The sequence below is a fragment of the Ceratotherium simum genome, chromosome 23 (assembly GCF_057802395.1).
Source record: "Ceratotherium simum simum isolate JZ-2026a chromosome 23, ASM5780239v1, whole genome shotgun sequence".
In the NCBI taxonomy this organism is placed as follows: Eukaryota; Metazoa; Chordata; class Mammalia; order Perissodactyla; family Rhinocerotidae; genus Ceratotherium; species Ceratotherium simum.
In genome coordinates this window covers 42,999,636-43,143,814 of record NC_141922.1, presented here as the reverse complement: position 1 = coordinate 43,143,814, position 144,179 = coordinate 42,999,636, and the positions used below count along the sequence as shown (strand labels likewise).

Sequence of the window (144,179 nt, the reverse complement as noted above, 5' to 3'; positions counted from 1 at the left end):
ACACAAAACCAAAACAATTAAAGAGAGAGCCCAGAGATGTGTGGTTTTATTTCTGGGCTCTCGATTCTATTCTATTGATCTGTGTGTCTGTTTTTGTGCCAGTACCATGCTGTTTTGGTTACTATAGCTTTGTAGTATATTTTGAAATCAGGGAGTGTGATACCTCCAGCTTTGTTTTTTTTCCTCAGGATTGCTTTGGCTATTTGGAGACTTTTGTTGTTCTATGGACAGCTAATTTTCAATAAAGGAGCCAAGAAAATACAATGGAGAAAGGAGAGTCTCTTCAATAAATGGTGTTGGGAAAACTGGACAGCCACATGCAAAAGAATGAAAGTAGACCGTTATCTCACACCATACACAAAAATTAACTCAAAATGGATTAAAGACTCGAATGTAAGACCTGAAACCATAAAACTCCTAGAGGAAAACATAGGAGTACACTCTTTGACATCGGTCGTAGCAGTTTTTTTTTTTTAATATCATGCCTCCTCAGGCAAGGGAAACAAAAGAAGAAATAAACAAATGGGACTACATCAGACTAAAGAGCTTCTGCAAGGCAAAGGAAACCATCAACGGAATGAAAAGATAAGCCACCAGCTGGGAGCAAATATTTGCAAATCATTTATCTGACAGGGGGTTAATCTCCAAAATACATAAAGAACTCATACAGCTCAACAACAAAAAAACAAACAACCCAATCAAAAAATGGGCAGAGGATATGAAGAGACATTTTTCCAAAGAAGATTTACAGATGACCAACAGGCCCATGAAAAGATTTTCAACATCACTAATTATTAGTGAAATGCAAATCAAAACTACAATGAGATATCACCTTACACTTGTCAGAATGGCTATAATTACCAAGACAAAAAATAACAAATGTTGGTGAGGATGTGGAGAAAAGGCAACCCTCGTACACTGCTGGTGGGAATGCAAACTGGTGCAGCCACTATGGAAAACAGTATGGAGATTTCTCAAAGAATTAAAAATAGAAATACCATATGATCCAGCTATTCCATTCCACTTCTGGGTATTTATCCAAAGAACATGAAAACATTAATTCAAAAAGACGTATGCAGGGCCGGCCCGGTGGCGCAAGCAAGTTAAGTGTGCGTGCTCTGCTGCAGCGGCCCGGGGTTTGCTGGTTTGGATCCCGGGCGCGCACTAACGCACCGCTTGTCAAGCCATGCTGTGGTGGCGTCCCATATAAAATGGAGGAAGATGGGCACGGATGTTAGCCCAGGGCCAGTCTTCCTCAGCAAAAAGAGGAGGATCGGTAGATGTTAGCTCAGGGCCAATCTTCCTCAAAAAAAAAAAAAAAAGAGAGAGAGAGATATGCACCCCTGTGTCCACTGCAACATATTCACAATAGCCAAGGCTTGGAAGCAACCTAAGAGCCGATCAAGGGATGAATGGATAAAGACGATGTGATATATATATACACACAGTTGAATACTACTCAACCATAAAAAAAGACGAAATTGTGCCATTTGGGACAACAGGGATGTAAAGAAGGCAGTGAGCAGCAGCCAAGGGACTGAGAGGCCACTCATAAACTAGAGCCGTGAAGCACAGAAGGAGGGCAGAATAAGCAGTCAGTAGGGGCAGAAGGAGCCAGAGGAGAGAATCAAAGGTGGAGGTGGGAGCCACAGGAACTGTGGGGCTGCTAGCATGGACGGCGCTGCGAGGGTTCCTGCTGGGACCAATTCCCATGAGGCGGGCTCTGGGTCTTCATTTTCTTCCCCAGGAATGGAAGGGAGAGGACTTCAAGTGTGGCTGACTTGGAGACATTTGTCCCTTTTCATGTCCTTCTTCCCAGATTCAGCACATTGGAGGAACTAGCTAGGTGACTAGGGGACTGGAGGGAGGCCGAGGCCAGGGCAGCCTGCTCACCATGCTCCCTGGGCACAGGGCCTTCTGTGCCTTCCTCTGCCAGGCAGGCCTTCCTCCCCCTCCCACTCTTTGGATCTCTGGAGCATCGCTTACCCCAGGCAATCTTCCCAGACCTCAAGGCAGAACATACCCTCCCATGTACCCTGGTGCTGTGTGTCCCAGTTGTGATTATTTTGCTTTTGTTTGAGATAATTTGAATTATTACTAATTAATACTAATTATTATGGACCATAAGCTCTATGGAGGACAGAGTACACTTTTGTACTTTGCATCTCCAGGACTTAGCTCAGGGCCCAGTACACAGTAGGTTCTCAGTACATTTTCACTGAGTGAAGGACTAGATTCTGATTATGCATGTAAGGGAAGGTTAGGTAATTTGCTCAAAGTCACACATCTAGCAAGTGACCTGAGGGGAAAGCCAGATGAATGCTACTTAACCAGCGCTTAGGCAAACACAGGTGCACACACAGACCCCCAACCAAACCCCCCCAAACCCCACTGTGGGCCCTTTCTCAAGAGAATGGAATGCATCACGATTAATTAATTGACAGATGCAGTGGAGGGGCCAATTTGTTGCAAATGCAGCACTTCATTTTTAACTAATGACAATGTAAAGCTTTGACGGTTTAATCACATAAACACTAGAAGTTAATCAAGAGAAAACTCTGATCTCGAAAAGTCCCTGTGGAAATGAAGCAAAGCAGGAGTTTTCAGCCTTTTTTTTTTTTTTTTTTTGGAGGGGAGGCGTAGAAACCCTCTTTAATTACGTTATTAACTGAAGTCCATAGTGGATTCAGATTTCCTTAGTTTTCACCTAATATCTTTTGATGGTTCTAGGATCCCGTCCAGGACACGACATTACAGTTGGTCATCACATCCCCTTAGGCTCCTCTTGGCTGTGACACTTTCTGAGACTTCCCTTATTTTTGGTGACCTTGACAGTTATGAGGGGGTCTGGTCAGCATTTTGTAGGATGTCTGTCAGTTGAGATTTGTCTGATGTTTTTCTCACGATCAGATTAGGATTATAGGTTTTCAGGAGGAAGATCACGGAGTCAAGTGCCACTCTCATCACATCGTATCAAGGGTACATCAGTATGACTTACCACTGTTGATATTGACCTTGATCGCCTTGCTGAGGTGGTGTTTGTTAGTATTTCTCCCCTGGAAGGTTACTCTCCCCCTCTTTTCATAGTGTACTCTTGGGAAGGAAGTCACCATGTGCAGCTCACGTTTCAGGAGTGAGACGTACACGTCACCTCCTTGAGGGCAAAGTATCTACGTAAATGATTTGAAATCCTTCTGCATGGGAGATTTGTCTGTTCTCTCGCATTTTCTTATTTATTCAATCATTTATTTATATCAGCATGGACTAATGGATATTTATTCTATAATTTGAGTTATTATCCAACAGTACTTCATTTTGTTGCTCAAATTGTTCCAGCTTCGGCCATTGGGAGCTCTTTCAGTTGGCTCCTGTGTCCCTTCACTGTGTGTGCATGTGTGGTTTTTTTCTCTCTCTCTTTCTCCCTCCCTCCCTCCCTTCTTCCCTGCCTCTCTCTCTCCCTCCTTTCTTCCTTCCTTCCTTTTTTTTTTTTTTTTGTGAGGAAAGTCAGCCCTGAGCTAACATCCATGCCAATCCTCCTCTTTTTGCTGAAGAAGACCGGCCCTGGGCTAACATCCATGCCCATCTTCCTCCACTTTACATGGGACACCGCCACAGCATGGCCTGACAAGTGGTGCCTCAGTGCGCGCCCAGGATCCGAACACCAGCCACTAGCAGCGGAGCACGTGCACTTAACCGCTACACCAGGGGGCCAGCCCCTCTTCCTTTCTTTCTGGAGCACTTCCTTACTGTCTGGCACTACAAGATGCTCCAGGCTTATCTTGTATGTTTTCTGTGCCAGTCCTAGAGTCAGCCATTTCTCCAAAGAGCCCTGGTTTCTTTTATTGGAGAATGGTATTAGAAACCAAGATCTGGGTGCTAGGTGTACTCATGGCTACTGGAGTGTTGTGGCTTCTAGGCCCTCTCAGCTGAAAGAGCAAAGAAAATATGTGTGTATATTAAGCCACGTGTATATTATATATATATCTGTAAATATTTCTACATGTAACCTTGTATATCTATATTAAGCTAAATATGTGTTCCTACTATGTCTCCCAAACTAATCATAACATGTCTGTGACCTCCCATGCCAACAGAGGGAATCCTGGCTCCTGCCATCCACTATCATTTACTTAATTGTTGAATTTCAGTACATGTGAATGGTGGCTTCAGAATTAACTTGTACCCCTGTGAGAAACAACTAGATCAACTAGAGCACAGTGCTTATGTACAGTTACCTTTGCCTTTAGTTTCACAGACTCTACTCATGTCCAAAGTTAATTAGGTCAGCATCTTTTTCTCCTACCCCCTAACAGTGAGGTTACTTCTCACATTTGTAATGTAGTCAGGTGCTTTTGTCACATTTTACATTCCATCCTGGGATTCCCCCAGCCTCCTAAATGATTTGTTAAGGAAATTTTTGTACATTAGGCATTAGGGTTCATTCTTTTTTTTTTTTTTTTTTTTTTTTTTGTGAGGAAGATCAGCCCTGAGCTAACATCCATGCTAATCCTCCTCTTTTTGCTGAGGAAGACTGGCTCTGAGCTAACATCTATTGCCAATCCTCCTCCTTTTGTTCCCCAAAGCCCCAGTAGGTAGTTGTACGTCATAGTTGCACATCCTTCTAGTTGCTGTATGTGGGTTGCAGCCTCAGCATGGCCGGAGAAGCGGTGTGTCGGTGTGCGCCCGGGATCCGAACCCGGGCTGCCAGTAGCGGAGCGTGCGCACTTAACCACTAAGCCACGGGGCCGGCCATGTAGACCTTATTTTAAAATGGTATAGTATATAGGCTCAGGCCCAAGTAATTTTGTTTTAAATCTACTTGATGACCTTTATACTAAAAACTTCATTGCTTGGCCTTGAATCACACTTGATAATTGTACAAAACATTACAATGCCGTATGATAACTCCTTAGGGGTACTTTGGCCGAAGACAGATCTCTGATGGCCGCTAATAACTGGTACTGGATTTGCAGCACAAAAGCCTGTTGACTATCACCCACAATTGGACAGAGATCTGCTACCTTGGTAAACTAATGCCTACCTTCAGGATCATCCAGGGTCTGCTTGGCCCATAAAGTTCCCTTAGATAATGTGATTCAAGAATGAGAAAAACTGGATTTTCATCTGAGTTCAAACGCTTTAATTACTCAAAAGGAATCTGGGGCCTTCTCCTGTGCCTTTTCATTCCACACTTTACAAAAGGCCTGAAGAATGAGAAAAGTCCTACAAGCCATGGTTCAGAAAATAGCAAGAAAGCTAGAGAGTGTCACCAAGGTGATGGAAAACCCTATCTAGGAGGTTCATAAAATCAAACAGGTGGTAGTTGAGAATAGAACCCTCTAGATACTACACAGGCCTCTCAAGGTGGAACATATGCCACCTTATAGGAAGAATGTTGTACTTGCATTCCTACAGACCTCTTCAGAATCTTTAACATTGTTGAAAAGATCTGAGAAATAAACACGCATATCAGGAGATTAGGTAATTTAGCTAATACCCCTGTATCTGGTTCTACAGGCTCTGCAGATTGGGGATATAATCTGTTCTCTTGGCATAATTTTGAGTAAACTTGGCTCTTGGTTTAGAAATGACTATATACCCTGATCATAATCTACTCTGCTCGTATTTGTCTGTGTTGCAGTGTTCAAATGTGTGGCCTCCAGGGTCCAAATGCGATGCGTTGCCATTGTCCTATCAGATGGGCCACACCTTATCTGGCAACAGATGGACTGAGAAGCCTCCTTTCGTCTGACTACAGGCAATGTTCTCTGAACTGCCTTTAGATCAATCCAGATTATGGTGAAGATCTGGATTTCACAGGATAATGTCCTACGGGCTGACATTGTCTGCTCTTGGCCAAAGCAGGACTGAAAGAAAAATCTGACCAATACTTAAAGAATAAAAATCAGTTCAAACTGAGAAAGAAAAAAGCAGCTCTACCTTTAACTGTGCCAGGACGACAGAGACAGATAAACCAGCTGCAAAATTAACAGAAAACGTTTTTTCCAAGGCTGTAAAATGCCATGATAACCCTCTCTTTGAGTGATTATTGATTCGTACCAATGACACCCCAGACCTGCTTTGCTATTTTCATTTATTGCCGTGGATAGCCCATTGCTTAGTCACAAACAGCACTCGATCCCTAGTTAATCCCTCCCAATCCTGCCTGAGAAACAGCAACCAATCCAGAAATGGCCCTTTCCCTTAGGCTCGCCTTAGAATCCTTCGGTGGGAATGCAAACCTGACAAAAGATACTTCCGTGCTCCCTCAGGAGTGCCCTCCCTCGCTGCAGTCAGGTCAGCACCTCCTAGCGTCCCTGGACGAAGTCTGTGGCTGGCAGGCGGTGGCCGCCGTTGCTGGAGCGAGGGGCGTGCTGTCCTCTGGGTTTACCAGTGGCAGTTGGGAGTTACTAGGGGCTGAAGGAAACTTTCCGTGCTTAAACCTTCCCCTTTCTCCTTCCTATAATGCTTTTACTTCTGGCTGCTTCTTGTACACTTACAGGAGCCCACATTTCTGCTACTCAAAGATTCTTCATCCCCACATCTGACTCTTGGTGCTTTGTTTCTTTCTTGGAGTAAGACGCTCTGTTCCCTTTCACATTTCCCGGCAAGTTCCCCGGGCCCTTTTTCTCATCCAGTCATTTGGCTATGACAGTTGTTTGCGTTTTCCTGGCCGCTGCTTCATTTCTCTACCTTTGCTTCCTCGCATCATGCCTTCCCTTTAAACTTCTGTGCAGCCACAAATCCATTTGCTGTTTAAAACCTTCGACTTTCTCCTTTTCTTAAGTACTGTTATTTTAAAACATTTCTCACCATTCTGTGCCTCCTTGAAAAGAGATCCAGATTTCCTTCCCTTGTCCTTTTATTTTATTTTACTTTTCATTTCTTTCTAACACAGGTGCTAAAAGCTCCATAAAGCTGACCCATCACCTGGCTTCTGGGACTTTCATCTCCACTCTTACCACAGAACCACAGTGTTGGCAGCATCTCCCGAAATGCATTTCACAACCTCCCATCTTTCTTGCACATTCGATTCAGGGCCCTGTAGTGGCACACATGCGATTACAACAAAACCCACTGTTTCTCAAGGCTCTCCTCCCCTCGCTAACTGTGGAAACCTCGGCCTCCATGTGCCATGTTAGGAGCGGAGGGTAGACATTCATAAACTCTCCTTGCAGCACAGAGTGGCTAACCCTGCAGGTGCCACGTGGGGCCTGGCACCTCGGGCCAGCTGCTCCCATCACCAGGGGGTTGTGCACTCAGGTGTCTGTGCATGAGGGCCCTGCCATCGGCAGTGCCATCTGTAGCTCTCATTGCTGCAGGGAAGGTAGAGCCCACCTGGATCAACAGCCTCCAGCAGCTGCTACCGCTCGCTTCTCTCACCTCTGCCGCAGACTTCTCCATCTCCAACTCCCGGCACAATTGGAGAGGGCCAGGCACACCCGTTAGATGGGGTCCCAAAGTGAGGCTGCCCGTCTCCCACTCTAGGTTCCTTCCAGATTCCCTCTGGAAACTGGAACTCAAAGGATGAAAGTAGTTACCACCCCCAAGTTGTGCAAGAGTTAAATATTCTTCCATTATCCATTGCCTGGCTGGATTCTGCTCCCTTCTACCCTGACTTCACTTATTCCCACGCCCAAAACACACCTTCTCCGCGGGCGTTTTCCCACACTCTCTAAACCCACCAGGATGGGGCTGCAGGGGTGGCTCCTCTCACTTTTCCTCTCTCCTCTCCTCTTCTCTCTCCTCTCTCCTGTCCTCTCTCTCCTCTCTCCTCTCCCCTCTCCTCTCTCCTCTCTCCTCTCCCCTCTCCTCTCCCCTGTCCTCTCCTCTCCCCTCTCCTCTCCCTCCCCTCTCCCCTCCTCTCTCCCCTCTCCTCTCATCTCCTCTCCTCTCTCCTCTCCTCTCTCTTCTCCTCTCCTCTTTCCTCTCCTCTCTTCTCCTCTTCTCTCTCTCTCTCTCTCTCTCCACCCCTCTCTCCTCCCCCCTCTCCCCTCATCTCCTCTCCTCTCTCCTCTCCTCTCTCTTCTCCTCTCCTCTTTCCTCTCCTCTCTTCTCCTCTCTCCTCTCCTCTCTCCACCCCTCTCTCCTCCCCTCTCTCCTCCCCTCTCTCTTCTCCTCTCCTCTTTCCTCTCCTCTCTTCTCCTCTCTCCTCTCTCCACCCCTCTCTCCTCCCTCTCTCCTCCCTCTCTCTTCTCCTCTCCTCTCTCCTCTCCTCTCTCCTCTCTCTCTCCTCTCCTCCTCTCTCCTCTCCCCTCTCCTCTCTCCTCTCATCTCCTCCCCTCCCCTCTCCTCGCCCCTCTCATCTCCCCTCTCATCTCCTCTCTCCTCTCTTCTCCTCTCCTCTCTCCTCTCTTCTCTCCTCTCCTCTCTCTACCCCTCTCTCCTCCCCTCTCTCCTCCCCTCTCTCTTCTCCTCCCCTCTCTCTCTTCTCCTCTCTCCTCTCCTCTCTCCTCTCCTCTCCCCTCTCTTCTCCTCTCCCTCTCCTCTCCTCTCCTCTCTCCTCTCCTCTCTCCTCTCCTCTCCTCCCTCTCTCTTCTCCTCCCCTGTCTCTTCTCCTCTCCTCTCCTCTCTCCTCTCCTCTCTTCTCTCCTCTCTCCTCTCCTCTCTCCTCTCCTCTCCTCTCTCCTCTCCTCTCTTCTCCTCTCCTCGCCCCTCTCTCCTCTCCTCTCTCCGCTCTCCTCTCTACCCTTTTTGATATGTATATTGGTGATTTGGGCCCTGTATTTTCACATAGTGACCTAAAGCTTTGGCTTCAGAAGGCAGCTTTAGGTTATTTTCAGCTGAATCACTTTTTAAAAGATTCCTTTGAAATTCTTTCCAGTATCACTTTATATAGAAGAAAAGTATATTCAATATAAACTGTATTCTGGAGAAAAAGAGAGAGGAGAGTTGGCAGTATTCTTACTTTCCACATTTCATAATAGGATTTTCCCTCCACAATTTATATCTCCAACCATTGTCTTAAACCTCAGAGCTTTAGCACATTTATACTGGGTGGAAGTAGTGATTCTCTAGGAAGTTACTGTATGGCTGTGCCAGCCGCTCGCTCCCTCAAACCGGGTGAAACCGTCCATAAGGTGAACTGGGATGTGCCACAACTGGTGATGAGCACCTCTCTTCCACGTGGGCCAAAGTTCCTACCTTGGGGGTGGGGTGAGGTTAGCACATTGCCTGGGGATCATTTGCACTTTCTCAGTTCAGTGTGGGGTCAGTTGGGCTCAGAACAAGGTTCTCTATCTTATGTGCTTTTTGTGAAAGCCCAGACAAATTGAAATATATGATTCTTAATTAACTTCACAATAGTGGGGCCTGTATTTTGTGTTTAAATATTGGACCCCACTTATCACATTATTGTAGGGTTTTACTGTACTTTCCTACTGGTTGGGTAAATATCTGCCACCCTGAGGTCCCCCTACCTCAGACTCTTCCCAACCCTTCCCCTGGAACGCCTTCCCCACCTGCTGTGTCCTGGCCCAGCGTGAGGGCTCCAGGACCTTGTGCCTCAGCAGATGTCCCTTCTGATTGGTGGGGGTGGGGTTGCTTCTTGTTAATTATTTCAGATCACATCTGGTTCTACCCAACGTGCCTCCCCCTTTCCCAAATAACCTGTTGTGGGGAAAACCCCTCAGCTGTCTCTGTGCGCGGGGAGTCGCCCCCTCTGTATCACATCGGAGTTCTCCCCTCTTGAAGCTGCATCTCTAGAATTTCCCATTCCTAGGCCACTCAAGTAGCATGGCCCCACCTGCTACTTAAGTGTTACAATGTTAGTATCTGTGTGACTTAAGTGTTACAATGTTAGTATCTGTGCGACCGGGTGTACTTTACTCTTTAGGTCATGCTCTGGATTTCCCTCCTGCTCTTGTATTTGACTTATCCTGTTCTGCTGTTATCTCATGTTCTACTGGTATCTCCAGCTCTATGCTCTAACACCTCTTTTACTTGGAGACTTGAGATTCCTACAATGAACCTCTTACTCTTATTCTACCTCACTGTTCCCTCATCGATTCCTCTGGGTGGTCTCTCTTCCCCCCTTTTCCTCCTCTGCAGGCTGAGACAAAGTTGAGTCACGGTCTTCTCATTTCCTCTTAAGAGCTGTCTTCTCCCACTTACTACTTCTTGCTGCCACTCTTGTTCATTGCTTAATATTATGAAAGTCATCTGTTGCATTCTCCCAACAACCTCCACAAGCTGAACTCTATCTTCTTTATTTTCTCCTGGAAGCTCTTCCAGACAACCTCCCATTCTCATATGTACCCCCTCCCTCCCAAACAACTCTTCCCTGCATTCCTTCAGACAAATGAAAATAACTCAGTCGTTCCTCTTCTCCTTACTTTTGTATGCCCTGACAAGAGATTCTCACATATTGAGGTATGGGGAAACTATTTGGGTTCAAGATTGATTCGGCTTGAACTAAGAAGCTTGACTTATGGCCTATCAAACATACATCGTACATCTGCTTAACCATTAAAGAATACACTCTCTTAAGATAAGAATGCATACTTCCCCTCCTATGCCCTATTAGTAATGCCCTATTGGTAATGTCCTATTGGTAACCCTCTATTGGTACCACCCTATTGGTAACGCCCGGATAAGTCCCTTTCCTGACATCACGGTCACGTTGACCTGCTAATTTGCAACTGAATACCTTTTGAAATTTTGATGAAAATGTATCCTGGGTGTGTTTAATGTATGTTCTTTGTTCTTTTTTTTTTAAACAGGAAGTTTTTTTTTTAATTTTATTTATTTTTTTCCCCCAAGGCCCCAGTAGATAGTTGTATGTCATAGCTGCACATCCCTCCAGCTGCTGTATGTGGGACGCGGCCTCAGCATGGCTGGAGAAGCGGTGCGTCAGTGCGTGCCCTGGATCCGAACCCCGGGCCGCCGTCAGCAGAGCACACGCACTTAGCCGCTAAGCCAGGGGGCCGGCCCTGTTCTTTGTTCTAAAAAGACGTAAGACTGTACTGAAAACCATGCTTCTCCGGAATGCTTTCTAAGGCCTTCCCGGGTTATGATCCTCACTCTGGCTCATGTAAACTCTCCTTGTTTCTCCTATCTGTGGAATGGTTATTGCTTATTTTGCATCAACAGCCCTTAAAGCAAGCCCAACTCTGCCCACCTCCTTCTTCTTATGTCATGCCCTTGGGTAATTCACCTAATGGTATGTTAACTATAAACAGGACGTGTTGTTCACCTTTTGGGTTTACACCTTTCTTATTTACATCTAGACCAGTGTTCCCAACTTCACATTGCACTCACAACTTTGTTTTTTTTTTTTTTTTTTTTTTGTGAGGAGGACTAGCCCTGAGCTAACATCTGATGCCAATCCTCCTGTTTTCTTGAGGAAGAGTGGCCCTGAGCTAACATCCATGCCCATCTTCCTCTACTTTATATGGGACGCCGCCACAGCATGGCTTACCAAGCGTGCACTCAAGACTTTTGAATCACACTTGTGTGTGTGTCTTCCACTGTCTCTAAATGAAATTATCTAGCATGTGGTTAGCCCCAAGTCCCCCTTTGCCATAATTTGATTCCATGCTAATCATCTCCAGGCCAAAATCCAAACTGGTCAGCATCTTTTACTAGGGTTATTTAATACCTCATGAAGCCTTTTAAAGTAAATAAAAGTCTCCTATATCCATCTTTACATGCAGAAATATAATCCAAAATAAATCCATTTTCTTTGCTGATCTGCAGCTTCATGAGAACATTTACTTGTAAGAATCTAAATTATAGAAAACGTATGTTGAGTTCACTGAGTTTGTTCTAACTAAATTCACAACCACGGTGCCTACCCTGTGCTTCTTATTGGATAGCTTTCCTTATCCCTGGTACAGCCAACGGGGAAGTATGTGTGTCGAGGGGTGGAGAGCAGATGTCACTGGGCTTCTAGTCAGCCTTGGTGGGCTTGCATTCTGGCCCCACCATTAGCTGCAAGACCTTGAACAATCTACTTCATCTATGCCTCAGTTTCCTTATCAGCAAAATCACAATGATAATACCTATCTTTTGGGGTTGTTGGAAGGCTTAAATGAGATAATATATGCAATTGAAATTGGGGGCCAACTTGCTTTACCTATACTTAGTTAGTTGTCTGTTTGCAAAAGTAGTTAGTACATTATTAAAGCCCACCCTATAGATAACATCTCTGACGCTTGGGTCACCATAGTAACAAGTGCTTAAATTTGAACTGAGAGTCAACTCCTTGTCTAGTTCAGGCCAGTTGAGACCATCAACTTAGCAACTGGGCCTGGATAGATGACAGATAGGTGACCCTTTGATGTCAAGGAGCTGAAAACTCCATCCTCAGATCATGGTATTGCCACCATTTTGTGAACGTGCATCCTATGAAGAGACATGAAGCTTGACCACTACTCAACAATTACCTCACTTTTCCTTACCTCCAATCATCTATTCCCATTTCAGACCACTCTGCCCCCTTATCCCATAAATACCCTAATCCCCATTTTTCGAGGAGGTGGATTTGAGATTGGTTCTCCCACCTCCTTGCCTAGCTGCCCTTTCTCTTTGCAAACTCGTTGTCTCAGTGATTGGCGTAACCCTGCGGCAGGGCAAAACAAACCTGGTTTGGTAACGCAATGCCCTTAAAACAATTCTTAACACATAGCAAGGGTTCAATAAATGTTAGCTAGTATTATTATGGCCACACATCTTCCCTTCAAAGAGTCCACTCACTGTTCTTCCCTCACTTAATTAGCCTAAGTTAGTTTCTTTCATTTTTCCCTTAAGTCCTTCTCCAACCTTAAAGAAATACCTCCTTTTCCCCTTCTTTCTCCACTTCCTTCTGGCCACTGTGCCCCTACTTTTCCACATCTTTCTATGAATCCTCTCCTAAGTTTGTTTACACCAAACAGGTGGTAACCACCATCCAGTTAGACAGAGTCAGGGGAGAAGAAAAAAGAAAAATATGAGGACTCCACAACTGTAGAGGATTCTCTCCCTCTTGCATGCAGGCATCCATGTTTAATTTGCACAATATGCCTTATGGGTTGAATGAGGAGAAAGTCAAGTGGTTTGACAAACCAGAGACTTAGGGTGGAGCCTGATGGGAATATTGTCACCTTTGTGCTGCCAGAGAAGGAAGGACATCAGGGTTGGGATGGGACTCCGGTCATGCTAATGGGGAAAGGGATCAAGGTCAGTAAGGGCACACTCCCTGTGCCCAGTGGCCTCATTCTCTTAACAAAGTGACAATCTAAAGACACTTGACCCTTGAGCCCCAGGTTGGAGTGCTGGGACGGGCAGAGGCCATAGGAAGGTCAGTCCACCAAGACTATCTCAGGCTCTGGCCCCAGGCAGGTAAATGCCCTGGGGCTGACTCCTCCTCAGTGCCTCCTACTTTCCCTCCAAGTTCTATGTCATCTGTGCCTGTCCCCATCCTGGTTAGTCAATGTCAGGGTGCAAAATGGAAAAAGCCCTTTTAGTCTTAAAATTTAAAATAGATCATCTGTTTGTTATAGTAACGACTTCTAAAACCTAGTTCCTCCTTAAGCTTTTAAGTTTAGCTTACACATCATTTTCATAAGTATAGCAGGTTTTAGTAATCACTTTTAAGGGGTCTTTGATACTTGGCCCAATTTACAAATATTTTATTATTTTTTTTGTGTGTGAGGAAGATCAGCCCTGAGCTAACATCTGTGCCCATCTTCCTCTACTTTATATGGGACGCCGCCACAGCATTGCTTGACAAGCGGTGCGTTGGTGCGTGCCCGGAATCCGATCCTGCAAACCCCAGGCTGCCAAAGCGGAGCGCACGCATTTAACTGCTGTGCCACCTGGCCGGCCCCTTACAAATATTTTAATTGCTAAGAATGAGTCAAATCATGAGGCAAGTGCTTCTTATTTAGAAGAGTGTGAACCTTTGGGTGCTGTGGGCAGTGGGCACAGACACTTGGGGTGGGAGAGAGTCAGGAGAGTGGAGAATGCTGTGGGAGGGGCACCACGGCCAGGACAGAAGAAATGACTGTACCTTGCAGGAGGTCAGGCAGAGAAGTTCTGTTTTTCAGGCACCTGCCATACCACCTTAATGCCTGGGGCTGGTCACTGACCAGAGATTCCACGTGAGCAGATCTGAACCACCTGCGAGTTTATAAACAATCCAAGTGACCGAAATGAACAGGGATGAAAAAGAGTTCTTAATTACCAGACCAAGAAACAATAGCTAATAAAAGAGAGAATTAACATTATTGAGCACATGTTGCTCATTAGGCCTCCTTATAACCCTATAAGGTCAACATTATTCTTCCCACTTTCTGGACGTGGAAACCGCATCTCAAATCCACGTAGTTAGTAAGTAGTGGAGACTGGATTCATTCTGTAAATATGTTAAACATATATGTCTTGTTAAAAACTATTTATAAACATCTTGCAAAAGTGTTGGAACTATCTGATCCAAATTGGATTCATATCGTGAATTTTCACCTTTACCATCTTCTCTCAGCCACTGGGCCACACCAACTTTTCCCAAAACTGCCATGTCAGGCTCATTAGCTGAGTCTTCACGGAGCAAAAACAGGCAAGTCTAATGTTGAGAATTTGTTATGAGGAGAATTGCAGGAAGGAGCTGGGTCTGCCGTTACTACGTTACTGCAGTTGCCAGATTGCAAACAGAGGATTGCATACCGGGAGGTGGACGGGCCTCTGGTGGTGCAGCTGGGAGCCTGGCAGCTCATCAGGAGCTGTGCCCATGGAACCCCACCTAATGAGGCCTAACAGGGAGGTTGGGAGACATGTAGATCTGCAGATCCTAGAGTCCCTGGGTCCATGAACAAACTCATTTGTCCGTTTTTATCTCGGGCTGGATATGTTGTGCCTCTTAAAAGCATATTATGAACTTAGAGAGAATGTTCCTTCTTTTTAAGCATCCATGAGAAATTACCAAAATATGTAATGTATCAGGCTTCAAATTTCCAAATGGAGAACTGTGTAGGCCACATTCCTTGACTACAAATGAAACAAAACTAAGAATGAATAACAAAGGGTTAAATTAAGACATCTCAGTTTGAAAAATTGAAAGTACTTCCCTAATTGGTAAAAGGAAAAAACTGGAAACAAATGTTCAACAATAGAAGTTGTAGAATATTCTGTAGTCATTAAAATAATATTGTAGAATCTATCTTCTGTCTATATTATTGACTCCTGAGCTGAAAATTAAGCTTTTAGAAGGTGGGGTACTCCCGAAAGAACTAACTTCTAAAATTTGAAGGCACTGACCAGGGAGCCTAGGATCTGATGACGGTAGAGGACTTGGGAAATTCCTGCTCAGTGGTGACTCATCTGTTGCTAGGTAGGGATCTCCAGGCCTACTGTCCATTGCCAGGGCCTGCTTCATTTTCTGAAGTCAAGTGCTGGACTGGAGCAGAGGGTGGTGTGCAGGTGTCTGAGGAAGATTTCTGGTTGGTTCTGATTCCCTTTGTCTGCTGTTGCTATGCAACTTTAAAAAGGTGAGAGGTTCCTTATTTCCTGCAGCTCCTTTTTTGTAAAGGGTTTCAGATGAGAGTGGCTCATGCCCTAGTGGTGATATTTTGATCTGTAGTCTCTTCTGGGTCCCAAAAGTGAACTGTAACAGATTAAAAAAATTAATGTTCATTGCTACATCTTGAGTGCTCAGAACTGGGGAGAGATGTATAGAGCACTGGACAATGAAACAGTGAACCGACTGTGATCGTGAGGTGAAACCTCATCTACTCTGTCACTACAGCTTCTTACGCCACCAAGGGAGGAGATGGAAGAAAATGCAGAGAAAAGTAGGTGGGCAATGGCTGTGGGGAAGCCATTATAGTACAGTGACCGCACTTTCTGAACTAAATATTGGTGTTACAAGTATGACAGTGAAACTGGACTCTCTTGGAATATGTGGGTTATATGGTTTCCTAATTTTATGAAATCTTAATGGGAAATTAGACAGATTGTGTCCCAAGAAGAAGAAAGCCTAGTAGCTGTGCTTGGGAAATCTTGAAGAAGTTGAAAAGTAGACTGATGAACTGAGAAATCTAAGAAAACTGGATTTTTTTTTTTAAGTTTATTTTATTTATTTATTTTTTGTGAGGAAGATCAGCCCTGAGCTAACATCCATGCTAATCCTCCTCTTTTTGCTGAGGAAGACTGGCTCTGAGCTAACATCTATTGCCAATCCTCCTCCTTTTTTTTCCCCAAAGCCCCAGTAGATAGTTGTATGTCATAGTTGCACATCCTTCTAGTTGCTGTATGTGGGACGTGGCCTCAGCATGGCTGGAGAAGCAGTGCGTCGGTGCTTACCCGGGATCCGAACCTGGGCCGCCAGTAGCGGAGCGCGCGCACTTAACCGCTAAGCCACGAGGCTGGCCCAGAAAACTGGAATTTGAAGATAAGTGTTAAAATTTTTTTTATTATTAAGAAATGTTTATTGTAGAAAATTTGGAATATATAAAAAAGTATAAAGAAAATAAACCATCTGTAATCTCACCACTCTGAAGTAACATCCTGGTATTTTGTTGTACTCTTGTCTTTTAAAATTGAATATATAATTTTTTAAAATTATAGTAAAATACAGATAACAAAATTTATCATTTTCTTTGTGTGTGAGGAAGATCAGCCCTGAGCTAACATCTATGCTAATCCTCCTCTTTTTTTTGCTGAGGAAGACCGGCTCTGAGCTAACATCTATTGCCAATCCTCCTCCTTTTTGTTCCCCAAAGCCCCAGTAGATAGTTGTATGTCATAGTTGCACATCCTTCTAGTTGCTGTATGTGGGACGTGGCCTCAGCATGGCCGGAGAAGCGGTGCGTCAGTGCGTGACTGGGGTTCCGAACCCCGGCCGCCAGTAGTGGAGCGCGCGCACTTAACCGCTAAGCCATGGGGCAGGCCCCAAAATTTATCATTTTAACTATTTTTTTTTTGTGAGGAAGATTAGCCCTGAGCTAACATGTATTGCCAATCCTCCTCTTTTTGCTGAGGAAAATTGGCCCTGGGCTAACACCCGTGCGCATCTTCCTGTGGTTTATATAGGACACTGCCACAGCATGGCTTGACAAGCGGTACGTTGGTCCGTGTCCGGGATCCAAACCTGCGAAGCCCAGGCTGCTGAAGCGGAGCTCGTGAACTTAAGCGCTAAGCCACCAGGCCAGTCCCTCATTTTAACCATTTTTAAGTGTATAGTTCAGTAGCATCAAGTACATTCACATTGTTGTGCCGATGTCACCACCATCCATCTCCAGAACTCTTTTCATCTTTCAAAACTGGAACTCTGTTTCCATTAAATGCTAACTCCTCATTCTCCCCTCCTCCAGTCCCTGGCGACCAATATTCTACTTTCTGTCTCTATGATTTTAATTGAACATATCATTTTTATTTAAAATTGAAATTATACCGTATACAGAGTTTTGTGTCCTGCTCTTTTTAAATTAATGTTATATTCCTCATGTCATTAAATATTCTTGCCAGAGTCATTTTGCGATATATTCTACTATATGGATATTTCTCTCTTTTTTTCTCTTTTGCTTTTAAAATTGTCCATATGCGTACTTACACATAAAGTTTTGTAAGGGACATTCTTTTTTTTCTTTTAAAGACTGTTTATTTTTATTTATTTATTTTTTTAAGTTGGTGTTCCATATTTTCAAATCAGTTACAAACGTTCATCTATAAAATCTATTCTTAGTTCACTGTCTATACAAAAATAGATCCTGGGCTGCGTTGAGTCCACAGGCCACAGTTTTCTCGCCTCTTATATAGAGTCTTTATTAAAAAATTATTTCATTAAGGTCGTAGTGGTTTATAACATTGTGTAATTTCAGGTGTACATTATTATTTATCAGTTTCTGTAGAGACTGCATTGTGCTCACCACCAATAGTCTAATTTTTATCCGTCACCATATATATGTGAAGAGACATTCTGTAGAGTGTTTTAAGTGACTCCGTAAAATTAACAGCTGTTGAAACATGTTTGACAAAACAAGATAAATTCTGTCACATGGTTTATAATTTTTCTATTTTGGTAGAGAAGCTACACTTGTTAGAAACACAAGAAAAATACTCAACCAATCTGTAACTTAGTCAATTTTCTGAGACTATCTTAACATGATAAACATGTGTGCCAACATTGTACATTTTTTCCTAGTGTGATTGTTTACATAGTAAAATAGTGGATTATAAAACACAAAGGAACTTATAGATATGAATAATAGGAGAGTTATAAGATTTTGGGCTTTACTTCCACCATTTCTTGTTTAGACCAAATTTAGACTAAATGCAGAAAAACCTGGGTGGTGGTTGCTTTTAACCTAAAACACTTATCAAGAGGAAAACTTTTCACTTGTGACTTGAAAACAGGAAAAAAGGAAAATCTTTCTTTGGAGGTTCTGGCAAAAAGACAGAGGCCTGGTTTTGGCCCCACCCACTCCCCACAACCGCTTGATAAGGTTTTAACAGGAGTTCTGTGTGGTATCAGGATCTTTGTGGGGCAGGCACCAAGCTGGTTGGTACCTGGGACCTGGTCATGCCCTTCCTGGGACCAGAGCACCCCTCCAGATGGAAAGAGCCAAACTTACAGTTATGGCGAAGGTAGGGTACAATCCCTGAATCCTGGAAACATATTTCCTCCTAAGGGCCTCATTTCCCAACAAGCCCTTCCCTAGGACCATACACTACGAAAAGAATAGAGTGTCTTTTTCCTTTTGACCTTAGAAAATACACCCACGCTTAATCAGCCATGTTCCAAGCATATTAAAACAGGCTGTTGCTAACGATAGATTTCAGCTAGGTCCATCCTCCAATGTAGAGAGCTCAAAGTCTTTAATACAATGGAGGCCTCTCTTCATGTTCGCCAATGTTGTGGGGGCACCAACCCAATCCAGAGAGATCCATTTTCCTTGAAGCCTGGCTTCCCTCTCATGGTGTGTTCATATGGACCACCACCAGTGACCACCAGTTCTTCCAGGCTTTCGGCTGGCCAACAAAAATGACTGCACTCATCACGCCTGCTTCCACGTTCTCTGCACTCCTTCACCTCCACTGCCTGGCCACACTTCTCTGGTTCACGCAAGGGACTGACTGTGAAGAGTTCCTGGTACTTTCCCTGTTCCAGACAGAAAAGAGAGCTCCTCTAGCAGTGGGCTCTGGAGACCAGCCTCTTGAGTGTTCCACATTTTCCTTCTCTTCACTCCAGGGTACAGAGCCCAGGCCTTCTTACTGGGGCTTGCTGGAGGCACACACATCCCTGGGGTTCAGTTCTCCTCGTTCCTAACTATCACACTTCTCTTGTCTCATCTCTAAAGCATTTCCTATAAGAGGGCATCTGCAAGTGCCTATGAAATAATTAATCTTCCATTAGCAAAAGTTTGGCCTCTAATGCTTTCTCTGGTGCCCCTTTCTTTGCTCCAGGCTTCAGGAAACCATCTGCAGATATGCTTTCCCAAATCCTTCTCTGAGGCGGAGCATGTTGAGGCTCTTCTGCGTTGGTCTGGGCTGCAGATAATGATGCTAAATCAGACATGAGGCTTTGGAGTGAATTGAACATGGATGGGTCTATCTGATCTGGAAACTGATTTTATCTGATCAGGGAAACCAAGTTGTAGAGGCTCAATCCAGAGGCAGTCCCTACCCTTCTCGGCTCCTAATCAATTCCTGCCTTCCCTTACTCTGTGTAAGGAACAAATAAGCAATCACAAAATGTCCCTGAAATGAGGATATCCGTAAGAATTAGGTTTTAAAATGATTTCCTCCTCAGGATGTGGTCTGCATGCAAAAAATAAATAGAGGGAACAATAGTAAATAGAAGGACAAAGCAAGTAGTTAAACTTGAAAGCAAGTTTTGCTCTACAAAAACTGTGATGGAGCTGTGGTTGGATTTTTCTCTCTCAAAGAAAAGCAAAAAATTATTGATAGTGAAAAGGAAATGATCTGATTTGCTGAAATGTTTGGTCTAGAGGACTACTCCATATAAAGTCAGAGGCAAAGTTGCTTCTGACTTCCTGAATATATTACGCCTTTGAGTACACTGTGTTACTGATTTTCTATAGGTTTTAGTTTCACTTTCTATGTTGCTTTGGTATATGTTAAACCAGCTTATCCTGAGTGCTAGAACTAGCTAGTTTTGGATCAGATATCTTTAGAAGTTATATTAATTCAGAGGGTGTTCGGAAATATTGGCCACATAATGCAGCTTTCAGTATAATTTATGCCCAGAAAACTTTGCATTAAAAGATTCTGACTCAAAATATTTATTATGTCCATAGATGAATACATTGTTTTCTATTTTTTGTAGGCATTTCCTGTTTAACTTTCACATACTCTGTGATGTAGGTGTGACTATTGTTTTGTTTATTCCTGTACTAAGACCAGCCAGAGCTCAGCAAAATCAAGTTCTTTTTCTTCTTCCACTCCACCCCCCACCCCTTGCCCTAAGTTCACTATAAAAAGCAGGAATGGAATCACTGTTGGCTTCCTCCCAGCTTAATGTTCCGTACCTTGGGTGAAGCCAGATCTTGGAGCACTTTTCACTTACCTACTCATCTAAGCAATCTAATTCTGAGTCAGGTAAATATGCTTGAGCCAAATTAAAACCAAGTGTTTAATATGCTTATTTTCAGAATGATTTTATTTACGTAACTGCTTTCCTGTTTTTCATGCAATACATTGTGTTCTTAGCAGGGCAAAGAAGTATTTAAACAGCCATATCAGGTGACTTAGCCCATTTTCTTTGCATCTGATGATAACATCTGGCAGTACCCAAATCTCCAATCCCAAGTGATTCACATAATACACAATGTTGCCCTTGTCTGGTTTTTCCTTAACTGGGACTTGTCTACTAGGATTTAACCTAAGGAATTTCCACAAACCTACTAGCAGAATCTTAGATTTGGGAGGGACTTTCTTTTTTTTTTTTTTTGTGAGGAGATCAGCCCTGTGCTAACATCCGCCAATCCTCCTCTTTTTTTTTTTGCTGAGGAAGACGGCCCTGGGCTAACATCCGTGCCCATCTTCCTCCACTTTATATGGGACGCCGCCACAGCATGGCTTGCCAAGCAGTGCGTCGGTGCACGCCCGGGATCCGAACCAGCGAACCCCGGGCCCCCGCAGCGGAGCGCGAGCACCCAACCGCTTGCGCCACCGGGCCAGCCCCTGGGAGGGATTTTATAGGGCATTTAGTTGCATTTTCCACCCACGCAATAATCTCTTCCATAGCATACCTGCCAGTGGCTGTCACTCCTTGTCCCCCAACACTTTGAGGGACAGCACCCTCACAATGGACAAAGTTCATTCCACTTTTGAACACTGAATTGCTGGAAAGTTCTTCCTCATGCTGTCATGATGAACTGAGATTCTGTCTCTCCATAACTTCCACCAATTTTGGTCCTAATTTGGTCATCAGATGACAAATTATATTATGGTCATATGATTCAAATTGACCCTAACATTCAAATTCTTCTTTCACATGATGAAAATGTAAATAGTTCTCACACTGCTTCCTAAGAAGATGACATTTTTTTCTAGGTAAACATTTCTTGTTCCTTCTCCTTTTGTGGCTTATGTAATCGAGGTTCTTTAATTTGCCAGAGGCAGAAAACCCAACTCAAAACGGCTCAAGGAAAGAAAAAAAGTACTGGCTTATGTAACTGGAAAGTCCAGAGGAAGAGATGGCTTCTGGTGCAACTGATGCCATCAGGGTCTGGTCACACTCACCACCTGTGTCATTCAGAGTCCCATTAGGAGAGAGAAGCCACATGATCATTTGAACAGGGAAAGTTTAATCTAATGAATTATTAAGTATAACAGAGGATTGGAGTAACAAGGGATTGGCTAGCAAGAAGTACAGAGAATTCTAAGGACTGCAGGAATAGCAGACATAAGGAGCAATACTCCCCCTGGGGCTGAGATAGAGCACCCAAGAAAGAGCCAGCTGCTTCCATCACCCTACCTCAGGTTGAGATCCAGACCTTGTTGGAGAGGGCACAGCTATGTCTCACTGATTGACAGACAAGTCACTGTCAGACTGTCTCAGTGCAACTTGCTGAAAATCTAACCCCTGGAACTTGCTGGAAATTCATCCTCTAGGTTGCTGGGAAAGCTGTTCATGAGGAAGTGTACCTGAGGGAGGTGCCAGGGTAAGCTACTGGCCACTAAATACTGCTGGCACTGAAGGAGCCATATGCTAGAGAAGCCATTGATGTTGCAAGAGCCAGACATTGGAGAAGTGGCCCGCATTCCCAGTGAACACACTGCAGCCAGGGGGCAAAACTCTTTCCTTCTGCCATGTTCTCCAGTGCCCTCTACCAACAAAGAGTAATATCACGACAGGTAGTAAAGAAAAATATTTAAGGGTCCACTACATTTTTGCAGAGTAGACAATAAAGGGTGAATTTGGAACTAAGAGGCAATCAATTGATAACTGGCATACCACCTTTACATTCTATTCCTCTCTTTAGGCTCTATACACACCCTCCTCATGGTGGCAAGAAGGCTGTCAGCAGTTCCAGGCTTTTATCCCTTCCTTTTCATCACCCCCTTGGGAAGGGAAACCCTCTCTCCCCCAATATTGTACCAAATTAAGTTTAATTGACTCTAGTTTGTCAAGCTTGTATCACGTGTTCATTCCTGAACCAATCACAGTACCCAGGTGGTTCTTTTCTCTGATTCGCCAGCCCTGAGGTATCCTACCCTGGAGGCAGGGATAAGTTAACTCACTCTTATCAAATGTATAGAGAGAAGTAAAATCAAGCTGTTGATACCAGAAGAAGGAGGAATGGCTAATAGGCAGGCAAAAATAATACTGGTGGTTGTTAGGAGCAGAGAATGTGGGGCCAGATAGATCTCAATCAACCAATGTCTCTGTTTTCTCATCTGTAAAGTAGAAATAATAATAATGCCTATTTGAGTTAGATGGGGTAAATAAATGCCACACCTTTATTCCTGCCCAAATTTGGAAACAATGGAGAAATAGACTCAAGAGTCAGTAGGATGGAGCATAACATGTCAGCTTTATTACAGAGAAAACTTGGTACTGAATGACACTGAGGGAATGACATGGTCTCTAATAGCGCTAAACAGCCCACAGGACCTTGGTCTCCTCCCTGCCCCTCCTACCGTGTAAATTGGATGCTGTAAAACTTATGGCAGAGACATCGAGGAGTAGACCAAATCTTGTGTTCTTTGTAGGTAGACAAATCTCAAAGAGAAGGAGAGGAGTGAGCTGATTCAGACACCCACAATTCCTTTTTCTAAACTGCCAATAAAATAAGTTATTCTTCCTCCCCCCGGGGAAAAATAGTGAGGGTGGGCAAAAGGACAGGAACGTGATTCTAGCAGGCTCTAACCCCATTTCCTAGCTTTTTGTCCTCTTGATCATTTGAATTTACTCATTAAAACTATGGTCAACCAAGGTTTTAGCTGCCGCCTTGGAGGAGGAGATCAGGCGTCTCTCAGAGCTGGCTCCCTCCCTCGTGAGGCTGCCCCTTCAGTTCCAACCACTGTTCCTTCGGGTTTTCTCCTGGGCACTTGCAGTATTTTAAATTTGAATTAGTTGCCAACATTTAAAGAGTGAGTGATATCGCATAAAAATCCCATTTCCAAGTTCTTTTGGGAAAAACATCAACAATTTGGGACACTCATTTTCACATGGAAATAATCAGTTAGAGCTGAGTAGTGGCCACCAACTTCAGATAGAGCACGGCCTCTCCTGTTTACTGTGGTCCCCACTACTCCCAGTTATTACAGCTGGCCACCTCACTCATTTACATACCTACCTGGCCAATGTAGACATTTAAATTTGTAACCCCCTGTGCTAGACCCCTATGATTGGTACCTTCTCTGCCATTCTGGGTGACCTGGTTCAATTAGGTGGACACCTATCTGTACACTTTTAGGTGGGGCTGGTCAACACTTACCAAGTAGAGCCTAGAAGGGCCCATGCAAAGACTAGTCTGTTTCTATGACTCTTAAAAGAATAAAATGACAATAGGCAGCTTACCTTTGCATTTAAGCACTGCTGCAGTGGTCCATTATAATCACCATGCAAGAAAGCATTTAGAATATTCACATTCACCAACATCAGATCACAGCCTACACAATAAAATCCTACGATCCTCATAGTATTTATACAAAAAGATGAGGAAGGGGGATTTACTGGTTACTACTGTTGGGAGATGATTCTCCGTGGATGTTTTGTGTTTCTGTATGGCTTGCAAGCAGAGATACTGACTTCTCTTTATTCTGGATTATCTTTCTTAGCCTCATCTAAGGATGTTTATATAGTAAACAGCCTTGGAAGATAGACATAGTGTCTCCCTGAAGAGCAGAGTGCAGTCATACTTACAGTCTAGTATAATTAAGATAATGTCTCCTCTGGAGCAAAAGGCATTATAACTGTCCATTGCAAAAGATTCATGTTTCCTAAGCTTAGGCATCCCCTCCTGTAACTCACCCCAGGTGTGTGTACTTGCCATCGAGCCCTCTTCACACTACTCTGACAGCTGTGTTTCTTTATTACGGGACCTCAGTCCCCCTCACGGCAAAGTAAATTGGGCCAGCCTCAGCACCTGATCCTAGGACAGCATTACGTTGGCTGGTCAGCGCTTATCCTGTGGCCTGGCTGGAAAAAATAAGCTGGGCCAGTTAGAATTTCCCTCTGAGAGAATGAAGTTGTTAGTAATGGCAGCAGGAAAGGAAAGGATGCCTAGAAAGAGGGAAGATGAGTTAGAATTGGGGCCATAAATGGTAAGAGCAAGGTGAATTTTGAGTGGACCAGACGTACAGAGGAGCAATGCTGCTGTGAGAAACAGAGAGACAGAGACAGTAAAGCCCCAGAGAAAGAGACACGAAGAAGCTTTGGTTCCTGAGGGCTTCCTGGTTTCTGTTCACAAAGATCTTTATCATAAATGCCCTTTTTCTAAAGACTCAAGAGAGTGTTTATTTCAATCAAGCAAAAGAGCCTGACCACAACAGCTGGCCACACCTGTAAACAGATGTCTAGCTGAGGGACAATGCACTATTGCTCTATCACAAAACACTCCTCTTCCAAAAGGTGACCATGAATTTAGGGGCAACCATCTTAACAACCCATAGGAACCTTTAGAAAGATGTTACTTCAAAAAGTGAGTTTTATGGTAAGTGAATTATATCTCAATATAGCTGTTATTAAAAAAGTGTTTTCTAAAAATGTTAATGTAAATACAGATTACTGAGTTTTTTCAAAGTACCAGGGAAGTCAATAAAGACTAATGTGTGGGACGGGTTCAGTCTGCCTTTCAGGAGTAAGAGGAGCTTGGGAAGGTATAACCGAATGCCCTGGGGTCATTTGGGTTTGTGACCTAGGAGCTTGGACAGTACCAGAGTAGATGAGGGAAAGCTGGGGGGTACCAGGATGTCCTCTAACTGTAGTATTATGGTCTGGGCAGCGTGTGTCTGGTCAGGTTGTGTTGGCAAGCCCTCCATCCAAATGATCTTAACAGCTGCTGGCATTTCGCATCCATTAGGATGGCTATTATCAAAAACATGGAAAACAATAAATGTTAATGTGGATATGGAGAAATCGGAACCCTTGTGCGTTGCTGGTGGGAATGTAAAATGCTGCAGCCGCTGTAGAGGAAGTGCTGTGGTGTTTTCTACAGAGAAGGAAATCCAGTGACACTGAGGTGGTTGTTCTGAGTGGTATGTGTGGAGCAGGACCCCGTGGGGAGCATGGAATGCCTGAGAGGGAGTGCGGTGAGATTAACCCAGAGAGGGCGTTAAATGACACCAGAGACCATCACCCAGGTTTTTTCAAGATAAAGGACCCAAAAGAATTGAGTGGAGGTTTGAGATAGTTTCAGACCAATATGGAACACTTAGGGGCTCTCCTCTCCGTGTCTCCCAGCTTATGCATAAAAATCATACTCATATATGTATTTGGAGTCTGTAAGTTGGAATATCATAAATGGACATGGCACCTAGACCCAAAGGCATAGGGACGGGCTGAGGGGAGGCAGTGTTGTGTGAGACTTGGGGAGGAAACCTTTGTTTGAGCCAGGTAAGCTGCTGTTGGTGCCCTGGGGGCATAGTAAATGGAATCCTCCTCATTACAGATCCTCTAGGATAGTGTTTCCAATAATGTGTCATGTGATATCCTGGATGTTCCACATAAGAAAGGATTTGGTCTTCCTATAAGGCTCATCTAAGTCATCATCTGTCCCCTTCTTTACCTTGGCTGATAAGGAAACAAGCTCTGAATGGTAAAGTGAAAGTGACTTATCCAAGATTATGCAGGTGGTTCTGTCTCTGCCTCTTTTTATGGACTATTTTGCTACACTTTCAAACAATTTGAAGTTATGTATCAGTATGTCCTTATAGGGATTCTTCTCTCTATTTTCTTTGAATTACCTTTATCCAAGCCCCTGGAGGGTGGTAAAATGCATTCTTATTAATTCAGGAAGGGAAATCCTCATGACCCATCATATGTTGCTTATGGAGCTGGGCAGTTGTCCAATAATGGTGACCTTAGTCCAATAATAGCCAATAATGGTGACCACCATTAGGACCGGTGGCATATCCCTGAAAGATGGTTGGAGAAGCAAAGGCTTCAGTTGGGAGTCGTAGAACAGAATAAATGAATATTTAACTGTATAGCTGTGGTCTCATTAGCATCTTGCCTCACCAACAAACCATTTACCAGACAGAACATGCTTCAGCCTCCTACCCAGCAACCATGAGGATGCCTTTGTGGAGCTCTATATCAACAGACACGATTTCATTGCTCTGTCAGGTAAGGTTCATTGGTGCCTCTTACTTAAGGAGCCAGATGGGCTATTTAAGCAGTGTCAAGTATCAGTGATTTACAGTGTTGGACCATTCCAATATAAATAGTAGTAGCTAACCCACTAGAGTGCTTGCTATGTCCCAGGCACTGTTCTAAGTGCTTTCTATATATTTACTTATTTAATCTTCAAATTAAAAAAAAAAATTTTTCCCCCCAAAGCCCCAGTAGATAGTTGTATGTCATAGCTGCACATCCTTCTAGTTGCTGTATGTGGGACGCAGCCTCAGCACGGCCAGAGAAGTGGTGCGTTGTGCGCGCCTGGGATCCGAACCCCGGGCTGCCAGTAGCGGAGCGTGCGCACTTAACTGCTAAGCCACTGGGGCCAGCCCTGACAACATGATTCTGATGAATAATTATCCATTACATCAAACTATACAGGACGGGGTCGGGGGCGGCAGAGTAGCATCAAGATTTATAAGCACAGATTCTGGACCCAGATCTTCTGGGCTCCAGCCTCAACTCTGCCACTTATTGACTGCTGATAAGAGTCTTAACCGCTCTTTATCTTAGTTTCTACACCCACTCAGTTAGGGTAATAATAGTACCTACCTTATTGGGTTGTTTTGAAGATTAAATAAGTAGGGCCGGCCCTGTGGCTTAACAGTTAAGTGCCCGCGCTCTGCTACTGGCGGCCCGCGTTCGGATCCTGGGCGCGCACCGACACACCGCTTCTCTGGCCATGCTGAGGCCGCGTCCCACATACAGCAACTAGAAGGACGTGCAGCTATGACATACAACTATCTACTGGGGCTTTGGGGGAAAAATAAATAAATAAATAAAATTAAAAAAAAAAAAAAGAATCATGTTGTCTTCTCGTCTCCTGAAGGACATTTCTGCCTTCTTCGTGTTTGTTTGTTTTTCCCCATCAAGGTGTCATTGGATAATATCCTTTCTGGATCCCAACATTCAGTGTCAGCTCTAAGATTTGTGTTGCTATGGAAAATTTCTAGCTGAATGCAGTTTTTCTTATACTTATTGGTAAATAACTTGTAACTTTTTGAGCAATGTGTTTCTGGAAAAGAATTATTATCCTATCTCTGATCTCCTACTTGGAGGTGAAGCCTGGTGGGCTGGCCTGGCTCGCTGACTCTGAGAGGCCCCGGGCAGGGTGGCTGAGTTTCTTACCCACAGCTGTGAAGGGGGAGCCAAGACTCCTACCTAGACCAGTTGAGGGCAGCCAGTGAATTCAGAAATTTTATTTGAACAGGTCATGTAAACAAGGTAGAGTTGAGGTAGGTAAAGAGAGCCGAAGCAGGAAGGAAGGAGTCAGAAACCTGGTCAGGACAGGAGCAGAAAGAGGCAAGCCAAAACGTTGCTGGAGGGCATTCCGGGCAATTTTGAGCAACTCTGTGCAAGATCAGAGACCGGAAGCAAAGCCATGTTTAAATAAACTTCACAGAAAACTTAAAATTCTATTTAAATCTTTATTAATTTAGGGATCCCTTAAATATACATGTAATCAATATGAACAATTCTGTACACTTTTTTTACTTAGTGTTAATAAAGCATTTCCAGGAATCAACATAGTCCACATTCTTGGATTTCTGATAGTTTTATGACATTCCTTTCTATTGCTGCATAGCCATTTCCTTATTCTTAAATCGGTTCCAGTATCTTTCTCTACTGGGCGATGCTTTGGTAAGGCGGTGTGGAACTGTGCCTGTTAAAGCAGCATTCCACCCACCACACAGAACCTTGACCAAAATAGTCATCGGGGTCCATCTTGTCCAGCTGTCCACCTATAACAATAACCAAACGGATCCTGGAATTCAGGGCTTCGTAAAAACTTCAAAGGATTAATTGAGAAAGGCCAAACCCAGAGTATGAAAGAAGAAAATTATGTCTTATACCAGTTATTTCTACACATGACCACATATTCCATAAGTTTAAAAATATTGCTTCAGGTGCTTCTATGTGAACTTTTATATCCTCTGGCCACGGCTAACCCTTTTGTCCCTGCTCTCCAGTGAGATTCTTCTTCTAATTTTGTCATCCTGATTCTTCTGCTTTCAATCCTCTGCTTAAAACCCTTCACTGAGTCCTACCGCTCTTAGAAAAAAGCTCAAGTTCCCAACTATGGTCAACAGAATAATGGCCCCCAAAGATGTCCACATCCTAATCGCTGGAACCTGATTATGCTCCAGAGACTTTGCAGATATGATTAAATTAATGATCTTGAGGTGGGAAGGTTATCCTGGATTATCTGGATGTGCCCAATGTAGTCATAAGTTTCCTTACAAAAGAGAGATAGGAAGGCCAAAGTCAGAGAAGGAAGATGTGATGATGTAAGCAGAGGTGGGAATGATGTGAGGCCATAAGCTGAGGTATGCGGGTGGCCTCTAGAAACTGGAAAAGACAGGAAAACAGATTCTCCCCTAGAGCCAGAGCAGCAGAATGGTGCTGAGGAATATTTCTGGGTAAGTGCCAAGGCTCCCACATTATACTCTTGAATGTCATAGAATTACAGTCTTCTGAAAATCGTCAAGCACAATATAGACACATATCAGCCACAGTATTTATTACATGCCCTCTGTGTGCAAAGGCCTCTGCTTTTCTATATAATTGTAGGGTTGAATAGTAGCCCCCCAAAAGATACGTTCAAGTCTTAACCCCCACAACCTGTGAATGTCACCTTATTTTGAAAAAAGTTCTTTGCAGATGCAATTACATTAAGGATCTCAAGATGAGATCACCTTGGATTTAGGGTGGGCCCTAACTCCAATGACAGATGTCTTTATAGGAGAAAGGCAGAGGGAGATTTGAGGCACAGAGACACACAGGGGCATGGCCACATGAAGACGGAGGCGAGAGTGCAGTGATGCTGCCACAAGCCAGGGGACAACTGGAGCCACCAGAAGTTGGAAAAGGCAAGGAAGGATTCTTTCCTAGAGACTTCAGAGGGAGCACGGCCCTGCCAACACCTTCAGAGGGAGTTCGGACATCTGGCCTCCCAAGTTGTGAGAAAATAAATTTGTTTTATTTGTAAGCTGGGTCTGTGGTCATTTGTTTTCTCAGCCACAGAAAAGTAACACAACAATCTCCCCCACACTTCTCTATTATGCTGTGAGCATTAGGGTCCTGTTTGCCTATCATGTTGCAGACAGAAGACACCTTGCCATCCTGCTCCCCGCCATCCCTCTGTGCTTCTGCTTGTGATTCCTGTCTCACCCCCCCTGTACTTTAATGACTCATGAGGGTGACTTTGCTTTCAGCACACATAGTACAACCAGCATTAAGATTAAAAATGTTTAGCAACCAGGATGGCTCATGCTCTGCCCAATCGGAATGGATGCTGGCTGCAGTGACGGAGCAAAGTCCAGGAGGCCCCTGCCGTGCCAGGCACTACCCATTTAGGTGCTGGATCGTGGCGACCAGATGTTGGCAAGAGTCCTGACGTTCATTCTTACTGTGTACCAGGAACCCTGCTGTGGACTGTCTCTTTGAAACCTCACCACAACCCAATGGGTGAGGAAATTGAGGCTCAAAGGGATTCAGTGATGTGCCCGAGGTCCCACAGGTAACAAGCAGCTGGCAGAGCAAGGGCTGGACCAGGCAGCCTGACTCTGTGCTCTGTTGTGGGTGTGCGAAGAAATGCCTGGAGAGGGTCATTGCTCTACGGAGTAGGAAATAGAAAGAAGTGTCATCCAATCTGGGGCCTCAGAAATGTAAATTATTTCAGGAAAATGGCGACAGAGGGGTTACTAGTTGACTCTGTCATTCAGTCCGGAATGGAACTGCAGGCCCAAGAATGCATCAACCCTGAGGGAGAGTGGGCTGGCTGGAGTGTGGGGTGCTCCCTCATCCCCACCCCAGGGAGAGGTGAGCTCCGTGCTCACGATACAATCGGGTGCAGAGAACTCAGAGTATGCAGGCGCCAAGGGACTTCCTGGGAGTTGGGAGTTACAGCCAGGACCCTGAAGGTGAGAACTTGGTTAGACTTCTTGAGCCCCGAGGCTTCCCCACACTTGCTGTTCTTTCCCTGCCCGCTTCCCTGAGCTGGTCTGCAGTGAAGCCTTGGCATGGAGAGGGTTCCTGTGCTTTTGTGAGGGAGGAGCAAAGACTAGATAAAACAAGCAAACCTGTATATCTGGGCCGCCCCGTCGCTTAGCGGTTAAGTGCGTGCGCTCCGCTGCTGGCGGCCGGGTTCGGATCCTGGGCGCGCACCGACGCACCACTTCTCCGGCCATGCTGAGGCCGCGTCCCACATACAGCAACTAGGAGGATGTGCAATTATGACCTACAACTATCTGCTGGGGCTTTGGGGGCGAAAAAAGGAGGAGGATTGGCAATAGATGTTAGCTCAGAGCCAGTCTTCCTCAGCAAAAAGAGGAGGATTAGCATGGATGTTAGCTCAGGGCTGATCTCCCTCACAAAAAACAAACCAACCAACCAAAAACAACAAAAAAAACCCCTGTATCTCTGGCCCTGGAGGGGAGAAGTGAAGCCAGAGGTAAAATGAGTGGTGTTGGCTTGAAAGAGAGAAGAGCCCTCAGCAGCCTGAGGCCTGTGGAGGAGAAGAAAGGAGAACCTGAGAGGCCTACCTCAGCCTCAGCCAGAGGCGTCGCCCCTGGGGCTTAACCACGAACGCCCAGTGCTCCCCAGACAGGCAGGTGGAGGAGAAAGTGAGAGGGCCTGCTTAAAGTAAGAGCAGCTGGTGCCATGGAACTTACCAATCGGCCACCTCCTTGTCTTTGCCCCCTTATGTGCTGAGAGCCATGTTTGCTGAAAGTGACATGTTCTGTACTGTATATGTAGGTGTACTTTACAGGAACTTTTAAATAAATCTAGTCCCAAGTGATTCATTATTCTATTACATTAGTTGTTGGCGGATCTGTCACATCATATACAAAAACCTGAGCTATTTCAGTGCTTGTATTTATGAGTCATCTTGCTGACTTTCTGTATTATATATTTTCTACCACTGTTCTATAATCGCATTCTTTCCTTCAGTGTATACAGGTGATAATTACATTCTTACCTTCTTCTACCTTCTTTTTTTCTGTGAGATCAAAATAGTAACAACAGCAAAAAAAAAGGCAGATATGGTTTTCTTTAATATTTCATGCAGATTTATAAAACTAACCTTGACTCTAGTACTTCAACATAGATCTGAAATTACAAATAAGCTAATGTAAATGCTCTTCTGAGATTTGCCATAAGCAAAGGCGTATATCAAGATAGCCTTGCATTTGAAGGACCTATCAAATTGTATGTCCATCATGCCAAATTGCCAACTCTTCTAAAATTCTTTTTTATGTTGAATGGATCTGTTTCATCCATCATTGCTACTGAAATCTGAAAAGTTCATCTTGAACACCTCAATATTTGTCAACACCAAGAGAGTTGAAGGAGAGAGGGAAAAAATTATATAGCGACTCAAGAAAAGATGGATTTGTATGACTGAGAAGCCCACAAACCATGTGTTTTATTTACTACACTATTTCTGGAAGGTCTCCCTTGGCAACTTTTAAATGTTGTTATATCATCCTTTCTTGGAGGCTTCTTTAGCTGTTCAAATGTGGTGAGAGGAAGAGAGAATTTTGATATGAAGGGAAGGGAGAGTATGGCTTCTTTGACTGAAAAATGTTTCTCCATTTCTGCCTTTTATGTTACCTTGAAACCCTCTCCAGTTGACTCAGCCACACTGCTTGGAGCTGTGTTGCACATACCCAAAGGGACACACACTTCCCCATTCATATGACCACATCAGGAAGTTAGAAGCATAACTTTGACTCAGCAGGAGTTTTTCTATCCACATGCTTTCTGTACTGGAGCTGTCAGGCCTCAGATGAGGGTCTTGATGCTTTGCCGAGGTTTCTTCTTGGCAGTGCCCAGCCAGATTGCTCAGCAGATAGTTTTGAGAGACCTCAGAGAGCTGCCCATGGTCATTTGTCCAGGCAGTTGCCCTAAAATTACAGATGTCTACAAGTCAATGCTTAAGGAATGGCACTCCTCAACAGCTGCAAATCTAGAATGTTCTCAAATTTTAAAATGTTTCCTAGATGCTGCAGATGCTGATTTTGTTCTTTAGCCATGACTGCAGGGGCCTGCACCATGCTTTTTATGGTAATTATGCTCAATACATTTTGGGCTCAGTTTAACCATATTTTGAAGTAAAAATACATGTATTTTAGAGAACCGAAAGTGACTTAAGCTGGCTTGATCATAATGTTGGTATTATTAATTGGGAGTCTTCTGGTTGAAATCAAGAGAAAACTCTGACTTAAACAATGAAGGGAATTCATTGTTTCACCTAAAAAGCCAGAGGTTGTTCAGGCCAGAGGTGGTTCAGGCTACAGATAAGGCTTGGTGGTGTCCAAGACCTCATTTCTTTTCCTCTCTCTGTTCTGGCTTCCACTAAGTGAGCTGCATCCTTGGGCAGCCTTCCTCTGTGGTCCCAAGGTGGATGCCAATAGTCCTGGGGTTAAATGATTCTTTGTTCTTGTCAGAAGGAGAGAAAATATCTCTTTCCTCAATTGTCAAACAAAATTCCTGGGCTTCATTCTGATGGGACCAAGTACTGCACCCAGGAGTATGGGATAGACTGCTGGGCAAAAGCCAGCTCATCCTTGGAGCTGATGGAGGGTTAATCCCACCCAAACTGTTTTGCTGCAAGTGGGGAAGGAATGGTTAAGCAAAAGAAAATTTGGTATTGTTTTACCAAAAGAAGAGTACATGGATGCAATGGGGGAAAAATAACCGACATCCTCTCTTGAGTGTACTGGGGGGAAAACTGTAAGCTATCCAGAAGGGTGGGCTGAGGAGTGATAGTGAAGGGCTTTGTTAAGGAATCTGAACGTGACTTCCTTTGAAGAGTTGTAATCAGCAATTGTCACCTAACATCCGTGGAAAGCTCTCCAGGAGCATTTAATATCCAATAATCTTTTTACAAATAAAGCTTTTTTCTGTATGATTGTAAGAGTTAGACGTCTGGTTAGTGAGTAGATGGGTGCCTGTTATTTTTGTTAGTGTATTTTTTGTTATGTTTGGAGTATTTTACAATTAAAAAGTGAAAGTAACATACGGGCATAGTAGACATTACCAGTGCTCACCAATATATCATTTTTTCTTGTTACCACATGCACAAGAGACTACATTTCCTAGGTTACCTTGTGTTGACCAATAGGCTGTGAGCAAAAATGACGTCTGCCTCTTCTGGGCTGAGGCAGTGAAAAGTCTTAAGCAAGTTTCAGCTCTGCCTTCCCCTTCAGAGTGCTGGTGGAGGCCAGATACTGAGATGGTGGGGCCATAAGAGCAAAGCAGCCTGGATCCGTGAGTCACTGCATGGATGTCGGCTGCCTTGGAAAGTGGTCACATGTTCTGGTTATTGATTTTTGTGGGTCAAATCACTCCACAACTTACTGGCTCAAAGCAACAATTTACTGTTTTCTCTCATGGTTCTGTGTGCTGACTGGGCTCAGCTGGGCAGTTCTTGCCAGGGTGCTCTCATACTATGGCAGATGGTCGTTGCAGATGGCTGGAGCTGTAGTCATCTAAGGACTCACCTGAGCTGGATGTTTAAAACGACTCACTCATCTGGCTAGAATTGATGTTGGCTATTGAGGAGTGCTCTGGAGCTGTTAACAAGAGCACCTGTGTGGCTTGGGCTTCTCACTGCATGGGTCCTGGGTTCAGAGAGGAAGCATCCCAAGACCTTGTGATCCAAGAGACATAGGAGGAATTGAAAGGCTTCTTATGATCTATCTTTGGATGTCCTGAACCATCATTGCTTCCATATCCTATTGGTCAAGGCAAGTCACCAACACCAGTCTGGGTTCAAAGGAGGGGGAATTAGACTCCTACTCTTGATGCAGGGAGTAACGTATGGTACAGAGAGGGAAAGTATTGATAGTGGCCATCTTTTATTATGTGCTATTCTTGACCTCCGGTGAACTTTGGGTGAGCAAGAAATAAATTTTATGCGTAAAGCCATTGAAATTTCAGAGGTTGTTTGCCACCTTAGCATAAGCGTAGCTAAGCTGATTAATAAAAGGGGAATTATAGAAAATACAGAAAAGGGGGCCAGCCCTGTGGCTTAGCGGTTAAGTGCGCGCGCTCCGCTGCTGGCGGCCTGGGTTCGGATCCCGGTCACGCACCAACGCACCGCTTGTCCGGCCATGCTGAGGTGGCGTCCCACATACAGCAACTAGAAGGATGTGCAACTATGACATACAACTGTCTACTGCTGCTTTGGGGAGAAAAAAGGGGAAAAAAAAGGAGGAGGATTGGCAATAGATGTTAGCTCAGGGCCGGTCTTCCTCAGCAAAAAGAGGAGGATTGGCATGGATGTTAGCTCAGGGCCGATCTTCCTCACACACACACAAAAGAAAATACAGAAAAGACTGATATACTAATATACTAACCTTGCATATATTTCCTTCTTGTCTTTTCTTATGTATATTTTATATAGTTATATACATCATGCCATGTAGACAAGTTCATAGTGTTTTCTTCCTACTTATCATTATAATATAAACATGCCCCTTTCCTATCAAGAAGTCTAGTAAAGACTTAATTATTGAATAATATTTCATTGTGAAAACGTACTCAACTGCTCCCAAATAGACATTTAATGTTTTTGCATTTGATATTATAAATAATACTGCAATAAATATCTGTGCATAAAGCATTATTTCTTTTTTTTTTTAAAGGATAACTTTATTCTACTCTTTTTTTTCTTCCCCCAAAGCCCCAGTAGATACTTGTACGTCATAGTTGCACATCCTTCTAGTTGCTGTACGTGGGACATGGCCTCAGCATGGCTGGAGAAGCAGTGCGTCGGTGCACGCCTGGGATCCGAACCAGGGCCCCCAGCAGTGGAGCGTGTGCACTTAACCGCTAAGCCACAGGGCCGGCCTAAAGCATTATTTCTTTATGATAGATTATATTCATTCATCTTTAGCTCTTTGATTTTAGAAGATTTTATTCTAATAAATTTCTTGGGAGCATCTCTAACATACTCTCCTTCCCCATCTCTCTGTGGACAATGCCCAAATTTAGATTTTCAGTCCTGATCTCTCCCCTTACTCTAGACTTGACATCACTCTTTGGGATCAATAATAAGCATTTCAAACAAAATATGTCAAATCATTCTTGAGTCTCCTCCCATTTTTTCAAGCTAGCTCCTCTCCCAGGCATCATTATCTCAGTAAATGGGGCCACAGTCTACCCAGATGCTCAAGCTAAATCAAAGAGTCATTCGTCATTCCTCCCATTCTGTCACCTTCTTGCAGTCAGTTAGCAAATCCTACCTATTCTACCTCACTTGTCTATTTCTCTTTCTTCCCAAAGCTGCCACCCTGGTCTAAGCTATCGTCGTCTTCTCCTAAACTACTGCAATGACCTGCTGAGAGGTCTTCCTGCTTCCATTTTTGCCTTCCATTCTGAGTTAAATCTGTTAAAACTGTAAATCAAATAGTATCACTCTCTTGCTTGTAACTCTTCAGTTCATGCCCTTCTGGTTCAGGCCAGAACTCTTCTGGCCTCTGCCTACCTCATTTAGCTCTTTACGTCTGCTCCTCCCCAAGCCACACTGATCTTTCTAGTCCGAGTTCACTATGAACTCTTTCTGCCTCAGGGCCTTTGCACATGTTCCTACCTTGGCTTAGAACACTTTTCCCTAGCTCTTCCAAGAGTGGCTTCTTTTTAATCTTTCAATTCAATTGTCATCTCCTTAGAGAGGGTGTATGGACCATACTATCTACAATAGCCAGTCACTTTCCATTAAATACCTTGAGATGGCTCAAGAACTTTTATAGAAGAATAGTTTAGGGACAACAATCTGAATTAGAGTGTGTGATGGTGGGAGGGGCTGGTGGTGATTTTTGGCTAGGACACTTATCTTGAAGATGCAATTTCATAGCAATTAACACGAGATTGAGAGACTATCGATTGTCCTTCTTAAAGAAGAGTAATAGTGGTCGTGGGGTTGATGAATATTATGGGGCTAAAGTACCCCCCGCCCTAAGCAGTCCTAAGTGACATCATGGTACTTACCACATCTATTTCCTTTATTGCACTCATGATTGTCGGCATTTATCTTGTTTATTCTCTGTCTTTTCTCCCCTTGCTAGAATGTAGGCTCCTTGAAGACATGGTTCTTATCTGTCTTACAATACGTAGCTCGTAGCAGTCAGTAGATTTTTTTTTAATAAATTTATGAATTGATATATAAATAAATAAGACTAATTCACTCTAGCTTTTCTTTCCACACCAACCTTATCCCCAAGAGGCAGACTTCCATGGATAATTTGGTCTTCAAATCCATGATGTATATATTTGTATTTCTACACATATACACAATACTCCATTTCTGGAAGAGTAGAATGTGTTGCAGGAAAGCAGGGGCTAGGAGAAAATAAGATGAAGATATGCTGGAGATGATATGGAAGAAAAATGATTGGAAAAAAATCCAGTACTTGGAGAAAGTGGGAAAAAGGTGCTGCATGACAGGAAGGGGCCCTTCGTACTTTTGCCTCATCGTCAAAAAGCTATTCAGTATTTTCCAGATCAAAATGTCCTTTCCAACGCTTTGGAGTTTTGACCCTAGCTTTAGAAACAGTCCTCTGCACTACGTCCTATGGTCTCTGTCTGTGAGCCTGTGTCTCGCGCCTCTGTTCCCTGTTTCTTGTCTGCTTTCCCTGCCTTGCCCCTGAGTTTCATTTCCAAATTTGGGTTTCCTTATGTGTGAGTCATAACACAGCACTATTGCACTGTATGTGCTGAGGCCCAGTGGAGGTGGAGCAGGGCAACTGCTCTGCAAGGAGTATGGACCCTTCCTCTGAGTGCCCTTGGTCCAGCCACTTTGCCCCTCTTCCAGAACCGGGTGCCCTGTTCAATCTGGCCTTGCCTGTCTGTCCTGGTGCCCACCAGGCCTGGTGGCTGACCTTGAGATAAGAAGTGAAGAAACGTGGGTGGGTTTGAGTAGAAGTCAGGGCTGGAGGTGGATGTTGGGGGTGGCTCCATACAGAGTCAGAGGGAGATGAGGTGAGGAGCGTGATTGGGTGGTTGCTGCTGAATGACGGCTTGTTACATAGGATTTGTCGCGCTTGGGAACGTTCCTTCTTTGTTCTCAGTTCGAAGTGTATAAAGAGTCACTAGAGAGGCACAAATGTGGAGGAAGGAACTTTGCAAGAATTAGTCAGGGATCTGTGCATCAGGCATGTCAAAGTTTTAATATAATATTTCCTGCCTTTTCACATAAGCGGTAAAAATTTATATTTTATTAATAATTTCAACAGCAGCAACATTTAGTACTACAACTATTACCACCACATCCACTGTTTATTGAGCACCTACTATTTGCCAAGCACCTACTATTTGCTATGTGCTTTACTTATATTGTCCCTAATTTTTATAATCCTAAGGGAGCAGGGATTAATTTTCCCATTTTACAAAGTTTACTAATAAGAAAATTGGGGCACAGAACAGTTAAACCATTTACACAAGGTTATACAGCTAATAAGTGGCAGAATCATAATTTGAACCCAGGTCTATCTGGCTCCAAACTATAAAAGTTTTTATTTTTATTTGAAAATGAAATTTTTAATGAAGTCATGCTTAAATTTCTTCTCTTTACATAAAAGTATGAATAACCTATTTATACCAGTATTTTAGAAAAGTACATTGCTTTTTAAAATAGAGTCTCTTGATAATATTTGGATTTAAAGTTTCTGTTAAATTTTACTTAATCTGGCACTAACTTTTAAAAACTTAATACAGTGGTCTAACTTGGCAGGTTGCATACTTATTTTGAGCTAGTTTTATGGAAGGTAAGCTTACTCAGTAACTGCTTGTTGAGGTTAATGTTTTATTTGTCATTTACAGGAGGTAATGTTGAGGAATAAGGCATTTGTTGTATAATTTCCCTCTACTGGCAGGGAAGGTAATGCGCAAATAATTTAGGAATTTTTTATAGAAGAAAGCAGCCATTGTGTCTTTTAGGGTATGAGTACTTGAACATGACTTATACCACTTCATTGAAAAACTTACCCATGACTATGCCTTGTGTGTTTTTTAAAAAAATGAAACAATACATACTTATTATAGAAGTTTAGTAAAATATAGAGAAGAAAAAGAATCATGCACAATCCTACCAAAGATAAAAAATTAATATGGTTGTATATTTTATGTCTTTTTTGTACAAAAGTTTACATATTTTACATGTAATTCACTAATCTAGCTGGAATTTATTTCGTGTACAAATTGATCTAGACTTACGTTTCTAAGACAGAGATGAGCATGAAACTAGTTCCTTAGTTTCTGATATGACAAATAAATGATATCCCTGTTAGAAATATGTAAACTTAGTTTGGAATGAGGCAAATTCCTGATCAATTTATATCCATTGTTGGGAAAATTCATAGGCTTTTTGATATATACTAGGTTTATATGTTAAAACTCCCAAGGTCAAGAACAATCTCTGCCAAGAAAATTTGATTTGTTAAAATATGGATAAGCTTCTCTGTTTAAATTTTAACCTCATTTTTTGATTCTAAGGTAAGATAGCTTGACAGATGGTTAAATGAGCAGTAGTTTGAGAAATATGATTTACAATAAATCTTTCAAGAAATGAATTTAAATGCCTGCCAAAAATCTTCTTGAATAACTCCCCAAGCTTAAATTCCAACTTCTCCAAGAGACATGTGCAATAATTTTTTTTTGAACAGATGTTATTTTTAAGAGCAGTGTGTGTCAGATTCAGAGCAAAATCGAGTGGAAAGTACAGAGTTCCCATATATCCTCTCCCCACACGTGCACAGCCTCCCCAACTATCAACATCCACACCAGAGTGGTACATTTGTTACAACTTGTGCACCTACATTGACAGGTCAATATTACCCAAAGTCCATATTTGCACTAGGATTCACTTGTGGTGGTGTACATTCTATAGCTTTTGACAAATGTATAATGACATGTATCCACCATTACAGTGTCACACAGAATAGTTTCACTGTCCTAAAAACTCTCTGCGCTCTGCCTGTTTATCCCTCCCTCCCAGCTAACACTGATCTTTTTACTGTCTCGCAATATTTTCAAGGGAACCTTCTATGTCATTTAATTGGGAAAATTTTCTAAATGATCTTCTAAGAGCTGACTATAAGGCTCTCTGATAAGACAGCATAGAACTATATTTCCACGAGTCCTGGGGCCTTCCTGCTTCAAAGCAAAAATTGCTGCAATTTGGGGATATAGTTATAATCTGGGTTATTCTCCCTACATAGTGAATTTTTATAAGGAGTAAAATATCTGTTCCCACTTCATGCAGCCAGGATCTGCAGCAAATGTGATTGTGCCAAACTGGTCTGTAGGACACAGTGGCCAGCAAGCCACATGTGTCCTATATTTAAATATTTAGAAAGACACCCTGTGTGTTGTAGGTTATTTTCCCATAGCCGGGGAGCATCTTGGCTGCAAGAAGAGTAAATTCACTTTTTGTTCACTGGGGAATTAGAAAAAAGCATAAAAGTATTATTTTTTAATCATATAGCTATCAGTCTGGGCCTATTCTGAGACTGGATATTTAAGACAACTATCCCAGTTTGTCTTGCTTTATTCAGTATAGTTTATTTAGTGCTTTTTTTTGGGGGAGGGGGGAAGATCAGCCCTGAGCTAACATCTGCCAATCCTCCTCTTTTTTTCCTGAGGAAGACTGGCCCTGGGCTAACATCCATGCCCATCTTCCTCCACTTTATATGGGATGCTGCCATATAAAGTGCGTCGGTGCGCGCCTGGGATCTGAATCAGGGAACCCGGGGCTGCCACAGCGGAGCACGCAGGCTTAACCGCTTGCGCCACCGGGCCGGCCCCTTTAGTGCTTTATTATATATATTTTTTAACTTTTTTCTTGGGGGGGAAATAATTTCAAACTTACAGTTTGCAAGATAGAAATAGTACCAAGAGCATCCATATACTCTGCTCAGATTGACCTAACATTTTACTCCATTTTAAAAATCATTTATATAGGTGGTTTCTCTCTTTTATATATAATATTTAAATTATGTTATATATTTAAATTTTTTCTGAATCATTTGAGGGTAAATTATATACACCATTGTCCTTTACCCCTAAATAGTTCAGTGTGTATATCCTAAGAATAGAAATGTTCTCTTATATAACTAGAACAGAAAATTTAACTGTGATACAACAATTTTATTTAATATTCTGTTCATACTCCACTTTTGTCAATTGACCCAAAAATGTCCTTTATAACATTCTCCCCTTCTAGTATAGGAACCAGTCTAGGGTCAGGTATTGTAATTAGTTGTCATTATGTCTTTTGCCTCTTTATTCTGGAACATTTCCATGGCCTTTTTTTTTTTTTTAGAATATTGCCCCCATCCTCCCTTTTAAAAACAGGATATTAGTTTTTTTGGGTTTGTCTAATATTTTCCCAGAAGTCTAGGGAAACAGCCCCCAATGATCTGAGCTGCCTGTTTGAAGATATACTGGAGAATAATGGTTTCCCCTTTTCTTCTGCCTTTCAGATCTAACACGTGTCTCCCTTGGCAGAATTTAACCTGGAACCATTTAAGGAAAAGTCCTCTGGAAAATAGAGTTCTAGGCTTTCTCCCCACAGTGCAGAGGAGAATGTAGAAAGGGGTGGCAATAAGGCTAAGTCGACCACTGACAAGGTGGCACACACTCCTGTCCTGTGAGGACCTGGGGATAGAAAGGCAAGAAGACAGGGAGCTCCTGCCCTCACGGAGCCTACCATCTCCAGGGAGATCTCTAAGCACTGTGAGGGAAGCGCACACGCGCACTGTCTCAGGGCACAGAGGCCTGAAAGACCACAAGGGGCCACAGCTGTGCAAAGGGCAGGATAGGGTGGGCTTGTGATTGTCTCGGTAGAGAAGCAGCCAGGGCAGTGGGCCCATAGCAGAAAAGAGCTGGGTGTATTTGAAAAGTGACACAAGGTCAACGTGACTGGACTTCGGTGGAGCTTGGTATCTTTTTAAGGTGGAGAGGATGGCAGAGGCTGGGTTGTGCTGGGTCTCATAGGACCTAGTGACGAGCTGGCATTTTGTTGTAGGTGAAATAGAAATGTTCCTACTCCATATGGCACCTTTGGGCAAATTAGAAAAAGGCATCCATTCCTCAAGGCGTTTCCATCTCGTTGGAAAACGGTTGTAAAATACTTTTATTAGAACAAGGCACTTTACTGAAATCTGCCAGAGAATATTTGTAATAAGTATAAAATTTTCAGTGCTCCAATGTGAAAGGACTCTTCCATAGCGTTGTTCTACTATAACTTGTACAATTGTAATTGGCAGCCCCAGTGGGGAGCCATGGAAGGGTTTCTGCAGGCGAGTGACACAATCCTATGTGGTCCCGAGTGGAGGGGAAAAGAGAGGAGGAGGCGTGTTTTAGAGGCAGATTCTACAATATGTTTGAGGAAAAGGGATAGGATGAAGGCGACGGAAGAGAGGATGGGATGGTGATGACTCGGCAGGTTTGCGGATTTCCACCTACATATGTTTTGTTTGAGGTTAGTATGCCGTCCCCCCCGCCCCCCCCATTCCTTGTCTATCCTAGGCATCTTTGGTATCTTCTCCACGTACCCAACAGCACGCTTAGCAAACAGTTGCTGTGGTATAAACGAAAAAGGGCAGATTTAACCTTACATAACTATCTTGCATTTTTCAGGTATGTGAAGTAGGTAGATGAGGTTTTGTGTCGCCAGAGATAAGTTTTGGAAAGACCAGAGTTCTAAGGCACAGAATAAAGCCAGTCGCTTAAAAGAAAGGGCTGCTAAGAAGAGTACCTGGGGGTATGCGGGTGTATTGCCACCGCAGCTCCCTCGGTTTCAAGAGGCAGGGGTTTTAGAGAAAGCAAATGGAAGATGTGACGGGCAGGATCGCCAAGGTAAGTGGAAACAGGAAACAAATATCTGCCTAGACGCCTTTGGGCATCTAAATCCAAAGCCTTTCCTTCCCGGCTGCGGAAAGTTCTTGAGTGCCGTGGGGATGCCCGTTCGGTGAGGAGGCAAAGGGGGCCTAGCCTTCCTTCCATTCGTCCAGTCTCCTACAAGAACTACGTAGAGAGATGAACAATCTTTTCCAAGAGCTCGCCGCAGCCAGGCGGGCCAGGTAAGGAGTCTCACCTGCACCCAAAGGGCGCCGGGGCACGCGGTCCCACACTGCGCGGAGGAACCAACCCCAGGCGCCGGCTGCCCAGGTGGGTGTGGCCTCCGCGGTGGCCCCGCCCCCTCGGGCGCGTCGCGCGGGGCGGCACGGGCGGGGCGAGGGAACAGGCAAGAAAGGCGGGGAGCGGGCGGTGTGGGTGTGCTCGTGCCCGCGCGCTGGCGTGTGGGCGGCGGCGCGCCCGTGCGCGCGCAGGGGAGCGGCCAGCGCCGGCGGCCGTTGTGGGGTTCGACTGGAGGGGCGGGGGAGTCACCTGCGAGCGGCTGCGCCGGCCGGCCGCCCGTCCGTCCTTCGCGTCTGGATCTGGCCGGCTGCGCGGGGCCGCGGCCGCGCACACCCTGGGAGGCCGGGGCGGGGAGCCGGCAGAGTCCGCGCCCGGCGCCTGGGACGAGGAGGAGTCGCACTTTCGCCGCCGCCCGCGCCTGGCCGGGTAGGTGAAGCCCGGGTTGGTTGTCCGCCGGCCCCTGGCGGGCCGGGAGAGGAGAAGCGAAACTTTCCGGGCGCTTCCCCCCGCGGTCCCTGGCCGTCGGCGGCGCGGGGAGGTGTCGTCGTCGCGGGCGGCGGCGGCCGACGCCATGTTGGGGTCTGTGAGAAACGGGGCGCTCCCGGGCCGCTCCCCTCGCGCTGGGGTCGGCCGGCGCCCGCCCGCAGGACGCCGCTGCCGCCGCCGGCAGGCTGCGGGGCCGCCCGGGGGTCCGCGCTCCGCGGGGCGGGGCCGGGCGGACGCGGGAAGGGGGCCCCGAGGTCGGGCGAGAAGTTGCGGGGCGTGAGGAGTAGGGATCCAGTCGTGGCCGGTGGCGTCTTAGGGCCCCAGCATCTCTCTGTCCAGAAAGTTTGCGAAGTCTGGGCGTCAGAGACGTTGTAACTGGAATAGCATATATTTATGTGACTTGGGGCAAAAAATGGCACCGTAGAATTTGCTCGGATAGGCGATGGCTCTTACACATTATTCATTTGGAGTCTTTTGAAGTTTCATGGTCTTTTGCCGAATTTATTTTTCCTTTTTAAAATCTTTTTGAAGGCCGAGAGCTTGCTGCTCCCGTGGCCTGAAGACCCTGTGTGCTTGTGCACCACAGCAGTCACTTATGTGCGCGAGGGAAGGGGGTAGGGTTACGGGGACGGAGAACTGAGCCCTTCTCTGTGATTCACGGACTCGCCAAGTGTGGAAGTTTTTAAATGCCTTCTTTGTTGTGTTTTAGTACGTTACTGAAGAGACTCATTAAAGAAAGATGTAGACACGAACGTTGACTGAGGGACTTAAAGATGTGTGTTGTTTTCTTAAACAATAAGGTGAAGTGATCTTGACATTGCGAAATTTTTTTCCGCTCCCTTCGGATCCTTGAAGGTGCGTGCCTACCATGTTTTGAGCATTTACCTTTTTCTGTACTCTGGTAGCTCATGGGATCCTCAGGTTGATTCAGAATTAACGAAGGCTTCTATTTTTATCTGTTCGGGTCCTGACAGCGCTGGAGAGGTGAAGAGTATTAAGTTACTTATTTGGAAAGCACATAGAATCGCCTCAAAAAGTAAAACTGATATACTGACCAAGGCATCGAAAAAGGTTCAACTTGAATTACCCCAGTAAATGAATGTATATTACTATTTTTAAATAAAGACATCTTCGCTTTAAAATTCTGTTAAATGAACTGAAGGACTCTTAACCACAAATAAGGTCAACCCTAAAACATGTTTTGGAGAATTTCTCTTCTTAATCTACAGGTAAAAATATAGCTTTTGCTCAGATTTGATTGCTAATTTCCTTAAATTCTTAAAAAAAAATTCTTTTTGCTTCATTGTCAAGTAAATGCCATTATATATGTTTGTTTTTCTGGGTGAAGAGTTCTCTAGAAATGAGGTGACAGCTAACTTCACACATCTAGCAGGCAAGCTGGTATTTAGCTGAGCTCTTATGACTCGGAAGCCTTCTCATTTTTCCTATAGCTAACTGTGTAGGATACATAACTCATTCCTGTGGAGCAGTCTCTGTCCACCTTGTTTGCTTTGTCTTTGCTGCTCTTTCCATCTTTAATTTTGCTCCTCAGTCTACTTATCTCCTAGAGAGCTGATTTACAAGGGTTCTTGTACTGAAATTTTTCCCCTTAAAAATACTCACTTAAGCTAACTATACTCTTTGAAAAGCCTTTTCTGCCCTGTTCTCCTTATCCCACCCCCTTTGTCTCCCCAGGAATTGGTTCGCTTCTCCCATGGCATCTCCATACATATTACGTTGACCTGCTGTGGCACCCCCTTGACAGCAGACATTGCATCGGGTCTGATTTGCCTCTCCCTCCCCAGTGTGCAGAGAACATAGCAGATGCTCAGGAAAGGTTTGAATGGATGAGTACACATATGCTCCTTGTAAATATACTTATTGAATTTCTTACTAAAAATTGCAGTTTCGATGGGCATAGTACTTAAATCTTCTCTAATCCTTTTTTTTTTAGTTTTACTTTGGTAACTCAATAAGTTTTGGCCTGGGGATACAGAACTTGCATGTTTATGAAATTTACAAGTAGATAATGGACTGAAGTATAATCAACAAAGCAGCAGCACCCCTGGTTCAACAAAAGGATAATCATAATTTTAAAGTGCAATTGAATTTATTTTCACTGGAGGGAGATAGAGTTAATGCCTGAAAATTTTGAAGGTCGTGTTTATACATTTAAGCGCTTTGATAGAGCAAATCTCATTTCTTTATCAATTATTGTTTTGTCAGAATTCTCTTAGAATTTTGTTTTAGAATGCCTCGCTTAATGGAAAGCATATAGAAATTGCTTTTCTATTGATAAGTTTATATTTGAAAACCAGCTTTGTACACAAGCTGCATGTTTCATAGCAATGTGCATATTGGCGTAACCAAATAAAATATACTTCATAGATATGCTTTCAGAGGGCTGTTTTAAGTTGCAAGATCTCTCTAGGTGAAGGTGTTCTGTAATTCTGTAACAAAATTATTGTAGAATTTAGGGTTAATTCCCTGCCCAAGATGACTTTCTCTTCAGTCAATCTATAAACCACAGACTGGTGTGCGCAATTTGGGAGGTCCTGAGAAGAGAAGGCATTCAAGAAGTTGCTATGAGTGCTCGAGAAAGCAAGTTGCATGTAGGGTGGACTGGAACAAAAAAAAACAATTCTGAATCCTAGTTCTGCTCCTTATTAGCTTGTGACTCTTGAACAAGTTTCTTCACTTCTGTAAGCTTCACTGCACTCATTTGTGAAATGGGCACAGAAATATTTGCCTCATAGTGTTGTGAGGATTTACTAAGCTGTTTGTGGAAGTGCCTGGTGCATGATATTCATATTCAGTAAGTTATATTAACAAATGAACAGAGTGGCAGTGAATTATATAGAATCATAGAATTTTAAAATTTTAAAAGGGAAGCAACTTTTAGAAATACCTAGTTTGGTTCTCAACCTTGGCTACACATTATAATTCCCTGAGGAGCTTTTTAAAAGTACTCATGCCTGAACACTACCCTAGAACAAATAAATGAGAATTACTGGGCTTGGGGTCAAAGCATAGGTAGTTTTGCGTGTTTTTTTTTTTTTTTTTTTTAAGCTAAGCACTCATGATTTTAATGTTCAGTGGGGATTGAGAACCATTAATTCAATCTCCCATTTCCTTATTCTCTTCATTTTGTGGTTGAAGAAAGTGCAGAGAGAGGTTAAGTGCCAGCTGAATTCCTATCAGTCAGGCTAGAAAGGATGTGTTTGCAGTGCAGGAAAGCGAAGTGCATAGAGGTTAAAGTAAAGTAACGCTTAGATTCGTTTCAGACCAGAAAGGCCGAATTTGGAACTGTAGTTCACTAACTCTCTGACCTTCACCTCCACTCTACATCAAAACCTACGTGGATGACGATGTTCTTTAACCTCGTTGTCATTCAGAACTACCTAAAGTCTTAACCACTGTGGCCAGGGATGGTGATTCAAGGGCCTGTTTTTCTATTTTCTATTTTTCATTATACTTGATGAACCAGCTTTTTGTCCTCATTACCACCTCCAGTCCCTCCCAGGCTGTTAGTTTCCTTCCTTCTTGCCAATCCTGAACTCTAGTTCATATTCCGTGAACTCACTAGCGCTGCATATAGGCCTCCTCTCCTTGACCTTTGCTGTGCATAACTGGTCAACTTGTAAATATCACCATTTACTTTTTCTACTTCTGTCCCTGCCCAGCACCCCTGAAAAGAGTCACAGCTGTGGTGACTGTTAAATATTTGTTTTCCAGCTGCCTGAGTACTAGTTGCTTTCTAATCCTTTTCCCATCCCAAAATGAGTTGACTCATTTTCTCTATTGTTTTTTCACTCTATTCAGGTTGCTAACCTCAATCTTGAAATGCTTGACTCTTAGCAGATGACCTTGCTTCCTTCTAAAATGATTAAGATTTTATAATGTGAATTTTCTATTTTCTTCTTTGCGTCAGTTTTTTCATCTTTTTTTTTCCTTTCCATTTTCGTAAGTGAAACTGCCTTTAATTCTTTATGGTTGTTTCATTTAAACAATACTTGGGGAAAAACCAAAAAGATTTTTGCATTCTTTGTTCATATTTTTATTAATTGTGTCTGTAACTTTATATTTACTTATTAAATTTATATTTTTCTAAACTTTCTTTGCATTTTATCACTTAATTAAAAAGCTTTTTTCTTTGTCTGTGAGAGACTATGTGTTCACAGAAAATAATTTAGGCGGTATCAAACTATTTTAGCCTAGTACTTGAGAGACAGCCGGTACTCAATTTTTGGTGTATATCTTTCCAGATTTTTTAAAAAAAAGTTTATATTGTGTGTGCTATTTAGAAACCTTTTTTTTTTTAAAGATTTTATTGGCTTTATTTATTTATTTATTTTTGAGAAAGATTGGCCCTGAGCTAACACCTGTTGCCAATCTTTTTTTTTTTTTCTTTTTTCTCCCTGAAGCCCCCAGTACATAGTTGTATATCCTAATTGTATGTCCTTCTAGTTCTTCATGTGGGATGCCGCCTCAGCATGGCTTGATGAATGATGAGTAGGTCCTCGCCCAGGATCTGAACCGGTGAACCCCGGGCCGCCGAAGTGGAACTTGTGAACTTAACTGCTGCACACTGGGCCAGCCCTAGAAACCCTTTTTTAATAAACTACCTTTTTAACAATTTTCCATATTAAATATTAATCTTTCTTCTCTCAAAAAGTGTCTAAAAATCCATTATATGGTTATGCCATAATTTATTTAACCAATCTCCTGTTGTTGACCATTTAAGTTGTTTCTGGCTTTTCAACATTATAGACAAAGCTACAGTGAAATTCTGTATGTCAACAACTTTGTACACTGGTCTAATTATTTTTTGCATATATTCTTGGAAATAGAATTGTGCAAAACTTTCTGAAGTGCTGATATTGCCAAAATGGCATTTAGAAAAGTTCTTTTCCCTCAAGAATATTAGTGCCCATTTCCCCCACATCTTAGAGAGGTGAATGGTACATTATTTTAATTTTAACTTTTTTGATTAGCACTGAGAGCCAACATTTTTCTATTTACTGGTCATTTTCATATGTTCTTTTGGAAATTGCCATTTGTATCGTATTTATCTTTTAGGATATTTTCCTTTTTTCTTATTGATTTACAGGAGCCCTTTATATATTAAAAATGTTGGCCCTTTATCATATGTTGCAAGTATTCTTTTTAACTTTAATGCTTTTTTCCCCTCAGTGTTGAAGTTTAAAAATTTTATGTAGTAAGATGTTTTCTTTTATGATGTTTGGCTTTTTCATTTTATATTAACCATTCCTCTCTGTGACTAGAAATTTAGTTTCTATTTTTCACTATTTAAAGCCAGAGAGAAAACTTATTATATACAGTATCCCACGTGCACCCCCCCCCCCCCATAGTTTATTTCTTGGGATAAATTTCTGTGGTTAAAAATTCCAGGGTCAAAGGTCAGTGCTTTCTGAAATATTTTATTATTTTTACGTTACCATTAGTCCCCAGTTTTTCCATGTTTCACTGCTTATTGTGACCATTTGGCTCAATAAGGTTGTGTTGTTTAGTCTCTGAGACTTGTGAAGTGTGTGAAAGCATGTTGAAAAGGTGCTGTGTGCTCTCTCCTCTGCCCTTCTTTCTTCTCTTGCTTCTCCTCCTCTTTCTAAATTAGATGTTCCTTGAAGTTGAGTCCTCTGCCTTCCTCTCTCTTCCACAGCATCAACCAGCATCTCTACATCGATGACGACTCAATCTCTTTCTAACCGGGAGCGCCCTGCTCATCCTTGTATTTCTGTTTGTCTGACAGATATTTGTCTTATGGATACCCTGAAGGTACTTTAAGATAAATGTGTCCCAAACCAGTTTCTTCTTCCTCCTGAAACAAAACTAGCATCTGCCCAGTGGCTTATGGGTAAACTTGTGAAGTCATCTTACACTTTAACTTTTCAGCCACATATTCAGTTCATTCCTAAATCCTATCTGCTGTACCTCAGTCATCTCTCTTATTTCTGTCCTTCCCTTTTATTTCTGCTGTCATTTATTGTCGCTCAGGCTTTTGTTACCTTTCACTTAGAGACTGTTGTAATACCCTTCTGACTTGTTTTTTTGCCTTCAATCTTGCTTCTTCAGTAGTCTCTCCAGTTCATCCTGTATACTGCTTCTGTATACTGATTAATATTTTCCTGTTTAAAAGACTTTGTCTTCCCATTGCCTGTATAATAAAGTCTGAACTCTTCAATCTGATGCTTATTGTCCTTTGCAGATTTCTGTTCTAGCGCCATACTTTCTCCTGGCCCTACCTCTTCCAGCCTGGGCTCAACTGTTTCCTCTCTGAGGAATATATTTATACACTGTCATCCCGTTTCTCTCTCCCTCTCCCCCAAATAGTTTGACCGACTACTTTTGCTTTAAGGCCCAGCTTGAATTTCTAGTCATTTAAGAGTTGTTCCTAGATGTTCCCCCTGGTAAAAATTACCTCCCAACTAAACTTTTTGGCCCTAGCCTTCATCACTCTATTTTTTCAAACGAAAAAAAAAAAAACATGTGTTTTGGTTTGTTTTTCTCTGTTCGTTTAGACCTCGAGTCTGCACATTTGAGTTAATCATATTCCTTAGTCCCTAGCACATTACGTGGGTACCAAACCTTTTTCTGGTTTTGTTTTGTTTTTTGCTTCCTTATTAATAACTCCCATCATCCTCTTTCCCGTAGAAACACGCTCAAATGTGTAATACATGAATTATATAGACTTGGGAATATGGCTGTCTTTATCCTCTTTCTCCTTCATAAAGATTGTTAATTTTGAGTACTTCTATCTTTTAATACTACTTTGTACAGAGTAAGTGGTCAATAAATGTTCGCTACTTGAAATTCATTGAAAATTATTATTGGTTTTACTAGCTTCCATATTGCTTAGTCTGAAAACCTAGGGATTTAATTTCAGCTTTACAGTGCTACAGTAGTTAGTCATGACGATTCTGAATCTGATCTAGCCTTTCTTTTCCTGTTGCAAACTTCAGACTCGCATGAACTTTCCCCCCGTAACAATTATCTTGCAATAATTTTTCACCAGGGTTCTGCTTTCAGTCTCTCCCTTCTCAGTTTATCTTTTGTTGTTTCCACAGTTATCTTAGAAAAATCCAGATCAAATCCTAGAAAAATCCAGATCAAATCAGGCCATTTCTTCCAAAAGCTTTAGAAAGAACTTTCAGGAACCAACAAGATCTCTTGTCTTATTTTTTCTCCTGTTTTTCTAGTAAATAACTCCCTCTAGCTTCTGCTGCAGCTGTACATGTCCTTTTTTTTACACATTTTTACTTGCAGAGCTTTGTGCCTTTACTTAGCATTTTTTGCCATTTGAAGTTCCACTTACTGTTCAGAACCTGTTTCAAGTGTTCAAATGTTATGTTCTCCAAGCCATGCCTTCATTCTTTCCGTTTTTGCTTCCTTACCACTTGGTTAATATTTTTATTATACTGCTTATTCCATTGTGCTTTGTATTCAAACCTTGTGGTACATGTCTTAATTCCCAGTGTCTGGTTCATTCTTGTTTCCTCTAACACAAAGCATAAAGCCTTGAGTGTAGTGAGCAGATTGTAACTGCTTTGAAAAATACTAAAGAGAATTTGTTAGGGATGTGATGGGGTAACCAGTTGTACAGAGTATTTTAGTTGAGCTTTACCAGCTTTATTTTTCAAATATTATACGGTGTTTCTTTACAGCTGTCAGCACTGTACAGCTGCCCCTGTACAAACACTTTTTGAAATGATGCAGTTCTTTATCTGAATTTTGTTGATGATGAAAATATGCACACATCATCATTTTTTATTTGCTAACTAAACAGCTGTGCGTTTTGGCAAGAGAAGAAGAAATCATTTTTATATATTATCATGAGATTGAAATTTTTTAAAAAACAAGATCTGCCATGCTCAATACTTAAAATTCATCATTAGATACTATAGTTAAATGGACCAGAACATTTGCTTGTAAATTTAAAATCTCTGGGGCTGGTGAAGCCGTTGATATGTGGGGCGTGGTTCCTGTTTTCTGTGAAAATTAGTTATAGACATCAAAAATGAAGTCTTTGATTTTTGTCGAACTCCACGTCAAGAAGCTGTTGCCACTTTTAACTGCTGGTCATATTTAACTCAGTGTATATTGATAGTTTGTATTTGCAAGCATTTTTGTAGGTGCTGTTGGGAATACAAAGATAATTTTCTTGTTTTCAGGAACCTCCAGATCTGTTGGGGATTAGCAGATACACAAATCTTCATAAAACATCATAGAATGTAAGTGCATTAAAGTGGTACAGATAAAACAGAATGAGGATTTAAAGGTGAAACAGTAGCTGGCTGTGAGGCTGCTGAACTGACTGCATCTTGAAGGACTGGTAAGATTTCAGAATAGCAAGGGAGGGGAGAACATATTGAGTTCAGAGGTAGCGGAGGAAGCCTAGAGCGTATTCTGGGAATACCTAGTAGTCTTGTTTGACTATAACAAAGAGAACATATGGAAAGAGGTAAAGCTGGAAAGATAGATTGGAACAGGCTGGGGCTTGACTGTAAAGGTCTTTGAATACTAGGTTAAGGATTTTGGGTTTAATTCGATTAGCCAGAGAACCTTTGGTTTTTGAATAAAGAATTATCTGATCATAGCAGTAGTTAAAGAATGCAGTCATGTGTTGCTTAACGATGGGGATAACTTCTGAGAAATGCACCGTTAGGCGATTTCATAGTTGTGCGAACATCATAGAGTGTACTTATACAAACCTAGATAGTATAGCCTACTACACACCTAGGCTATATGATACTAATTTTATGGGACCACCGTCCTATATGGTTCATTGTTGACTGTATTGATCTTGCCTTATGTGTTATGGTTTAAATGCTAGTTAAAGACTGGAGAGAGGACTTGTTTAAAAGTTGAGGTCCATATTCTTCCCCTCTCTCCTACCTTTCTAAAGACCTTTTGTAACTCCCAGTGTGGCTGTTCTGGTTTTCCAAATTAATTTTCTAACTATGGCTTAGTTGTTCTTGTATACCATAGTGAGTTTCTCTATCAAGCCTAACCTGTTTGAAACTGTTAGTACTGGCACCCTAAATTAGTCACAACTTTACTTTTCACTTCCCTTTAGTATTTGAAGAATCATTTTGAGCATATTTTATACTTATTACCATGTGTTTTAATTTTTTTTTCTTATTTTATCAGTGGCTTTCCCCAAATACATAATAAGGTCCACATGAGTGAAATAGTTCTAGAATATTTATTTCTGAAGGTAGCAAAGTATAATGGAAAGAACATTTTTACAAAAACTAGCTGTGAGACCATGGGATGCTTAACTAGTCCATGACTTAATTTACTTTTTTGTAAAATGGATGTAATTATCACTTAACAAAATTGAGATTGTTAAACAAAATAGTAAAATGTGGACATGCCTAGCACATGTGTAGGTGTTGAGTAGATGTTTTTTCTTTTTTCATTTCTTGGCTAAGACTATATAGTAACACATTTGAGTCTGCTGTTCAGTAATAGGCATATTTGGTGCCTAGGAGAGATTTTTAAAAAATTACTATGGCTTCTCTCTAAATGTGATGCAAAATTTTGAAGTTTCAATTCTTCTCAATCCAGCTTTACATGGGTTTAAAATTAAAACATTAAAGCTTCTTCCTTTTTTTTTTCTACCTAAGAAATAAACTTGTTTCTTTTATCACTACTGATTTCTACAATACATATTGAGTAGTTGGTTTGCCACAGTGGCAGAAATCCTACTGGAAAGGGGAGGAAAAGACTTTGTCTCTTCTTGTTGATGGAATAAGTAAAGTTTACTAAAACTTCAAATTTAATTTGCTAAATTTTCCAGTAGTTTTTCTTTTCTTTATCATCCTAATATTTTATTGAAAGTCTTACCTAGAATTCCCTGATGATTGTTGTGCTTACGAAACTGTAAAACTTTTGAAATTAAGAACTGTCTTGTCCTTTGCATATGGTGGGCACTCAGAATAATTGCTCGTTTGACTTAGGTGGTTTAGGAGAGGGAGTGGTTTGCTCTGATACTTAGACATTTGCCCAGGGAGGATGGACCTCTGAGAGCTTGTTGCCTTTTGCTTTTACCTTTTCTTTCTCCACGTTCCTGTTTGTCTCTCTCTTTCCTTCTACATTTTGTAAAATCTCAATTCAGCAGTAACACAGATTTTAAAATCTTGATTGATATTAAGACAGTCAAAACTTTGATCAAAAATTAGTTTATAGGCAAGTGAGGCTTGCAGTAAACCAGAAATATGGCCCATTTACTATCAAAGTTCATTATTTTGAGGACAAAAAGGGCTTTACAGATTATTTTATGCAAGGTGGTGGCTGCTGCTGCTGCTTTTTTTTAGAGCAGATAAGTAATCTCTGTAAAATCTCTCATTCACTGCCCGAGCTGAGATTAGAATCCAGGTCCTTTTGGTTCATGGTTCATTGGTTTTTCCAGTATAACGCACAGTTGAATACTGAAGCTCACTGATATCAGATGTCATGGATACGTGTAAGAAATTAATTACACGATTTTTCATTTTAAACTCACTTGGAAGGATGAGGTAAGAAGTATTGATTTTCAGTAAGAAGAACTGGGCCATGGTATTCTGTGACAATTGGGCTCTCTTCTCAATTGTAAATAGTATTCTGTCTCTTTTTTTAAAAGAGTTTTTCCCTCTTCTAATATTACGTTTTTAACAGGTGGTAGACACTCCACTGAAGAACATACTACTTTAGAAACAAAATGTTACCAAAAGACTAGGATGTAGCTTGCACGGTTCAATGCAGTGCTTGTCTACAGTTGTGAAGGAGATGACTTGAAACTTTTGGATTGTTTAATTTTTTTTAATTGGTGTATAAAGCTGGCTTCCTGAAAGTTGAGAGTTTTTTTTGGTATGTTTTTACTATAGTTCTTACATTTTTAACTATGAATTAGGGCTGCTAGATACTATTTGCTGGACAAGACGACGAAGTCAGTTGGAAACATGTTGGAATTTATAGAGTTCTGTGAAAAAAACAAAACACAGAAATATCAGTAGTAGTAAGTAGTTAGGAAATATAATGTACAAAGAGATTAAATTCAGATTCAGAATAGCAACAAAAAGTATAAAATACCTGGGAAGCTACTTCAGAAATGTAACAATCTTGTGAGAAGAAACCTATAAAATAACTGGGGCACAAAAGATTTGAGACCTTGGAAAGAGAGTCTATCAGCTTTGGCTAGGGATACTCAAAACTATAAAGATGTTAATTTATTCCAAATTAATTTATGGGTGTAATATGAGTTCCATCAAAATTTCAGTGGATTTGTCTGTTTATTCTTCCACTTATTTATTGTAATTTAAAAATGGTTTTGAATCTTAGTTGCACATTAGAATTACCTGGGGAGCTTTAAAATATTCCAGTTCCCAGGGACCAGCCCTGTGTCGTAGTGGTTGGTTTCACATGCTTCACTTCTGTGGCCTGGGGTTCGCAGGTTTGGATCCCGGCTGTGTACCTGTGCACTGCTCATCAAGCCATGATTCGGCGGCATCCGATGTACAAAGTGGAAGAGGATGGGCCTGGATGTTGGCTCAGAGCCAATCTTCCTCAGCAAAAAAAATTAAATAAATAAATAAATATTCCAGTGCCCAGGCCATACCCGACATTCCCCGGACCAATAAAATCAGAATATCTGGGGGAGGGATCTAGGTAGACATTTCAGAACTATTAGACAAGTCAGAAGATGACGGGAAAGAAACAGCAACACTTAAACTAACAATAATAGTGAATCATTGTAAGTACAAGTGAAATCTCAGACATCATCAGTCTTCAGATGATGACTTTTAGATGTTTACTCATTCTGAGTTTGAGAAAACAATATTCCTAAAGACAAAAATGGAAATATTACAGATTTGTGCATGATAACTTATGAGTGGTTTGTTGCATTATTCAAAGGACGCTGCTATTTTGGATATATATACCTTCAATACCAGCGAAATACGGAATAAGAAATTTGCTGTATTTAAATTTTTATAAAGATTCCTCTTAAAGTTATTGTTTTTTTTTTTTTTTACTGTCCCCTTATTTCTGTAAATTAGTCATAAAATGGCTTAAAATATTAAAAATAAATAAAAAGGGTATTTTGGACCCAGATAGTAAATTGGGATGACTTTTTTTCTGGTGTACTGAAGGTTAAAGCTCCCCTGTGATTCCAGTGTGCAGCTAAGGTTGAGAACTGTCCTTCATCTGGACAAGTAAACAGATTAGGTAAATCATTTTTGAAAAGTTAAGTAATGGGGGATAGTCTAGACTAGTTCTACCAGATACTGACACAAGAATTACAAAACAGATTAATGGGGTAGACCAGACAGCCCAAAAGCAGATTTTAGAATATATAAAAATTTAATATGGTAAAGAGAGTGTTATAAGTCAGTAGATTAGATAATTAATAAGAGCTAACCACTTGCTGACTACTTGCTAAACATTTTATATGCATTTCTCATTTAATCCTCCCCCTGACATAGCTGCTGCTATGATTCCCATTTACAAGTGAAGAAACCTGAGGCCACACAGTAGCTGGTGATTCTGGAACAGTTATCTCTTTTGGAATGCAAATAGTTGAAAAGAAGAAAGGAATTTTTACCTGTGCCAGAATAATTCAAGTGGATAAAAGAATTAAATGTAGGGCCGGCCCCGTGGCTTGGCGGTTAAGTGCGTGCTCTCTGATGCTGGCGGCCCGGGTTCGGATCCCGGGCGCACACCGACGCACTGCTTCTCCGGCCATGCTGGGGCCGCGTCCCACATGCAGCGACTAGAAGGATGTGCAACTATGACATACAACTATCTACTGGGGCTTTGGGGGGAAAATAAATAAATAAATCTTTAAAAAAAAAAAAAAAAAGAATTAAATGTAAAATTCATGTCATAAAACATAGATAATAAATAGGTGTATCTGATATCTGGTTAAGGGAAGCTTAGGAGTCATGGAAGAAATCACAAAGGAAAAGATCTGTAAGTTTAACTTCTTAAGAAAGAAAACTGCTTCTATGTCAAACACCATAAACTAAATTATAGATTAATATACTAGGAAAAGCAAAGAAATAAATGGGTTAATAGCCTTTATGTGTAAAACACTCATACAGATTAATAACCCCTAAGTATATGGACTTAGAAATACAAGTGGTTAATAAACACATTAGAAAGTGGTTGGCCTTGCTAGGTAGCTATGAAATAAAACATTCAATTAAATTAAGAGAGTACTATTCTTTCCTGTCTTAGGACCTTTGTCCCTAGTATTAATTCCTTTGCATGACTGACTCTTTATCCTTTAAGACCCAGTGTATAGCACCACTTCAGGGAGGCTGTTTTGAACTACTCAATAAGTAACTTTTTCCCTGTATCTTGGCATCCTACCGATTTCCTTCTTTGCACTTCACCTTTCGGAAAACCACCTGTTTGTTTACTTACTTGTTGTCTTTGTCTTCCACTAGATTCTAAGCTCTGAGAGGAAAAAAAACATGTGGTGTCTAGAAAGTGTTCAATAAATAATTGCTGAATGGATAAATAATAAAAGAGAAGTGAATGAGTTGGATAAAATGAGATACCCTTTTTTAAATCTATCCTGTTTGTTGAAATTTTTTAAGAAAAATACTCTGTGAGACAAGATGGGATGGGTACAGTCATTGTGCTGCCTGGTAAATTGGTGTTACCTTTCAGAGTGGAAATTTTGTAAAAGGTAGCAAGAGCCTTCAACATTCATGCCTTTGACCCAGTAATTTTACTTCTTGGAATCTGTCCTAAAGAAGTCATCTCTGCCAGAGGATGGGCAAGTTTTCTTCCTAGCTCTTCCTATAGTCACTGATATTCCTTCTTAGAAAAGGAGACAGCAGTCCAATTTGGCCACGTTTTATAGCTGTCTTTGGCTTCCCCTTTCTGCGCCCCTCAATGAGTAAGATGTGCGAAGGACTCAATCCTTGGCTAGGTCTGGTAATCTTGTATTCTAATACTCGCACAAAAGTCATCTGAGAGTTCATACTACTTGGGGAACCTCAATGTGCTGGTGGTAAATTTGGATTTGGGCTGTGGGGGAAGGCAGAGAGGCCCCGCTTAGCCTCTGAGCCAAAGGATGGTGCACTAATCCAGTTTACCAAAGAACCTTGCTCTGGAGTATCTAGCAGTCATCCAGATAAGAGTGGTACTTTGATTTCCCTTTGTATTCTCCTCATCCCCTGCTGTCCCCTCCTCAACCATCTTTTTCGTGTGTGTGTGTGTGTGTGTGTGTGTGTGTGTGTGTGTGTGTGTAGGGCATTTGTGTATTCCTCAGTTTTCTAGCTCAGTGCTTTCCTTCTTTTTCATGTCAGACACATACAGAAAATATTGCAGGACCAACAGGGATAATGGAAGGTGCTGCTTAAGGCCAAAGGCTTAATCTTCATGCTCATTGTTTCTAAAATATAGGTCACAAACCATTAGTGAAATCAATCAGGTGGGCTGCAACTATCATTAAAATAAGTGAAGATAATAGAATACATTATTCATAGTTGAAAGAATTATATGAGTATGTGTTTGTAACCTTGCCGTATGAGATGTATTTCTTATGTGGGTCACTGTCAAACTTTGAAAGCTATTTGTTCTAGCCAAATACCGATTGATAATGCCCCAAACTTCTCTTATGTTGCATCATTCTTAAATAGAGGGACAGATTTATGAACAGAGATTCAGGCTTAATATATTGCAAAATTGAAACAATGAAACATTATCAGGAGACTGCCTAAATAAATCATGATGACCTATCCTTTCAGGTTTGCTCAGATTAGTATTTTCTTATCTTTCTACAGTATTTGTGGGTTTGTAGTGAAGGTCCAGAGGTTAGCCATAGCTTTCTTAGTTCTTATAGAGTCAGTGGAGACTTAAGGAATAATTAGTGTACCATAATATGCTGGTTAGAGCACAGAGGACTTGGGTTTAAGCCCCAGTTCTCTGACAGCCTTGGACAGGGTACTTAACTCCTTTATGTCTGTTTACTCATCTATAAAATGGCGATAATAATGAGTATCTATTATTATAAGTTTGCCCTGAGTAGGAAATGCAGTAAGGTGTGCACAGTGCTCAGCTCGGTGCTTGGGCTCCCAGTGAGTAGAGTTAATTCCAGGCTGTTTGCCTCTTACGTTATTGAATCTCTCTCTTTGTGCCTTAATTTCAAACTTCAGCTCACGTTTCAGCTATATTATTAGATGCTTCTTGGGGAGATAAAAACTTCTGTAGTTGCTTCACAGGAGTTTGAGACAGTTAAAATCAGAAAATGATAAATGTGAAAAGCACCACTCAGGTTTGTGGTGGTATTAATTCCAGTAGTAGCAATAGTGGGAAACCTGTTTGCATTGCGTATGAGCTGATTAATAACTGGATGTCCAAATGAGTAGAATTGACAGTTGATTCAGATGGAATAAATAGATACTTTCACTTCTCTAAAAGTGCCAGCCTCTTTCCTGCCTCAGGACCTTTGCAGTTATTCCTTTTGCCTAGAATATTCTCCCTTGTCCCCACCCCTCATATTTGCATATCTAGTTCCTCCGTATCAGCTGAAACAATACCACTTTAGAAAGGCCTTCTCCGACCATCCAGTCCGAGGAGCTCTCAGTTGGCTTTTTAAAAATCACTCTAAAATTTCATAACATTAATTGCTTCTTGGTTCTTGATTTTGTTTTCTGTTTTCTCCCTCCCCAACTGGGGTGTAAGCCTTGAAGAGCAGGGACCTTGCCTGGGTTGTTGTTTATTTTTTTTCCTTCACTTAGATCACTGGCTAACAAAATAAATACTTGTTGACTGTTTGAATATAATGTAAAGTGTGAAAAATTATCCATAATTGTACTTCCCAGAGATAAATAATCTGTGTTGATACTATGGTATATAGTTTTCTAATTTTATTTTTTGGGCACGTGCTTACATATTTACAAGTGTCTATGGTTATGCATTTACACCATATTTCATTGAGTCTAAAGATGAACATGTTTTACCATATTTTATATCTCTGAAATTGGGATGTCATATAAACAGGTATGCCATGATTTAATTGGCAGCATTTTTCTTAGTGGCACCTAAAATGGTTATGTCTTAAAATCTGTAGCATCTTAGATTTGATGAAATGTGATATATATTTGAAACAAAAATGAGATTATGATGTTCAACTCTTTCCCCACCTAGGTATTTTGAGCATTTTCCCATATAACTATATTTAGATCTAACTCATTCTTAACAGATATCTAGTGTATTATTAGGGGTGTATCGTAAATTGTTCAGGTAATTCCTCTTGGTGGACATTTGGAGCTTTTTCCAATTTTTTTTCTGTTACCAACTGTGCTGTGTTGAATATCCTTGTACATATCTTTATGCACTTGGGTCACATTTCTTCTTTTTTTGTGTGTGTGTGTGTGAGGAAGATCAGCCCTGAGCTAACATCTGCCAATCCTTCTCTTTTTTTTTGCTGAGGAGGACTGGCCCTGGGCTAACATCCGTGCCCATCGTCCTCTACTTTATATGGTACGCAGACACAGCATGGCTTGCCAAGCGGTGCGTCGGTGCGCTCCTGGGATCAGAACCAGCGAACCCCGGGCCACCGCAGCGGAGTGTGCGCACTTAACTGCTTGCGCCACCCGGCCGACCCCTCACATTTCTTTTGATTAAATACCTAGATCAGTGGGTACACATTTTCTGTGGTATATAAGGGTGTCTGTTTTCCTATATCCTCAGTAGTACTGCACCTTAGGAAATGTTTTAAATTTTTGTTAATCTGATAAGTGAAAAAATATCATATTGTTTTATTATCATTTTTTAAGTTATGAATGAGCATCTTTTCAAGTTTATTGGCTGTTTTTATTTCCTCTTCTGTGATATACTTGTGCATAGGACAGTAGACCTTTAATGGGCTGGCACACTTGCCCTAATTAGAAAGAGAAGCCATCACAGTTTGGAGCTATGCATTATCATATTAATTCTTGGAAATAACTTTCAGGGCAGAGCCCACACTTGTGAAGGGCAAGAGGGCTTTAGAAGACCCAAGATTGGAGGAGAGACAGAATTCGAGAATTATCAGAATTATGTCCTTTATAATGGAGGCCAAGAAGGGCTACAGTATTATCAGTTCGTGAGCTGAATCCTGAAACTTCCACTATGTTGTTAGTCTTGGAACTTTAAATGCTCTTCTTCTCTTTACTGTGATTTGGTTATAGTATAGTAGTATTAGGTTAGTAGGTCTGAATTAGGGCACACCTCTGGGACTTGAGTGAAGTCAATATTGGATCTAGAGATTAAATCTGTGATCTTTTAAGATTAGATTAATATGAGTTTTTTGCACATTGCCAAAATGTTCTTGTCAACATTTTTGAGCACCTTTGCTATGTCACATGGTGTCAGTTTAAAGATAGATATCAAATGGTCTGTGCCTTTTAGGTTCCACTGCAGCCTGTGGAGGAGACAGATTTCAGTCCTTTGGTAAGAGTGAAGCTAGAAGGTACATGGAATATGAAGAGCACAGAGGAAGGTGTTGAGTCTAATAGAGTTTAAAGAAGGCTTACTGAAATAGATATGATAACCTAAACTGAGTCTTGCAGGATGAGTAAGAGTTAGCCGGTAGGGTAGTAAGTAGTGAAGGATGCAACAGCGTGAGAGAAGACGTGGGTGGATGAAATGGACTGCAAGTAGTAGGGTATTCTTAGAATATAAAGTTTGAAGTGAAGAGTGACTTAGGATAAGTCTAGGGAGATAGACAAGAACCAGATAAGGAAGGGCCTTAAATGTCATGCTAAAGATTTTGTAGGTTAAGGGGAGGCATTTTGAGTAAGGGCCTGATCAAATTTGCATTTGAGAGATCATTGCCTGAAGACAGCTTTGGGGGGCAAGACCAACAGTAAGGAGACGTGTCGGGAAACAGTTCTGGGTATTCCAGGTGAGAGAATTAAGGCCATTGCTCAGTAGTAATAGCTTATTGGAAAAATCATGGTCATTTCCCTTAATTTATATAATATTTGGCCCTCTTGTTCAGAATCCCTCTGAGATTAAATTTCATGGAACTGGGTTTATTATTTTGCAGAGATGACTTATATTCATTGTCCAATTGTTTGTTGTTCCTTTATGTCTGTAAGAAGTTTACACTTTTATAAATACCTGCTTAACTAGTGTGGTGCTATAATGTAAATGGTTAATAAGTGTTTTTGATGATTATAAAAATTAGGTGATGTTAGCCCTTATCGTATGCTTAGTGATTATCTTAGAGGTAAACAGTTTTGGAGCATTTTGCCTTTGGGTAAAAGTAATGACTTATTAGATTAAATTTAGGTTATATAGTTTCTTAATTTATATGAATTTATAATTTCTATGTGCTAATTGGTTTTTCTTTTTTTTTTTAAGGCTATTAGCAAAAAAAGATGGTGGATCGCTTGGCAAACAGTGAAGCAAATACTAGACGTATAAATATAGTAGAACACTGTTTTGGAGCAGCTGGTCAACCCTTAACTATACCTGGACGGGTTCTTATTGGAGAAGGAGTATTGACTAAGTTGTGCAGAAAAAAGCCCAAAGCAAGGCAGTTTTTCTTATTTAATGATATTCTTGTATATGGCAATATTGTCATCCAGAAGAAAAAATATAACAAACAACATATTATTCCCCTGGAAAATGTCACTATTGATTCCATCAAAGATGAGGGAGACTTGAGGAATGGATGGCTTATCAAGACACCAACTAAATCATTTGCAGTTTATGCTGCTACTGCCACCGAGAAATCAGAATGGATGAATCACATAAATAAATGTGTTACTGATTTACTCTCCAAAAGTGGGAAAACACCCAGTAATGAACACGCTGCTGTCTGGGTTCCTGACTCTGAGGCAACTGTATGTATGCGTTGTCAGAAAGCAAAATTCACACCTGTTAATCGTCGTCACCATTGCCGCAAATGTGGTTTTGTTGTCTGTGGGCCCTGCTCCGAAAAGAGATTTCTTCTTCCCAGCCAGTCCTCTAAGCCTGTGCGGATTTGTGACTTCTGCTATGACCTGCTTTCTACTGGGGACATGGCCTCATGCCAGCCTACTAGATCAGACTCTTACAGTCAGCCACTGAAGTCTCCTTTAAATGATGTATCTGATGATGATGACGATGATGATAGCAGTGACTAAGGACATATTTTGAAATATTTAATTGGGTGTGACTATCTAAAAAATCAGCTTTGAGGGGAATGTAAAATTCTGAGCTCTCTCACTTTTGCTCTAGCCATGAATTTGCCTGAGAAACTTTTAACCTATGTGCCTCAATATATCCTATAGAAAATAGGTCCTGTCATCGTCCCCCTCCCCACCAACTCCGCACTCTTCTACAGGGATAGACTATTGAAAATATATCAGATAAATATTTTGTTTCTTATTCTTGTTTAATTCTAGATTATTTTCTTGGAAGGTTGGGGAAAGATGTTTATTTAACAGATCATGTACTACATTGTTGTTTATTATATGTTCTGTTACGTGGAAAAACTGAGCAAAGAATGATGGAAAAAGGAGTGTAATGTGGTTAGTTAATAATATTAGCTTTTTTTTTAAACCTTCCTATCTAATGGTTAAGACACCAGTAACAAAAATATATGCTTTGGAAATCCTTTGTTTGGCTTTTTCATATACCAAATGGTGCCTTATCACAGTAGCACTGTTACATGAAATAAGCCCCGACTTGCTCACTTTTCATTTTGTTTTAAAAATACACTGGTGCTCTTTGAGGTGATAAAATGAGTGTTGGTGAATGGATGTAATTGGAAAATACTTCTCATCCAACAGCTACCAAGTACTGAATTTAGAGGTTCTTCATTCTATATGAATATTTTCCATATAAAATAGTTGTGATTATATTTTGTTTTATAGGTACCAAATTATAATTTGTCAATACATATTTTAAATAGGTTGTCATTATTAGGAATTTGGTTTGAAATTTATCAAATATAGAATGGTCATATTGCATTAATTTCTACTTTTAGTAAGACATTTGTAGATAAAAATTCATCTGATTTAATATTATTTCTAAAATGAAAAATCTTATGAAACCTTTGAAATTAAATAATCTCTTAAAACAAAAAAATCCCATAATAGAGCACAGATCTACTTAGGCTGAATATTTGGAAGAAATAATGTGTAAGAAAGGTCAAGACAGACCAGTTAAGTTTGACTAGACTTCATACCTGTAGAAGTGTTATCTATTTCGGTGTGAAACTATCTTGAATTTACAAATATAGTGTTATATTTTATAAAGTTTTGTAAAGTCCCAAACAATATTTCTATTTTTATAAAACAATTGTATGTTTAATCTGTTTCTGAAATCATTTTACAATCTATGGAAATGGAGTAGCAATTGATCTTTCTAAATTGTGATCTTTATTGAGTCAGTGTAGATTGCTTATGAGAAGTGGCAGTTTTTCACTCTTCGCTTCTGAGGCAGCCATTAGGTTGAAGGTATATTTATGATATAAAACGTGATGCATTTTGCACAACTCTCCATTTGTATGCTGCAAATAACTACAGTCTTTCAAATATGAAAAATCAGTCTAAAGTTTGTTTTAAATATTAAATTCTTTTGTTTTTAAATATTTAAATCTGAACATATTGCAAATGTCATAAGAGTTGATTCAGTAACTTGTGCTGGAGGGTTCTTTGGTTTGGTTAAGGCGTTAACTTTACTGTTAAATTGTGAAAGCTCCTGAGATATATAGATCTCCCTGTAGGAAATGTGAAAGAAAGGCACAGCAGGTTTTTTGTTTGTTTTAATATCAGATGGACATTTGTTTCTAAGCAATATATACATATAATCAATCAACATATCTGAAAAGGACCATGAAACCTGAGAAGTGCTAATGGAGACTTCCTGGTACACGGGAACCATGGGGATGTTCTGAGATATTTGCATTGTCAACCTCTATTGACTCTGTTTTTACAATAAAAAATATTTTACAACTCACCTTCTCTTTTGTGCATATCATGACTTGATTTTTTCCCCCTTGCTGAGGTAATGGAAGTGGTTAAGTGTGTTTTGCCTCATTCAGCAGCTGTGAGTGCCTTCTATGTGCCGGGCATTGTTCTAGGCACTGAGGGTAGAGCAGGGAACAAAATTCCCTCCTTTTCATGGAGTTTACACGCAAATAGAATCCAAAGTTGTGTTTCTTCCAGAATTTTTTAAACTTTTATAAATCTTCATTATAAGGAAACCTGCAATGATTTTGGTGCTGATTTCTCATGCCATTCCTATTGAATGAAGTTTACTTGGACTGTACTGGACCACCAATATACCGACCAGATTGGTAACTGTTGGTGTAAAGGGAGCAAGGTTTTGTAGACACCAAGGAAAAATAGTAAATTGAATATACCTTAATACAGGAATTCATGCCCCTGGGTCAAGTGCATAAAGTGGCCATAGTTAATATAAAGCATTTGTTTATATATCTTTGTCACCTTTATGATGAAGTTCTTATAAGTAGGTAGTATTAAATTGTGTAACTTAAGAGTCTTGAAAGGTCCCAGTACTTGAGCTGCAATCTCCTTTCTCTTGGATATGCTAATTTTCTCAAATACACACGTTGTAGATTTAAAAATATGGTAACAACTACATATCCACAAGTATTAGATTGCAATACATTTTACAAGATAAAATTTAATAGTGAAGTCTAGGATGAAAATACATGAAATTGCATTTTAGTTCATTTTAAAGTCTTTATTTTTTTTTTTGAGAAAGATCAGCCCTGAGCTAACCATGCTAATCCTCCTCTTTTTGCTGAGGAAGACCGGCTCTGAGCTAACATCTGTTGCCAATCTTTTTTCTCCCGGAAGCCCCCAGTACATAGTTGTATATCCTAGTTGTAGGTCCTTCTAGTTCTATGTGGGACACTGCTTCAGTATGGCTTGTTGAGCAGTGAGTAGGTCTGCGCCCAGAATCCGAATCGGTGAACCCCAGGCTGCTGAAGTGGAACATGTGAACTTAACCGCTATGCTGCCGGGCTGGCCCTGATTATGACTCTTGATTATTGATAAACAGAATTAGAGTTGGGAACTGTTTCCTAATGAATTAGATAAATTCATTAGTGAATTTCCAGTCAAGTAAAATAGCAACGTGTTCGTGTCAGCCTTTTCTTTCAAGTCTGTCAAAAACTATGCTTTTGGGAGCCAGTCCTAATGGCCTAATGGTTAAAGTTCAGTGCTCTCACTGCTTGGGTGGCCTGGGTTCTTTTCCTGGTCGCAGAACACCACCATCCGTCTGTCAGTTGCCATGCTGTGGTGTCAGCTCACACAGAAGAACTAGAACGCCTTACAACTAGGATATACAACCATGCTCTGAGGCTTTGGGGAGAAAAAAAAAAACAGTAAGATTGGCAACAGATGTTAGCTCAGGGTGAAGCCTGCAAAAAAAGAAAAAAAAACTATGCTTTTGGATCTCCTGCAGACAGGCTCAGAAAACAGAAACATTCTTCCATATGCTGAAGACATGGTTGGTGTTATTGGGAGCTGCCTTAATATAATTTGGATCTGTCGTCCAATTACTGTGGACGAGAAAGAATGACTCAAACTATTCTGACTTATAAATTATTACAAAAGTATTGGTAAAATTTTAAAGTTTAGATTTTTTGTATAGATCATGCTTTCTTATAGGAATATTCTAATCACTTTAAGAAACCAAAATTCCAGAGCTATTTAAGGCAAACTTTTTACCCCATAAACATTTATTGAGCACTTTTAACGTGTCTACTACTGTTGGAAAGAATGACTTAGAACAGCAACTCATACTTTCCTTGATTTTCATGACTTTGATATTTTTAGAGATAGTGCACCAGTGATTTTGTAGAATGATCCTCAGTAGGAGTTTGTCTGACATTTTCTCATTATTAAATTCAGGTTATGCATCTGTGAAGCAGGAATATCACAGAAGTTATGATGTTTTCTCATCACATCAGCTGGTGCTCAATTTCAATTTGTCTTATTATTTATATTCACTTTGATCACTTGATTAAGGTGGTTTATCCCAGACTTTTTCATTGTCAAGTTACTCTTTTTCTCTTTAAATATTTTGTGAGGTGGTATTTTGAAGACTATGTAGATATCATATTCCTCATCAAACTTTCATTTTATTCATTTCTTTTGATATTAGTAGGGACTCATGTTTTCTTAGTTTGGTGGTTCTCAGACTTCAGTGTTCATGAGAATCCCTTGGAAGGCTTGTTAAAACCACCCCGTCTCTAGAGTTCCTAATTCTGTAGGTCTAGAGTGGGACCTGAGACTGCATTTCTAACAAGTTTCTGGGTGATGCTGTTGCTGCTGGCCCAGGGGCCGTATTTTATTACCTGTTATTATCATTTATTTTGGTGCTCAAATTTTCCCTAATTTGGCCAGTGGCAGGCTGGCCTCTGTGGCCTATTGACAAATCTCCTTCATTATTTGAGCCCTTCTTTACTTTTTTGCTACATGATGTTCTAGATAATCTTGAACTTTCCCTGTCCCAACCCTAGAATTGACCATTTCTTCAAGGAACCCTAGTTTCTTTTAGGGCAGAGTGGTGCTTAGAAGCCAAGATCTGGGCACAAAGTGTGCTTGTTGCTTTGGAGAAAGTACCACTCCCAGTCCCTTTCAGCGGGCAAATCTGGAGAATATAGGCATGCACATACATATATATACACATTTATATCTAAAAGTCTGTATTTCTATATTGAAACGCGTGACTTCATACTGATACTTCCAATTCTAACCACACTGTAGGGTTCCTCTCTGACAGTGAAAAACTGGGTCTCATTAGCTTTAATATATTTAAATTATTCAATCAGTCTCTATGTATATAGGTTATCTCTCGTCACCCCTGCTGCCTCTCTCCTGCGTGAGATACCCCCTCACCCCACTCAGGCTCTGATGGTTCAAACCAGGCTGCTCCTATATGGATGCCCCCCTTATCCCACTTAGGCTCCAACACCCCATGCTGGGTCTTCCCCACAAGCGGATGTCCTTCTCATCCTGTTTGTTTTCAAATACCTCGTTCTGGGCTGCCCTCACATATGGATACCCTCCACACTTGGGCTCCAGCATTCAGCAATGGACCACCTTTGTGGGGATGCTCTCCTCACCGTGCCTAGCTCTGACACCCCACTCTGGGCCACCCACACAAAGAACACTTTACCCTGTTGGGTCTCTGACTCTCCTCATGGAGTCACTCCCATGCCTGAGCACCCTTCTCACCCTGCTTGAGATTTGACACCAGGCCCCAAGCCTTCCCCCTATGTGGATGCCCTCCTCACCATGCTTGGGATATAGAACTATGTGCCAAGCTGCCCACATGGGAGGGTGCCTTTCTCCTCACTCTACCAGGCTCTGGCTACTCATGCCAAGCAGCTCCCCCGACGTGGACACCTTGCCCTCTTTGGGCTCTGACTCACTAACCAGGTTGCCTACCCTCCTGCCCCCATCGCCACACACGCACTCTCCTCTCTGGCTCTGGCACCCCACACCAGGCTGCTCCTCTGCACAGATCCCTGTCTTGCTCTGGCCCAGCTAATGTCTTTAGGACTGAATTGTTCAGAAGGAGAAGGGAAGGGCTAGGCACATGATAAAGCAGAAAGCAAGCAAGCCAGCCAGCAGGGGATTGTCTTTAAAACAAACTCATCTGGTAGTATACACAAATAAGACAGACAAAGCTAGAGCTCCGAGCTGCTCTGGCTGAAGGGCGGTTGGAGAGCCAAGAAGCAGGCCAGCCCCTCCCTTGTCGTCACTCACCTTGCTGAGAACCCAGGGGATTTGAAAACGACTGCTTTAAACCAAGTCAGTTGATACTTGTCATAGCACCCAGGTGCTTGGTTGCCCGAGATAACCTAAGGGGTTTGGAATTGTTCTTTTTTAATGATAATTGAAAAGTAAAGGTGTAAAGCTATTTTCAGAGCTTTAGTTTATAAATAGAAAATCAACTTGTTTTAGCAGTGTTGTGACCCTGACACAGAGTAGGCTCGAGGGAGGAGACTTATGACCTCAATTTGGAGGAGGAATTCATGAACAGAATTTATTGGATTTTAAGAGAGTTGTAGTGAAAAGAATCGAAAGTAATGGGTTTGAAGTACACAATTCTCCAGAAATTATTTGAAAATTTATTCCTGTGATATGAAAAATTATATACAGTTCTACATTTGTGTTTGAGCCAATGTCGTAAATCATGGTATATTTCAGAAAAATAATATATCTAAATAGAAACTTTGGTATTCACAAGTACAAAGGGAATATTGCTAATTAAGTGAAGATAATTATACCGAGTAACATGTCATTGAGAAATAGAAAAAGCAGAGCAAACTGCTAGAGCAAGGGCAATGAGTTTAAAAAAGATTATATTTTTGGAATACCTAGGTTTTTGTGAAAAGTAGTTTACTTTTTTATTTTTGAGGAAGATTGGCCCTGAGCTAACATCTGTTGCCAATCTTCCTCCGTTTTTTTTCCTTTTTTCTCCCCAATGCCTCAGTAGATAGTTGTATGTATGTCATAGTTGTACATCCTTCTAGTTGCTCTATGTAGGACGCCACCTCAGCATGGCTTGATGAGTGTTGTGTAGGTCTGCACCCAGGATCCAAAGCACCGAACCCCAGGCCGCTGAAGCAGAGTGTGTGAACTTAATTGCTATGCCACTGGGCCAGCCCTAAATCTAGTTTACTTTTAAATTGGTATCACAAAGCCTATTTTGGGGTGTAATGACTCCCAATTTCATAGACGTCTATCTTTTAAAAGCATTTCTTGGGGATATTTTATCTAAATCTCTGAGCATAGAAGCTGAAACCTGTGCTAATAAAGGTTTTTTTCCTTGTTGCTTTGCATGAATAAAAGAGTGAAAAGCATGTTTGATGTATAAATATAAATAAGTGACTTATAACGTTTTTACTGTTTTCCTGAAATTTGTATTCCATAATAGGGAAGCGTCAATGGTAACATCCTTAATAACAGTAATAATTTGACATCTTACATCTAGTGGTTTAGAAATAGCTTCTGTGGCTTAGAATATTTGGTAGTAGCTTTGAAGGTTGTGGGAGATCAAGATTTGACCATCCTAAAATATATCTCTTTACCTTGATTGTTTTCTCTGAGGGACATTTGACCTCCCCCACTAACTGCCTAAAGAATTTGACATGGTGGCTCCTTCCTGGAACAGATCTATCATGATGGCTGTAAAGATAATGTAGGATAAATGTCACAATAGGAAAGGCACCAACAAGCCCATCTTATCAGAAGTTCTGTCTCTCTGGCCACATTCTCTGGATGGCCCTGCGAGGAGTTGCCAGACAATCATTTACATTTATAAGGGAAATCTCCATTTGTAAAGGTATCTCCCTCTCTGTTTTGGGAAGAGGGGGGGATGGCCTTATTTCTAGAGGCTTATCAATGTGAAAGGTGAGGCCTTAAATCTGCATAATAACCTTACTCTTGTTTACTGTGCTTTAGTGGTAATCTCCTGTAACTGACTCCCCCCACCCCAAACATCCTCCTCTGTCATTGGCTGAACATGGTATTTAAGATAAAATTTCTGCTATTGTGTTGAGAAACGCAGTGTCCCTGCTTTCTCCCATGTATACATGTTATTAAACTTGGTATTATTTTCTCCTGCTAACGTGTCTTGTTAATTATTTGGCCAGCCATGAGAACCTTAAGGAAAAGGGCAGAGGGAGATACTCCCTATTTCCCCGACAGTTTTGGCGTAGTCGGCAGGATCCACACTGGCTGGCAAGTTGCCTTCTCTGGCTGGAAGACCTGCCTTCTCCCTGGACTCCTGCAGATGATGAGATACGGGAACGCCTGACGAAAGCCGGCAAAAGGTAAGACTTCTTACCATGTCAGCCTCCCGGAATCTCTATCTGCGGGGTCCGGCGGAAGGAGGTGGTGAGAATTTTTTTCTCTTTCTAAATTTAGATTGGCAGGAGAAAATATTTGGGAAACTAGTTTCTTGTGCTTTCAGTGACTCTTGGTTTAAATTTGGTAGAGTACTCTTGGTTTTGATCTTGATCCCTTGTTGTGTCCTGAAAACTTGGCTTTGTGACCAGTGACAATATTCTCCTTGGTCTCCACCATACGGAAGGTGCATTTACCGGGGTGCCCCTTGGTGGCCAGTCGAGCAGACTGGGGTTCCGAACTGTCTCTTTGTCCAGCTGTGCCAAGCTCTCAGGGGAGTTTGTCATAAAGGGCCCAGTCCATAAGGGCTTTTGTCGTCTTAACCTTCTTTGCTTGTTAGTGCTGGAAAAATCCCATTCCAGTATCGCCCTCCCAGTGTCACAGATTAGCGGGTCTGTGGCTGGAGGCGTCCCACACTATTGTGGGAGACCGGAGACACTGTTTTCACTACACCATCCTTACCGCCTGTGCAACAAAGGTCCTTACTTTCTCTGAATATCTTTGGGAGTGAATTCTGTGGATCATGGGGGCTACATCATCTGTGCCCTCACCAGGGATGCCTCTTGTGTCCATGGTAAAGATTTATTCTAAGCGTGGAAAGTTACCTCTGGGTCTTTCCTTAAAAAGGCTTATTGGATCCAGTCACTATTGGAATAAATATACAAATGAAGATCCTACTCATCAATGGCCAGACGACGGATCCTTTGAATTGGGAAAACTTCTAAACTGGGGGAAAAAAAAATGTTTTGAGAGCTCTCACATAATTGTTTAATTGGTACCTAAGAAAAGGCCAGAAAAAAGAAGGGAAAAATTTGACTAGCCTTAAGACCTTGACTCAGGTTACAATTGAATTGAGAACATGTAAAAGTGTAAGTGTTGATAAGGTTATAAAGGTTAGAATGTTTGAGCTAATTTTATATAAAGAAGTTACATCAACTTTGCCTGAGTATGTTTTAAAATGTCTGACTGGGAATGCTTCCCTTGTCCAAAATTAGAAGACCAAGACCTATTGATAAAAATCTTAATGATAACTATGTTTAGAGGTATAAGAGGTGATGAAATTTACACGAAATTTTGTAGAAAAAAACTGATGTTATTTCTATTACAGAACTGGTTAACAAAAATAGTAATTTAAATGATGGCTAATTTTATCTAATGTCTTAAGAAGTCTTATTGGCAATCTAAATAATTATTGGGAATAAGTAACTAAATAGTTGTGAAAAAGATGAATGTTGGATGAACTTTAAACAATAATTATGTGTTATGGTGGTTACAGCTTCCAAACTCTTTTTGGTGACTTAAAACTTTAGAGTTTTGCTAAATTTTATGATAAAAATTCAGTTGAGTAGATCATTTCCAAATAACATAAGATATTAGACATTGATTGCTGAATGTACATTTGTCTACTTTTGGCTTTCCATTACAGGAAAACTAAAAGGTGTTTTGGGTCTATTGGTAAACATGTGTTTTATTAAAAGATTGTACTATAAAGTAACATATTTCTAGAAATTATGAAGTGTTTATGAATTTTCCAAGCCACAAGATACTAATGTAAAAGAAAGTTTATAATTGTTTACTTAGTTTTTACTTACAAATTAAGGTTCCTAAGGGTTAAAATTTCTAATTAGTATATGTGATTGAAGCTACTAAAACTTAAGAAAAATATGTCTGTGTACAAGAAAAGTAAGATATATAAAAAAAAATACAAAGAATGAAAATATTTTGTTTGATTGATTAAGAAAGATAAATTTGTCTTCAAGTACTAGGAGGGAAAAGAAAGACATGGGACAAATTCTGAATGTAAAAAGGAAGTTATAGAAAGTTTGTGGAAGGAATTCTGGAAAAGGAGTTTTATGCATGGTCAACTTGGCTAAGATTAAAATGAATTTAATTAAGTAAATGAGTTTTAATATCAGAAGTAAGCTGGTACAAAATTATAATTTGGTCTTATTTCTCTTAAAAGGATAATTTGCTTAAACTTGATAAAGAGGTTATAAAAGATTTTTCTTTACCTTTGGGTAAGTCTACCTAAAAGACAGAAAAACAAAACAAAACAAAAACAAAACTGTTAAAATAATTTCCTACGTTCAAAAGACTGAGGTCTCTCTATTTAGGCTTTTTGGACTGTTAGTGCTCTGTTTGCCTTGACTTTTTACATTTTTGACAAGCTCCCCAAAATTCATACAAAAGTCTTTCTTTTACTTTTTTTCTTTGAGAATTTTCAAAGGGTCCTGGAACTTCTCAAAGAAATTTGCTCTCTTCCTATAAGGAGAAAGATACTAAACTTATTAGGCTGATTCAGTATGTTAAATTACATGGAAAACATTGTCAGACAAGTGATGATAAGCCTGCTTAGGTGGTATTTTGTGGGTAAATGTTATTGATGTAGGCGTTTTAAAATTGTATAACATTACTGAAATTCTGATTTGTCCTGGTTATCAGTCATAATTCTGGTTATTATTATTTTAAAGTGTTGTATGTCACAAAATTAACCAAATTTCTTTGTGAATTGCCATTTTGAGGTCTTGTTGTTTACAGACATTTCTTTGCTCTAATGCTTTTGCAAAATATGTTTCAACTTCAGAAAAATTCATGGAAAGGACTCTGACATTTATACTGGAACACAGGTTTCTGACAAACTTTCTGATCATAAAACTGAACTTGGTAAGAAATTACAGAAATCTGATGGAGAGACTGATGACTTCATGAAGCTGCTAACAAAAAGATCGAGATCAAGAATGGATTACACAGGACTGAATGAACTGATAAGGATGATTATAATCTTTATGATTTTTCATTTGAAGTATTGCTAAATTTTTAATGTTTTGTTTTTTTCAGATTTAAGGAAAACTTTTTCTCTTTTCTCCTGAGCTAGCTATGACTTATAGCAATTTGGTAAATGATACTTTTGTAAGTAAAATTGAAATATTTATCTTTTTCTCTCTATCTGATCCCTCAAATTTGGAAACTCTTAGTGAGTGAGTATTGTTGTTTTCATGGCAATATAGTTATTTGCATAAGTTAATAAGAATCTGTTCTCCTTATAACAGGACACAATTGGAAACACTGGTTATATTACCAAGGTTGTGACTGGAACATCATATTTGCGATATAACCATACAGCTTTTGAGGAATGGAGATTGGACTTTATGGAATAAAGCCACGTGGAAATATTGGCCTGATACCTTATGTTCCAAGCAGCACTTACCAGAATAAGTAAAGAATGTCACTTATCTGGCAGGTACAAGGAACCTCGAAATATTTTGGGGGAACCTCGGAAGAGAGGAATTCACCCAAATCTGTAGGTATTGCAGGCGAAGTCTGATGACAAAATCCTTGACTTGGCTTTCCTGGCCTTGAGAGGCCTTTAAAGTTCAATCTGAGATTTCTTATAAAAAGTTCCAGCAAAGCAGATTTAAAAGAGCTTATATGATTAATTGCTATTCTTGCTGTACTTATGTAAATAATTGGGCCAACTTTATTGGAACTAGACTTATTTTGCAAACTAGTTAGTTTTAATTTGGCTATCTTTGATAAAAATGAGGGTGATTTTAGAGAGAAAAATTATATTTCAGTAAAAACTATAGTATACATTTGTGGATATTAGATCCTAGTTTTTTAAATTGTCTTTTGAGGTTTTTGTTTTATATCTGTTGACTGGACTGGATCCTGATTTCTTCTAGTCTCCTGAAATATCTGGCTACAGATCTCCAAACTAACGTTTTTGATTTTTTCCATCATTTTCATTTGGAATCACTGAAAACTGAACCTGCCCTTTTTCCTGAAGCCTTACAAACTAAAGCTGATGGACTTGATATAAACTTAAGAGATTATCCGATGACACCATCAGAGACATTTTAAACTGCAAAAGATACTTTGACACTGAGATCTAAAAATCTTCTTAACTGGCTATCCTCTTAACTCAAACTCGTTTCCAATTTGCTCCAACCATTAACCTTGTTTTTCTTTTGTTTACATACAAATGCTTCTATTAAATACTTGATTGCTTGCTTCCATAATATAGGCGTAACCTTGAGAGCCCACCTGCATCACCACCTTCTGAAATGAACTTAATTGAACTGATCTATTATCAGGACTAAGAAGTGTGTTCAGTGAGATGAAACAAGCTACCAACTCAGCTTCTGGACTATGGAACTTCTTTAAGTTTCAAAAGGACTGTGAAACTTCTAGTTTCAAAGGCGGGACTGTGGGAGATCAAGATTTGACCATCCTAAAATATATCTCTTTACCTTGATTGTTTTCTCTGAGGGACATTTGACCTCCCCCACTAACTGCCTAAAGAATTTGACATGGTGGCTCCTTCCTGGAGCAGATCTATCATGATGGCTGTAAAGATAATGTAGGGTAAATGTTACAATAGGAAAGGCACCAACACGCCCATCTTATCAGAAGTTCTGTCTCTCTGGCCACATTCTCTGGATGGCCCTGCGAGGAGTTGCCAGACAATCATTTACATTTATAAGGGAAATCTCCATTTGTAAAGGTATCTCCCTCTCTGTTTTGGGAAGGGGGGGGGGGATGGCCTTATTTCTAGAGGCTTATCAATGTGAAAGGTGAGGCCTTAAATCTGCATAATAACCTTACTCTTGTTTACTGTGCTTTAGTGGTAATCTCTTGTAACTGACTTCCCCACTCCCAACATCCTCCTTTGTCTTGGCTGAACATGGTATTTAAGATGAGAATTTCTGCTATTGTGTTGAGAAACGCAGTGTCCCTGCTTTCTCCCATGTATACATGTTATTAAACTTGGTATTATTTTCTCCTGCTAACGTGTCTTGTTAATTATTTGGCCAGCCATAAGAACCTTAAGGAAAAGGGCAGAGGGAGATACTCCCTCTTCCCCTGACAAGGTCTTAAAAGCAGAAAGAATCAATGACAAAATGTTAAAAGTAGCTTTTCACTTGTCCAGTTGCTAAGATGCCAAATTATCTTAATTTCAACCAAAGCAAGTTGTAGAGTCTGGGCGTAATGGTATAAATTAATATAATCCCTCATTTTCCTTGGGAGCTTCCCTTCCCAAGGATATGTAATGTCTCTGACTGTTATCTAAGCTCATGGTGTATGTGTGTGAATAATTCAATTCGATTTCCCTTTACATTAAAAGCTGTGTTGTGTGTTTTAGGTTCAAGATTTACCGGGACTGTTAAAATCTTCCTTCTCTCTGGTATGAGCCCTCATTTGGAGGGCCAGTTGACCTCACTGCTTAGAGTAGAAACTAGAACTGCCTTCAAGTCATAACTGATCATTTGTTTTCCTTAAGCATGCTATTCTCTTCATAACAACAACAATAATAGTTATTCCATTAATAACGGTAACAAAAATAATAACACTTGATATTACTAGGTATGGCAGGCCCTGTTCTAAGTACATTTGTCGCTGACTAGGTGCCCCAAGGAACTTCAGGGTGGGTTAGGAAGCATTTAACTGTTTTTCCAAATTGTTTTTTTCCCTTTTGTTATGTTAAGGAGATGCAATCACCAACCACCCTCAACAAGACCACGCCTCACCACAAGAGCTACGCCCCTGACCTTTGCCTTATTTTTAGTGCTAAGATCTCTCCAGGAGGAGCTTAGCCCTCATTACTGTAAGCTGCAGTGTATGTGGAAGCATGTTGTCCAACTGAGCCTGTGCAAGCAAATACCCACCTCTCCCTTTTGAATATTCATTCCCCAACCAAAATAAAGGTCCCTGCCTCGGAAATGATTCCTCGTGGCCTCCTATTTGCTGCAAATACATTTTACTTTGTGAGGCAACTTCCACTGGTGTAGAGTCTTATTTAACTTGCCAGGAGGGGAACCCACTTGGTTCGGTAACACATTTACTAAATCAATTAATTCTCATGTCAATGGGGATAATATTATTCTTAATCTATAGGGATAGCAAGGGAGGTCTCACATCTAGTAAGTGGTGGTCCCAGGATGTGAACCCAGGCATTCCAGCTCAGAGGTCATGCTCCGATGTCTAACCTAAAGAGGCTATACAAAGCTAGGGAAGCCTCTAGGTGTGTTTGAGGGAACTACTGACGATTTTTTTCAAATCGTATGGGCAACACTGGCAAATTCCTACTCTTAAGAGTAGGCCTCAGCTCAAATGTGCTCATCTGTCTTCCTCATTTAGTTGATTTTCTGGGGCTTCCTTAACAGTTTATTTATGTATGTTTGCAACCACCATGTTTATCTTAATGGCTCTGGTTACCCTATTAAATGTGACTTCCTGAGGGAAAGGATCCTATATATTAGTGGCAGGCATTTAGCTGTTTTCCCATAATCTCCATTATTCTTCTACCAAATCACCCCAAATCAACAAGTAATCTAAGTAGAAGCAATGTGCTTGCTATGCAAACCATCTTTAAGGCACATCGCCTCCTTCCAACCCTATCTGAGACCCATCAACTCCTTTCACACGGAAATGGTGTAGCTGCCCTACATTCTGTAACTTGATGCCCACTACAGCACACACTGCCTGGCTCATTCACTCACCTGAGTGAACAAGCGTCTCATTGAGCAAGTACTTTGCACCAGGCCTTGTTTTAGGCGCTGGGATTATAGCAGTGACCAAAGCAGTCTGAAGCCCCTGCCCTCCTGAAGCTTGTGTTCTAGTGTACCATATAATGCAGCGTCAGGCAGTGTACGTGCCAGGATGAAAATAAGGTAAGTGCAGGAGACTGAAAGTGGTGGAGGGAGTGCCATTTTGAATCCCTACTATGTACAGAGAAGGTGCTTCGTAAATGCAGGAATGAATAAAAATTAAGATCAAGATAGAAATTTAGTCTACTGTCCTAACCTCGAATCAACTATTAGGTTACAATTTCATTCTGACGGATGAATATTTGTTTGTTACCTGTGCTTAGAAACAAAATCGTCCTCTAGTCCTGGCTGAAGCTGGGCCCTGCCCGGAAATACTTGACTTGGATTCAAGAACTTGCCCACTGACTGAATTCAAACAGAATGATAGTTTTCAGGGTCAAGTTTACATGCGTCTTTTATTTTTTTGTTTATTTATTTTTTTTGTGAGGAAGATCAGCCCTGAGCTAACATCTGCCAATCCTCTTCTTTTTGCTGAGGAAGACTGGCCCTGGGCTAACATCCCTGCCCATCTTCCTCCACTTTATATGGGGCGCTGCCACAGCATGGCTCGACACGCAGTGCATTGGTGCACGCCCGGGATCTGAACCTGCGAACCCCGGGCCCCCGCAGCGGAGCTTGCCCACATAACCCTTTGCGCCACCAGGCCAACCCCACATGCGTCTTTTGATTAATGAATTTGTTAATATTTCTTTTTGGGGACTACTGAAGAAAGATTTATCTCGCTCTGGGAAGACAGAGAGAAAAAGACTTTGTGAGTGAATAAATCAGGCATGCCAGCAGTGGTGGTAATTGGGATGGTAGAAAATGTAGCTCAGCCAGGCTTTATTCTCATTTAAAGTCATTCTGTGTCCTAGTTTGTCGTCAGAGGAGTGGCTTTGAAGTCTGCTGTCCGGCTGCTTTGTTTGGTTTCGGAGGACAGCCACTAATTAGCAGGTTATGTATTTGAAGAACGTAGCTCTTCCCAGTTTTCAGAAGAGTGAACTCTGCGAGATTGGGACTTGCTTCCTGGCTCTGGAAGTTTGGAGAAAACCCAGCTCAGACGTGGCCACTTCCGAGCAGCTTTCCTAGCACTCTCCTCCTCTTCGCCTCTCGCATTTTCCACCCGCACCGCCCAGCAGGACTGCTCCTGTTGTCTTAGCGTTGCTTTATCTGTGCCTGTTTCTTAGGCTAGTTTGGGACCCGTCAGGGGCATCCCCAGCACCTCACACAGTGCCTGGCATATGGGAGGTGCTCAATAATGCTTGTTGAGTTGACTGTGATGAGAGCGTCCACCTGAGCCTACTCTCATAGGAGAAAGAGAAATGTCTCCCATTATGTTCTTTAAGCAAGTGTTGGAAGCTTAAAGGAAGCGCTGCTGCCTGTCGACAATTTAATTCACCCAGTGCGAGGGTGCCGGGGACGCCAGGCTGCCCGCTCCTGCTCAACAGGCGCCTCTGTGGGCGTGACAGGAGGGGTGGCTTGCCGGCCTGTGTTCCCAGTGCCAGAAGGACAAACCCACGGCGAAGATTTCCTTTCAAAAGGCATCTGTGCCACTTCACTGTTCTGTGCTCTGCCTTTGCTGAGCAAGGGCCTTTTCCTGATTTGCATGTATCTGCAAAAGAAGCTTCAGCAGGTTTTTCCTTTTCAAAGTGAGCTTCGGAAATGACAGACAGAGTCTGCTCCAGAAAGGTGAAGAATGTCTGTTTTACTCATCCTCCCCTCTTTCCTACCCTCTCACTTTAGTTACTTCAATCCTTTCTCAAACCAGTTTAAGACGACTAAGTTTTAGGCTGACTTCTAATTGGATTCCACTACCTCTCAGGAGGAAAAGCTTTTCTACTCACTTTTCTTTGGGAATCATTTTTTTTTTTTTTGTGAGGAAGATCAGCCCTGAGCTAACATCCCTGCTATTCCTCTTTTTGCTGAGGAAGACCGGCTCTGAGCTAACATCTATTGCCAATCCTCCTCCTTTTTTTTTTTTTTCTGCCAAAGCCCCAGTAGATAGTTGTATGTCATAGCTGTACATCCTTTTGGTTGCTGTATGTGGAACGCGACCTCAACATGGCTGGAGAAGCAGTGCGTTGGTGCGCACCCGGGATCCCAACTCAGGCCGCCAGTAGTGGAGTGCACCCACTTAACAGCTAAGCCATGGGGCCGGCCCCTGGGAATCAGTTGAATCTGTTTATTTAAATTTAGAAGACTCACTACTATGTTTCCTATGAAGTGAGAAACCTAAAGCTGCCTCGTTATTGAAGTTCATGGCTGGTTTTTAGGTCAGCAGAGGGCAAGACCGTGATCAATTGGTGACTTCAAAAAATATAGCACATTATAGGGATGTGTATGGAGAGGAATATAATCTTTTTTCAGTGACTGCTAAAATTTTATTCAGTCTTTTAAACTCTATGGCTGAAGAAAAATTCCAGATCTTAGAAGTTTTTTTGTAGAACATTATGGTGATCAGAGTTTGAAAAATAGGAGCTTTAAAACTTGGTATCACTACTGTTTCTAATGGCAAAAAAGACAGTTGAGAACTGACCTTTAAATAGGATTCCCTTACAATAAAGCTTTATAAACAAAATCTGGATAAAGTACATTTTAATAAAGGAAATTTCATAATATTAAAAAAATGTATGGCACAGGTGTGGAATAATCTCTTTGACAGATGTCATCCATATAGTCAATTTTAGGGAAAATCTATAGTTGGTGCTATAGTTGTTGATTATAACGTGGCATATTGTTTACATGTCATAAATAACAAATCTTCTCTGTTAGCATTGTTAAGAAGCCCATATCATTGAACTGGACAGGTACAGAAATTCCCATATTGGAGAAGCAATATGGGTGGAAAGGAGACAGGCTTTAGTTTCCATCAGCAGCAGGAGTACATTCCAGCCCTGTAATTGGCCAGCTGCATGACCTTGTTGGTTATATAGGTTGTATAATCTCTCTGCGTCTCAGTTTCTTCATTTGAAAGTTAGGGTCAATAATACTTACCTTGCAGAATTGTTGGGTAGGTTCTATGAGAATCCACAAAGCTCTTACACCCATGCTTGACACACAATAACTGTCCAAAACATGGTGGCTATCAGAAATTTGAAATTATCTCATTGTAAAAATCCCATAAACCTGTATCAGGAGCAAATTTCATTTTGTTCTTTTGGCAGTATTTTAAACTTACATTTGTGTCAAGATAATTCTCTGGTTCCAAAAATTAAATACGGAGATTATATAGTCTCTTTGTGAAAAGAAATTGCAAAGCAAATAACTTGACATCTTATATAGAAAAAAAAATTAAATGCCAGAAACATCCAAGCAGAGTACATGAGATTATCAAGGGAGAGTGGGAAGAATCCAACAGAGTCACTCAAGAATGCTGAAGCTTAAGGGAAAGGCAAAAGACGTCTTGGAAACGAGATTTTGAGGAGGGAAATTCAAGTGTTCCTGAAGCCAAAGGAGGAGAGCATTTATGGACGAGAGAGTAATCAGTCAAGAGGGGCAAAGTTAGAAGTGTCTGTTGGAGTAAATAAGGCAGTTCTGGGTCAGTTGGCTCAGAGCTCCTTTATAGAATGTTTAGGTCCAAAGTTTGAGGCAATGTGGAAGGAGGGGAGAGGGCATAGAGAGCGCAAACGTGGATAATCCTTGCATCAAGTTTGGCTGGGAAGAAAAGGTACTAGCCAGAGAGGGGCTCGGAGGTGATAGTTCTGTTTTTGTTATAACATGGGAGCCAATCAAACCTGTTTAAGTGCTGATGGGAAGGAGCCAGTGGAGAGAGTTGGGTTGCAATAGAGGATAACTGATGGATCTTTGAGCCAAGAAAGCAGGAAAGGTGGGAACATCGGAGGAGGAACACACTTCCATTGTGCCTGGAGGGAGGAGGCAAGCCACAGTGTAGATGCAGATGGGTTTGTAGGTGGCCTGGCCAGCTCCCTTCCAATGACTTCTCTTTTCTTGTGAAGTTAGGGGTGAGATATTCTTCTGAAGGGGCAGAATGTGGGGACAAGTGATGGGGTAGGAGGTTTGAGGAATGTAAAAAACTTGACTTGGCTGTCATGTAGACTGGCCAAGAACCTAGAAGGATTGCTGGACTGCCCTGGAGGCCCAGCTGCAGTTGGAGACCATGAACTTGTGGTGGCCCAACCACGAGGTTGAGGAACATTTCTACAGGTTCCCTTTGAAGCCTGGATTTAGAAGCCAGGGTTGGGGCAGGGGGGCAGGTGGAGGAGGGCTGGAGTTATCCAGATTTGGGGAGTTTTGCCAGGTGAGTGCAATGGAAAGACAATGAACTTAGCAGTGGAGTTGAGGATATTTGTAAGGCAGTGACTGACATGATGTGTCATGGAGTCTGGGTTTGATAGGGAAGTAAGTAAAAACATGAGGGGATTGCTAGAGAAGGAGAAGGCAGAGGAGTCCAGATACTGAAGACTTGCTGAAATAAAATACAGATGTGGTGACGGTAATTGGAATAAAAAGTGGTAGCTTGTGATCAGAGTAAGCTATTGGTTTTAAGATTTCATAGGTAGAGCAATTCTTAGTGATGAAAAGGTCCAGGGGGTAGCCAAGGGAAGGGTGGCTTAAGTGGCATTGAAGGGACACTCTTTCGAGATCAAAGAACTAAGATCTTGTTTTTTTTTTTTGTGAGGGAGATCAGCCCTGAGCTAACATCTGCCAATCCTCTTTTGCCGAGGAAGATTGGCTCTGGGCTAATATCTGTGCCCATCTTCCTCTACTTTATATGGGATGCCACCACAACATGGCGTGACAAGTGGTATGCGCCAGGGATGGGAACCAGTGAACCCCGGGCCGCCAAAGTGGAGCGTGCGCACTTAGCCGCTTGTGCCACGGGGCCGGCCCCCAAAGAACTAAGATCTTAAAGCTACCCAGAATATTGGCAGGGCTTGGAGTGGAAAGAAAGATTGAGCAAGGTGCCAAAGGCTCCTTGAATGAGAAGGAGGAATGACTGGGGGTTGGCATTTGACACTGACAGAGTGGAGTAGACAGGCTACTTTACCATCAGCCTGAGTAGAGGAATTATCTTCTGGAACTGACGTTGGGGTTCTCCTCCCACTTCCTGGGAACAGTCTGTGAGGTGAGGGACAATGACTGGCATCTCCTTGGGAAGGCTACAGGGGAGAAGCAGTGTCCTTGCAGGGATGAGCTGGGGTTCATTTAACCCAAGGAGGTGGAGGGAAGGACCCATTAGTGACATGATTGTGGATGAGAGAGATTTTACCATGGAATGATGTTCTAGAGGGCTCGGGTAAAGGTTACAGAGAGAAGGGTGCAGTAGGAGGTTGGTCACAGCAAGGACGCTCAGACCTCTTTGAGTGTTAGAGTGTAGGCAGAGATGACTGGAGGGGATCACATTTTTGCCATTGGCCAAAGATAATAGGAATCATCTTGGAGGGATTGGCTGGGTGCAAGGGTTCCAAAGGAATGAGTCCAGAAGTCCACTAGTAGATGGGAGGGGGGCAGGGCTGAGGTCTTTCTGGGAGGAGGCAGCCTTCCTTGGGCTGGGAAGGGAATATTTTCCACCGAGGGAAGTCATGGTCAGAGGCACAGAGAAGAGGAAGTTTCATGCTACTGGGGACCAATGACTAAGTAGTTCAGTGTGGCTGGAGTGCAGTGTTTGTGGAAGAGTGAGTGTCAGGTGGACTGAGTGTCAGGTGGGCCAGATCGTGAGGGACCTTGTAGCACCTGCTCAAGAGTTAGGACTTTAAGCAGGGATGTGCCACGATCAGTTATGTGATGCCAGTGAGGAGAGTGGGCTGAATGCAGACGAGAGGGGGAGAGGGAGTTTTCAGAACATCGAGGTTTTGACCCGTGCTGGACTGACCCCCACCCCCCAAACAGAAACATCTAAATACTAACATAGGCACCAAGGAGCAGATCTTTTTGTACATTTTGCTTTTTAAGGACCTAATATGAACAAATAGATGTGGTCGCTGTTTGTTATCCTTCCTTTTTATAAATGGTGATCATCAACTCTAATAAATCTTTTGTAATTTAATCTAAAACCCTGAGCTCACTTAGAAACCAAATATATGCACATCAGCAATACACAGTGACTGCACCACCTGACAATCCTTAAATGAGACATTGTTACTCTTATAAATTTATAAGAGTAAATTTTATAAGAAGCCTTGACTTCTTTAATGAAAAATCCCAGGAATAAGTAATTCAGAAACACATGGACAGACTAGAGAAATAAAAGGTAACTGAAATAAAAATCTAAGAAGGGACCCAAGGTAGGATTGAGGCTCTGAAGTGCTACAGAGATTGATGGATTCACACGGTGATGATTAGATGTGACAGTCTCAGAGTTGTCAACCGTTGGGTCATTGAAACATTCTGAATTGACTCTGGTTTCTCCATGACCGCTCCTCAATTAACTATTAACTTATCACTCTTATTCTCTTTTCTCTTTTGTAATAATAACAGCAGGAGTCTATATAGGTTGGGAAGTTCAGTCCCATTTCAGATCAAGGACGGATCATTTTGCTGATCATCAGTCTGTCCTAAGATGTTCTTACCGAGTCCTGTCCAGTAATAAAGACTAATTTTTTATTCTGTGTTTGTGTGATACAACTCCCCAGCCTGCGGACGGTGTAAGGGGTAGAGGCTGTGTATATGTGGGTACTCATGCAAGTGTGTGTGTTCTTACGCGTGAGTGGGAGCTGGTCGGTCTTGGGTAGACTAGCCAAGGTTCACACATTCGTCAGAATTTGAGATTTCGAATTCTTTTTACCTCCAGCTTTTGCCTGCTGTGAGGCAGCAGGTGAGCACAACAATAGAAGTTTGTAGCTGGACAGGTTTTAGGTCACCTGACCCACTCTATCCGTCCAGATGAGGAATCGGAGAGCCAGGGTGGTGACACGCCTGAGGTCATGCAGAGTCAGTGAGACAGAGGCGTGCCGAGAACCCCAATTTCTTCCTTGTCTAGTTACTCGGCATTTGCTAATTGGAATGGTTGAGGCACTGGTGTAATTTTGATAAAGAATGCTGAAATGCAGGCGTGTCTTCTAAAATGAAAGTTATAATGACGAGAACAGGGAGCAGGAGGACTCACTGTGGATGCTGGGTGTGGCTTCCCCTAATGGCCCATCTCTCAGTCCCGGATGGTTCTAGTGTTTGGGTGCATTTAGGTGGGGAGTGGAAGGACAGCTGCCCCACGAGTCCTTCCGTACATGGGGGTTACATTCTACAACAGCACACGAGGCAAAAATCCAGCCAAGTTAAGGCTCCTGCTGAAAATCCGTCGGGAAGAGACCTGTGTACACTCTTTGGGTGAGACAAACAGCTCACGTCTCCTCCAGCATGGGAACGGGCGGCAGTTTCTTCATTTAAGCACCAGATGAAGCTGCTGGCTTGCATTTGGAGCCATGCTGTACCCCAAACACGTATCTTTAAGCACCGAGCAGTGAGAGGTTCACCCCATGCGAGGCCCATGTGTCCGAGACTGAGGGGACAGTAGGGACAGCAGCTTAAGCTCCGAGGGAGGGTGGCAGGGCAGACAGCAGCATCTATGCTAAGCGAAAACTAAAGTCTACTTAAATGTTTTAAATTTAATCATATAATTAAAGAAATTTATTTTTCTTATTTTTTTATTCTTTTTAAGATTTTATTTATTTTTTGCCCCCAAAGCCCCAGCAGACAGCTGTATGTCATAGCTGCACACCCTTCCAGTTGCTGCATGTAGGACTCGGCCCCAGGATGGACAGAGAAGTGGTGCCTCAATGCGCACCCGGGACCCGAACCCAGGCCGCCAGCATCGCAGCGCGCGCACTTAACCACCAAGCCACAGGGCCGGCCCAAATTAAAGAAATTTAAAAGCATGTTTGCACAGTTGATGCCACTGTAGACTATCGTTTTGTTGAAACCAATTAATTCCAATATGAAAGTCACACAAATGAGATTGTCCCACCCCATTAACATACTTCTTTCTCTCTTCTCTTACGTCCTCCCTTTCCCCCTATTTACTTTCTTTCTCTGAACTTAGCTTTTGTTTTTTTTTTTCTGGCAGAATTCTTTAACCTCTGCACCCCCCTCAGCTGTGCCTTGCTTAGAAAGTGATGCCCACTTTCTATGTCCCTGCATTCAGTCCTTTCCTCTCCTCTCCTCCAACCTTGTCAACTACAGCTTGTTTATCCTTTAGAGATAAGGTCAGGGCTGTTTTTCTTTTTTTTAATTAAAAAAATGTGTTTATTTTGTTCTAGGCAAAAAAAATTTGATGACGTCCCCTCTCCTCTAATTTTCCCTCTGTTGAGCTAATGCTAGTCTCCCAGCTGGTGGTTTATTGGCTGCACGACTGGACACAATTTTCTTAACCTGCTTAAGCCTGTTTCCTCTTCTGTGAAGTAAGGATAATAATAGCATATTCCTGATAGAGTTGTTTTTAAAAAGTCCGTGAGATAATTAAAGTGCTTGGTCCAGGGTACAGCAAATGTCTAACTAATTAATGGTAACTGCAAAGATTTTTAGTTTTTTAATGGAATACTTGTATTTTAAATTATATGCCAATAGCTGCTGCCTAAGGATAAAGAATATTCTTATTGTTAGTTTTCATTTCATCCCCACAGTATATGAAAACTTTTGAATAGGGAGATTTCCTCATAGCTTTTTATTTTTTTTAGTCTGTAATAGACTTTATTTTTTAAGTGTGGAAAATACAGAGAGTCCCCATGTGCCCCCCCACACAGCCTCCCCCACCATCAACATCCGCACCAGAGTGGTACATTTGTTACAGTCAATGAACTTACATTGGCTTCTGATCTTTTTAACTATAATACTTGCAAGTATAAATTGTTCCTTAAAGTGGCCATCCCTGTGTTCCGTGAGCCCTCCTGAGGGCTCCCTTTATCCGGCCTCTTAGGAGAAGGCCGCAGGTCAATGGGGCCCGGCTGCGCATTAACCTTTCATTATCTATTCAAGATGCAGGAGCTCCTTGGAATTGGATGGACTAGTAAGAATAGTACAACCAGTGTGTCCCGGCTGACTGCCCCTTTTCGTGTCTGTCTTACTTCATGAAGTGTTTTAAGGGCCTCCAAATGCAAAAACACAGCCTGAACCCAACAATGGGGAGGGAGACAAAGCCAGCTTCAGAGATGCCAGTGTTTACGCTGAAGGGACGTGGGCAGAATCCACCAACAAATAACAACACCAGAGTCCATTCAGACTGAGTTCCGAGTGGGAGTGGTGAATGATGAACGAGGTCCCACCAGCCCTCTTCCTTCTGCATGAGAGCACAGAATAAACCGTGAGGTGCCGGGGTGGGCGCTCCCCCACCTCCAGTTACTGTTTCCCCCACTGGGCTGCCCCAGAGCAGCTCCTCCTGCCAGCCCGAAGGGACGAGCTTGGAGAACCAGGGAGGAAGACTGGGCTAAGCACTGAGCTTCATATTATGCTCTGCCCAAATTAAGGAGGGGACAACATACAGGGCCCTGTGCCTGATGCTTAGCATATTCAATGCTGATTTCTTCTTTGCAAGGTCATAACACTTTAGTTACAGAAGTGATAATATAATTTCTTCTCTCCAAACCACCAGACATCTTAAAAACTAACAGAAGTGGAATTTGAACCAGTGAAAATGACTCAAGAGCAAGGTCCCAGAGAGCCTCCTGATAATCTTTGTCTATTGACTTACTGAAAGAGGGAGAAAAACGTTATATGAGCAAGGGAAAAAGAGGAAATCTTTATTCTTTCGAAATTTTTCCTTCTTAATGTCTATTGTCAAGTATTATATTTGTCAAGAAATGCATTATAACCTCATTTTAAAAAATGATCAGAAATTAGTAAGCAATTCTCTTGGAGAGCAAATTGAATGGTTTCTAAAGATGTTTAAAGAGACAGACTGGCGTGTGCAGTGTTCTGGAAGGTCTGGTGTTGGTCTGTGTTCAGCTGGCTGAATAAAACCCTGGCGGAAGGCACCTAACCCTCTCTCTTTCGCTTAGGCAAATTAGACATCTGATTACAGGACCTGGGAGAAGAAAAAAACCCAACATTTTTGGCTGAAGTTATGGTGCCTAATCAACTGGCTCATTTGACCGTGAGCGTAAAAGTTTGGACTGGAAAGCTTATGTACATGTGGGCTCCTGAGTGTCCCTGGGCCCACGAGAACTCATCATTCGTTCAGCCCTTACACCCAGGGAAACTCTCCTAAAGAACCTCATTTCACGTTTACGCAGAATAGACCAGCTTGGCTGGAGGAGACAGGAAGCTCCCTGTGCAGACCCCTCCAGAAGGGGATCCGGGGGATCACACCTCGGTCCCCACTTCGGAAAAGCTTTGCATTCTCCAGCTCCCAGAACCTGCCATTCCCCCGTCGGCCTGCTCGGCTTTCTCCTGTGATATTTTCTCTACCTTTAACTAGTGCAGTAAATGGCTGTAAAATGTTAAACATTAACACGTAAAGCTGCACCCCGATCCAATCTTTCCTGCTCCTTCCCTGGTTTATTTTTGCTTCCTCTGCACTTACTACCAACTAACACACTATTTATTTGGATTGTTGTCTCTCTCACTAGAAAGTCAGCTTCATGAGGCCAGGGCTTTTGTTTGTTTATTGTTTTATCTCCAGCACCTAAAACGGTGCCTGGCACAGAGTAGGTGCTCTGTAAATATTCGGGGCCTGAATGAAGAATGGCCGGCCCCGTGGCTCAAGCCTCCTTCATGCCTCTTAGGCCAGTGTTATTCAGAGTTGCTAACCATGAGACCAGTTGATTTTGTGGCAGAGTTAAGGGGGAGGGGATGTGGTTGTCCTCAGGGCCAGCTTCATGGTGTGCTCTGTGCAGTCGCATAGACCGTGCTCGGAAGGGTCCTGTGCTTGGCTTAAGGCTCTGTTGTCACTGTCTCAAAATTCTTAATAATTTTCTCTTTGAACTTCTGCTTTGTGAGTGAAGTCTGATGGGACAATGGAGAATGCACATGAGAGAGATACACGCGATGAGTGTGCAACGCCATTCCTCACCACCCCATCTTACATGTCATGTCCGTGATGCCCTGAGAGCACAGCATTCCGGGGACTCATGGTGCGTGGAGTTAGTGAGACTCAAGGCAGGTACAAGTAAGTGTGTTATGTCTCTGCCTGGTGGGCAGGGGCTCCAACAGCCTGAGAGGCCATGCTTTTTGTTTGAATCTGAGCTTGCTTCGAACACAGAAAGAAGGCAAGAAACCCACACAAACAGGAATTCTGTCATATCCTTTCTTAATCCTGTTACTTTCCTGTATTAGCAAACGACTTGCACTGAAAATGATGATGCAGGAGGAAAGGGAAAGACAGATCAATCCGTAGTTCCTGTCGTTTCCATCCTTCCTCACTTGTCAGTGAGCTGCAGGTAGAGCATTGGTGCTCCTGCTTTATATTAAGAAGGGAAATAAAATTAGTGGGGTTAGTTTTGTGCAGCATTTCCACTGTTTGGTTAAATATGAGATACATATGCATGTAATAACTCTGATACAGGAATTTAAAAAATGCTCTTATATTTGCATTTAAAACGGGCATTGCACAATATAAAAATCAACAGTATAATTTATGCTGATACTTTAAATGTTTACTTTTTCTTTACTAAAAACAATATTAAATAGCAAATTAAAAATACCCATGGAGGAAAGGAAAAAGCTTTATATTTTAATAGCTTTTTTCTTGCCTTTTGAACAAGGGGCTCCACGACTGAGACCCACAAATTATGTAGCCAGCTCTGTTTGTTGTGGCTGTGGTTGAAGAATTCAATCCAGCCTGTCAAATTCTGGGGCCATGTTTCTAAAATAATTTTTTAAGTATAAGAAGCCCAACTTACCAACAGATTGCATTGCATCTTATTTTATAAGTCAGCTACTTGGAAGTTGGCACATATTTTCTTACAGGAACAGTTTTGAATAGTGGTCAGGTTTCCAAGGTAGCCACAAAACATACTGAAACTGTGTGTAATATAGCGGATTGTCTTCTGTATATTTGAATTGTTGGATTAATGTAGCTGAAGACCATTAGTGCTATTAGTCAAGTATTGCACTGTAGGGTTGCACTCAATAGTTGGGTGGGGCCATGGGAATTCTGGTTGGTTTTGGCCAATGAGCTGTGAGCACTGGCATGTGCCAGCCAGGGCCAGAGAATTTAATGGACAGTGGGAGACCCTCTGAGGTGCTCTTTTCCCTCTGCCATAGTGCCTGGCAATATTCCAGGGATGGCTCCTCCATCAGCCTAGGACCTGGTGAGGGGATGACACAGAGCAGAGCCCCTGGTGGACTGTGATGGCCTGTAGCATTACCAGAGCATGGCCTGACCCACTCTGATCAATAAAGTCATCCATTAGAGTTCTTCGATTGCAGGCAATAGAAACCAATTCTGGCCAGTTAAAGCAAAAAGGGACTTATTGGATCCTGGGCAGTTCACAGACTTGAAGAAACATCCAGGTCTTAGGCTGCAGGGCAGCTCCAGGACTCTTGTTATTCCTGGGCCGATACCAGCATAACTCAACTCCAACCATTTTCTGCTCCTGTGCTACTCCACCCCAGAGTCAGATTTCTGGGGGAGAGGGCTGGATTGGCTTAGTTTGGATCATCTGCCCCTCCCTTGGCCAGGAGGTAGGGACCCTGATGGACAGTCCCAGCAGGACTGCCCCCAAAGAAACATGGAGAAGTTTGTTTCCAAAAGTAACAGATGTCCACCATAACACTGCTCAGCCACCACTGGAGCAGCCTAAAGGGGCGGGGGCAGAGGAAAGCAATGTGAAACTAACCATATCCCTGGAACACGATTTCATATGTTGGGGTCTGTAGCCTTGGGGATGCTGATTCATCTTTTGTGTCTGGATGTTATAGTGGCTGCTATGGGCACTCTGGTTGCTGAGGCCTTTCCCTCCCAGCCTTTAGGCCAGTGGCTCTCAACCCTGGCTGCACACCAGGGGTGGGGGCGGGGAGGGGGAGGTTCTGTAAAAATAACTGATGCCTAGGCCTTACCCTTGAGATTCTGATTTAATTGTCTGGTGAGGTGGGCATCAGCATTTATTACCAGCTCCCCAGTTAAGCTTATATGTAGCCAGGGTTGAGTGGATCCCTTAACCTGGCCAAGTCCCACCATAGCACTTGGTGGTTAAGGGGTGGGAGGGCTGTGTGTGGAGTGCTCCTCTCTCTTACGTTTACAGCCTGAAACACGTTCAAGCTGCTTGTTCTTTTCCTAGAAGCTCGAGATAGTTTTCTGCAGTGGCTTAGGCCCCCTTTGTTTACCCAGGGCAATTGTAGGCTTGATACTGGAGCAAATATACTGACCTACACAGCACTCAAAGGAGGAGAAAAACTGGAAAGAGTCTGGGCTGGAACCCATTCATCCTTCTGCTGTTGCTTCCTCTGCTGTGGCTGCCCTGGGGACCCCTATACAGTCCCACTTAGCCCCTGATCCCTGCCTGGAGAGAAAAAGGGACAGAGGAAAATATTGCAGTTGTAGATCCTCATCCACACGCACGTGGTGAGGTCCCATCTTCTGCCCCCGGGTGCAAAGCCTTGCCGGGGTTGCATGTGCTCTTTCATGGCTTGAGTCAACTTCCCTTTGCAGAGCAGTCACTGCAGCCAGCTGGAGCATCAGACACCCTGGGAGTGGGGACTTGTTTTATTTTTGAGTTGCAGTTATCATGAGATCTGTCACTGTTGAGTTGCTTCATCTCTTTCATCCTGACTTAGTGCGTTTCATGTTGGTGCCATAGTCCCCCATCATCTGTCAGAGTGCTGAGGAAGAAATGCTCCCTCCAGCTTTGGCGAGTCATTCCAGAATGTGTAGTCCAGGCTACCCTGCAAGTTGTATGCGGAGGCATTTATGGACACGTCCACTTGGCAGACGGTCTCTGCTGTGGGGAGGAGGAAGTGGTAACCCAGGGCAGCTGGGCCCTCTCTGTGTGACTCAGGCTGCCACCTGGCACCAGCCAGCCAGAGGGGATGGGAAGCAAAGCATCATCCTTTGGGGGTGAAGCCGGAGCACAGCTACCCAGCTGCAGCCTTACTTTGGGGTCCCAGTCCAGGGGCTCACTGGCCACTGCAGTGGCCTGTGCTGCTGCCGTGGATGTGCTTGGGTCCATCCCAGTGTCTCTTTGCTTCTTTGGCCTCTTAGGGATGTTCTTAAAACATCCACCAGCTGGAGCAAGTCTCAGGGTCTCATTCTGTCTCCGTTTTTCCTTTGTTACATGAAGGAGATACCCTCTGGTGCTAAAATTCTGTGTTCCTATACATTTCCTTAGAATCATTCAATTTCAGTAGTGGAAGGATATTCGATATTATCTGACCTGCCCAAGGGAAACTTTTCACAGGAACGAGTTTGAAAGCTCTACCTAACAGTCTGCGAACTGGCAGTGTAGGTTTTACTAGGGAAGCGGCGTGGTGTGTAAACAGAGCTTTGACTAGGAGAGTGAGGCTCTTGACTCCCACACTGTCTGTCCACCTTAGGCTCTCTGTCCCCATGTTAATTTACCCAGAATCTAGGGAGATTAGGCACCGAGTGGTTAGGGACGTGGACTTTGAAGTCAGACTGACCTGGGGCTAAGACTCGGTTCAACCAGTTATGAACCATGTGAACTTGCAAGGCCTTGATCTAGTTAAGGCCTCAATTCCTTCATCTGTAAAATGGGGACATAATGATTTGCAAGAATTTGCATTTTCTTAATCTCCTTAGATCCTCGGTTCCCTCAGCTGTAAACTAGGGATAATAATTGTAACCTAACCTCAGAGGGTTGTAGGATGAAATGATACAAGGTTTTTTTTTTTTTTTTTGTGAGAAGGACTAGCCCTGAGCTAACATCTGATGCCAATCCTCTCCTTTTCTCTTGAGGAAGATTGGCCCCGAGCTAACATCCATGGCCATCTTCCTCTATTTTATATGGGACGCCGCCACGGCACGGCTTAACAAGCAGTACTTGGGTGCACACCGGGGATCTGAACCAGCAAACCCCGGGCCGCTGCAGCGGAGTGTGCACACTTAACTGCTTGCGCCACTGGGCTGGCCCCAATACGAGGTTTTTAAAGCACTTAGGCCAATACCGGGTGCATAGTAGTCCCTCAGAAAATTGAAGCTATTTTTATTAGGAATGATGGTATCTGCCTTGTCTCCATTACAGGCAGTTCTTTGGATCAAATGAAGCAATGTTTTCAAAAGCATTCAGTAAACTAGACATGGACATACATACAAGATAATTGTTTGGAAACAAGATAATTGTTTTGTTGTACCACTAAACCTAAAATGCTAACTTTCTAAAGGAGCAAAACTTCCTAGTTTTGCTGTGATCTCAGACTCATTGATATCCATTTGGCTTTCATGAACAATTTAGTGAGATACCATAAAAAATGTGTAACCAGTAGTTTCTAAGAGCTTGCTTTTGAAACCTTGAAAGGCAAACTGGGATTTCCAGGACGATGCTCTATTAATTATCCAATTCCATCCTGTATCTTTAGCCAATCTATTTCTATTTCTGTCTCTGTCTTTCTCTCTCTCCTGACTCTCAGAGACACGCCCTTAGGCATCTCCCATCTTAAACAATTAAGAAAAGCATCACAAACACAATCCTCCGTGACCTTTGTCTCCCTCCAGCTACTACCTCACCTCTCCACGTCCCCTCTGTGCAAACATCTGAGGAGAGAATGGAGACTTCTTATTTCCCCAGCAGTTCTATCCAAAGACATTACAGCTTTTCACATTTTACCATGTATTTCTAAAATTGAGCTGAAACTTGTGTGTGTGTGTTTTTTTTAATTTCTTTTTTCCACCCCAAAGCCCCAGTAGATAGTTGTACGTCATAGCTGCACATCCTTCTAGTTGCTGTATGTGGGACGTGGCCTCAGCATGGCCGGAGAAGCAATGCGTCGGTGCGCGCCGGGGATCGAACCGGGCAGCCAGCAGCAGAGTGCACGCACCCAACCGCTAAGCCACGGGGCCGGCCCTGTGTGTGTGTTCTTTTTTTTTTTAAAGATTTTATTTATTTTATTTTTTCCCTCCAAAGCCCCAGTAGATAGTTGTATGTCATAGCTGCACATCCTTCTAGTTGCTGTATGTGGGACTCGGCCTCAGGATGGACGGAGAAGTGGTGCCTCGATGCGCACCCGGGATCCGAACCCGGGCCACCAGCATTGCAGCGCGCGCACTTAACCACCAAGCCACAGGGCCGGCCCCGGTGTGTGTGTTCTAATAGAACTTTCCTTATGGGTGCTGAAATTTTAGTTTCAAATAATTTTCATGATTATGAAGTTAAAAAAAATTTTTTTTCAACCATTTATTAATGTAAAAGCCATTCCTGGCTCCTGAGCCACACAGAAGCAGACCTTCAGCCCTAGTTTGCCAATCCCTGCACTATGTCTTCTAATCCTGTCAAAAGAAACTTGCCAGCCAGGCTGATGACCAGCTATCATGAGTGTCTTGGCCTCTGCACATGTGATAACTTGGCCTGAACTTTATCTGATGTGCATTTCACTGAGTTATTTGCTTAGATGGCACCTTGCAGGAATAAATTTTAACTTAAACTTAAATTCTTAATTATTACTCAGTGTCTTCAGAAAGATCACCCAATGACATGGCATTGAAATGAAAGTTCAGCAGATGGCTTGCATATGCCAGGGAATGGAATTGAAGGCAGTAGAAATGGCCAAATCCCTCAGAATAGATCCCAGAATTATCAAAATTCAGAAAAGTTAGAGTGACAGACAGTTTGTCAAAAACTTCTGGTTTGACTTTCAGAAGTCATCTAATTTCCATAATGTGGAATCCCATAAAGGAAATAAGAAACTTCATGGGGACCTAGAAAATGCAGAGACTCCTAGAATTCTTGCACTGGCCTTGAACTTATACTGTCAATTTTATTTATTTATTTACTTATTTATTTATTTTTTTTAAAGATTTTATTTATTTATTTTTCCCCCAAAGCCCCAGCAGATAGTTGTCTGTCATAGCTGCACATCCTTCTAGTTGCCGTATGTGGGACGCGGCCTCAGCATGGCCAGAGGAGCGGTGCGTCGGTGCACACCCAGGATCCGAACCCGGGCCACCGGCAGCACAGCGCGCGCACTTAACCGCCAAGCCACAGGGCCGGCCCGATATACTGTCAATTTTAAAGTTACCACAGAGGCCAAGATCACAAGTCCGGGTTATGGAAAGCAGTATGCCATTGTGGATGCTTTGCGTAGCTGCCGATGGCCAAAAATGATTCCCAAGGCTCTTCAGATGTTGAATACAAAGCAGGCTTAGACTTAAATGTTGATTATGATACTAAAGAAGAAGGGGATATGTTGGTGTTTTGACAAAGGTATGCTATTGACAGTTGAAAATACTATGTAATTTAAGCAGGACTAGGGTGAGAGGAGTGAGGTGCCTAGGACGCAAATGTAAGGAGGCGGTCACGCTCAGGTCGCCGCACAGGTGTGAGCGCTCCGAGAGCCAGCACCTCCTTACATTTTGTGTCCTAGGAACCTCACTCACCTCACCCTGGTCCCGGCCCCGAGTTTAAACATAGCTCATTTTTTCTTCCTAAGGAGCTGAGAAGTCCATGATGTATCTTACAATCCACAGTGCGTTAGAATCCAGGAAACAGTGATCGCAGTTCTCCTAAGGAGGCCGGGCCCTGGCCTCCTGATGGGGTCTTCCTGGCCTGGCTGCCTTGCTGTATCTTTTCCGCCCAAGTTCCAGCTCCCTGGGGTTGCCGGGAGGCGCCCTTCCTCCGCGCTCTCGTGCCCTGCACTTATCTTCGTATGGGTCCTCATCTCAGTGTAATTGTTTTTTTTTCCAGATCTGTCTCACCTCCAGACTATGAGTTTTTTAGGAAGAGAAACTCTCCGTCTCTTTATTTTGCCATTGCCAAGTCTCGTGCGTGGCAACACTCAGCGAATGCCAGGGCAGTGGATTCCGAAAGAAAAACTGTTGAATGAATACACATTTTTCATACTAGAGTTCAAATCGCTTTTAGTGATTGGGAGTTGCAGAGAATGCAAAACTTGACCTCACTGTGCAAGTTATTTTTGAAAATATCTTCCTTAATCTGGCCAATTGGAATTATACGGTGACCTGATTTGGAAAATCTGAATTTTCACCTTTTCAGATCATGAATCTGCTTTACGATTTTCCAGCTCAGAGTGATGACCAAATCATCGGCCTCCAAATGCCTCTTGAGGGCCACAAGGGCAGCTCTGAGGGTTGGGATTTGAGCAATTGTGTTGTACCGTCCGCAGTTGGGCCCACGGCAAAGAGTCGACGAGCTAGGACATCCTTTAGGGATGGAAAGAAGAATGAATTCCTCTGCTGGCTGAATGATGGATTTTTCTCCTTTAATGGACAGTGCAGCCGCATGGTGGGCCGACGAAACGCCCTCAGGAGCCAGAGGGCCCTGCTGGTTCAAGCCTTGCCTTGCCTTCAGAGGAGGGCTAACCTGACCATCCGGATAAAAGGAATATGTAACTTTTACTTAAGACTCACAACTCTAGATGTTTTTTTGTTTTTGTTTTTGTTTTTTTAACAGCTCAAGAAAGTTAGTCAAAGTGCGTGCCGTGCCCTGGAATCTTTGGAAGGAAGATGCCAGTATCCATTACTGGCCATCACGTGAGGCTGCAGGTGCGTCGAGTGAGGCTGCAAGCTCTTTAAAATCCCTCTTGTCTTTTAAAGCCAAGATGCTAACTTTCTAAAGGAACAAGACTTCCTAGCTTTGCTGAGATCCCTAGGTAAATCGTCTGCTCTCATATACGCAGAGGCAGAGCTTATACCTGACTCCAGGTTCCAAAATGCCGTGTTCACCGCCGACAGCCTACCCCGTCCTGCCCACACTGAATAGCCACAGAATTTCCCTTTCATTTTTTCCTGAGAATAGTTTAGGTCTGTTTGTATTGGCTTATTATAATTTGAGAAACCCTGAATTTGTAGCATTTAAAAAAGTATTGATGTAAATGTGTATATTTGAATTTTTTGGTCAGCAGGGTGGGGGCGTGGACAGAAAGAAGGAGGTGCTGATGGCTGCAGAGATTCACAGCACGGGCAGAGGAGACACAAGTCACATCCCATCCCCGCTTCCAGAGATACGTGCTAATGTAGTTCCAGCCAATCTCTTTTAATGGTGTATATTTACAGCATTTTGTTATAAAAATAATACTCAATTATTATAGAAAATGAAAGGAAAAGCCCCTGTAATCCCACCACCTAGATAACCAGTGTTACCATCGTGATGACCTTTGTTTTTCTGTGCTGCATTTAAAGGCAAACACTGAATATGCATACAGCACACGTATTTTCTCAAACAAAAACCAAACTTTAATTGTACGAGATAGAAATGATCGCGCGCAGAGCGCGCACACATATCCCACGTTTCAATCCTATTTATAAACATTGATGAAAATCAAATAAAATATTGGGAATAGAATCCAGCACTATACTTTAAGAAAGGTACTATGACCAGGTGAAGTTCATTCAGGAATGCAGAGATAATAAAATATTAGGAAATCTATTAATATAATCAATCTTATATGAAAACTCCATATGATTATTTTGATACTGAAAAGCCATATGAAAACTCATAATGTGATTAAAAAAAAAAATCTCAAGCTAACAGAATTATGCTTAATTAAACACAATTCTGTTAAAGTCAGAGAAAGACAAGTGTCACCATTATCTCCGTGTTAAAAAGCGCTTGTCAATACAATGAGCAAGATAATTAAGCAAAATGTCTACATATCGGAGAGAAAAAGGCAAAATTATCTTCATTTGAAGATGATATGATTGCCTACCAAGAGAATCGTTAAAAAAACTTGTAGGGGCTGGCCTGGTGGCGTAGTGGTTAAGTTCATGCGCTGCACTTCAGCAGCCCAGGGTTCGCTGGTTCAGATCCCCAGCACGGACATATGCACCCGCTCGGTAAGCCATGCTGTGGTGGTATCCCATATACAAAATACAGGAAGATGGGCATGGATGTTAGCTCAGGACTAATCTTCCTTAGCAAAAAGAGAAAGATTGGCAATGGATGTTAGCTTAGGGCCAATCTTCCTCACACACACAAAAATTTTTGGAAGTAATAGCGTTCAATATAAGTGTTCAGGTACAAAATAGATATATATAAAATGCATAGTTTCTTATATATCAGCAACAATCAGTTAGAAAATATAATGGAAAAGATAGTGATGCTCACAATAGTATCAATAAAATAAAATACCTAGGAATACATGTAATCAAAAACAAAAAACAAAACAGAGTAGAATCTTTATGAAACTCTCCTGAGAGACTCTCATAATAAGGTTTGAACACACGGAAAGACAAATCTTATTATTAGATAGTGTATTAGTTTCCTAGGGCTGCCGTAACAAATCACCACAAACAAAGTGCCTAAGAAATTTGTTCTTACAGTTCTGGAGGCTAGAATTCTGAAATCAAGGTGTCAGCCGACTCTCTGAAGGCTCGAGGAGAGGCTGTTGAATGCCTTTCTTTTAGCTTGTGGTGTTGCTGGACTCTTTGGTATTCCTTGGCTTGTAGACACACTGCTCCAATCTCGGCCTCTGTCACCACATAGCTTTCTCCTTGTGTTTCTGTCTTTACATCTCTGCTCCTCTTCTTATAAGGACACCAGTCATACTGGATTAAAGACCATCCTAATGACCTCATCTTAACTTGACTACATCTGCAAAGACACTATTTCCAAATAAGGTCATATTCAAAGGTAATGGGAGTTAGGACTTCAACATATCTTTTGCGGGGGTGGGGGGGTGGGGTGGCGCACACAATTCAACCCATAACAGATGGGAAGACTCAATGTTAAAAAGATGCACATTTTCAAACCAATCTATAAATCCTATGCAGTCTCAATAAAAATCCCAAAGGGATTCCAAATGAATTCTGAAACTCAGAGGGGGAGGGGAGCAATATGAAAATAGCCAGGACAATTCTGAAAAAGTAAGTCACAAGGAGGTACTTGTCCCACTAAGTATTAAGATGTATTACAAAGCTATGGTAATTAAGTGTGTGAGATACTAATGGAGGAACAGACAGATCAGTGAAACAAGAGAGTGCAGACCCAAGTGAGCAAGTGTGTATGTGTGTGTTGTGAGTTGAACTGTGTCCCTCTAAAATTCACATGTTGAAATTCTAATCCACCCTACCTCAGAATGTGATTGTATTTGGAGATAGGATCTTTGAAGAGGTATTTAAATTAAATGAGATCATTAGGTTGTGCTTTAATCCAATGTGATTGGTGTCCTCATAAGAAGAGGAGATCAGGACACAGACATGCACAGAGGTAAGACCATGTGAATATGCAGAGAGAAGACGGCCATCTACAAACCAAGGAGAATGGCCTCAGAAGAAATCAACCCTGTTGACAACTTGATCTCAGACTTCCAGCTTTAGAATTGTGAGAAAATAAATTTCTGTTGTTTAAGCCATCCAGTCTGTGGCACTTTGTTATGGCAGCCCTAACAGACTAACACAGTGTGTGTATATAAATATATCTCAGAATTTAGCATATATGTATGATAAAGGTGGAATTTCAAATCTCTGAGACAACTAGCAGGAAAACCATGAAGCTTGATCCTTACGCCATTTTTTTTTTTTGTGAGGAGGACTAGCCCTGAGCTAACATCTGATGCCAATCCTCCCCTTTTTTCTTGAGGAAGATTGGCCCTGAGCTAACATCTGTGGCCATCTTCCTCTACTTTATATGGGATGGCGCCACAGCGTGACTTAACAAGCGGTGTGTCGGTGTGCGCCCGGGGTTCCGAACCTGCGAACCCCTGGCCGTCTCAGCGGAGCACACGCACTTAACAGCTTAAGCCACCGGGCCGGCCCCCTTATGCCATTTTTTATACCAAAATAAATTTGTAAATAATAAAAAAATTCAAATATTAAAAATGAACCATAAAATACTAAAATGTGGGTAAATATTTTTATAGTCCTGAAGTTCAGAATGTATGATACTAATGGGAAATGATAAAGGAATATTTTATAGATTCAAATATATACAATTAAAAAAAAACATGTTGCATGTTAAGAATAATAAAGTTGAAATACAAATGACAAACTAGGAAATATGTTTGCAACGTATATGACACTGAATTAATATCTCTAATATACAAGAGACATTTACAAATTAATTTAAAAAAAACAAGATCTTTAAAAAGCGAGCAAAAGATATAAAGAACAGTTCACAAAAGATGAAAAGCAAATGAGACAAAAATATATGAAAATGTGTTCATTCGCATTCATCATTAAAGGAATATCAATCAAACAATAAAGACAGTCCATGTTTGGTGGCAATTGAGAGTGATTACAAAGACGGATAGTATCAGGTGATGGTTACAGGGTGGGGCAATGGGCTCCCAGAAACTCTTGCTGGGGGTATAATTGGTTCAGACTTTCTGGAGGGCACTTGACAGTATGTGTTGCCATTAAAGTAGGCATATTCTTTGGCCCAGAGAATCTAGTTTCTGATTGTATCCTAAGAAAATAATTGGATGAGTGTGCAAAGATGATCGCATGAGTATGCTCCTGTGATGACTGTAATAGCATAATGTAGGAAAACCTAAATGTCTATCAGTAGGAAATTAGTTATCCAAATAGTAGGCTAGCCATATTCTGGAATACAATATGGCCATTAGAAATAAAAGCCAAAAAAAAAAAAATGTCTTTATTTATTGTTATGTAAAAATGTATATTAGAGACTCAGTAGAATAAGCAGTTTGAAAAAAAATGGATATCATGATTTCATTTTATAAAATTATATGCCCAGAAAGATGTCTGGAGGATAATTTGTTGGAATATTGATAGTGATTGCTTCCTGATGGTGGGATTTGGGGTAATTGTCATTTTTTCTCTTTATACTTTTTTATGTTGTCTGGAATCACAATGAACACAGACTATTTTTTGTCATTAGAGCAGATTCATAAAACTATTTTCCTTTCGGGAAAACTATTCATAAATATTTTTAGGGCCGGCCCTGTGGCTTAGCGGTTAAGTGCAAGTGCTCCGCTGCTGGCGGCCCGGGGTTCGGATCCCAGGCGCGCACTGACGCACCGCTTCTCCAGCCATGCTGAGGCTGCGTCCCACATACAGCAACTAGAAGGCTGTGCAACTACGACATACAACTATCTACTGGGGCTTTGGGGAAAAAGAAAGAAATAAATAAAATTATATAAAATAAATAAATAAATATTTTTAATGATTGTAAAATAATAATGGTTCCCCTATTGTTAGGCATTTATATTTTTCTAAATTTTCAGTATTACAAATAATGCTGTGATGAACATTTTTGTGCACAAATGTTTGTTTATATTTCCGATTATTTATTTTCCTGGAGTGGAATTACTAGATAAAAAGGTATAAACATTTTTAAGGCTCTTGATACATATTATCAAATTGTTTTTGAGAAAGGCTGTATCAGTTTACATGGCCTTGATCATCACATCCTTATCAATATTGAGTATTATCACTCTAGACAATATTTGCTAGATTAATAGGAAGAAATGATATTCCATTGCTGTTTTTATTTGAATTTCATTTTTCACACTTTTATTAGTCACTAGAGAAGATATTTCTTTTATAAATTATTTAGTCACGTCATACGTATTTTTCTATTGAGGTCTTGCTGATTATCTTTTAAATACCACAGATATAGTAACATTTTGTCATATTAATAGTAATATTTTAAAAATTTGAGTTAATGTTAAGATTTTTGCTATGAATTTTAAGTTGTTTAGTAGTTAATTTACCATTTCCTTTGTCATTTCTTTTGTTGCTATTATGCTTATGTAGTCTTTCCCTATCCAGATATAAGATAAAATATCTATATTTTCTTATATTTTGTGTGTCAATTTTTTTTACACTTTAACTGGAAAGTTTTTTGGGTTTGAAGTGACATGGTATTCTAAATATTTTCCAAAGTTTGCATTTCCTTATAACCTTAAAATCTTTTAAAAAATTTAAATAGACTTCATTTTTTAGAGCAGTTTTAGGTTCACAGCAAAATTGAGCAGAAAGTACAGCGAGTTCCCATATACCCCCTGCTCCCATGCACACATAGCCTCTTCCACTAACAAAATACCCCACCAGATGGTACTTTTGTTACAATCCATGAACCTACATTCATGTCACATCATTATCATCCAGAGTCCATAGTTTACATTAGGGTTCGCTCTTGGAGTTGTACATTCTATGGGTTTGGACAAATGTATAATGACATGTATCCACTGTGATAGTGTCATACAAAATAGTTTCACTGACCTGAAAATCCTTTGTGCTCCACCTGTTCATCCCTCCCCACCCCCCAATCCCTGGCAACCACTGATCTTTTTACTATCTCCATAGTTTTCCTTTTCCAAGATGTTATCATATGATTGGAATCATATAGTTGAAATCACACAGTATCTAGCTTTTTCAGATTGTCTCCTTTCACTTAATAATATGCATTTAAGTTTCCTCTATATCTTTTTATGGCTTGATAGCTTATATGTTTTAGTGCTGAATAATATTTCATTGTATTGATATACCAGTTTACTTACCCATTCACCTACTGAAGGACATCTTGGTTGCTTCCAAGTTTTGGCAATTATGAATAAAGCTGTTATAAACATCCATGTGCAGGTTTTTGTGTGGATATAAGTTTTCGTCTCATTTGGGTAAATACCAAGGAGAGCAATTGCTGGATCTTAAGGTAAGAGTATGTTTAGTTTTGTAAGAAACCACCAAACTGTCTTCCAAAATGACTGTACTATTTTGCATTCCCACCAGCAATGAATGAGATTTCTCATTGCTCCACGTCCTCACCAGTATTTGGTGCAGTCAGTGTTCTGGATTTTGGCCATTCTGGTAGGTGTATAGTGGTATCTCATTGTTATTTTAATTTGCATTTTTCCCAATGACATATGATGTTGAGCTTCTTTTCATGTGCTTATTTGCCATTTGTATATCTTCTTTGATGAACTGTCTGTTCAGATCTTTAGCCCATTTTTAAATCAAGTTGCTCATTTTCTTATTGTTGAGTTTTAAGAGTCCTTTGAATATTTTGGATACCAATCCTTTATCAGATATATCTTTTGAAAATATTTTCTTCCACCCTGTGGCTTGTCTTTTCATTCATTTGATAGCGTCTTTCACAGGGCAGTTTTTAATTTTAGTGAAGTCCAACGTATTGATTAGATCTTTCATGGTTTGTGCCTTTGGTGCTGTATCTGAAGTTATCACCACATCCAAGGTCACCTAGATTTTCTTCTATGTTATCTTCCAGGAATTTTATAGTTTTGCATTTTACATCTAGGTCTATGATCCATTTTGAGTTGTGAGGAGTGTAAGGTCTATGTGTAGATTCATTTTTTTTGCATGTGGTTATCCAGTTGTTCCAACACCATTTGTTGGAAAGACTGTCTTTTCTCCATTGTATTGCCCCTCATAACTTTTTGTTAAGCAATCCATCCTTTTGTTTTTTATTTGAGGTGCATCCTTTATCATATATCAAGTTCTTTGTATAAGGTATATTTCTACATTCTTAATTCTGTGCTATTAATGTATTTGCCTATAACTTGCATATACTTGCCATTTTAATTTAATAATAAGTGTTAAAATGAAGAAACACCAGTCTCCAATTATTACTATTTTTTTCCCTTTAAGTTTCTTGGTTTTGGGGCTGGCCCGGTGGCGCAAGTGGTTAAGCGTGCGTGCTCTGCTGCGGCGGCCCGGGGTTTGCTGGTTTGGATCCAGGGCGCGCACTGACGCACTGCTTGGCAAGCCGTGCTGTGGCGGCGTCCCATATAAACTGGAGGAAGATGGGCAGGGATGTTAGCCCAGGGCCAGTCTTCCTCAGCGAAAAAACAAAGAGGAGGATTGGCAGATTTTAGCACATGGCTGATCTTCCTCACACACACACAAAAAAAGTTTCTTGGTTTTCCCTGGCTACTTATTTTTCCAAATTTGTGAAGTTTCATCAAAAAAATTTTGTTAACACTTTGAATGGAATTAATGAAGTGATAAATTAATTCGGGAATTTGACATGTTGGTTTCTCATTTTTAGGAACCTGATAGGTCTCTTGGTGGTATAGTTTGCTCATTCATCAAACCAGGCCAAAGGACACAGAGCTGGAAAGTACCTCAGCAGAAAGGTGGACCTCAGACCATGACAGGCACTCCCTAAGGCTGACTTACGTGAGGAAGTGGCCAGAAACTGTGGGGATCACAGGGCACTCCCAGTGATAATGTCAACCAGAGACATTATGGGGCCCAGACTTCGTTCTGAAGTTTTTATTCCGCGACAGATTGGCTGCACGTGGAAGTGAGGCTGTGTTTTGACACAGATTCCTTTGTCTGGGTGGAGGGGCGTGGAATTGCTGGCTGTAACTGGCACTGTCGTGTTCTGCCTGCCTTCCTTCCGCAGGGACTACCGTGGTAAGAGGGGCCGTGTGGAAAGCACGTGGGCTTTGGAATAAGGCAGATCTGCCTTTGAATTCTGACAGCTCTGTGATCTTGGGCCTGCTTCTTAACTTCTCTGATTCTCATCTAAAATGAAGATAATGATACTTACCTGATAGGGTTGTTGTTTATGTTAAATGAGATAATAACATAAAGAACTTGCATAGGCCTGGCACATGGTAACACTTAACAAATGGTGGCTATCAGTAACAGTAATAAAATCATTGTTTTTTTGGTGGTGATGGGGATTAAAAGAACTAATGGATATAAAGAGTTATCACGATGTCTGGTCCATATTAGCTACTCTTTTTGTTGTCACTGTATTGTTATTATTGTGGTGGTTGTTATTCATGTAGCATGCAGGCATTCCACACATGACCCTAAACTACTTGGGTGCAAAGACATTAATTATGAGCTGTGGTGGCAGGTGCCGGGGGGCAGTCCCTGCCTGCCTGCGTAGTGCTGCCCACAGGAACCCTGGTGAACTCGGTCCACGTGCCTGGGTTTAGCCCTAAGAGCTGAGTCTCCCTTCTAGGATCCACCTTCTCTGACCATAATGATGTGGGATCCCCCACAGCTCGGGGCTATCACAGCCCCTCCTAGCCCTGGAACCCCCAGCCCCCTAAAGAGGAGAGTAGGCGAAGCAGCCCTCAACTGGGAGGCCAGGGGCTCAAAGTTCCAGTACCCACCCACTTTCTCTGAACTGTGGTACATTAAGCAAATGGGTTACCTCCCAAAGTATTCTTTCTCATCTGTACAGTGAAGTCAATATAACTTAATAATCACTCCCTCCCACCATCAAATGAGAAAATGCAGAGATGTAGGCCTCCACCTAGGATTAGCCAATAAAACATAGGATGTCCAGTTCAATTTGAATTTCAGATAAACAACAAAGAATTTTTTAGTATAAGCATATCCCAAATATTCACTGGACATACTTATAGTAAAAAAATTCTTTGCTGTTTATCTGAAATTCAAATTCAACTGGGAATCCTGTACTTTTATTTCCTAAGCCTGGCACCCTTACCCCTAACAAGTGTCAGTTCCTTTCCGTTCTTACCATCTGTGAGCGTGAATTTGTAACCCTGACTACCTCCCAAGGCTCTCTGAGGATTTCCTTAATTCCCACGAACTGATTCAACCGGCAAAGACCTGTTGTGCAGGTACGGAAGGTGCGTGAAGGCAGAGGACTATAGATTAAGCAAGGTTTCTGGCTCGGCTTGTGTTGTGAAACGCCCTGAAGGAGGTCAAGGCCGTCCAAACCTGAGCGGTTGGTGTCCTGGTGGCCCTTCAGTTTCCAGGCCTCCTTTCCGGCTGGAAACTCCAGAAGAACGGCATTTGATCTTTTCAGGAGCTTAATGTGGTATCTGTCACCTCCCCCTGGTTCTCTAGGAAGCCTGTCAGTGCAGAGGAAGAGCTGGGTCACGTACAGGGTAGGGGAGATGCTGGGATTAGCATCTCTAGGCTTGCAAAGCCGCACCCCCCGCCCCCCTCTCTGCTCACTCCTGCCCGTGAGTCAGCACTTCGTTCTGGCTCCCATGAAGGCAGGAGCCCTCCTGTCTGCCCCGCTGTGGAGAGTCCCCTTTGGGCTCTTCAGAACTATAAAGGGAGAGGGCAGAGGGCTGCTCTGGCCCACGCCTTCAGATGTCCCCTGGGTGCTGTGTCAGCTCTGTCCCCTGAGCAGGGAGAGGGGCTACAGAGCCCATGCCTCTTGCTGTCCCCAGCTCCTCCCAGGTCCTGCTGGCCTGCTGAGGCCGAAAGAAGGCCTCACCCTGTGGCTTGGTCCCTGCCTGCGTGGGTAAAGCAATGACCCGCCTACCAGAGTCTGAGGACAGTGGGATGGGAGCAGATCCGTGCAGTGGTCTGTCCTCTTGCCTTTTTGGGGCGCTTGGGGTGGAGGTAAGCAAAGCTGTCAGTCATCTTAGGGAGGGGAGAAGAGGTCCAAGCTGGAAGCTTTTTATAAATTCGTGTGGCGTCAGATGACTTGCAGGTGGCTGGCTGAGCAGCTCTCGCCCGCAAGGAGCAGAGGGGCCCTGTAGCACAGGCCGGGTCAAGCTCTGGTGCAAACACCGTACCCTCAGATTAGTGCTTTTTTGTGCCTCAATTCCCTCTCTGCAAATTAGGTATAATAAACTGCCAGCCTCATGGAAAGGCTGTGAGATATGATGAAAAGATGCAACTCAAGCGCTTAGTCCAACACTTTGTACTCACAAGAGAAGGAACAGGCTGCTCTGAAGGTGGGTTGAAATGGTTTCTCTTGAGTAAGATGAACAGATCTCCATGACACCTCGCTTTGTGCAGATGTCCTCGGGGCGGACGTCAGGCTTCTGTTCCCCCTCCCCTCTCCCTGGTATCCAGTAAGGGTGTGTGTGTGTGTGTGTGTGTGTGTGTGTGTGGAGTGTGGAGGGGGTGAGATTATCTCACTGGCTCACAGCAAAACCACCTGATCTTTATAAACTGAAAACCCGTCCCTGCAGAATACCAACTAGCAGGAACACCCAAAAGGCAGTGCCAGAGGAATTTGTCACACTCAGGATGGACCACTGGTTATTTGATGATGCCGCTGTGCTTAGTCCCAGATGTGTTTGCATCTGTGTGACGTAAGGACTAAATGGTAAATATTCCTCCCTTTTTCCTATGCCCACCCATATAGAGACACAAATAAAAGGTACCCCAAAACAGACAGGAGGGCGTCTTAGAGGTGGAAAGAAGGGAATAACATTTATTGGGTGCAGCTAGGTCCCAGGTTTATAGAAATGGGCACCCCGAGATTAAGCACCATCCCCAGCGTTACACAACTTTTAAGTGGCGGAGTCAGGATTCATACCCAGGACCGATTCTGCAGCCGCCTTTCCACTGTATCAGAGAGAGAGTTCCAAACCACCACTCTGCCCCCCTTGCCCATGACGGTGAAACTCTCACCAAATCCAGGGCAGCCTCAGTACTCTTCCGAACACCACTGGCCACTACAGTGATGTGTCTTGTAACAACGGGATACGTTCTCAGAAATGCATCCTTAGGTGATTTCGTCGTTGTCTGAACATCATAGAGTGTACTTACACAAACCTAGATTGTACAGCCTACTACACACCTAGGCTATATGGCACGAATCTCATGGGACCACTGTCGTATATGTGGTCTGTCTGTGACAAAGACATCGTTATGCAGTTCACAACTGTACTGACTGACAGGGTGGGCAAGCAAACCAAGCTTGGGGCCATCTCGGCACCAGGCTGCCTTCCAATCGGCCATTACAGGCTCTTTGTGCCAGGTCAGGTGTGTCTTAGGGCCCAGCTCCCACTGTAGAATGCTGATGCCAGGCTCAAATAGGCAGCGCCAGGTGTAGGACAGGCTTCCTGTGAAAGTTTATTGTTGATGCGGGGCAGTTTTTTCATTAGCAATGCATACGTTTAAGTCAGTCATTGCTCTCTCCTCTGTTAAAATGTGAGTACCTCTGGGATAAGTGACACCTGTATTTTCCCGCAAATTTATTTTCTGAATCACTTTTTTCTTTGTCCAGAAGGATAGGCTAGACTTTTCCAGCTGTCTGGAGATATTGGCTAAAACCCAAAGCTGAGAACAATAGGTAATCTCCTGCTCTCCCCACTCTCACCTCTGCCAACACGCATACATTTTAGAGAGAGACCAGACCATCCACGAGGAACTTGTTAAGAAGTATCCAAACTGGTCCTGCAACTCCTAGTCTTGGCACATCACCCACCTCCAGACTAGATCTAAGAAAAGGCTAAAGATTACTCAGAGTCGAGAATTTCTTTAACGAGAAAGAACACGCAGGCTACCCCTGTGGCTCCATTAAACTGTGTCTTGGGAGTGGCATACACTTCCAGAATTTGTTGGGGCCAGGGCTGGAATGTTTTCTTGGGGTCCAAGGTGACCTGAAACCTTGGGAGATACCGAGGCTTGAGGGTCTTGAAAGCACCCGGACCCCCAAGATTTCTGCCTGTTCAGGAGAGGAGACCCCAGCAGAAAATGCCTCTGTGGGCTGTACCTTCAAGCAGGAACTGAGGAATTTTTGTAGAAAGTTAGCTGGAGAGGGCATCCCCCACGTTGCCTGGATCAGAGAATGGGGCAGCGCTGGGGATCCAGCAGGGAGGTCTCCAAAGAACCCACTAACTGCCCCTTGAGGGAAAGGGCAAGAGCCTGCCTGTAGACAACTGCTAAATAACAGCCCCCAAAGATGTACGTCCTAATTCCTGGAACCTGTGAATATGTTTCCTTAATGGCAAAAGGGACTTTGCAGATGTAATTGTTAAGGATCTTGAGATGGGGAAATTATCTTGGCTTGTCCAGGTAGCCCCATGTAATCACCAAGGCTGTTACAGGAGAGAAGATGTGAGGATGGAAGCAGAAGTCAGAGAGGAGAGAAGATGCTGTGCTGCCGGCTTTGAAGATGGAGGAGGAGACCATGGGTCAAGGAATGGAGGTGGCCTCTATAAGCTGAAAAAGGCAAGGAAACGGATTCTCCTCTGGAGCCTCCGGAAGGAATGCAGCTCTGCTAACCTATTTTAACCCTTTCTGACCTCCAGAATTGTAAGAAAATAAATATGAGTTGTTTTAAGCATCTAAGCTTGTGGCAGTTTGTTGCAGCAACAAGAGGAAACTAATACACTTTCCATGACTTGGAGGTGTTTGGCAGCCCGAGTATTGTTACCAGATAAGGTATAGGAGGCCCAAATGTGGCGTGCAACATTCGTACACCAAAAAATTATTCATTGATTATCTGACATTCACATTTAACTGGGCATCCTGTTTTTTTATTTAATAATTCTGGCCAGGGAGGAGTAGACAGCCCATTAACTAATCAAAAGGGCATGTTTGCCCCCTTGCTTCTTGTTTCTCCCTGCTCCAAACCTGGAGACCCCAAAGCAGGTGGTGAATGTGGAAAGAGGAGCAGAAACGTCAGGAGGAGGAGACAAAGAAGAGACCGTGACCCCTCCCCAAGGTGGGTTTCTGTGTCTGGGTCAGGCGTGGGGGTGGAAGATGGGGGGAGGAGGGAAGATCTAGGAGAGGGAATAAACCTTGAATTGGCTGAGTGATTCAAATTTTCATTTAGATTGGCCTGGAATTTTAATATCTGAAAATAAGGATAATTGGTTAATATCTGCAAGTGACCAAAAACTTTTGGGATCTTCAAAAGATGTTGTCCCAGGTCGGGAGGAGAGAACCAAAAGCAAAGGTTTGAAAGGCAGGGTGGGAGGAAAGTCGGGTTGATGCCCTATTATGTGACGAGTCCAGCACAGCAATCAGCCAGTTCTGATCTCCACCCAATCAGTGCTCTCTCCTCTGTTGATTTCACTCTCATTTCCAGGGAGAGTGACACCCACATCTTACCATGCCATAATTTTACTAGATTGCTTTTTATCCCCTGCCAGGGAGGAGGACCTGGCACCACAGTGAGGACAGGGGAAGAAATTCCATAAGGGACCTCAAGAATGAGGAGGACCACATGTGAACTTGATGATCTTTCAGGGCCTGGCCATCTGTTGAGACTGGGCCTGAGCAGCTCTGGTGAACCAGTCCCAAATCCCACCATCAGAAGGGAAAACATGGGGGCCGGCCCCATGCCATAGTGGTTAGGTTCGGTGTGTTCCGCTTCAGTGGCCCAGGTTTGTTGGTTCAGATCCTTGGCGCGGACCTACACCACTTGTCAGCCATGCTGAGTTGGCGACCCACATGCAAGACAGAGGGAGATTGGCACAGATGTCAGCTCAGGGAAAATCTTCCTCAGCAAAAACAAAAGAAAGAAAATAGGGAAAATATAGTGAGGTTGCAGAGTTATATGCCCAGAGTTTTCTGGACAGGTTCTGTGAAAATTTCCCAAAGCAGAGATCTTCCCAGAATTCCATGTGACAACAAGAGCATTGGCTGCAGAGAACTACTTAGAACATTTCTCTCCACCTGGGTTTTTGAGACCTGAGCAGATGTGAATGGCTTCTGTCTGACTCACCCTTAGCCTGACCTATTTGTGAAATGCTTTCTTTACAAAAAGCTGGAGATAAGTACAGAGAATTATACATTTATAATCCCAGTATAGACAGGATCGTCTAACCCTCTCATTTTAGCTGCTCCCTGCCCTGCCAGTGGTAGGTGAGTGCTGACCAAATGTTGGCGCGTGTCTAATGGCTTAACCTATTTGCTCCCCCAGTAATTGCCAGGAAGGTGGGTGGGGAGGGGGGCGTGCAAAGTGCCAGAGCAGCATGCTGGGGGAGGCTGCGAGGACCCCTGAGATCCATTTCTAATTCTGCTTCTGCTTCGTGGGCCACCAGGAACCCCTTGAAGGTAAGTGGGCTGCTGATGAGGTATCAGCACAGCAGGGCGTTGGCTTGGTCTGGTGGGAACAGTGAGACTTCGCACTCAGATCTGGGTTTGGATTTTTTTCTGCCATTTTGCTTACCATGTGATGGTAGCTTTTCACTGTATCTTCCAGAACCAGTTTCCTTGCCTAACAAATGGGCATGGTGATCCACCCTTCACGCCTCTCAGACTTCACGTAAGAGTAAATGAAATATTGCCTATGAAGTGGTATATATACTGCAAAGTGCTCTACAAAATTTACTGAAAGCGCTTGGAGAGCTTTCAATGGGGTTTCTGAAAATTTGCCTTTTTCATGGGTAGAAGGAGGAGAGGAGGCCGAGTTAATTCCAAACGATGGCTGATGCTAACACCGTTTGGCCTGGCTGAGCCAGCCTGAGGCCCTCCAGGTTGCCGAGACTGTCTCCCACCTGACTCCCCATCAGGGTTTGGGTGCGGGAGCCCAGCAGGTCCCACGTCACTCTGGGTCATAACTAGAACTGCCACCATGAATACTGAGAGCTGCTGGTCTAGCGCCCCTGAGGGTCCCCAATTCCATCTCTGTGCCCACAGACGAGGAGGAGGGAGCACTCTGGGACTGGAGGAAACGTGGTGGAGCAGAGAGCACTTTGCTGGTTCTGCCATGGCCACCACTGGCTGCCTTAGTCAGCAGTCACTGAACGTGGAAACTTGAGGGGGTTTGGGGGTGACCTTGGGTTCAGCTCAGATGACACACTTGTTCCTGCTGCTGAGAGCAGCTCCCTGAAAGGGCAGGTATGAGGCTTTTCTGCCACAGAGGCTGGAGTTGTACCACTCTCCTATAGCTCCCTCCAGCTCTATCTTTGAAAAGAGAAGATGCGATACGGTGGCTGAGTCGTGTGCTGGGACTCTGGCTTGTCTCCTTGGAGATGTGACTTGTTGCCATTGGGACCGGAGGCAGGGCTGGAGCTGGCCTCCTCTGATTCTGTTCTCCTGGATTCATTCAATACAGAATGCCCGGATTCCAGGGAGTTCCCATGTCTGGCTGGACCAGTTTAGACAGTGCCAGGGATCTGCAATTAGGCCCACAGCCGGGTCAGGGAATACACAGGCCGCGGAGGGCACAAGGGAAGGAGGGAGATGGTGAGGCCCAGCCACAGCCCAAGTCTCAGACCTGCTTCCCGCTGGGCTCTGCTCCCTGTCCCAGGTCTGGCCAGCCTGGGCCTGCTGATGAGCTGCTCTGGGAGGTGGGAAGTGGGGGAGTCAGCCACACTGAGAAGCAGAACCAGAGCAAGGTGTGTTGACTGACGAAAGCATCTCTTTAAGGACTTCAGAGAACAGTCTTCTAGAATGTTATAAGTCACCTTTGCTGATGTCCGATGCACAAAACTGTAAAGTGGTTCTGGTCTTTGTCTTTGCTGTGACCATCAGCTGAAAATACCCAGCACGTGGATGGGTGTTTTCAGCTGCCAATGTAGTGTAACAGTTTTTTAAGTATTCAAGTTTTGGACCCAGACTGCCTCAATTTAAATCCTGACTTTACCCCTTATTCACTGGGTGACTTTGGGCAAGTAACTTAACCTATCTGTGCCTCAGGTTTCTTATATGGAAAATGCGGCTCATAATAGTATCAAGCTCATAGGATTGTTGTGAGGGTGGGAAATGTGAGTTACTACATGTAAAGTGCTTAGAACAGGGACTGACACAAGGTAAACCCTCAATAAGTGTGAGCTCTTCTTGCTTCACGTCAGTATCTCAAGAGTATAACATTTCCTCTTTCCTTTTGGAATGCCTAGCTCTGATGGAAGATAAGTTTCAACCTGTGCGTCAAGTTCAATCAATTGGTCGTAGCCACCTGGACAGCTGTGTTGAGAAGGATTCTGAGGCCACATCTAGTCTCAGCACAGGGAATTATAAGTGTCCCATTAGCAGAGTCTGCCATGGGTGAGGAAATAGCGATCCGTGGCACGGGTGCCACATAGTTTCCTGTTCTGTGACTTGTCCTGCTTTAAGGTTTTTTTCCCCTACCTCTGTCCTAGCACCCTCCCAACTACCCCCCCAACCTGCCACCGCCCCCCGCCCCGCACCTACCACCACCCCCCCGCCCCCCACCTGCCTTTGCCTCTGCAAGGCATCCTCGTCGTTGGATAGGCTTTCTTGCCAATAGCCACTCTGCAGAATCTGGAGTCCATTCCAAATAGGAGCCTTCCAAGATTATTTTCTTTGAAGAAAGCAAAGCCCACGTGGCCTGGAATTGAGGATGCTGGTAGCTCAGTGGGGAGCCTGCAGGTTCCTCTGTGTGCATAGCAAGGATATTCTTAGAGAAACCAGGAAGCTCTTCACAGAGCAAGTTAGTCTTCTGTGACCCCCATGGTTCTGGAATTTAAACACACATGATTAACACAGGATTCCTCACCGCCTTAGGGATCATTGACTTGTTAATCCATGCGGGACCTTATGCTGAGTTATGTCTATTTCCATTCAGTGGTCAGACTTTCTCCCTGAACCCAGAAGGACCATTGTGATCAGGTCATCTGACGGCACCTCTGGGGCCATCTTTGTTTGCAGAGTGCCTTTCTGCCAATTTTTGTGAGCTGTGCTCTGTCTTGAGTCAAAGAGATTTGGGTTTGAATTCCTTGCTCTACTAATTACTAACGTTATAATTTGAGTAAGTTGCTTAAACTCTCTGAGCCTCACTCTCCTTGTCTGTAAAATGGTAAGAATAACAGACCCACCTCAGCGGGTTGGAGTGAGGCCTGAGTGAAGAATGCACTGAAAGCACGTGGCACAGGCCTTGCCCAGATTAAGTGTGCCAAAAGAGGTAGCTATTATTTTCTTAACCAGAAAGCTCACTTTCATTAATGATATAATATAAAAATAATGGTTCCAATTTGTATGACACGTTCACGTTTATTATGCCTAGCAGTGAGCAAGTGCTCGATAAATATCAGCTATTATTATTATTAATAATATTGACAGCAGCAGTTCTATCTCAGCAGCTATGAAGGGTGAGATCATCATCCAATGCTGACCAGGCTTCTTAATCTGGGGCCCATGGACCGTTGATGGTCTATGGATAGAATTCACGGGGTCTGTGACCTTGGATGGGAAAAAATTTTGACCTTTTATTTTCACCAACCTCTAAGTGAAATTTAGAGTCTCGTTCAATTATGGATGTAGGCAGCAAAATACACTAGCAGTATCAATGCCTGTGACTTTGACACCAACACAAGTCCACATTTCTTTATAGTTGTCGCAGATAACTTGAAATATTGGCTACACTTGTTGCTACTTCAAAACCGAGTATTAAATTAGCTGCTAGAACGTGTTATTTAATGTGTTAATAAAGAAGCACATGTTTGTTTTTTGGTGAGGAAGATTGGCCTTGAGCCAACACCTGTTGCCAGTCTTCCTCTTTTTGCTTGAGGAAGATTAGCCCTGAGCTAACATCTGTGCCAGTCTTCTTCTATTTTGTATGTGAGTCGGTGCCACAGCATGGCTTGATAAGTGGTGTAAGTCTATGCCCAAGATCTGAACCTGTGAACCTTGGCCGCTGAAGCAGAGTGTGAACTTAACCACTATGCCACTGGGCTGGCCCCAAGAAGCACATATTTTGATACTCATATTTCAACATAACTGGTTTTCTTGGAATACTGTCTATTTCATTTTATGCATTTAAGAACATTATCTTGAGAAAAGGTCCATAGGCTTCATCCGACTGCCAGAGGAATCCAGGGCACAAAAACGGTTAAGAACTCACAGAGTGTGGAGGCAGTCCCTAAGACCACTCTTATTTCTGATGTCAACTGCAAGTCTGGGGGTCCTCAAGACACCCTCAGTTTCAATAAATTACTAGAAGGACTTACAGAATTTACTGAAAGCTGTTATACTTATGATTCAAGTTTATTACAGTGAAAGGAATCAGCCAAGGGAAGAGACATACGAAGTGAAAATTTCCATTGGAGTCGTGAACAGCACCAACTTGTCCTGACAACGATGTGTGACAATATGTGGAGTATTGCCAACCAGGGAAGCTCACCTGAGCCTTGGTGTCCAGGGTTTTTATTGGGGCTCAGTCAGGAAGCCATAGGGGACCACCTGCTTGGCTGCCCTTTAATCTCCAGTCCTTCAAGCTGATACCATGTGGCCCAAAGCCCCCGCCATAACACATTGTTAGACCATCCACTGTGGTCCAAGGCTCCCAGGTAAACTCTTATCAGGCAGGACATGCCAGCGGCTTAGAGAAACCTTGCAGGAGTCAAGGGCAAAGGCCAGACCTCTCTTTGGGTAAGGTTAATTCTTTAGGACACAGTGCTCTGCTCTGGAAACTACTACAAGCTTGGAGGTGGGTGTGTGTGGGGAGGATGGGAATCAGCTGACACACAGTTGTAGCTACTGAAACATAATTTAGAGGAAGATTTGTTTTGTACCCTGCAAAGACAACGGGGAGTTCATTTTTCCAGAGGCAACTGAAGAATGCCACTGATTACAAACATCACTTGGCCTTGGCTTTTCAAAGTGTATTTTCATCTGTTGTCTCATTTAATCCTCAAAAGAGGTGGAAAGAGGGGTATTGTTAAGCCTCCAAGAAGCGAGAAGCTCAGAGGTTGGGGCAGAATGTGGACTGTCCTGGCTTCCTTCCTCACCCCACAGTGCCTGACGCCTCCTCCTGGGGTGTTCAGACAGGGGGAGTCCTGTGACCAAGAAGATCAGCAGATATTTTGCAGACTCAGGTATCTGGTAATTCCAGGGTGGTGCTAGGACTAAAGCGGCTTTGGAGACGGCCGGTTCTGGAGTACACCGCACGGGGTGATTACATGAGGTCACTGCCCGCCTGATGTGACTAACATACCTGTGAGAAAGCACGCCGTTTGCCAGAGTGAGGCCCAACATGCTTCGACTCATCTAGAGCAAGCCCAGAGCCATGACTTCACTCTGAGCTGTGATGTAAACCACAGGCAGTCCATCTCTGTGTGAACGCTGGAAAGCCACTCTGCCAGGACCCTTTCCAGACCTCCACCTGGGTTAGGCTGTTTCCATGAGACAGTCAGCGGCTGTGGCCTGGCCCTCTGTGCAGGGGCCTGCATTTCCTGAGGGGCAGAAGTGCAGTGAGAGTGGGTATCCCACCAGCCCCCTCTGGCCGGCACTGTCCCCGCAGGGATGGAGGCTTCTCTAGAGAGCTGGGCTCTAGAGAGCTTTCTGTTTTCCCTGAAGGGCTCGTCTGTGCTCACAAGGATGCTTGAATATAATTTGTGCAGGAATTGCCACTATTTTATGGAGGTCCGTGCATCATTTTTAAGGCCACCCTGAAAAAGGATCATTTAAAATGTTCATTCTCTCCTCCTCCTCGTCTGTAATTATCGGGAGCAAGCTCTTTTGTTACTGAGCCCTAAGGGACCAGAGACCTGCAAGTGGGTCCTTTTGCCTGGAGCCACTTGCACCAATAGAACCAGACCGGTTCAGAAGAGCAGAGCAGAAACATTATTCACTGATCAACGAATGGGGGAGGCAGAGCTCCTGCTCTGAGACACCTTCTCCCTGAAGGGAAGGTGAGCAGAGTTCTTATGGGATGCGGTGGGGAGGTCATTGCTCAGGACGGGGGCATTTGGGGCATGCCCAGATCTTCCCTTCTTGCACACGGCACCTTTTGCACACGTTTCCTTTTGCGCAGGGCACCCCATCGCCATCTTGGACTTTTCTGGTTTGGACCAGTTCTTCAGTTTGGCCATCTGGCGTTGTTCTGCCTTGGTTCCTGTAAACAAGCTGTCGATGCAAAATAACCAACGACCATTCTATAGATAAGAGAAATAAGGTGAGTTTTACCTGAGCCAGAGTGAGGATCATAACCCGGGAAGGCCTTAGAAAGAGTTCTGGAGAAGCATGGTTTTCAGTACAGTCTTATATCTTTTTAGAACAAAGAACATACATTAAACACACCCAGGATACATTTTTATCAAAGTTTCAAAGAGGTATTCAATTGCAAATTCACAGGTCAACGTGACCGTGATGTCAGGGGAAGGGACTAATCCAGGCATTACCAATAGAGTGGTACCAATAGGGAGTTACCAATAGGACATTACCAATAGGGCATTACTAATAGGGCATAGGAGGGGAAGTAGGCATTCATCTTAAGAGAGTGCATTCTTTAATGGTTAAGCAGATGTACAATGTATGTTTGATAGGCCACAAGTCAGGCTTTTTAGTTCAAGCTAAATCAGTTTTGAACTCAATAGTTACCCCATATACCTCAATATGTGAGAATCTCTTGTCAAAGCACAACTTAAAAACAAAGCATTAGACATAGAAAATGTTTTAGGGACTTCCCTGGGTGACACTTTCAGGTGATCATCTACAGGCCCTTGGGCCCCCTACGCTCAGCTGGGCTGCAGCTTTGTGGGGCAAGGCCTGTCCTGTCCTGTTCATGGCCGCATCTCAGCTCTGACAACACTGCCTGGCATATAGTAGACAGTTGGTAGAGGTTTGTTGAATGAATAATAGAAATAAAGGTGAGATCACTCACTGTGTTAATTTCCTGTGGCTCCTGTAACAAATTACCACAAAGTCAGTATCAGTGGGCCAAAATGAAGGTGTCACTCCCTCTGGAGGCTCTAGGGGAGAATCTGTTCCTTGTTTCTTCAGCCTCTGGTGGCTGTGGCATTCCTTGGCTTGTGGCTGCATCACTGCAATCTCTCCCCCTGTGGTCACATTGCCTTCTCCTCTGTGTGTGAAATCTCCCTCTGCCTCCCTCTTATAAGGATACATGTGATGGCGTTTGGGACCCACCAGGAAATTCAGTATAACCTCCCCTTCTCAAGATCCTTGATCACTCCTGCAAAGTCCTCCCCTCCCCCACCTTCTTTTCTATGTAAGGTGGCATTCACAGGTTCTAGGATTAGAACATGTAGATCTTTGGGGGGCTATTGTTCTGCCTACCATTATTCAGAGGATTTAAACATGAAGAAGGCTGGCACGGTCCCTCACTGAGGGGTCTGGCAGGGAGGGTGCTAATTCAGCGAGAGTGTCAACAGCAGACTCTGGTTCACGAGGGAGCCCATATTACTATGGAGAATGTAAGAACCAGGACTAACCACCTCCTTTGTCGTCAGAGTCCAAGCTTTCAGCAGACTCACACATGCCCTCCCCAGAGCAGAGTCCCTGACCTGAACCTCAGGTGGCAGTGGCACATGTCAGGAGAATCAGGGAAGAGAGCCCTTCCCCCGGTGCATCCTTGGGAGGGCCCTGGCCCGGGTCCCATCTCTTCCTGATCAGTGTAGATTAGTCACTCTTCCCATTGGCACCCACCCAATGCTCCTCAGGCCTGCTGAGGTAGGTGAGGGGTGGGTGGAAGAAGCAGATAAGGGAGTAGCTGATAACTTGGAAAGGTCAGATGCCAGAGGAAGACAGGTCAGATAAGGCAGAATCAGCCTCAGGCTGGCTGCTAGACCTGCAGCAAGACTGTGCTCCCTGGGACCCGCAGATGCTCTGTGACCCTCTGTCCCCAAACAGGTCGTGAAAAAGCAAGACTGTGAGAAAATAGAAAGGGGCTGGTTGTCTGAATTTAGCAAATTTAAATACTCTCACTCCCACTCCACATCACCCTTCTACTGGATGCCCCTGCCCCCAATGGTTCTGAGTAATTTTTGACCTATTCTTCCAGGGATCTGCATCACTGAGATCTGTTATTCCCCATTCTCCAGATTTTCTCTAAAATTGCCCTAATCTTATTGTTGCTCCCAGGTAAATGTGGGAATAAAGCAGAGTGTAATTCCGGGACCTCTCTGCTCGGGTCCCTGCTAACACCCAGCTGGGACGGAGCTGGGCTGAGGGGTGTGGCGGGCACAGATTCACATTTTCCTTCCTGCCGGGGCTCAGCTGTCCTCTGCTCTGCCTGGATGGGCTGCCCTCTCTGGGAGCCTGGGAGCATCACCTCTGCTGAGCCCTGAGCGAAGTCTTCATCCACTGGTGCATGGCTCCCTTTTATCTGACTCATCTGCGGGCACAAGAGCTATTGTGGGATGCCAGGCAGAGCCCTGAATGAGGAGTCAGGTGGTCTCAGGTGTACCTCTGCCCTGGACGGCTGAGTTTTCACAGACAGGACAGCATCTCTGGGCCTCTGTCTGCTGTTCCAAAACGGGACAGGATGAAATGGGCTGATCAATAAGGATCTTTCCAAGGATCTTTCCAGGGGTGCCACTCTGGGCCTCTGTGGTGTTAGAATTGGCTCAAGGACCCAGCCAGGCTCTCGAAGCCCAGGTTTTATGTTGTCTGTATCTGTAGTTTTCTTTAAAGAGCAGAGTTCAAAGAACTAGTTTAGTGGCACTTGGCTCTGGGTCTGTCTGAAATTGGAGCCACTGTGTTTTATTGGTTCCAGGACCAGCAAAGGCCGGCCTAGGCCTTGCATTTTCAGATAGGGGAGACCAGGCTCTGGGGCACACTCTCACAGGAAGGGGCAGGGCACTGGAGCTGAGGAAGGGGCGTGGTTGGAAGGCTGCCTGCACCCTCCCCTCTACGCCACCCTCCCTGGGTGGATCTGCACATCATTCTGCCGGGGAGAAGAGCCTGAGGGGATATGCCAGGAGGTGGATGCCATGACAAAATACCGCAGAGTGGGGGCTCAAACAACAGAAATGTAGTTCTCACGGTTCTGCAGGCTGGAAGTCTGAGATCAGGGTACCAGTGTGGTCAGGTTCGGGTCAGGGCTCTTGTCCTGGCTTGCAGGCAGTCTCCTCGTGGCGTCCTCACGTGGTGGAGAGAGAGATCATCTCTTGTGTTTCTTCCTTGAGGGCACTAATCTCACTGATGAGGGCTCCATCCTCATGAGCTCATCTAAACCTAATCATCTCCCAAAGACCCCGCCTCCAAATGCCATCACATTGAGGGTTAGGCCTCCACATGGGAATGTTGGGGGCACACACACAGCACTGTTCTCGAGGGGCAGTGAGGGCAGCATCACTCCTGCTGGCAAATCTGGGCGTGGACATGAGGGTGGGTACAAAGGGGACATCCATGCCCCACCATTTCCCTGGGGATACGCTTGGCTGGACGGAGGCTCCCATTTCACACGTGACACCTTCGTCAGGTCCACTGTCTCTCCGTTCACCTGCAATCCCCTGAGCTCCTCCTGGGTGCGGCATCCTGCAGTAGCAAGAGGCGGAGGTGAGTCAGACCCGGAGCCCTCCCTCCAGGGGCTCTTCCCGGTAGGTAGGAAGACCAGCAGGTGAACCGGTGTGGAGAGTCCAGCAAGAGAAGCCTGTACAAGGTTTAGACTTGCCATCTTGATATTTCTGATATGCCATGTTCCTTCTTACCTCAAGGCCTCGATGCATGCTGTTCCCTCTGTCGAATACCTCTCTCCTCTTCTCCTGGTGAGCCCCTACTTATCCTCCAGGTGCCCGTGAAAGCCTTCTCTGAGGCCCTTTCCCTCGTTAGTTCAATTCCTCTTGACATCTCACAGCTCTGTTACCTTTTCCTCTCCCTCCTGCAGGGCAGGGACCGTCTGTCATGTTCCTTGTTGTACCTCAGTGCCTAGCACATAGTAAGTGCTTAGTGACTGTTTATTGGATCACTAAAGAAAGCTGTTGTACAGAGGAGGCACTGGTTAACTTCATCAGGAAGGAATCAGAAAAGGCTTGCTGGAGGAGGAGGTGATGACTAGCAGGAGTTTAAAGGAAGAATAAAGTTTGCTGGACATCCTGGCAGTGGGAACAGCATGTACAAAGGCCCAGAGAGGTGACATCATATGGAAGGTCAATGTTGTTGGGATGTAGAGTGAGGGGGGTAAGGGGTGAGATGAAGGTATAGGACAGGCCTGCTCTTGGAAGGCCCAGTGTGTGTGTTCAGAAGCTGGGGGATGTGGATACCAAGGGGCACAATGCGACTGTCCTGATGACTGTGTTAGGTGGACTGAGGGCTCCCAGACTGGAGCTAGGGGGCCAGTAAAGAGGCTATCGTGATGCATCAGGAGAGAAATGACGAGGCCTGAACCCAGGCGGTAGCTGTGAAGATGGGGAGGATGGCTGCATTTGAGATTTCAGGCCGCAGTCCCAGGGCTCGATGACTAATTTGATGTGGTAGAAGGAGTAGTGGAGAGTGGAAGGTGAGTCCACTAACCAGAACCACAGACAAGAAGAACAACTTTGAGGAAGTCAGGGACAGAATGTCTAGATCAGTTCTGCTTTAGACACACTGAGTATGAGGATCCCTTGGGACATCATGGAGCAAACAGTTATATATTTGTGTCTAGAGCTCAAGAGACAGTTCCGAGCAGAAGGTACAGATGTGGAACCCCGGGCATATATGTAGAAAGTAAAATCACAGGGATGCATGAGGCTGCTGGGGAGAGGGTGTGGAGGAGGACAGAAGAAGTCTGGGCATAAAACCCTCAGGAAAGTAAAAATCCAAGTTACCTTCAGAGGAAGAGGACCCAGGAGAGGACACCAAGAAAGAATGTCAGAGCAGCAGGAGAGCCAGGAAGAGGAGTGGTCAAGGAAACTGCTGCGGGGGCTCTGGGTGCCCACCCAACACATGTCCCTCTATCCTGCTTGACATAAGCACGTGGACCTCCCTGCTCCAGAGAGTGGATTGTGATAGTGGAAGCCAGTGCTGGTAAGCTCTTTCCCCTTGTCAGTGATTGGCTTGGGAATGGACACGTGACCCATTCTGACCAATGAAACATGAGAGAAAGACTTCTAAATGGCTTCTGGGAAAGGTTTCCCACTCTTAAGACAGAGGCAAGGATGAGATGGTTCTATTTTACCTTTGGACTTTGTCGAGTCTGTATGTGATACCTGGAACAGTTGCAGCTATCTCATGACCATAAGAAAAACCAGCCTAGGGATCAAGTCAACACACCAAAGCTGGCAGAGAGAAGAAATGGGAAGAACTAGGGTCTTTGATGACATTGGTGATCCACTGTAGCAACCATCCCTGGAATCCACTATTCCACTGAACCTCTTCCTATGTGGTTTAATGAATTGTATTTCTGTTTTAGCCAGTTTGGATCAGATTTTCTGGTACTTTCTATTAGAATAACCAAGAGAGGAAAATATTTCAACAGAGTCACACTCCTCAGAAATTCAGTCAATTGGATTTGGCAATATGGTTGTCAGAGGGCAAATTCAGTAGAGAGATGGGCTAGAAAGCTGACCAAAGAGACTGGAAGGTGAATGGGAGGTATGGAAGTAAAGATAGTAAGTGTAGACAACTCCTTTAAGCAGCTTGGTCAAGAAAGGATGATGGAAAAACACCCAGTGAGGAGACCTGGATTTGTAGTCAGTTAAGGACGGGCTATGCTGTGATAAACAAATGCCAGATCTCAGTGGCTCAACACACACGAGTTTTGTATTTTGTTTTTTTTTTTCACGCATATGAAGTCCTCTGTGGATCAGACAGCTCCCTTCCAGCAATGGCTCAGGGGTCTGGGTTGTTTCCGTATCGTGGTTATGCCATCTTGGCATGAGACCTCATGGTCTCCAGGGCAGGTGAAGGGAGAGTTGGAGGAACTCCCTTGCCTTATCCTGCTAGTGACACTTATCACTTTTGCTTGTAGTCCATTGGACAGAACTGGTCACAGGGGCCTGCCTAGCTGCAGGGCAGCTGGGAAATTTGGGGGCACACGTGGGTATGTGGTGAGCGTCAACTGTGTCTGCTGGGTCTTAACTTGCTGAGCTTGACTTTTTGCTCAGTAAAATAAAATATCACCCCACGCACAGAGTGGCTGTGAACATCAAACAAGATATGGAGCAACTCTGTTTTCCATTGGCTTCCATGATCCTGTTTTGTCCTGGTTTTTCCATGCCTACGTGGCTTGGGTGTTAAAAACAAATCCCACCTACTGAACACCTACTATCTAATAATAATGGTAATAGCTGGAATTTATTGAGAGCTTACTATGAATCAGGCACAATTCCAGGCTCTACCTCATATGTCAATTCGGTATTGCATGTGGGTGGGTTCACGTTTCGCAGAGAAGGGAAGTGTCTCAGGCCCAGCACAGTGCCTGGCACACGGAAGGTGTTCAATAAGTGTTTGGATAATCTAGGCAACTGTTCAAGCCACGGATCTAGCAAGGGGCGAAGTGATGCTCAAGGCCAGGACTCTCAGCCCAGTGCTCTTTCCTCTATTCACCATCTCTATTCTACTTTCACCCAACTGCTGCTGATTCTCTGAGGTGGCTTGGGGTATGGATTTGGGGCTGGGGAGATTTAGATCTTCCTGCACCCAGAGTTGCTGCATGGCCAAGTGAGTTAGACTAAATAATGGCCCCCCATATATAGCTAGGTCTTAATCCCTGGAACCTGTGAATGTCACCCTATATGGCAAAAAAGGACTTCCCTGTAATGCAGATGTGATTAAGTTAAATTTAATCCAGATATAGTTAAGGATCTCAAAATGGAAAGGTTATCCTGGATTGTCCAGGTAGGCCTAAATGCAATCACATGTGTCTTTATCAGAGGGAGCAGAAGGAGATTTCATACACAGGAAGAGGAGGAGGCAATGTACCCACAGAGGCAGAGATTGGAGTGATACGGCCACAGCCAAAGCCGCCAGAAGTTGGAAGAAGTAAGGAGTAGATTCTTTCCTTCCCTAGAGCCTCTGGAGGGAGTGTGGCCCTCCCAATTCCTTGATTTCAGCCCAAGGGTACTGATTTCAGACTTCTGGCCTCTAGAACTGTGAGAGAATAAATTTCTGTTGTTTGAAGTGACTCAGTTTATGGTAATTTGTTATGACAAATAAGGGGTCATCCTGGGCTGACCCCTTAGCTAAGGGGTCAAGCGCCTGAGCAGGAAGGCACTGGAATCCGGGATCTCCTCCACCCGTGAAAGCAGATGTGAGGAGGGTGCTGGTCCCAAGGACAGGTGTTTGGCTCAGGTTTCTCAGAGTCAAGACAAGGGTCATGGAGGTATCCGGCCTGGAGTCCTGCCTGATCTGGAAGGAAGTTCACAGGGTGAAGTGTGGAGCTGGCAAGCTCCAGGGGGCCTGGGAGGCCTGCAGCTGAGGTGTGGAGTGCAGGGGCCGGCAATAGCCAGGAATGGGGGCTGGGGATGCTGGTAAGCACCCGGCAACTGAAACATTCCAGCGCTTTCCTGAAAGAGAGCCCCTCAGGAGGAGAAGTTGCTGTTCTGTTCATTTTTTTGAGGGCGGGGGCCCTTTGAGAATCTGACGTCGTGAAGACCATCACAGCTTCTGTGGTCCTGTGTGGCTCCCTGCCTCTCCTGTTTCTCTTTGTCTTTCTTCCTTTCTCCTCTCCTCTCCCTTCTCTTTTCTCCCTCTAGCCTTTCTTTTGTCTCTGTATGTCTCCTGGACTCGTCCTGTGTCTCTTTCTGCTCATGTCTCCACTGCTTATGTCTGCATCTGTGTGTGTGTCTCTCTCACACACACACAGCCTGACTTTGTTCAGATCACTTCAGCTAAAGGGCCAGGATGTCACAGGAAGCACCTGTGCTCTGACACTCCCAAGCTCACTTTTTCTATTTTCTCATTTATACTTCCTCTTTCATCCCTTCTTTCGTAAATACTTGCTCACAATGTCATTGGTGCCTTTCTGGTCCCCTCACATATCTTCATCTATTTTTATCAGCAAATACCCAAGCACCTTCCTCGTGCCTCCCCACACCCAGCCCTTTGTGTGGACCCAGCCCAGCGGAGAAGTCTCAGCTCCTTGGGGCAGTTGGGTTCAGGAGCCTGCTTGGGGGTGGGCGGCAGGCACGTGGTGCCCAGAGAGGCCTGGCTCCTCACCTGGACTCCTGAGAAGGGAGTCAAGAGGAGGAGGAGATTATAGCTTCCCCTCAGCCCTTAGCCCCCTGAGCTGCTCACTCCTGAAGCCCAGGAGCCCTTGAAGAGCAGAAGAGTGCCCAGAGGAGGGCTGCAGGGCTCCCCATTAGCACAGGATCTGGAGCTGGGATACTGGACGGGTGTCTGGATCCTGCCCCTATTCCTGGTGACCTCTGGCAAGACACGTAATCTCTTTGAGCCTTTGAGTATTTTTAATCTGAAAAATGGGTCTTTTTATTTGCTCTGCCTGTTACACAAAGGCTTCTGTGGCGTGAGCTACCTCCAAGGGTGATGACAACGAGCATAAGGTAGATGCTGGTGACAGCAACAGTCATTACTGTGTGTCAGGCACTGTTCTAAGTGCCTTAATGTATCGACTCAATCCTACAACAACCTCATGAGTAGGTACTGTTGTCATCTCTGTTTTACAGGTGAAGAAATGGAAGTGCAGAGAGGTTAAGCTACTTGTCCAAGGTTGCACAGCTGGTAAATGGCAGAGCTGGAAGTCAAACCTGGCAGTCTGGCCACAGACCTCACACCCTTATGACCGAGTGTTTCCAATGGCCTGGGATTTACTCTCTCCTTCCTATACTTTTCTGCGATGGCCTGGGAGAACAATGTTGGTGACCCTCTCTCAGGTACCTCTGAGAAACTACTTTTACAGGCCTGGCTCTGTGGACAAGTGCTCAGGCGGAGGGGATCCAGTCTGCAGAATTGATTACCCAGGTCCTGAGAGCATGCGGCTGTCTCCCCCTTGGTCTTCTGCGGGAGACGGGGTCACTGGGAAGAGGAAGGGGGTGCTGCTCCAGGGCGTCAGTAACCATCTGTGTTTTTCAGTGAAGCTTCTTCAGGCTTTGTTACCACAATACATTTATTTTTGGAGAATTACTATTTCCAGCCCGCACACCAGGCCTCTTGTTTGTCAGCTGCATTCTTTCTGGTTTCTGTTTAAATGTGTTGTGTATCGACTTTGTTGCTGCTATCTTTGCTTCTCTTCTAAAAACAGTATTCGAGTGGGAAGCTCTGTGTCTTCACTCCTTCAACAAACATGCCTTCCATGTACAGGACACTGTGCTGATTGCTCTGGGGGACATCAAAGATGAAATTGGTGTGGGCTTTGCCCTCTAGAATCTTACAGTCCACTAGCAACAACAGAACATGCACAGAAGTCACTGTAATGGCACATGGAGTGCTGGTATGAGCATTGCCGCCAAAGTACTCACGACAGGACTTCAGACAGGGCTCCCAGGGGATCTTTCACAGAGGAGATGGTAGATAACTAAATAAGTTATGGTGCAGGGATCCCAAAACATAGTGATTTATATAAGGTCAATCTTAACATATAATTTTATTTCTCTCTCCTGTAACAGTGCAGATGTAGGTGGCAGTCTAGGCTCATGGGACAGCTCAGCTCCACAGTGCCATTCAGAAACCCAGTTCTTCTCTACCCCTTTGCTTTGCTCCCATGTCCTGTTGCATATTGTCTTCATCTGTATGGTTACAGCTTGGTCATCGCTGCATTGGTCTGCTAGCCTGTGGGAAGGGCTAAGAGAAGATGGAGGAACACACAACAGATGCTTTAAGGCCCAGGCCCAGAAGTGGCTTGCATGTCCTGTTGGCCAGAACTTGGTCATTTGGCCACATCTAGTTACAAAGGAGGCTGGGAAATGTAGTCTACAGCCAAGTGGCCAAGTGTCCAGCCAAAATGTTAATGTGGAAGAAAGGGACAAAAGAGAGATTATTATCTCTATCATGAGGACTGGGGCCTTGGCATATGGATAGTATATTGTTAGGTGGAAATTAAAGGAGGACGGCATTCCAGGAAATGAGAGAGGTGTGGGAAGGTACATGATGGATTTGGAGAAAGTGAATATCCAGCATAACTGGAGTGTAGGATTTATATAGAGGAGGTTGTAACCCACCTCTGGGTGTAGCTGCGGCAGGCCTCATCTCGTTAATAGGCTGCTCAATCTTCTCATAGAACGTGACCCTTGTCACCTGCTATCCAAAAACTTGAATCTTCTTTAATCAACCACACAGGACGTGTGTGCTGTCAGCCTTACTCAGGAAATTTAATCCTCCACCGATATCAATCTAGATCCTATCAAAATGCTCCCCAAGCATGTGCTATTTGACTCCTCTTTTCAGCAGTGATTTTTGTATTCATGCTGCTCACTGTGTTGGATTTTATGTTAAGTCCTCAGAAGAAATGGCCACATGAAGAACACTTTGGTATGTTCCAATAAAACATTAAGGATGTTGCCCACTGTTTTGTTCATTGTATAACATAGTATTTTTCTTTGTATAAGAATCAACCAGGTATATCTCTTAATATCATGCTGCTCTGTCCTTGGCATTCAACACTTGAATGTTTATTAATGTTTATGTTTATTAAGACTGACTATTGACAGGCGGTACTGTGCCGGGTATTAGGTATAGAGAGAAGAGACACAGGCCCAAACTTCAAGGAGTTCACAGTCTGAGGCAAGGGATTGGGGTGTGTGGTATGTGGAGTGGACAGATGAGTAACAGGCATGTATGATATAATCTGTAAGCGTTGTGAGAGACGTAGGACAGGATGCTATGGGAGCTTGGAGAAGGAAGGTTGAAGAAGGCCTTCTGAAGTAGCTAAGTCTTGAAGGTTGAGTCTTGAAGGTTAATAATGTGAGGAATAGATAAAAGAATGTTTCCAGAGAAGGGAACTGCTTATGCAAAGGCCTAGAGAAATGAGAGAGGGTGAGGCAGAGGTGGTTAGGAAACTGTGAGCAGCTCTGCATGGCTCTGATTTAGGGGTCTATAGGGGCATGGCTGGAGAGGAAGCTGGTCACATGGGCGGGCCTTGCAGCCACGCTGAGGAGGTTGGTCTTTGGCCCAAAGGCTCTGTGCAGTCCTGGCACATGATTAGATCCATGTCTTAGAAATGTCAGCCTCATTAACATAAACTGGGCAGAGAAGGGACTAAGAAGGGAAGCTGTTGCATTATTTTAGGTGAGAAATGATGTGACTTTATTTTTTTTTTGTGAGGAAGATCAGCCCTGTGCTAACATCTGCCAATCCTCCTCTTTTTTTGCTGAGGAAGACTGGTCCTGGGCTAACATCCGTGCCCATCTTCCTCCACTTTATATGGGACGCCGCCACAGCATGGCCTGACAAGCAGTGCGTCGGTGCGCGCCCGGGGTTGCGAACCGGCGAACCCTGGGCCACCGCAGCAGAGCGAGCGCACTTAACCGCTTGCGCCACCGGGCCGGCCCCTGATGTGACTTTAAATGTGTGAAGACAAAGTGGCCATAAAGAGGTGGGGAGAGATCTGAAGAATATGAACGAAGGAGGACCAGGAGCACTTGGTGACTGATTTGGAGTAAAGGAGAGCTGCTCGTCGATGTTTGGATTGGGTGGTTACTCGCGCGGAGCAAGAGGACAGGAGGGAGAGCAGGCAAAGGGCGGGAGACGGGGAGTTTGACCGTGGACGCGTTGAGACAGGGTCAGGCAGCCAGACATGCGGGGGGACGATGGACATTGAGGAGTCACCAATATGCAGGTGCTGGTTACAGAGAGGAGTGTGTTCAAACCTGGTGAACGTGAGTGACGCACCTGCTGTGTCGTCAGACACTTTTATTCAATAAAGTAAGTGTTGATGGAATGCCTACTGTGGGCCTGGAACCTTCACACTTACTGGTTCAGCCCTCTGCCTAAGCCTGTGAGGAAGGACGTGCTTGTTGATACTTGGCCTGGCGGGAGAAAGGATTTAAGTCTGTAGGCATTATTGTCAGTCTGATTTTACAGTGAGCTTCAGAGAAGGGAAGTGAGCAGCTCCAGGTCAGACAGCACAAAAGGTGGCAGAGGGGGATGTGGAGCAGGTCTTCTGTGGCCTGGTCTTCACCACAACTGCCTTTTGTGATGTGGGGGAACTTTGAGCAGGAGATGCTTAGATTAGGGTGGAACGTGATGTTCACGGGGGGTTGCGTGAGTCAGCGGGGCGAGGGCAACCTGACTATGGCCTTGACCCACGTTTGTATGCTGGGTTCTGCATCTGGGGCACCCTGGGGGGACTCAGCACAGTGATCTCCTGGGAACACTCTGAGGGCTTGGCACCTCTTTTCCTATCCTTGTTGGAGCAGGAGGCTTTCTGCCTCTCGGTCCTCCGCATCCTCGCTGTCCCAGCTGCTGGAGGGAGGCCCGCAATGAGCCGCAACTGACACCAGGGTGGGCCTGTCCCTGGCGGGAGGAGAGGTTCACCAGCATTCTGTTCTGAAAGGTCTGCACAAGGGGGCGGGAGGTAGGGAACAAAGGGGAGGGGGCACTTAATCACTGATATTTATTTAGTACAAGGCTGGTGTAATGGGTCCAACTGAGTCCCCCCCAAAATGTGTCCGAGTCCTAACCCCTGGTACCGGTGAATGTGACCTTATTTGGAAAAGTCGTCTTTGCAGATCTAACTAAGAAGCTCAAGATGAGATCATCTTGGATTTAGGCTGGGCCCTAAATCCCTAGAAACTGGATCCCTAAATCTAGTCTTTGTTTTTTTCCACAGGGTAGCGCAGTTTATTGCTGAATTGCTCTTGCACCGTCACACAGACTGTTTCAAAGAGCCAGAGCAAGTGCGGGGTGGAGGCTGGGCAGGGACAGGCGCCCCGCCTAAAGAGGGGGTGGGGGGGCTCTGACACCCAGGGAAGAGCCATGTGAAGATGGAGGCAGAGGTTGGAGTGGTGCTGCCACAAGCCAAGGAACACCCGGGGCCACCGGAAGCTGGGAGGCAAGGACAGATCCTCCCCGAGAGCCTTCGGAGGGAGCACAGCCCTGCCAACGTCTTGATTGGACCAGTGAGACTAATTTCAGATTTCTGGCCTCCAGAACTGTGAGAGAATAAATGTCTGTTGTTGTAAGCCACCAAGTTTGTGGCCATTTGTTGTGGCAGCCCCAGGAAACTAATACAGCTGGCAAACATGTGGCATGCAGGTGCCTCCTATGCCTAAGGCAGACATCAATAATCACTCTCAGCAATCTCTCCCTTGGAACCCGACACTGCCTCCCATCCTGTCCACAGGGCCCTCCAGGCAGCTGCTATCCCGGGACTAGAGCTGATAAGCTCCATGAAACCAACGGCATCATTGACTGAGTGCCTCCTGCCTACCTAACACTGGGCGAGGCACTGGCAGTTCAGAAAGGGGTTTGGAGGCCACTGTTCTCAAGGGGCTCAGAGTCTTGGCCTGTGTGTGGGTGTGGGCATATCACCTCTGTAGCATTAACAGCTCTTGATAGTCTTTGAGTATCTGCTCAGGCCCACTTGGGCTCTGCTCAACAGCTGGGCCTCCACCAGCTCCCTGGCTGTCCAGCTATGGCTCAGCAGACAGCAGCCTGGGAGCCGTGGCTTCACTCCCCTGCAAGGGGGATAACTCACCCACAAGGCATTAAGGGGTGTAAACCACCACTTGAGTCAATATGATAAAGAAAATGCACCAGTGCCTGGATTTAAGGGCTATGGAATTCCTGAGGGGGCCTCTTTATTCTTTCTGGAGCCATGGAGAAAGACAGCACAGGGGAGGCATGACATGGGAGCTGGGGCTTGAAGGAGGGGTAGATTATCCAGGTACGGAGAAAGGGATGAGAAATCATTAAGGATGCAGCCTCCCCCACCCCCACAGAGGAGTGTCACCAAACCAGGCTCCTTTTGCCCTCTGCACAGTAGGCCAGTCACCGAGACCACAGGTTTACAGCAGAGTGAGGAGGCAGCCAAGTGAGGAGACAAGAGAACAAGTCTCAAACCCGCCTCTCCAAAAATGAGAATTAGGGATATTTATGGGATAGAGGGGCAGGGCGGTCTGAAGTATGGGGATAGATAATTGAAGGTAAGGAAAAGTGAGGTAATCAGTTACCTGCGCAAATGCAGTCAAGCTTCATGGCTCTACCCTGGATGCATGTTCACAAAATGGTGGCGTTAGCATGATCTGAGGGTGGAGTTTTCAGCCCCCTGACATCAAAGGGTCACCTATCCAGCATTTGCGCAGGCCCAGTTGATGAGTCAGTGGTCTTAACTGGCCTGAACTGGACAAGGAGTCAACTCTCAGTTCCTGAAAAATTTAGGTACCTGTTACCATGGTGACCCAAGCACCAGAGATGTTATCTAATAGAGTGCGCTTTAGTAATGCGTTATCTAAGTACTTTTGCAAACAGACAACTAACTGAGTATAGTTAAAGCAAGTTGCCCACCCCCAACCAAGGGCTAATTCCTCACTCAGGGTGCTTTTTTCTCCTCTCTCCTCCTTCCTTTCTTCCTCCCTTTCTCCTTTCCTTCTTTTCTTCCTTCTTTCCTCCCCTCCTTTTTTTTCAGCATGGCCCTCCAATGACTTGTGTCAGAATCACTGGCTAACTTATAAAAATGCAGATTCTTGGGCCACATCCCAGACATAATGAATAAGAATCTCTGAGGTTAAGATCTAGGATCTGTATTTTTTTTTTTCCTGTGAGGAAGATCAGCCCTGAGCTAACATCCATGCCAATCCTCCTCTTTTTGCTGAGGAAGACTGGCTCTGGGCTAATTTTTGTGCCCATCTTCCTCCACTTTATATGGGACGCCGCCACAGCATGGCCTGACAAGCGGTGCATCGGTGTGTGCCCGGGATCCAAACCCGGGCGGCCAGCAGCAGATCGCACGCACTTAACCGCTACGCCACGGGTCCGGCCCCTACGATCTGTATTTTTAACACCCTCCCCGGATGATTCTGATGCGCCATCAACTGGGAATTATTGACCTAAAGGTACTTCAACACAGCCCACTGCCCACTGTTGCTGGATTGATACAAAGCAGGTATGTGTGCTTTTTTTGTGTGTGTGAGGAGATCAGCCCCGTGCTAACATCTGCCAGTCCTCCTCTTTTTTTGCTGAGGAAGACTGGCCCTGGGCTAACATCCGTGCCCATCTTCCTCCAGTTTATATGGGATGCCCCACGGCATGGCTTGCCAAGCGGTGCGTCGGTGCATGCCTGGGATCCGAACTGGCGAACCGCGGGCCGCCGCAGCGGAGCGGGCGCACTTAACGGCTTGTGCCACTGTGCCGGCCCCAGGTATGTGTGTTTTTGGGCAGAGCCCCTTTCTCACCTTAGGAAACTTGTCATGGGTTATGGAGGCTTCTCGGCTCAGAACAACCCTGAGCCATGGGCCAGTTTGTGCAGGCTGAGCACAGGGGTATAGCCCTGGGTGGCTAGCCAGGGATTTGATGAGAATGGCTTTGCTACTTATTAGCTGGGTGGTCTTAAGCAAGCTATTTAACCTCTGTCTCAATTTTCTCATCTGTAAAGTGGGGTGATCAATAGAACCAACCTCAATGGGTTGCTGGGAGGACCAAGTGAGGTTGAGTAGATAAAGGGCCTCATCTGGTGCACAGTACAGTTCAATAAAGCAGAGGTTTTGTTTGTTTGCTTTTAAGTAATGATGATGAAGAAAACTAAGTTATATCTTTTCCAGAAGAGAGAAAACTTGATTAAAATCATCATTACAAAGCCAAGTTGAAGCTTAGCTGTTTAGGAGCTAGTGGTCTAATTGGTGAAAACAGGGTACGATATGCCTGAAGGTCAGCAGTGATACTCGCTAGACTGCACTGCAGACCCACTGTGCTCAAACGCATCAGTGTAACCTGGTCTCCTTCCCCCCATTAAACCAGAATCTCTGGTGAGGAGGCATCTGCATTAGAAAAAAGAAAAAGAAAGAAAGAAAGAAAGCTTTCCTACATAAGAATCACCTGGGGGCACTTGTGGACATCTTTCCTGACTTCCCCAGGAGATTCTGCTTTAGGGGTTGGGATTGGGTTCCGGAATTTGCATTTTTAAACAGGTACTTCTTGTGAGAAGTTAGGGAAGCACTGATTTAAAGCAAGTTTGAGCTTTTGTGGTGGAGAGTTTTGGGCGCCATCTGACTAGTCAGGAGCCTCCTCCTTTACTACCCACAATTCTTTCTGATGGCTCCACACCCAGCCAGGACTCTGGAAATATTGTTCATGGTATGGAGACCTGAGAGTTGTGTTCAGAGATTACAAACCATAAAATCTTAGTATGTGTATGTGTTTGTACAAACACACACACACTCATACACACACTTCTGAAAACTACCTAAAATGATGGTAGAAAAAAAGAATTGGCTAAAGTCATAGAAGTCGTGAGCCAGACAGTGCTCAGAGGAAAATTATCTCTAATCCCAAATAAAAACAAAAGGATGAGGGGATATGCTCACAGACAGACGGGCAGAATTTGGGACTCAATCCTGCATGGAGGGTCCTGCAACTGAAACTCAACAGTCCCCACTTCTGTCACTTTCCAAGATGGTGCAGCTTCACAGACTGCTTCCACCTGGGAATTCTGGAAGGGCTAACCCTTCCCCATGTGCTTCAAGCCTAGAAAATGCTAGAACCTGTCCTACTGCTCGTGGGACAGAGAGGTCCACTTAGCCAACCCTACTGAGACATGGGCCAGGGAGAGGCTAAGGCTCTCGCTCCTCCCCCTCCCCATCTCTTTGTAAGGACCATTCTCCTCATTCTAGACCCTCTTCTCTGTCTCCTCCCTGGGACTGCCTGCCAAGGGGATGGCTTTGCTTGTTGAACCCTGTGGGGGAAGAGGGAGAATCCCCCTCTGTCCTTTCCCTTAAGGTTCTTATGGCTGGCCAAATAATTAACAAGACAGGTTAGCAGGAGAAAATAATACCAAGTTTAATAACATGTATACATGGGAGAAACCAGGGACACTGCATTTCTCAACACAATAGCTGAAATTCTCATCTTAAATACCATGTTCAGCTAAAGACAAAGGAGGATGTTGGGGGTGGCAGAGTCAGTTACAGGAGATTACCACTAAAGCACAGTAAACAAGAGTAAGGTTATTATGCAGATTTAAGGCCTCACCTTCCACATTGATAAGTTTCTAGAAATGAGGTCATCCCCCCTCTTCCCAATACAGAGAGGGAGATACATTTACAAATGGAGATTTCCCTTATAAATGTAAATGTTTGTCTGGCAACTCCTTGCAGGGCCATCCAGAGAATGTGGCCAGAGAGACAGAACTTCTGATAAGATGGGCTTGTTGGTGTCTTTCCTATTGTAACATCTATTTTACATTATATTACAGCCATCAGATAGAAGATCTGTTCCAGGAAGGAGTTACTACATCCAATTCTTTAGGCAGCAAGTGGCGGAGGTCAAATTCAAGGTAAAGAGAGAGATTTCAGGGTGGCCAAACCGTGGTCTCCCACGACCCCATGCTGCTGGTGCCTGAGCTTTTCTGACATGACCTCTGTAACGGGAACTTGAAGATCATACTTTGAACAGTATCATGCTCAAATGGTCACATTTTGAGAAACCATCCATACCGGGTGTGTTGAAGCTTGGAATGAACCAGTGCTGGATTAACAGTATTCTTCCAAGACTGGACCAGGAACACTAGATATGGCAGGAATTGAACAGGCCATTGGAAAATGATTTATGAAAACAAAACAACAACAATGAGAATATGCAACTCTGTGAATGTATTAAAAACCATTGAAATGTGTAATTTAAATGGGTAAATGGGTAAATTAGATGTGGTAGTGTTTAAGTTTGTGCGTTCCGCTTCAGAGGCCTGGGGTTCGTGGCTTCGGATCCTGGGCGTGGAACTACACACCACTCATCAAGCCATGCTCTGGCAGCGTCCCACATACAAAATAGAGGAAGACTGGTACAGATGTTATCTCAGCGACAATCTTCCTCAAGCAAAAGGAGGAAGATTGGCAATGGATGTTAGCTCAGGGCCAATCTTTCTCACCAAAAAAACAATTAAAAAAAAAATTGAAAAAATAAATGGGTAAATTGTACTGTGTGTGAATTATATCTCAACAAAACTGTTACCCATCCCCACACCCCCCCCCCCCAAAAGAAGAAGAATTAAATGCTGAAAAGTAGATGATTTCCTGGAAAGGTACTTGCTCCTTTTAGGACATAATGACCAGCCTGCATAGGACCTGGTTTTCTCTCCTACCCTAGCCTGTTTAGAAATACCAGCATGTGATCATCTTTCAGCACCACAGACCTGACCCATCCCCATCCCCACAAACCATGCCACTATTTAAGAGGGTGAGATTTGACAAATCCCCAAAAAGCCAAAGAGGCTAACCATTACTTTTCAGGTCTGGGTTGACAAACTGAATCCTGACTACTATTAATAATAGTAGCTAGTACTTAGTGATGAGTTACTACATGCCAGGCACTGCCTAAGCACATTCAACTCTCACAAGAACCCTACAAGGTAGTGCTAGCAGTATCTGCAATTCACACAGGAGAAAACTGAAGCACAGTTGGAGTAAATTGCCCAAAGTCACACAGCTGGTAAATGGCAGAGCCAGAGTTCAACCTTCAACCTCAGGTTCTAACTTTGGCTGCACGTTGGAAACATCTAGAGGGCTTTACAATCCACTGGTGCCTGGTTCTTGCCCCTGGAGATTCGGATTTTATTGATTTGGGGTGTGGCCTCAGCATCAGGCTTTTTATTTTTGTTTTCTTTTATAGTGCACAGGTGGTTTCAATAAGAACCACTCTCTACAGTCCAAGGTCTGCATGAAAGAAGCTGTTCACTCCTTGCAGGTACCACACCTGTGACTTGGGTCCCTGTCACTGGCAGCATGGCTAAATTCCTCCATTTTGGGTTAATAGAGGGAAGAGGTATGAAATAAGAGAAACCTCAACTAAATTGGATTTGAGAAGGCCTGTAGGGGGAGCTCTCATGCCCTATCACATCATCAATTACACCAAACAGGAAGTGACCTATGCTGGCATTTTTGACAGGAAGTAGAACTACTTTACTACTGAAGGAAGATTTATCTCCCCTCGCAGCAACAGCCCCACCAATGAGAAACGCTGCAGCTCAGCCAATAAGAAGCCATTGCCTCCCTGAACTGTTACTTTCCCTCAATGGACTTTCATTTAGAACAGCCCCTCCGTAACCTCCCTATTTCTCTATAAAAGCAGTGCCCCTCCTTTGTGCTCTGGATTTGCCTATGGGTCGCCATTGCATGCACATCCTGAACTGCACTTCTTCTGGCTATTGCCGAATAAACTTGTTTTGAGGGTAAAATATCAAGTGAATTTGCTTTTTAAGTTGACATAGGAATATAAGTTTCCAGGACAGTGGCCATGACTGCAGGCTTCCGCACAATTTGTCAGGCCCTGTCTGACCCTTGACCTCTGCTGGAAACCATGATCTCACCCCCAAGTCCAGACCCACCCCACCCTAAGCCCTCTGCCCGTCTCACTCCGCATGGGGGGGACTCAAGGCAGCTTCAGCTCAAGAGTGTGTGTCAACAGCAAGAATTCTGGTTGCTAATCCACCCCACCCAGTGCTAAATTCCTACAACCAGCTTTTGGACTTTGTCCTGGGCCTGAACTGTCAACGTAATTAAGGTACCTGCATGTCTGCCCAGCTCCTCGGTAAAGTCCTCGTCGGGAGCACTGACTGCTCTTTCTCATGTGTGGCCCCTGCATTTCACTGAGGGAGGAACGAGGCTCTCTTCAGCCTTTGATCCCTCTGGCTGCCACCTTTATAATTACAGTCCTAAACTCCTATCCTGCCACAGTCCTGAGTAGGTCTCCCCCCATCTAGTTAGGCGCTGGCTTCCTTTGGAGTCCTGACAGGCTGCTTCCTAAGAAATGGTCCTCTTAAAGACCTGCACACTTGCCCAGGATTCACATTTCAACTCTCTTGAAAGTTCTGCCCTTCAGAATAGAAATGTACAGTAGAGTCCTCTGAAGTTAATATGGAAATTAGTTTGGAAACATATGACTAAAATATTCAAGGAAAGAACGTGGGAAACCTGAGCCTGAGAACACAACGCCCCACCCTCAGGACAGCTAGGCGGTGGGCCATTCCCTGGCACGCTGGGCTGCAGGAGGGGCAGCCTCTCTCCCCTGCCCTCCCAAGCCTGGGCTGGCTTCCTGCCAGCGTCACCCTCAGGAGGAGCTACAGGAAGGAGCTCGAGTCTCCCCAGATTTGACAAGTGCAGCAGGAGATTAGCTAACCTCTACTGGAAAATGTGACCCTGGTTAGACCCTTGGCTCTCACCGTTGGCCTCTGTCCTAAGTATGGACCCCTCTGTGGTTGGCCACATAATGCTCTGACCTGACAGCTCCCAACTCGTCTTCTCGCTGCTGAGCTTCTCAAGCCTTTCAGCTTTGCCTTTTAGAAACCCTGTGCTGTTGACAACGCCCTCTCCCTATGGCTTCCAGCTCTTTGCAGAACCTCCCTCTTCCTCCTCCTTTGAGGTAAGGAATGCAACTTCCTGGAGCCCTTGTGAGTGGAGGCTGTTTGTTCTCACACTCCCAATTTACCTTAGGCCTGGAAGCCACTGTCGACATTGTTGTAGCTTCTCATTGCTGTTTATAGGCAAACATGTGTTTACTCTCCTCTAGGAAATGCTCCTCCTTTAAGATCTGTGCCATCCGCCTACACCATCTGTAGCGTTTAGGATTAGTTCCTCTGCTGACAGAAAACTTAAAATAATGGTGTCTCAAACACACAAGACTTTATTTTTTTAAGTTAAAGAAGTCTCAGGGGTAGATGGTCCAGAGCAGGTAAGTTGGCTTCATGAAGTCTTCAAGGACCCAGGCTTCTTGCTGCTCACTGTCCTGCCATTCTCAGGATAGGAACCTCATCCTCACGGCCCAAGACACAGTTCAAGCTTCAGTCATCACACGAGGTCGGCCACAGAGGGAAGGAAACAAGAAGGCTTCCAGAAGTACCACAGAGCAGTCACATGGCCACTCCAAGTTGCCAGCTAGGCTGGGCAACGTGACTTGAATGTTCTAGCAATGGTTCCAGCTAAAAATCAAACTACTTCTTGCCGAGAAAGAAGTGGCAGTGTCTCCCATGCCGTCTTCTGCCCTCCTCCTTGCTGCCATCCACTTGCTTCTTGGGTCTCCTTCACAAGCTCTGAGGACTTGGGTTCTTGTTTCCCTCTAACTTGATCATCATCTTGGGAGACCTCAGCATCTGCGTCAATGATCCGCTCCCAGACCTCTCCAGGCCAGCATTCATTACTCCATCCAGCTACCCCACCTCCAGCCAGTGGCCCCATCTTCACGGCCACAGCGTGGAGCTTGTCATTTTACATGTGAAGTGTCGACAGACCTCTTATCCTTCCCTGCTCTCTCCCTCCTCATGATCTATTCTGGGACCTCATTAGGATCTTGAGTTCCTCCCCTCTTCTGCATTTACCAACCTCAGTTCATTCCCGTCCCCCCGCTCCCACCCTCTCATGCCTCATTAACCCAGCACTCGGCCTCCATCCGCTGCTGCTCCTCTGCGGAGACCACACAGCCCCACATTCATGATGTCCGTGGCAGCCGCTTCCACACACTGCTCTCGAAGCCCCTTATGTGGACTTTGTCAGCTCCTTCCCCCATTTCGCTTCACAGCTATTTCAAACTGCCATGCTTTCCTCAGGCCCTCCTTGCCCCCCCGTAATAACCCTGCTTCCTATTTTTTAGAAAAGGGGTCCTCAGGCGTGGCCTCCTCCACTTCCTGACCCCCCAAACAGCCTCTCCTGCCTCCCCCGTCCCCCCGCTCTGCAAGCTTCTGGGACCAGCCTTTTCCTTCTGCCCCCATCTCCGAGGAGGAGGGGTCCCCTTGTTGAGCTAAGGCCCAACTGGCTACAGGCAGCTACCCTTCTGATCTTCCCGCCTTCTCGGGATGATTACCCCTTTGAGTATCCCCTGGATTCTGGTAAGTTCAACCTCGTCATTTTCAATGGCTTCCTCCTCCCTGGATATAAATAGGAGGATCTCTTCCAAATTGGAAAAGCCCTCCGTGTGTCTCGCTCTGTCTGTCGGCCTACAGATGTCTTTGCAGCCCAGTGTGTTGAAAAGTTGCCCGTGCTCCTTTTCTCCACTTCCTCACCCCAATCGGGCTTCCACCCTTTCCTGTCCCGCTCCTGCTCTTACTATTTCCCGGAAACTGGGCCTGGGTGCCACTGACATGGTCTTTTCGGGCCTCTCCCTGGTGACTCCCGGGGGGCAGGACTCTCTATCAGCCACACCCCTGCTTCCACATTCTCTGTTCCTTAGCTTTCCTGGCGCCACCCCTTCTCTGGTCACCCGCTCTCTGTCTCCTGGGCCAGCTCCTTCTCCTCTGTGTGAGAATAAAGGTAATTTGTATATCCCACAGAATGGAGGCCGCCCCAGGGCCCGGCCCACCTCACCAGTCGAAGTCAGCGGGCACTTCTGGGCCACAGCTCACTGTCAAGGAATCCTAACATGCTCCAATCCCAGTCCTCCAGCTCAGCTGTAGCTTGCTCCACCCTGGAAAACAGGACTGGCCAGCTTTGTAAGGAAACCCTCAGCCTCCTTGCCAGTCATGCCATTTCCACGCCGCCTCCTCTCACGCCTCCTCTCACGCTCTATAAAACTCCCTCTTCCCCAAGGACCTCGGAAATTGTGCTCCACCGCTTGTGAGGCGCTATACCCACCCAATCTGTGGATTGTTCTTCCTTGAACAAAGGACATCAACATCCTTACTAAATTGTTTTATTTTCGTCATTTGACAGTGTCTTGGGACTGCTGTGTTCTCCCCGCGTTCCTCTCAGCCCCTTGCTCCTCTCAGGGTCCATGTTCCCCAGTCATCTCTTTCATACCCAGGGTTTCAGCTGCTCTCCACATCCCAGCAGGGCTCTCTGGTTTGAACCAAGCTAAGTTCACCCTATTCTCAGGCATGTTGGGCCACATCTGGGAGCCCGGTGGACCTGACTCCCCCAGATCTATTTGTGAGGGAACTAGGAGTTCCTGGGGAAGAACCCAGCTGTTGTTTCATTCCCTCACTCACAACCAGTCAACAGATTTAATTCAACACATGTTAACGAGCACTCTTCTAGGCACTGGGGGGTCAGCAGGGAACAAAACAGACCAAATTTTGATCTTCATGGAGACAGACATAAATAAGGTAAATAAGTAAGATATATTGTGAGAAATGCTAAGAAGAAAAATTAAGCAGGGCAAAGAGATAGGAAGTGTGTGTGTGTGTATGTGTGTGTGCACAGGAGGGGGGTTGTTAAGGCTGATAGCACAGGGCTTTGTAAGGACTTGGGTTTTACTCCGAGGTGGGAAGACGAGGAGGGTTTTGAGCAGAGGAGTGACGTGGTCTGACTGATGTTTTAAAGGGTTCACTCAGGCTACTGTGTTAAGAATAGGCTGAAGGGCAGACACAGGAAGACCAGTTCAGAGGCTGTTGCAATAATCCAGGCCACAGATAACGGTGGCTAGATCTGGTCTGGGAACAGTGGAGGTGGTGGGAAGTGGTTAAAATCTGCATGGGTTTTGAGGGTAGCGCCAAGAGAATTTGCTAACGGTGGATCCACCGATGATGCTATTTAAGACTGAATGATCCAGACTCTGGATCATTATTGTCTACTTGGGCTATGCCTTCAGATTGCACAGTGTAGGTAGAGTTAGGGACTTTTTTCCTGAAGCAAATCTGTGTTCCTAGTGTCAATCATTGTGGAAAGATGCTAATCCTGGGGTAGGAAGGGAAGCAGGCTCAGACTGGGGCTAGGGTGTCAAAGGGGCCTGGATGTCCAGGTGTGGAAATGCTGGAGACACTCCTGGTAATGGTGCTGGTGGTGGTGGTGTAGGTACTGGTGGTTTTGGTGGGAGTGAGGGCTGAGTAAGTTAGCCCTGCCCTGGAGTGAGTTACTCTGTCCTGGATGGGGCCTGGCCTGCTGAGGGACTAGAGTCTGGTTGGGTTCTGTTCATTTTCAGAGAAGCCACTTTTAGTAGTGGTCATACTTTACCTGCTTGTTGCACATTTGTCCCTTTTCAAGGTAGACATCAATGCCCTTGATGGTGGGCACTGGCCGGTGGGTCAGAGCTAGAATCATGGCTCTTGGAGTGGGCATCAGGACTAGGGCATGGCTCTGAGCCCTGGGTGATCCACAGTGAGCAGGAGTAGGGAAGGGGGAAACCGTGGACACCATGTGGCAGCAGAGGTCTAGTTCAAGAAGTAAGTTCATGTACCACCCCTTCCCCTTACACACACCAGGGGTCCCCAGAATTCCCTGAGATGTGTTTGAGTGGGGCTGGAGTTCCCTAAGAGTGAGAAGAGATCAAGGCAGAGAAAGCCCGTCCTGGGTGACTCACTGTCATGCTATTTTTCACTCCAGGCTCCTGTTGCCTGGGAAATGTGCCTTCTTTTGTCAGCTGACTCCTGATCTCTCTTTCCAGGCTAGTGTTCTCTCCTGATAGCCACACCTCCTGGGCATGTTGACTTCCAATATCTGAGACCTCAAACCTAACGTGTGCCAGAGTGAGCACTTCTTCCCTGCCAACCTGTAGCCCTGTGTTGTCTCAGTCTCCAGAGCGACACCACCACCCACCCAGCTGCCCAGCCAGAGCCCTGGAGTGCAATTTGACCCCCCTTTCCTTTTGTCTTTCACACCCAATTAATCATCTGGCCCTGCGTGCCACCTCCTAAACACCTCTTGATTCCCTCTCCTTTTTCCATCCTCGCTGCCCGGGGCCAGAGTTCTGGGGTGACTTCTCACAGGTTACCCTCCCAATCATGTCCTCCTGCCTACCCTCCTCACCCCACAGCTCCCAGAGTGAACTTCCTGGGGCGATTACCATTCTGCTCACCATTCTTCAGTGTGTCCTCATCACCTTTGGGAGTAAATCTCACCCCACTGCACAGCATACAAGGCTCTTGGCATGGCCTGGGCTACCTGTCCAGCCTTCGGCCCCCCTGCAGCACTTCCCATGGCAGCCACTGTGGGGGTGGGGTAGAGGGCACTTATGCCAACATCTGTTTCTATAGACTGGAGGGAATTTCAGATTCCCCAGAGGGAATGGTATAGAAGAAACAGCTCCTCTCTTTATTCTCCTGGGGTTGGGGGTGGGCTATTTGGTGACTTGGGAGAAGAAATAGCACTTTCAGCTGCGAATCCTTCCTTTCCTGTCTTGCAGAAAGATGCACTCGGGTCTATTTTCCAGTGTTCCTTGACTGGGTGGACTTTGCTTTGGGAAGGGGGAGGCCTGCAGTTTTGGGTAGGAGGAGTTCAACTTATTGGGGACACCTTAGAAAGCCCACTCCCTCCAGGGTGCTATTTATTATTCTCCTAAAACCCTAGCCAAGCCAGCCTCCTTCAGACCTCTGTGCTTCGGCCTCTGCTCTTTCCTCCCTGAAATGTCCTGTCCTTGTGGCAAATTCCTCTCGTGTCCAGTCTCAGGCAGGCTCTGAGTCAGCCTGGCAGTCACCCCACCCCTTTCCCCCCACTCCAGTGCTCCCTCCTCATGCTGCCACCACACTCGTGCGTTCTTCCGTTCTGACAAGTACCTAATTCTATTGCAGTACTTGTATGTCTGATGCAGGTGGTTATTTTCCCTCCCTTTCACCTTTGTCATCCTTGTTCCTGGCACAAGGCCTGGCACACAGTATTGTGTGTGGCAAAAGTTTGCTGAATAATTCAGTTCAGCGTAGTCTATTCAGCATACACTATGGTCTGGGTGGTGTGCTCAGCAAGCATTGGGACATAAGAGTGAGTAAGATGGGGACACCCGGAGGTGTATGGTCTAGTGGAAAAGGCACACACACTTGCAATTAAGTAATTATTAAGTAATATAATAAGGCCTACACTGAATCTATGAAGGATGCAGCTCTAGTAGGGTTAAGATGTGCTGGATCTGGAGTTAGGACACAGGTTTAAATCCTAGCTCCATAGCCTACTAACTTCCATTTTCATAGCTGTGAAATGGCAATAATAGTACCTATCTCAATAGGTTAAGGATAAAATGAGATAAAGTATGTAAAAGCATCCTGCATGGTTCCTGGCACATAATATCTGTGCAATTAACGTTTGCAGAGTTGTCTGTGCTGCATTGTGTGGGAGCCTTGAGCCTTTGATTTTGCCTGGGGCAGTTGGCACAGAGGAAGGACACTGGCATTGGATGCAGAGAGAGCAGCTGTAATTGCATTTCTGGAGAGAGGTCTCCGAGCTGGGGGCTGTAACTCGGTGAAGCTGCAGGCAGGGCAGCTTCCAGAGGAGCATGTGAGCTGACAGGAACAGAAACGAGATCTGTGGCGATGTGTCCCCGCCCGCCCCAGAGCTGCTGAGTCAGGCCCAGGCCCAAGGGGCTCTGTTTTGTTCCGAGGGAACTTGCTGTGAAGGACAGGCCTGGACAGGGCCCGGGTGCCGGGACTTCGTGCCCAGCTGTTCACGAGAACAGCTCAGGGCCCTACCGGGCCCCTCCTGTTCCTCCCGCCCCTGCAGGGAGGCCCCTGGGAGCCCCTGCCCAGATTCCTAAAGTGAGTTCCAGCTGGGACTTAGAGTGGGGCTGTTTCTGGCTTGAGGCTTTGTTTTGGGCGCAGCCCCCAAAGCAAAGAATTCCTGCCTCAGGAATTCTCACGTGGCAAGTCTAGAGGTCAAGCAGCTGGGGTGAAATCCCAGCTCTTTGGGTTTGTAACCTTGGGCAAGCAGTCTAACCCCTTTAAGACTAGTCCCTTCATCTGTAAAATGGGGACAACAATACCCACCTCCCAGGGCTGTTACCAGAATTCAGTAAGAAAAGGTGCGTTTTCTTACTTTGCACAATGAAGACCTTGCACCTGGCCTATATTACTCACAGTAGCTGTGGGGGAGGGTAAAGCAATGAGCTGGAGACTCGCGCATGATCTCATCAATCATGGAGTCCTATAGAATTCAGCGCAGCTCAGACTTGCACATCACCGGGGATCTGTACAGTGCAGCTTCTCATGCAGCAGGCCTGGGGTGGGAGCCGCGGGTCTGCATTTCTAACCAGCTCCCAGGTGATGCCCACTCTGCCCCGCCAGGACCACGCGTGAGCTGCATGGCTTAGGTGCTACCCCTCTCTCCGCCCCCACGCCACCGTGCAGTTCTCCGTCTTATTTTTGCCCTGTTCTCCTAACTGGCCTGGCTGCCTCCAGCCTTCCCCAACACCATGCATGCCGCTCACTGTTGCTAGATGGATCTTCTGAGGTGGAGGAGAAAATTGATGTGCAGCTGTGAACAATTGCAGGAGCTGCTACTTTTGCTGGGAGAGGGGAGGCAGGGCAGAGTTGTCTCAGGAGTAGATGGCCTTTTATCTAGCAAAACACTTTCAAGGCTACTTGGCGTGTGGGAGGTGAGTCACCCAGGGCTTGTTTTTTTCTGTTTTATTTATTTTTTATTGTGAAATTTTTGTTGTACATTATTGTTTGTCAGTCACCAAATAAGTTCATCCCTCCACCCCCCACCCCCCCTAGCCCCTGGTAACCACCAAACAGTTATATCTGTCCGTGTGTTGGTTTATCTTCCACATATGAGTGAAATCATGCACTGTTTGTCTTTCTCTTTCTGGCTTATTTCACTTCACATAATGCCCTTCAGGTCCATTCATGTTGTTGCAAATGGGACAATTTTGTCTTTTTTTTATGGCTGAGTAGTAGTCCATGGTATATATATACCACATCTTCTTTATCCACTCATCAGTCAAGGGACACTTGGGTTGCTTTCATGTCTTGGCTGTAGTGAATAATGCTCTGATGAACAAAGGGGTGCATAAGCCTCTTTGGATTGTTGATTTCAGGTTCGTTGGGTAGATACCCAGTAGTGGGATAGCTCGATCATAAGGTATTTCTATTTTTAATTTTTTGAGGAATCTCCATACTGTTTGCCATAGAGGCTGCACAGGGCTTGTTTTTAAGGAGTGCTTAAGTGGTGTGAGGCTTAGCAAGAAAGGTGGCTGTTTCAGACGTGACCTCTCTCCGCGTGGGGGATAGTTGCTGTTAGGCTTCTGACTGGGACTCACTTTCTCTGTTGGGAAAGGGCTTAGCAGGCGCCTGGAAGCCCTAGCGGATAGGCAGTGAGGAGCACCTGCTCCGGGGAGGAGGCCAGAGAAAAGGCCCCAGCCATCCTGCCGACTCGTCCCTGCTCAGCTCCAGTGTCGGGGGAGGAGAGAGGAGGGTTGGTTTAGTCACTTGGCCTTGTAGAAACAATGGTCACACAGACATTCAGACAGATCAAGTACTGCTTTAAAGAGCTCACAGCCATATCCCTAATGTGCCTGGAGATACTCTGGAGAAAAGAGGAGAACGGGCAGATGGGTGCTGAGGAATAGGGTTGATGTCCCCACTGAGTGGCACCTAGCACTGCCAGGGTCTCCATCCTGCACGGACCTTCCCCTCGGCTGGGGGGATTCCCCACAGCCTTCTGTAGCCATGGCTTCAGCCTGCAAGAAGCTCTGTGCGGGCTTCCCACAGTTCTAATGTCAAGAAATATAAAATTGAGATTTACTAAATTGTGCAAAACTGAAGGAGGAGCTGTGTGCTGTGAGAGTCTGGAGTTGTAGCTGGAGATTCGATTGGAGTGAGATTGGAGGATTTGATTAGAGATTGGAGTTGGAGCAGAGATGGGAGTGGTCGACCTCTAAGGTCAGATTCTAAGAGTAGATCCGGAGGAGCGTCATTTTCTAGCTGATGAATGAGAAAATGCAGATGGCAATTACTACACACAAACCGCATTCAAGAGAACATCGGGGCCCCTGTGAGCCTTTATCCACTTTTTCAGTCTTCTTGCATAAAAGATGATTGGCGTGAGCCTGGCTGGTCGGTTAGCTAAACACAGATGTGTGCTTGCAGCTGTAGTTACCCTTGTCGAGCTGTCAGGAGGAAATTGTATATTGTGCATTAATGAGCAACTGATTAAATAGAGGAAGCTGACGGTCCACTGGTGGTGGCTGTGATTCCACTTTGACACAGCGCAGACATAAGATAAGGAAGTGCCTTAAAATGTAGGAGGACCTGGAGTAGATCTATAGCAAATTATTTTACACCTATGATGGCTCTGTGGAATTAAAGA

The 144,179-nt window shown here is 43.9% G+C and overlaps 1 protein-coding gene and 1 long non-coding RNA gene across 11 annotated transcripts; one reads left to right on the top strand and one right to left on the bottom strand.

Annotated features, from left to right (window-relative positions):
* Positions 1–43,152: 43,152 nt before the first annotated feature.
* PLEKHF2 (pleckstrin homology and FYVE domain containing 2) lies at positions 43,153–64,369 on the top strand. 10 transcript variants are annotated; one of them, XM_087447619.1, is made up of 6 exons: positions 43,154–43,360; positions 44,130–44,275; positions 44,395–44,649; positions 45,116–45,288; positions 51,610–51,669; positions 61,784–64,369. In XM_087447619.1, exon 6 carries the CDS (start codon positions 61,801–61,803, stop codon positions 62,548–62,550), a length of 750 nt encoding a protein of 249 aa, XP_087303745.1. In that variant the 5' UTR covers positions 43,154–43,360; positions 44,130–44,275; positions 44,395–44,649; positions 45,116–45,288; positions 51,610–51,669; positions 61,784–61,800; the 3' UTR covers positions 62,551–64,369. The 10 variants fall into 10 exon arrangements, with proteins under 10 accessions (XP_087303750.1, XP_087303751.1, XP_087303749.1 ...); XM_087447624.1 differs by lacking the exon at positions 51,610–51,669 and having other exon boundaries at positions 43,153–43,360; XM_087447620.1 differs by lacking the exon at positions 44,395–44,649.
* Positions 52,567–97,405, bottom strand: LOC147914014 (uncharacterized). Its single transcript, XR_015555980.1, has 3 exons — positions 97,226–97,405; positions 54,778–54,980; positions 52,567–54,401 (listed from the first exon to the last, which is right to left on the bottom strand). It is a non-coding gene; the product is annotated as an uncharacterized LOC147914014 (long non-coding RNA).
* Between the last annotated feature and the right edge of the window lie 46,774 nt (positions 97,406–144,179).

What these genes read in the sequence shown, in the direction of transcription:
- PLEKHF2 (XM_087447623.1), top strand. Translation starts at nt 61,801, where the DNA reads ATGGTGGATCGCTTGGCAAACAGTGAAGCAAATACTAGACGTATAAAT.